General features: G+C 45.5%; 1 protein-coding gene and 1 long non-coding RNA gene across 2 annotated transcripts; one reads left to right on the forward strand and one right to left on the reverse strand.

Annotated features, from left to right (window-relative positions):
• Positions 1 to 7,049: 7,049 nt before the first annotated feature.
• On the reverse strand, positions 7,050 to 13,851 carry LOC122928539. The gene is made up of 3 exons (XR_006387891.1): positions 12,818 to 13,851; positions 9,332 to 9,468; positions 7,050 to 8,886 (listed from the first exon to the last, which is right to left on the reverse strand). It is a non-coding gene; the product is annotated as an uncharacterized LOC122928539 (long non-coding RNA).
• Positions 13,852 to 13,994: 143 nt separating this feature from the next.
• LOC122928538 (aldo-keto reductase family 1 member D1-like) lies at positions 13,995 to 68,636 on the forward strand. The gene is made up of 9 exons (XM_044281468.1): positions 13,995 to 14,141; positions 49,671 to 49,838; positions 51,278 to 51,394; positions 51,895 to 51,972; positions 52,512 to 52,634; positions 52,744 to 52,853; positions 54,263 to 54,428; positions 64,152 to 64,234; positions 68,339 to 68,636. Exons 1-9 carry the CDS (start codon positions 14,010 to 14,012, stop codon positions 68,379 to 68,381), a joined length of 1,020 nt encoding a protein of 339 aa, XP_044137403.1. The 5' UTR covers positions 13,995 to 14,009; the 3' UTR covers positions 68,382 to 68,636.
• Positions 68,637 to 144,179: the final 75,543 nt, after the last annotated feature.

Here is a 144,179-nt window from a genome sequence, read left to right on the forward strand (position 1 = left end):
GGCCTCTTTCACACGCGCGTAGCGGATTGTGGCCAGATGCATAGCGGGCGGGTTCCGGGAAACCCACGTGAGTCAGCACGCAATTTGTATGCGATAGCGTTGCGATTTTCAATATATTCCACTCGAGAGTGCAAAGCAATTTAATGCGTTTTGCACGACAGTGATAAAAGACTGAATGTTGGTACCCAGACCCAAACCCGGACTTCTTCACTGATTTTCGGGTTTGGTGTTCTGTAGATTTTATTACTTGCCATTATAATCATTTTATAATGGAAAACAATAAAGTAAATGGATTTTAATGGGGTCCCGGGGCTCATCCCTATTTATTAACATCACCTCCTTAGCAACCATCCATGAAAATCGCATTGCATCCGCACTTGCTTGCGGATGCTATGTGATTTTCACACAGCCCCATTCACTTCTATCGGGCCTGCGTTGCAAACAAAAATCCTGAATATAGAACAGGCTACGATTTTCACACACTAGTGATGCGTGAAAAACAACGCTCATCTACACAGCCCTATTGAAATGAATGGGTCAGGATTCACTTCGGGTGCAATGCATTCATATGATGTTCTCACTCATGTGAAAGGGGCCTAAAACTAGAAGGATGTTTGTATCAACCCTCATGCACAAGACCATATGACCTCTGAGACACATGGTCCGTCAGTGGCCATATGTCCTAGAACAGGATTGATTGTGTGCACTGGAGCAAAATTCCAATTATGCGATTCAATTTTAAATTTGTGTCTTAAATTTGTATTAATAAAAATAAAAAATAAATTATTATTTTCTTTTCAGTACAACTTAACTATTATGTAATTGAGAACGTAAGTAAATGTTATATAATATTTTTAACCATTATATCAATTTTAATAAAAAGTATAATATGTTTTTACAGAACCGTAGACAATCTGTCGGAAGGTTGTGGATCTCAACACTGTCTGCAGAGGTGGAGGGAACACAGGTGCAAGAAGAGAACCAGGAGCTTATGGCAGAAGATCCACCACTGCAGCCTTCTGATGGAATCGAGGCGATAGCAGAAGAAATTACAGTCACCCCTGTAGCACCTGTTTGCCGTTCATCTGGCATGATCGAGACATACGCAAAAACACAAATGCAATCGCACTCTGCAAACCAGCACTCTGCCCTGCCTTTAAGCTGGATGTTGAATAAGGCATTGGTGTACATTTTGGCCAAAGGGTAATAAGCCACTCACCACGTCAAGGTCGCCTTAATGAGTGGTCCCTAACACTAGTTCCTACCTGTTGTGGGCCACGACAGCCACACAAAGTCCAGGGAGCACAGGTACAGCATACACGCCAAGCACACTCTGCTTTTAACCCCGGCCGGTGCCATTACAGCTTTCATCGGATCCAGGGATGCAAGTACCAACATGCATGCTGAGCCCACTATATACTTCTCCTGGAGCCTAATGGCTACTGGTAGGTGCTATATAAGCAGACTCAGTTTTATACTGACTTTAAAACCAGCCGCCAGGGCAAATTAACTGGTCAGGTGTGCATGACTGCATGGAGATCACCACACCTCCAATGTATACTACAAAGAAAAAAATGTGGGGGGTTTCAGCCCGCACAACCCTGTATGCAGGTGCTCATTGCTATGGCGAAATACAGATACAAACGCAAAAAGGTTCCTACCTGTTGTGGGCCTAGTGTTAGGGACCACTCATTAAGGCGACCTTGACGTGGTGAGTGGCTTATTACGCTTTGGCCAAAATGTACACCAATGCCTTATTCAACATCCAGCATAAAGGCAGGGCAGAGTGCTGGTTTGCAGAGTTCGATTGCATTTGTGTTTTTGCGTTTGTATCTGTATTTCGCCATAGAAATCTGCACCTGCTAGGGGTTGTGCGCGCTGAATCCCCCACATGATCGAGACATGTCACGATCAATTTCGGATTAGATATTCGAGGCCATGTAGATTCCATAGTACTCGAATATCAAAACCGGAATCGATCTGACGCCAAGGAAAAAACTGCTTTAAAAGGGCTAGCTCCCTCCTTGTGCCGTGTGCCAGATGAACAGCAAACGTGGTGCATTGACCAGTTCGCAGGGCCTGAGGAGCCGCATCATGTGGTCAGTTACTTTTTAATTTTTGTACCTACTTCCCGTCCTAATCGCCCTGATCCCCCAGGCCCATTTTCAAGAGAATTGCCTGATCTGTAAGTTTTTGTTTTTTTATAATAATTTTTTTATATCGTTACTATTTTGTCAGTATTTTATCTTTAAAAATGTATAATTTTAATAAAGTATGTTTGTATTTAACATTGATGACCTATTATCTGTTTAGGTCATTATTATTAAAAAAGACCTCATGCACACGAACGTTGTGCATCTGTTCCGTGCATTGGGGACCCCAAAGCACGGAGAACGTCCGTGCGGCGGCCAGGACTGATCCAGACCCATTCAACTTGAATAGGTCCGTGAGCCGCCCGTTCCGCAAAAAGATAGAACATGGAGCTTAGTAAACTGTAATGGCTGTTTCACATGAGCGGATGCCATGCATGTCATCCGCTGCGTGAATGAGAGCCAAGACCCACTGCGGACAGCAGAAGCACGGAGCATTAACATGACTGATAATGTTCTGTGACTCTCTGATATTTCTACTACAAAATCACAGTGATAACTTTAACTTATTGTGATTTAGTAGTAAAAAGATCAGAGAGGAATGGAGCATTATCAATCATGTTAATGCTCCGTGCTTCTGCTGTCCGCAGCGGGTCTTGGATCCCATTCACGCAGCGGAAGTCACGCACGGCATTTACTTGTGTGAAACAGCCCTAAATGTTATGTCCCCGTATGTTATTGTCCGGGTTAAAAGCTGAACCAAGACATAACATATTTTCATCCAGGCAGACCCTGCGATATGACCATCGGAGCATTTCATGCTCTAATGCTCTCCCTTGCCCTGCACTTGATCGTGCATGGAAAGGGATTGCTGGCCTGATTACGTCTGATGTAGTCCCTTTTCAAAGCTGAACGCAGACATATCCCATTTTTTAAAATAAAAATGGGATATGTTTGTGTTTAGCTGTGAAGCCATACACAAATTTAAAATAATATTAAAATGATTATATCATTTTTTTGAGACGTAATTAGAAATGAGGTATTAGAAGGTATTTACACCAAATTTAATTACAATTTTGGGGATTTTATAAAATACCTTAGCCTGCAAGCCAACGTCAACGTCCTTATTCTCTTGCAAGTCCCTAACCTAAACTAACAACAGTTACACCCCTTTGCTCGGTTTTCCTTCCTTTGAGGGATATCTGGCTTTAACTGTGTTGAAGACCCATAACTGGGGCTCCACGGTTATTTTGCATATTACTGTTTCCCAGCGAGCTTTGCACTTTGCATTGCTGCGTCGAGACGCTTAAATGAGGCTCCACAGTGTTTTCTGTAGCTGGTCTCCCTAAGATCAGCTATTGTTTTGTTTGAGTAGTCTCCAAGGCATTGCTCCTGGTTAGCCAGAATCCTACTCCACACTGATGAGGGGGCAACACCCTGAAACAGCTGTCTGTGAATTGATAACTGGCTTAGGTCTTCCCCGTCATATCCTTAAGCATAAAGAAGAGTGGAATCTTGACATAAGGGGCCACTTAATATGGTGGATTTGGTGATCTCTGTAATGGGGACACCCCTTTGCTCGGTTTTCCTTCCTTTGAGGGATATCTGGCTTTCACTGTGTTGCCACACTTTCCAGAATGTTATTTATAAAAAAAATTGAAAACTATGTATCCTTTCTTTTCACTTCACGCATACTTTGTGTTGGTCTATCACATAACATCCCAATAAAATACATTTAAGTTTGTGGGTATAACATGGAAATTTTATGAAAAGTTCAAGTGGTATGAATACTTTTTAAAGCCACTGTGGCTCTTTGCAGAATTCTTATTGCAGAGATGCCAGCAGGCATATGGAGTCTTGAAGGCAACGCTCTCTGGGAAAAGATATAAAACCAGTACCCTGGTCTGTACTGATGACGGGCAAGAACCCTGAAACATTTGTCTAGCAGAGCTACAGCCACTGGACATCCTGTCTATCTGGCCAAAGGTCATCTTTTCAACAAATCTGTATACTAGTATAGACAGACAGATCCCTGATCTCCCCTCCCACCTTCATGTCTGTCAGTCTCATGCATGCTGCCTCCATAGTGAACCAACCACTGCCTTCTATGCATACTTGGACCAGCATACAAGAGGTAGGTATTGTCACATTAAGATAAGGACAACCAGAAGGTGCACCCTGGGAGCTAGCAATGCAAAGTTCTAAAAAAAAAAAAAGTCAGTAGTGATAGTGTATGGACAGTGTCATACAAGTAATGTGATACAGAAAACACAGGTAAGCAGGACTTGATGTTTCACGTCTACTATGCATAATCTACGGTAAACAGCAGTGGCTTGGGGACATCCTGTACATAAGCCGTTTACTCGTATAATAATAAGGTGTATATATATGACAAGTCATTCCAGTCTGTTACTGGGGTACTCCATTAAATTTCTGCATATCTTTTAGAAAAATCTAAGAAGGCTAGCAAAAGGTGGGGAAATCATGAAACTCTGAGGAGAAGGAGGCAACGAAAGTGTGAAAAGGGAGCGTTACGCATCAGAGTGTCAGTGTGCCAGAGGGACCTGCTCAGGACCGAGTACAGCCGCAATGAGATACACCAGCCATGGGCTGGAGGTGGAGGTTATGAGATGTGGAGCTCCTGTGTCTCTGTGTAGGAAGGTCCTCTTTCAACGTTATCTGTGTCCTGAGGAAACCTATGGAAGAGCACTTAGCTATAAACCCTTTCTCTTGCTTTTCTGTGTACTCATCATCATGTGACTGACTGTATCATAAATTATTATGATAGTCAGTTTGGGTCAGGGGAGTCACAGTTGGCCCAGGATGTGCGGCTGACAAATAGACCATGTTTCCCAGGCTGACCACGGTCGGGTGCATGAGCCCTTACTGTGTGATGCACTATTACTGTCTGGGGAAAAATAAGAGGCACGACCTGTTTGCCGAAAACAGACACATGGACCAAACACATACTTCACGGATTAAATAAGGTCGCTTTTTTCATGTGCATAATAATGTCCTCAGAATCACTGACCGAACATTGGGGGAGATTTATTAACACTGGTGTAAAGTAGAACTGGCTTAGTTGCCCATAACAACCAATCAGATTCCACCTTTCATTATCCAATGGAGCGCTGAAAAATTAAAGGGGAATCTGATTGGTTGCTATGGGCAACTAAGCCACTTCTACTTTACACCAGTTTGATAAATCTCCCTGACTGTGTGAATAAGGCTTTAGGGCTCATTCAGACAGTCATATGCTGTCTGCAAAAAATGCAGATCCATTTTTTTTTGCGGCCAGATCAGCATGTCCTCCAAAAAAAACAAACAGATTGAAATGTGAATTTTTGCTGACCCATAGACTTCAACAGGGCCACGTCCTGATTTTCACTAACATGTTTTATTTGTTTTGCGGAGCCATAGAAGAGAAGAAAAGGGCCCAATAGAAGTGAATGAGTCTGTATCTAATCCGCAGAAAAACGGATCCGCATTTTTTGCAGACAGCATACGGCCGTCTGAATGAGCCTTGAGTCTGAGTCTACCCAGTGCTACTTATTGACAATGTGGCGACATCAACTATGGATAGAAAATTGTCAACAAGCTTCAGCAATAAAGTGTAGGCTGTCTCAGGACAAGTGGCGTGCCAAGGAGGAGGTGGTCCGCCCCGGGTGCCAGATGCAAAAAGCGCTTCTATCAATACTGATGGAATCGCTCATTGCTGGAATGCAGGGGAGCTGGCGGCCCTTTCACTTACTGACCTCTCAGCTACTCTGCACTCCAAGCCGACACACTGAATGGCGAGGCAGGGAACCTTCTGCTCCTCACTGCACCATTCAGCTTGCAAACAGATCCCACTGCCGGCCTGTGTGGGAGGAGCCTGCAGGAATCTGCCTGTGCCTGCAGCGCAATCTGTGCCTGGCTGCCTGTAGAGGAGTGCTGGAAGGGATAATCAGGAACAAGACAAATTACTGCCGTGAAGGGGGCACCGAGAGGGCATTACTGCCGTGAAGGGGGCACCGAGAGGGCATTACTGCCGTGAAGGGGGCACCGAGAGGGCATTACTGCCGTGAAGGGGGCACCGAGAGGGCATTACTGCCGTGAAGGGGGCACCGAGAGGGCATTACTGCCGTGAAGGGGGCACCGAGAGGGCATTACTGCCGTGAAGGGGGCACCGAGAGGGCATTACTGCCGTGAAGGGGGCACCGAGAGGGCATTACTGCCGTGAAGGGGGCACCGAGAGGGCATTACTGCCGTGAAGGGGGCACCGAGAGGGCATTACTGCCGTGAAGGGGGCACCGAGAGGGCATTACTGCCGTGAAGGGGGCACAACTGTTATGTGGGCACAGAGCGCATACTGTATCTACAGTGAAGGGGGACACAATCAGGACATAACTACTGAGGGGAACAGACTGGGTATAGCGAAAGAGTGGGGGCACAATGTGGGCTTAAATACTGTGAGGGGAGCACAATGAAGGCATAACTACTGAGAAGGTGCACAATATGGGTATAACTATTGTGAGGTGGGCACAATTACTGTGAAGGGGTGCAGTGAGGACAACTATGACAAGGGCGCACAATGTGGGCATAGCTACTGTCAGAGGGCATGTTGTGGGCATAACTACTCTGAGGGGGGCACAATGTGAATATAACTACCGTGAAGAGATGCATTGAGAGCATACCTACTGTGAAAGGGCACAATGTGGATATAACTACTGTGAGGGGGGAAAGTATTTTAAAGTATGGGGGGATGCCAGATAAAGGACTTGCCCCAGGTGCCAAAAACCTTTGGCACGCCACTGCTTGAGAGACATGGGGTGAGTACGCCCAGTAACCCAATAACCCCGTTTAATATCAGGCAACTTGAGTGAACCTCAGACTGCCGAGAACTATAACCCCTTTACCCAATCTTACATCCAACCTGCCATAAAAAACACTGATCATTACATTTGTTGGTAGGAGGTCGCTCACAGCTTTATTAAAGGGCGTAAATTTTCCAACCATCATTATTTCAACATGAAAAACAGCATATCAAGTCTTTAAAGAAGTGGTATGCTGGACCACTGGACTCCCGGTGGGCAAGTCCGCCTTCTGTTACACTCCATTATGACTAACACCGCCCAACAGCTGTGACTTGAAGAAACAATCTCTACAAAAGAGAGAAAACAGTTAAAACAATCACACAAAAACACCAACATAGAGCAGGGAGGGAGGGTGGCTAAGTTCCTGATGGCAGCCAGAGAGAAGAGGCTGACCCCCAAGGTTTGCTCCTTTTAATACTTCACAGGGGAGGGGAGGGAGGAGCCCAGGGGAGAAACCATTCCTGCATTATTTGGGAGGATTCAGTACACTCCCCCCCACCTTTAGCCTTATGGCTACATCTGCTCCAGCAGGTTAGCAGCTCTGTTAAACCTTTCCATACTCAAACTTAGGAAGTCTCTGCAGTCAGAGACCATCTCCTCATGCAGTCTGGGGTCTATCAGACTGCCGAGAACTATAACCCCTTTACCCAACCTTGCATCCCACCTGCCATAAACACTGACAATTTTATTTTTTGGGAGGAGCTTTATTAAAAAGGCATACATTTTTTCCAACCAACATTATTTCAACATGAAAAACAGCATATCAAATTTTTAAAGAAGCGGTATGCCAGACCACTGGACTCCCTGTGGGCAAGTCCACCATTTGTTACACTCAATTATGACCAACACCACCACAAAGGAGTCCGTATACTCCTGAATGCAGCCTGAAAATCTTAAATCCACATTCAGTCCTCATTAAAAAAACAGTTGATGCTACTATTGCCCAAGTTCCCATTTAGATCCACACACATTCTCAATTAAAGTAATTATAACTGTTGAGGCAATCCAGTTGGTTAAACACATTCATGGTTTACTTACCTGACAAATAGTTTGCATGGTTTACTTACCAATCTTGGAGTATGTGCAGCCAACGCAAGCACCAATAATGTCATGCAGCTTCTGCCAAATCTTGCACATGGAGCGTTGGTAAGGAGAAAAGAAAAGGCTTTCCAGCTGCTGACTGTTTCAGATGCACTGAGGCCCGATCCTGCTGAACTCTAGTAAGGAACAGCGGATCTAAGCTCCATGAACCCATAGCCATACATAGTGAGGTAACCACCAGCTGCATTACCAACTTCATCAGGGTTAGGAGCAAGCCAGGGGACCTCCACATAAGAGGTATTGGCCTGGCCACTTATAGGGTAGGAAGGATGAGAATGAACCCAACGATCGAACCCAGACCATCAAAGAACCCTCCGATAGGCTTGGACTCCGCCAGATGGGTTCGGGGCTGCTTAGGGACCTCTACCCTGAGAGGTGTTAGCAAGGCTATTCGAGACCTGGAAGGAGAGGCCTTAGGCCCTAAGAGGGCTTGTAGAATCACTTCAACCCTAGAGCAGGGAACCTCTCTGTGTCTATCCCCTGTAGGGACAGGAAGAACTACTTCTGGGTGGAGGGGGGAGGGACCTTTTAACCTCTGTTTTCTGTGCCAAGAAGGTCAAAGGGGAACAACCTCCTGTTGTGCTGTCATGAGGGATGAGCTGGAAAACAGATGTCGTTACCACCGGCATGTATAATCAACATGACAGGGGAGCAATAAAGCCTGCTCAACTCAACGGCTTTCTGCAATACCTGAGACCATCGCAGGCCACGGATTCCTCGCCAGTGGACCTCAATATTCGTGAAACCCAGGCTTCTACCTCTAGGTCTATATTTCATCCTGTGGGCTACCCAGAAAACATAGGAGTGGCCGAGGACGCAAACTATCGAACGGCGGATATCTGTGGGGAAAAAAAAACAAAAAAAAAAATAGGTTAACAAATCCAAGGTCACATGAGGCAAAACAGGAGGATTTCCACCCCGTTGGATAGGACTATGTCAGGGAACAGTAAACTGGCCGGCTGAAGTTTAGATGGGGCCAATAATTTGCTGAGTCTCAGGGCGCTGAAAAACGCAATACAAAAACTAGCCCGAAAAAACGCAGCTTCAAAAGGGGTAGGGCAAACTGTCAGTAACTCCCAGTAGGCAGCACAGTAAAGAGTAGGACATTGGGCGCCTACATTCCTTTCTAACATATTCCTTATGCCAGCCTTTTAAGGCTTGCCGGGTTAGGAAACCCTGCGGTCGCGTAACCAAAGTAGATAAGCTAGCGTGACAGATAAGGACTTCTCAGTACAAACCGGCACCTGTTTATCAACAACGCCCACCATTCTGCCCACGCCTTACCATGACCTAGCCAGGTGGCTGGTGCAACCAAGCCTGGACTAAAGAAATCAACCGCTGGTCACCAGATCCCACAGGTGGGGTGGGCATGGGAAGCCCTCCATCTCCGCATCCGGCAACAGGTCTCGAAACTTCTGCAACTGGAAACGAGAGAGAGCATCAGCAATGGTATTATGTGAACTAGGGACATGACGAGCCCGAAACCAGATTTTGAGTTCCAAGCACCGTAGCACCATATGCCATAATAAGGCCAAAACCGCAAAGGGATGAGGATGACAAGCTGTTAATACAATAAGAATACACCCTTGTTATCAGTCCAGAATAAAATACAACAGTTTCGGACGGCGTTACCCCAGAACTCAGTAGACACCACTATGGGAGACAGTTCTAATAATGCAACATTGTTGCAGAGGCCTGCAGCGCAGCAAGATTCTTGCCAGAAGGTGGCACAAGCGGCGCCAGATATAGCCCCAAAACACAACAAAGCTGCCGCATCAATAAAAAGTACAAGTCCGCATTAGACTAGTCGGCGGTTTGCCAGCAGGTATGGCCATTGTAAAGGCGGAAGAAATCCCACTAGACATGCAAATCAGCTTAATTGTTAATTGGGTATGGTGTTCTGTTCCGACTTCTTAATACCCCTGGTAACCAGGGAAAGACGCAGGGAAAAACCCCAGCCATGGGCATGACAATACGTGCAAAAACCACGAGACCCAGGAGGGATTGCATCTGGGGCAAGGTCACCGACCAGACGCCTTCAATCAAGTCTGTACGTTTTGTAAATTTGTCTTTGGGAAGGCGGAAACCCATAAGAGCTGTGTCAATTTCAACCCCTAAGGAGGTTAGGCAAGTAGTGGGACCCACAGTTTTATCCTGCGCAATGGGGACGCCGAAGCAATGCATGAAAAATTGGAAGGCGTACCACGCAGCTGCTATGGGGCCTGTGGCGGTGGGGGGAACCCGGAGTGCATGGAAGGCCCCGCCTCCTGAAGACTTATGATCGCTAGTACACTACTAGCTAATATGGGGCTACTAGTTAACATCATTGATGAGGCTTACTTGTCTTCCGTCCCGGGCCCTTCTCCTCTGCTCAGGGCAGTGGCATACTAAGGAAGGTGTGGGGGGCGGTCCGCCCCGGGTGCCAGCTCTCAGGTGGGTGCCAGAAGCAATGAGCACTTCCATCAATACAGATGGAAGCGCTTATTGCTGCAGCACAGGGAGCTGGGCCCTGTCTCACTGCTCAGCTCCCCGCTTCTCCCCTCCTTCAGGCTGGTGGTGCACAGAATGGAAGCAGGAAGACTTCTCCCGGCTCCACCATTTAGCCTGCAGACACAGATCGCACTGCTGGCCTGTGTGGGAGGAGCCTGCAGCCCGCAATTCTGCATAAGCTCTGCCCCCACACAGTGCTGCAGAGCGATCTGTGCCTGCAGGGAAGAGAGGTATGTGAGCTTCAGGAACAGGACAAGGTAAATAGTTACTGTGATAAAAAAAAAAAAAAACAAAAAAAAAAAAAAACGGACATTACTGTGAAGGGTGCACAATGAGGATTTCTACTATGGAGGGTGCACAGGGGGCATTAATAGCACAGTGGGCATTCCTACTATTAATGGGGCACAGTGGGCATTTTTACTGTTAAGGGAGCACAAAGAGGGTATTACAACTGTGAAAGGGGCACAGAGAGGGCACAATGAGGGCAATACTACTGTGAGGGGGTACCATTTTTTAAAGTATTGGAGGGGGGGCAAAGAAAGGACACGCCCTCCCTCCCTGCTGCTGCTCTCTCTCTTCTGTCTGCTGGACTTTGCTGCACACTGTCTAATCAGCATTTAGCAGTGCAAAGCTCCACCAGGCTCAGCAGTTGTGCAGGTGGGCGCGGCAGTTGTATACCAAGGTCACGTGCTGCCTGTCAGGCACCCAGCGGACAGGAGAATGGACTGAACACAGCCCAGACCCCCAGCTTCACCGCCGCTGGACCAGCAACACTGACTTTCCCCTGTTGTGTGCCACTACCACCTGTCCATAGCCATTAGGAGCAGTGAACAGGAAAAACTTTATGGGGGGGATTCTTGGTGGGAGGAAGACAGTGGGCAGCAGCAAGAGTAGTTCCTGCAGGGTGGGGGGACACTTGTTTATATGGCTCATAGAGGACTTAGGACAGTGTGCTTCCCCCCCCCCCCCCCACCATGAACTTGCTGTTATACATAGACAGTGTGCCCAGCAGCCTATCCGGCGACGTGGGGACATACAATAGCAGGCCGCAATGAGATTGAGCCTCCCTAGCATTGCGGGTGACGCTAGGGAGGCCCGTTCCCATCACTGTCTGCTATTGGCTGCCACAACCAACACCCCCGCCCCAAAGCTTTTTTTTAAAGTTTGGGTATGTCCAAACTTCGGCCCTCCAGCTGGTTCAAAACTAGCTTACAAAACACTTGCATGCCCTGTCTTGTAGTTGCAATAGATGAAGGGCCACTGGTTGAACATTCATGCTTTAATTAGGATAACAGTTTTTTTTTTAATTTTTTACATTCTCATTTTTCTTCCCTATTTTTCTTGAGCCATAAATGGGGGTGTAGCAGGGGAGGATCCAGGGCAGGTGGTGGGATGGGCAAAGGATGAGTAGTGGGCGTAGTTAGGGGGCCCAATTCAGATTCTTGCTATGGGACCCAATGATTTCTATGTACGCCCCTATTGGAAGGCATCTTAAAAGTTGGCAAAAATTAAGCCGCCGGGGGAAACAAAAAGGAAATCGTCGAGGTAGTGGGTAATGGAACGGGATCCCGACTCAAAACGTATCACCCATTTAAGGAAGGGTAAGGAATAGAAGGGGGCCCAAATACCTGTCTAAATTTACCTCCTTAGCGATCTTTTTCCCCAAAACATCGGGGTGGTCACGGGCCAATTTTAAACTGTTCGCAAAAGATGGGTGTCACAAAAAAAAAAATATGGGATGAAAAAAACTAAAGTGAAGCCAAAACGCAACTGCGCTACAGCTTTCTTATTGGGATACAGATCAAGCCAATGGGCCATCGCATCCACGCTCACCAGGGTCCTTTTTTTCCGTCACTGTTGAGGTTTTGGTAGATAATCTTGGGGAAGGGCAGGGGCATCGGACTGCAGCGTGGGTGACGCCACAGGACGAGCACTCATGCTTATATTTACACAGGCCGTAGAATCTACAATACCCGTTATTGAGTCTTCTGCACCAACATTAAACGCAGCCAGACGTCACCTGATTTCTGGCTGCAGGGCTAGTTGTCTATGAAACTCCTCATCGTATTTCCACCAAGCACTACTGCTGTGAGTCGTCTGCTTAGTGTTATCATCCACATGAGAACCCAGGGGGCTAATTCCACAGAAAACGACTTCTTTATGAACCCCCCTGCTCTAGGAATTTTATCAATGGGCGCTGACGTAACAAAGCCTTAAGGGCTGGAATAAAACTATTATTATAAATCCCAGAATCCCAGGCTCCCATAAAATTAAACTCACCGCCCTCTGGCATCGGAAGATCCACAGGAACCACGGGCTGAAACTCTGGAAGAGCAGGTGCCACCGAAACCGCGCTGGTCTGACTGACCCAGGACGCCTGACTGGCCAAAAGAACAATGAGGAACTCAGATCGGACGTCAATGGCGAGCACCAACGGGAAGATTTGGAACGGGTAGAACGCCTGCTGTGTCAGGAAGATCTGAAACAGTGTCACAACCACCTGCGTTTCCGGGTAGCATTAGGGTGCCGCCTATGACAACCGACACTTCCAGACCAGTCTGCACCCGGGAACAGAGGGCAGTCACCAGCTTCTCATCAGCCATACCTGCAGGATAAAGCTCCTGACAGCAGCCGGAGAGAAGAGGCTAACCCCCCAGCTTTGCTCCTCTTAACACTTCACAGGGGAGGGGTGGAGGAGCCCAGGGAAGAAACCATTCCTGCATTATTTTGAAGGGGAGGGAGGGGGGAACCACACCACTTGCAGCTACAGGATTCAGTACACTCCGTCCACACACACACACACACACACACACCTTCCCCCTTTTAGCCTGATGGCTACATCTGCTCCAGCATGCTGGCTGCTCTGGTAACCCTTTCTACACTCAAACTTAGGAAGTCTCTGCAGTCAGAGACCTCATGATTATGCAGTCCGATGTCTATCAGAAGTAGAGATCATGCAGACGACCGTATGTATTTTGCTGCCTGCATAAAACAGATCCGCAAAAAATACTGATGACGTCCGTGTGCATTCCGTATTTTGCGGAACGGAACAGCTGGCCCACAATAGAACAGTACCATCCTTGTCCGTTTTAAGGCCATTAATAGGACAAGTACTATTTTTTTGCGGAACGGAAATACGGACATACGGAAACGGAATGCACACGGAATAAACTTTTTTTTTTTTTTTGCAGACCCATTAAAATGAATGATTCCACATATAAAAAAAGAAATGGAACGGACACGGAAAGAAAATACATTTGTGTACATGAGCCCTTACTGGAAATGGCAGGTGACTACTGAGGCGAGCGCTGTGTGCACACCTGATGCAGCAATGACATGTTTCACAGCCACAGCTAACTGTAAGTCGGCACAAAGTGGGGGACGGCAGCGCTGCTCTTTTTATGTCCCCTGGTGGTATCCCTCCTCCCGGTGTCATCTACTCCTCCCTCCCGCCCCCTCCTCAGTGGCATTTATGAGTTGCCCGGTGCTCCCCCTCACGGTGGATCTCAGCATGGAGCTCACTGTGGAGCAGCACCGCATCCCACTGAATGACGGCAACAGCATCCCGGTGTTGGGGCTTGGAACCTACTCCCCCCCTGCTACGGTCAGTTATAATAATCCCTGATACTCCTGCACTAATGACTCTAGTACTATCTAATTACTGTTATAATAACCCTAGTACTCTCATACCCTTATTACTTTTCTAACAAACCTATTGCTTTCATCCAGAATCTAATTCTCCTACAGCAATACTGCCAGAAAAACTCAGGATTCTAAACCTACTATTCCTCTAAGCACTCGTATCACTTTTGTTACACCCTGTTCTTTTATAGTTCTATTATATGGTTGTTAATATAAGTAATAGTAACATTAGTAACAGTAATAGTGTAATACTCATAAATGCTTTATTTTTGCTGCTTTAATACCCTGTTGCCACTTTAATATCCTATTATCTGTTGCATTAACCTGGTCAGTGATATATTACCCTAGTACTGCTGTAATTACCCTATTACTTCTGTAACAAACTGTTACTGCTGTAATATTCAGATTACTCCTATTATACCTTTAATGCTGTCATAAACATATTACTCCTATAATACCTTGTTACTGCTGTAATATACTTATTTCTCTAATACCCTGTTACTGCTATAATATACTTATTACTCCTATAATACTTTGTTACTGCTGTAATGTACTTACTACTTCTATTATACCCTGTTACTGCTGTAATATACGTATTATTTCTATAATACCCTATTACTGCTGTAATACAGATGTAGCAGAGGTAACACACACACTCTTAACTCAAATATCTTAACTCATTGCGTTATCTTGAAACAAAAGCCATTGAAAAGCAATTGCTTAACACATTTAGTTGCATTTAGTTTGTTAACCCTGCTACATCAGTATACTTATTACTCCTATAATACCCTGTTACTGTTGTAATATACCTATTACTCCCATAATAGCTTTACTGCTGTAATACACTTATTACTCCTACTATATAATACCATGTTACTGCTGTAATATACTTACTACAAAAATAGCCAGTTAATGCTATAATATACATATTACTCCTATAATACCCTCTTACGTTACTCCTATAACACTGCATTACTGCTGTTATATACTTCTTCTCATATGCTGTTACTGCTGAAATATACTTAGTACTCCCGTTATAGCTTTACTGTTATAATACACTTCTTACTCCTACTATATAATACCATGTTACTGCTGTAATATACTTATTACTCAAAAAATAGCCAGTTAATGCTATAATATACTTATTACTCCTATAGTACCCTCTTACATTACTCCTATAACACTGCATTACTGCCGTTATATACTTCTCATTTGCTGTTACTGCTGAAATATACTTATTACTCCTATAATACCCTATTACATTACTCCTATAACACCCTATTACTGCTGTTATATACTTTTCATATGCTGCTACTGCTTTAATATACTTATTACTCAAAAAGTAGCCAGTTCAGGCTGAGTTCACATCAGTGTTTAGCCTTCCATTCTCCTGCTCCGTTATAGGACAGAAGAACATAAAGGACAGATTTGGCACATACCGTAATTGAGCCCAACAAAGCCTGCAGAGCGGAAACCTAACGGACCCCATTATAGTCTCTCTGCAGCTCAGTTATGTGCTGAATCTGTCCTTTCCGTTCTTCTGTCCTATAACAAAGCATGAGAATAGTAAGGGCTGTTTCACACGAGCGGGTGGCGTGCCTGTCATCCGCAGCATGAATAACAGCCAAGCCCCGTTCCGGACAGCAGAGACACGGAGCAGTAACATGATTGATAATGCCCTTTGAATCTGTGACCTTTTTACTACAAAATGACAGTGACAACTTTATCTCACTGTCATTTTGTAGTAAAAAGGTCACAGAGAGGCACGGAGTATTATCAATCATGTTACTGCTCCGTGTGTCTGCTGTTCAGTGCGGGGCTTGGCTGTCATTCACGCTGCGGATGACACGCACGGCATCCGCTCATGTGAAACAGCCCTAAGGCTGAACACTGATGTGAGCTCAGCCTAAGGGCTCATGCACACGAACATATTTTCTTTCCATGTCCGTTCCGTTTTTTTTTTTGCAGAACGTATACGGAACCATTAATTTCAATGGAAGTTACTCCGTGTGCATTCTGTTTCCGCATGTCCATATTTCTGTTCCGCAAAAAATAGAACATGCCCCATTATTGTCCACATTACGGACAAGGATAGCACTGTTCTATTAGGGGCCAGCTGTTCCGTTCCTCAAAATACGGAATGCACGCGGATGTCATCTGTATTTTTGGCGGATCCGTTTTTTGCAGACCGCAAAATACATACAGTCGTGTGCATGAGCCTTTATGCTGTTATAACTCCTATAATACCCCAACTAGTGCTGTAATATCATTGTTACTACTATAATAACCCACTATTGCTGTAATATCACTGTTACCACTATAATAAGCCTACTCAAGCTGTAATATCACTATTAATACCAAAACAAGCCCCACTAGAACTGCAATATAACTATTAATACTAGAATAAACCTACCAGTGCTGTAATATCAGTATTACTACTATAACAACCCTACCAGTGCTGTAATATCACTATTACTACTATATGAACTCTACTAGTGCTGTAATATCACTATTGCTACTATAAACAACCCAACCAGTGCTGTAATATCACCATTACTACTATATCAACCCAAACAGTGCTGTAATATTACTATTACTACTATAACAACCCAACCAGTGCTGTAATATCACTATTACTACTATAACAACCCAACCAGTGCTGTAATATCACTATTACTACTATAGCAATCCTACCAGTGCTGTAATATCACTATTACTACTATAGCAATCCTACCAGTGCTGTAATATCACTATTACTACTATAACAACCCAACCAGTGCTGTAATATCACTATTACTACTATAACAATCCTACCAGTGCTGTAATATCACTATTACTAACATAACAATCCTACCAGTGCTGTAATATCACTATTACTAACATAACAATCCTACCAGTGCTGTAATATCACTATTACTACTATAACAATCCTACCAGTGCTGTAATATCACTATTACTAACATAACAATCCTACCAGTGCTGTAATATCACTATTACTAACATAACAATCCTACCAGTGCTGTAATATCACTATTACTACTATAACAATCCTACCAGTGCTGTAATATCACTATTACTACTATAACAATCCTACCAGTGCTGTAATATCACTATTACTAACATAACAATCCTACCAGTGCTGTAATATCACTATTACTAACATAACAATCCTACCAGTGCTGTAATATCACTATTACTACTATAACAATCCTACCAGTGCTGTAATATCATTATTATTACTATAACAATCCTACCAGTGCTGTAATATCATTATTATTACTATAACAACCCTACCAGTGCTGTAATATTATTACTACTATAACCAGTGATGTAATATCACTATTACTACTATAACAAGCCTACCAGTGCTGTAATATCATTATAGCTACTATAATAACTCTACTAGTGCTTATGATTATATTATCCATACTTACAATAGAATTCTACAATAAGCCTATTACTCCCACTCTTCTGAAATAGCTGTCTATAGAACATACACTGTAATAACCTAGTATAACAAAATATAAGGTGATACAATGTAATATGTGTTATAATATGCTGCACCTGTTCTATAGTCTGACCCTGTATACTATATCTCCCATACACTTACATGTCCCTCTGTCCCTCTTTGATCCTTAAATGTCCCTCTTTTTGACCTGGGGAATTAATGCATACATTTACTAAATTGCTTCTTAATAAAGTGTCTGTATGGTTTCTACCTGTATATTAGACCAGAACTTCATTATTTTGTGCAATTTCTACCTTTAAAATATCTATAATCCGATAATTTACGAGCTAATACTGTATTTAAATGGATATTTAAGCGCAGGAACAAAATTATCCCAGGGGCTCCACATGCTGTAAAAAAATACAGGGCCTTACAGAGCCCGATCGATCCCCAGCTGCTGCAGTTCTGATGGAGACAGTAATTATGCTTTGGGCGGAGTTAGAGGCGTGGCCTAGTATGAAAAAAATTGCGGTGATGTGTTCCGACATATATTGTCCCTCTTTGCGATTTTCAAAAGTTGGGAGGTATGCACCCCAGTCCTCCTCCCCCGTCTTCACATCGGCCTGTTCATCGTCCTTTGGCAGGGGCCATCATTGAGGACCTCATTTATTTATTCTGGTACCTTATAATCCAGTAGTCCAGTTGGCATATGCAGCATGACCCCAGAAAGCAGCAGTGGTTGCGCCAAAGTTATGTAGAGGCTGGTGCCTATACATAACTTCAGCAGATCCACCGCCAGGTGTCTAAAACGCCGGCCTAAATCAATGACCCCCAAGTGCATTTTTGTTGCCATGGTTTGTACTGCTTTTTGTGAATGCTACAGCAGCACCTAGTGGCTAGAACTGTGTACTTACTACACATTGCTAAATAAAACATGGCACGATTGCATATAATGTGATGCTGTTTGTTGTAGGAGGCCCCCTCTTTATACAGGGGGATAAAACTAGTAATTACCACGGCATTTGGTAAAGCAGACGTCGGTCTTGCAGTCTTCTGCAGTAGTATTGTTTAGGTTGGTAATAGGACATTAGGGTTTGATTTTATCCAAGGGAGGACTGAGGGCCCCAACTGATAATGTAACTGGATCCGTTAGTAATGACAACTTTGGCCAATAATTTCCACAGTTTTGGAAGTTGTAAAGCCGAAGGAGCTTGTCTTGACTTGTTCATCAGGAATTTTTTTAAGTGACCCTTTATCACAGTGCCGCTATAACAGTGTGCTCCTTTAAGATTAATGATAGGACTTAGATAATAGTGCCAGTCATCAACTGCCAGTCACCGCAACCCTCATAGAGTGCGTGCCGGTAACAGCACCCTACCTATGCTAGGGGCACAGCTTTCCTATCACAATGCCAGCAAGCCACAAAGCCAATCTGAGAAGTCCAGTCACCACACAACAGTGCCAGATGTCTGTGGGGTCTCCATAATAGTGCCAGCCATTCAAAGTGTCCATGTACTGTACAGTGCTCTTAAATCATCTGCATTCCTGCCTAAAGCCTCATTCACACAGTATTTTGGTCACTGAGTTTGAGCCCAAACCACATGCGGATCTTTCTCTAATACCTTATCTCTGTGGAGGCTCCAAGCCTGATTTTGGCTCAAAGTCACTGACCAAACGCTGACTATGTGAATGAGGCACTGGCATAACTATAGGGGTCGCAGCAGTCGCGACCGGGCCCCTGAGCCAGGGGGGCCCAGAGAGTACTGTACTTTCCATAATGGAAGCGCTCACTAGTCTGAAGGAGGAGGGGTAGAGAAGCGCTGAGTGAAGGGGGGGCCCAAGCTGAACTCTTGCACCAGAGCCTTTAGCTACGCCCCTGGAATGAGGCTTTACCCTCCTAGAAAGTAACATGTCAGGGGTCAACCAACCATTGCCTACTCTGTATGATCTCTTCCTGGGGTAGAAATTAGAAAAGAAAGGTGGCGTCCCAGAACAGCTAGATTCAGATCTCATGTTTGGGTAATACTAAATGAGCTGTCCTTAGGGTATGTTCATACAGCGAAAATTATACATCAGAAAACTGATGTGTACTTACAGAGAAATACACTGTATTATGCCCCATTCACACAACCGTATCTTTGTTCCACTTTTTTTCAGGATCACACATGGACCCATTCAATTCTATAGTTCCGCAAAAAAAAAAAAAAAAAAACGGACAGCACGCCAGCATTTTTTCACTGGGTCCGAAAAAAACAGATGCAACACGGATGTGACATGGACATCACCTGTATTTTTTGCAGATCTCTAAGGGTGCATTCACACCACCATTTGTATTTTGTGGTCACAAAAAATGCGAATGACATCCGTCTGATTTAAATCTGTTTTTTGTTGTTTTTTCTTTGCGGATCCATTGTGAAATTTTTTGGGGGGCATTGCAAAAAGAATGTGGGTCTATGGGAGCCATAGAAAAAATTGTGTCCCTGTGCAATCCACAAAAGAATGCAGATCAGATGTGGACCAAAAATAATGTGTGAATGGGGCCTAAATCTGAGGCTGACCCTCAGGTTTCTACCACTGATTTTGTAGTTTGAATGCCCTGATTATGGGAGTGGTAGTGGCCATGATGAGATGTTATTCCATGGTGTACTCCCTCAAGTCGTTGCTCCATGGGGATCAGTTCAGTGGAAATGCAGTTAGAAGAATGAGACCAGAAGTGAACGTATAACAGTCCCTCTATACTAAGTGCAAAATATTACTTATGGTACATCCAATAGCAGCAGTTTCTGGCACCAGTTAAGGAGGTATGGAGGCAAGTTGGGTGGCTATAGCTTAGCACGTGTGGGTATAGGTGTCCACTGTAAGGTTCAGACTTGAACTTTGATTGGCCTAGTGGTAGTTTTGGGTGTCTGAAATGCAGGATTTTGTTGATCATTCTCCTGTCTTGTCTCTCAAGGGTTTTTCTTGCTTCCTCTCCCTCCTGTGCCTACACACAAACTCCCCCCTTCTCCCCCGGCAGGGAGCTGGACCAGCTCACTCTCTCTAAGAGGGGAGGGACAGGGCAGTTGGCCCTGTTCCTGCCAACTTTTTGCCACCATATTTCCTACTGGAATGTACGGCCAAAACACAAAATGAGTAACATTATAATATACAAAACAACTTGCAGATGAAAGAATGAGGAACTGGTTTCAGGAAGAAGGTAAGTCATCATCTTCTTCTTGCAGGTCTAGCAGAATGAGGTGGTTGCCAACACTCCCCCCCCCCCCCATTCTTGCACAACCCCTTTAATCTCTGACCCTCCTTACTACAAAAGTACTCAGAGAAAGAGAGAGACCAAACATCTGAGAAGGTCTAGAGCTCACAAAGCCATGCATTGAACTCAAACAGCACAGGGAAACACATGAGGCTCACGGTGGGCCGATGGGTGCAATAGTTCATGTACTCACGGTTAGCAGATGCCTCCCTGGGCTGGCATACAGTGGATGGGAAGACAGCACGAAATCCTCCAGGGTACTCTCGGTTGCAGGGAACACCAGTCAGATGGAAGTTGAGGTGCCCTTGATGGTAATGGGTGTAAGGTGCTTTTGCAGCTGGGCCCCTGGTTCGTGATGCCAGCACAGTTAGGTGCAAATGTTGAGAGTAGTAGTAAGAATGAGGAGTCGGTTTTTGTAAACCAGTTGAACATTTACTGAAGAATCAATAGTCTCTGGACAGTTGGTACAGATCATCAATGGAAAGCATTTTGTATAGTAATAATTTTACTTTAAAGTTCACTGGTAATCCTAATGTCAGGTAATGGCAGTTGTCAATGGAGGGATTCTTCTAATGCTGACACTTTACAGGCAAGGATCCTGGTGGTAATCCTAAATTCACGTTACAGCACTCTGGTACTAAGTATGCTGATATATCTGGTTACTATGAGCTATCCTTTAAGGGCGTTCCCCTCACAGCAGGCAAACACATCTGCTTCATTATTTGGCAGGATACTCTTCTAAGGGCTCTTTCACACCTGCGTTCTTTTCTCCCGGCATAGAGTTCCGTCGTCGGGGCTCTATGCCGGAAGAATCCTGATCAGGATTATCCTAATGCATTCTGAATGGAGAGAAATCCGTTCAGGATGCATCAGGATGTCTTCAGTTCAGGACCGGAACGTTTTTTGGCCGGAGAAAATACCGCAGCATGCTGCGCTTTTTGCTCCGGCCAAAAATCCTGAACACTTGCCGCAAGGCCGGATCCGGAATTAATGCCCATTGAAAGGCATTGATCCGTATCCGGCCTTAAGCTAAACGTCGTTTCGGCGCATTGCCGGATCCGACGTTTAGGTTTTTCTGAATGGTTACCATGGCTGCCGGCACGCTAAAGTCCTGGCAGCCATGGTAAAGTGTAGTGGGGAGCGGGGGAGCAGTATACTTACCGTCCGTGCGGCTCCCGGGGCGCTTCAGAGTGACGTCAGGGCGCCCCACGCGCATGGATGATGTGATCGCATGGATCACGTCATCCATGCGCATGGGGCGCTCTGACGTCAATCTGGAGCGCCCCGGGAGCCGCACGGACTGTAAGTATACCGCTCCCCCGCTCCCCACTACTACTATGGCAACCAGGACTTTAATAGCGTCCTGGGTGCCATAGTAACACTGAAAGCATTTTGAAGACGGATCCGTCTTCAAATGCTTTCAGTTCACTTGCGTTTTTCCGGATCCGGAGTGTAATTCCGGCAAGTGGAATACACGCCGGATCCGGACAACGCAAGTGTGAAAGAGGCCTAAATAGGTTTTTCCACTATGACCCGGAAGGCTTGTGTAGTGGATAAGGACAATTATGGGCTTAATCATACAGTTGTGTCCAGGTACTCGGAAAGCTGCTCCTGGTCACTTGTGCTAATGAGGCCCATAAGCCATAGTTAGCTGTCACCCTCGCTAGGCTCTCTGCATCTGGGTATATAGATCACTGTCTGGTGCTTGGTTGCTGTAGTTATCTTCTCCAGGCTTGATCAGGGCCCAGAGTTAAGGAACACAGCTACATGGTGACTTTAGCCTGTCTCTCCTCCACGAACTTGCTTCTTCTCCTCTCACACTCCAACTTCAACTAACTCAGACTCCAACTTACTATCTTCCTGTCTAGACACACCCAAGCTATATGTATTATGTGGTGCCAGCACCACCTAGGGGCAAATGGCTGCAAATGACATTGCCAGTCTGATAAAAGGAAAATACCATACAATGCAAATAAACACATGTAAGATGTTTGAAGTGTCCCATGTACACACATGTGGGACGCTGCACCTATGTTTCTTCTGATAGACTGCAAAGTGTATTTAGAGAGAAGGAGTATCATAACCACCAAGACTGTTTTCCATATGCTGCGACATACTGTTGTTGCCATTTGTACTATAATCCTTATCATAACATTAGTATAGAGACAACGGGCATGATCACTGTCTGCATCGTTCTACGGTCCTGTCTTACACTCAGCAAAGAATCCAACATGGGCACCCCAATCAACACCAGGCAGGAGTCCCAATACCAGGATGTACCACAAGCTGCTCCATGCATATTGTAATCTAGTAATACATAGTAAGACTATAAGATTACTATGAAGATCTGAGGTAGTCACAAGCCTCAGGAGCCATCAGTTGCTCCAGGTCATGTGCACAGGTATATATATTTTAGTTGATATTGTATTTTTTTTTTTTTGTCATGTGCACTCAGTGCCAGGGTATTAAGATACACAGGGGTGCACCACCAATGAGGCCATGTGAGGCGATCGCCTCAGTCAGTACCAGGTAGGGGCAAAAGGGGGGCAGCGGAAGGTTCATAGGCAATGAGCGCTTTCTTTGTGGCAAAGTGGTTAAGTTAAGAAAGTGGCATGGGGGGCATCGTTTCAGTTTGCGCCTCAGGCAGCAGAAAGGCTAGGTGCACCCCTGAAGATACAGGGCACAGCAACAAATTGTATGTTTGACCTGGGTGGAAAATGGCTGTCAACCTGCAAGTCTTCAGCCATTGCCCTGAACATTCCACCTACCTATAAATATATTATAGACACCCACATTACTGATATTGAAATACCAATCCCCTAAGCAATTGGTAACTTGTCCTAGCCAGTGCAGGACACATCCACCTACAATTAATTTCCTTTTTATAGGATACTATATTATGGTCACCATGAAGCCCGGCCTGCAGTTCCTGTCAGCCAGTTTCTTCTGTTTGCCTTACTCCCCTCCCCTTCTCCATTCCCTTAGATGCCAGTTCTCTACTAGAACAGTCCCCCAGTCCCCCCCCCCCAAAAAAAAAAAAAAAAAAAAAAAGAGTCTTGGTTAATGAATAAAAGCTCTGTATGGAGCAGAGTCATATGTCAGCACTGTATAAATAAAGCGTAATAGTAACATTGAGCAAAGGTCTCACCATGGCCATAAAACTAATCACATTTCTCCATAGTCTCACCAGGAAGGCTGGAAAATTGCTGACTAGTCGTACCTTTGAACAGTGAGGTATTAGCTGTGTATCCACAAGTGCACCATCACCTCTAACTAATCCAATCAGGAAACCCAGTTTATTTTTTATGGTTTTTCTTTTTTATTAACCCCTTCAGGACACACTTTCCACCTTCCTAACAGAGCCCATTTCTGCAAATCTGACATGTGTCACTTTATGTGGTAATAAGTTTGGAACTCTTACTTATCCAAGCCATTCTGAGAGTGTTTTATCGTGACACACTGTACTTTATATTAAAGGTAAAATTGAGTCAATATGCTTTACCTTTATTTATTTAAAAAAATCTAAAATGTATGGAAAATTTTGAAAAATTGTCTATTTTCAAAAATTTTATTTCTCTACTTTTAAGAAGGATAGTGATACCTCATAAATTAGTTATTAACTAACATTCACCATATGTCTACTTTATCATTTTGTGAATGTCAATATTTTTAGAAGCAAATTTTTAAGGACATTTTCAAAATTCACTTTTTTGAGGACCAAAAGTTATTTTGTGGGGCTTACGTAGTAGGAACCACCCATAATATACCCCATTTTGAAAACTACACCCCTCAAGTTGTTCAAAACTGATTTTACAAATGTTGTTAACCCTTCACAAGAATTAAAGGAAAATGTAAACGAAATTTAAACATTTCACTTTTATTGCAGATTTTATATTTTAATATTTTTTTTTTCCTGCAAGGCAGAAAGGGTTAACAGCCAAACAGACCTGCAGTTTACAGAAACACCCCATGTGTGGTCATAAACTGCGGTATGGGCTCAGAAGGAAATGAGCACCATATGGCTTTTGGAGTGCAGATTTGCTGGACTGGTTTTTGGGCTACATGTTATATTTGAAGGCACACTAAGGTACGCCCACAGTAGAATCCCTAAAAGTGACCCCAATTTGGAAACAAGGCCCCTCAAGCAATTTATTGAAACAGGTGTGAAAATGAAATTTTTTATTTCTTCCAATAAATGTTGCATAACCTCCCCATTTTTTATTTTCATAAAGAGTAACAGGAAAAAAGCACCACAAATTTTGTTAAGAATTTTCTTCTGAACATGGCAACACCCCATATGTAGTTGTAAATTGCTGTTTGGGCACATGGCAGGGATCAGAAGAGAAGGAGCGCTATATGGTTTTTGGAAGGCAGATTTTGTTGAAATGGTTTACAGGCAACATTTTGCTATTGATCAGCCTCTGGAGATCAGTACAGCCATTTTCTGACAACCATACATTTTATTTTTCTCTCAACTGATGTCACGGATGGTGTATCAGAAAACAAAAAGTTACAAATAAGGATCCGACTGGCTTGATCCAAAACTAAGGAACAAAAGGGTAAGCCCCATTAAAGCCCTGAAGCTCTCCCTGTCTTCTCAGCCCATGCAAAGATCTCAATGATAGAAGGTTGCATGTCCACGTACCCAGACTGAGTGACACCTGCAAAGTGAGGCATTATGGGAGGAGATATATAGGGAGGCAATCACTGCTAATAGATAACAGCTGGGAGGAGAGATGTCAAAGCGAAAGCAAAACAAAAGAACATCATGCAGGAGGTACTGAAGAACGTCTGTCAGAACTTCTTAGGGATCTGGCGGTGACAACTGAGCATTATCATTGGTTCCACCTTGGGGTTCATACAACTTTTTTTATCACTTTTTATTTAGCTTTTTGGGAGGCAGTTACCTAAATATACAAAAGGCTCCAAAAAGTCACCACACCAAAAAAAAAGAATTTATAAATACACAGTATACATTAATTCTAGAAATATATTTTAATTGATCCATCATAAATAATGTTAAAAATAATGTTGAAAAGGTCAATGCATGCATATACAAAAGAATCTGTAACCCTTCAGAACAATCCCATAAATGAACTGAGCGCAGACCAGTACTGCACCCCCTGTATAGTCCAATTCCCAAGCAGTACAATAGATAAATATTTTATAGTGCCTAGTGCAAACCATATACCGTAATATATATGCAGTAGGGAATATCACTCACTAATATAGATCAAACCTCATAAATAAGTATAAAAAGTATAATCCATATAAGAACAGTTCATTAGGGAATACATGATAGAAAATTATACCGACCAGTGTGGCTCAGACAATGACGCGGGTTTCGTATCTCACTTCCTATTTATTTATTTATTTTTGTTTGCAATAATAAACAATAACATTTTGAAAAATAATGCTGTTTGTGTTGCCATTTTCTGAGAGCCATTTTTTTATTTTTGTGTCAAAGATCTTGTGTAGTGGCTGATAATTTTTTTTTGTGGGATGAAGAAGTGATATTTTCAGTGGGGTACATTACTTTTGATTGCTTGCTACTATACTTTCTGTAAGGCAAAGTTTAAAAAAAAATTGCTATTTTGGCGCAGTTTTTATTTATTTATTATTTTTACGGCATTCATCTGACGTGGTAGATCATGTGACATTTTTTATAGAGCCGGTCATTACGTACGTGTCGATACCTAATATGTCTATTTTTCTTTTTGTTTCTCTATTTTATATGTGTTTATCATGGGAAAGGGGCATTGTTTTGGGTCCTTTTTTAACTTGAAACTTTTTATTCAGAAAAACATTTTTATTTTTTTATTTTTTACTTTTTGTCCCGCTGTGGGTCTTCAACTTTTGGGGATCTGATCCCCTCTGCAATGCATTACAAAAAATGTGTATTGTAATGCATTGACTGTCAGGGTATTACCAGTGTAATACACTAACCACCTGCCTGTGAGACCCAGCCAGGGGGCCACCTACAGGCCTCTGTAGAAGGCATTGGGCTGTCTTCCCAGCCATCTGGTCACCCAGCCCCCTCCCTCCACACAGCCTATACATACCGCAGTAAGCGCTAACCGTGGCAAAGGGTTAAAGCGCTGGCATCAGTGTATTTACCGATGCCAGCGTATACAGCAGGGGCTCAGCTGTCAGGAACAGCTGGACTTCTGCCGGTGATTGGGCTGGTGCAGCTTGCTGTACCTGTACGGAGGATGTTAGGAAGGTGTTAAAGGGGTTCTCCGGAATTTACATATTGGTGACTTATTCTCAGGATAGGTTATCAACATGAGATCAGCGGGGGGTCTGAGTCCCGGTGTTCCCACCAATCGGTTGTTTCAGGAAGCTGTAGCGCCATACATTTGATAGGCTCTGTGATTGGTATCGCAGCTCAGCCTCTTTCACTTGCATGGGGCTGAGCTGTGCCTAGGACATGTGACCAATAAACGTAACATCACAGCCTAGAAAGAGGCCTAAGCGCTCACGGAGGGCCCTAGCCTCTTCATACTGCTAAGCGACAGACTTCACACTGCCTGGGTTGTAGCTCGCTGGCTGCGCACTGCCGGGGCGTTAGCTCTCTGGCTGTATGCTTCTAGGGCTGGAACTCTGACTGCACACTGCTGATGGGGTTATAGCGGTCTGGCTGCACACTGCTGGTGCCAGAGCTTTAGCTAGGCTTTCATTCACCCAGGGCAAAGGTTCAGTTCACTGCCCTCACCCTGTTTCTAAATCCCTTGGCGACCAGCACACAGGCTTCAAGCCCCTGTTTTCCCATCTCTACCTATGCCCTTGGCGTGTTCCAAGAATTGTTAATAAGCCGTACCGACTCATAGGGAGCCACACCCAAAAGGTGATACTACCAAGGCAGTTCTCTTTCTCTGGGTGATGCCTATTTATCCATAAAGTTGAATTGATCTATGCATGCCAGACACTTGTAAAGGACATGGCCTCAGGGTCTGCTTAGGCTGGATTCAAATGTAGTTGTAGTGTATTACATGACCAATTACTGCACAGCAAAACTGTTTAGAATAAATTACTATGGTTTTATGATGCAGATATTTTTTTTACACAACACATGGATGAGATTTTGGAAAATCTCATCCACTTAGCTAGTAATATTTAAAACTGCAGATCTGCAGCACAAAGTCCTCAACAGCAAGTCCAAGTCCATCGCGTGTGAAAGAACCCTGTTGGCCAAAAAACATTGCAAGACAGAGTGTTAAAAATGCTACATGTCAGGTAGAGGGGCTCTGACAGGTTAACACTGGGGCCCAAGAACTTCATGTTACACTTCTGCTTCTAGACATCCCCTCCTCCCATACAGCTGTGGTGTTTAAGGGGAACGAGGAGATGGTGGGCAAACACCTCTGTTGCTGCTTATCATACATTTTTCCGTTCAATCTGATACCTTATCCCATAACTTGACGCAAACTCTGTAATGGGTTCCCAATTACTGCCATTAGGGTTGCCAGCATTTACTGTGAGCTGTAAAATGATGATAATTAATACCAAAATAATCTAGTCAAGTACCACCAGCTTAAAAAAAAAAAAAAAACAGACACAAGAAAAAAGTCGCCCATTTTTCTGGACTGTCCAGAAATTTCTGGTCAGTTGGCAACCCTGCTGCCCATCATAGTCATGCTCACCTGATTGGACCATTTGGATCCTTTCAGACTCAAAGGCTTCAGCAGTTCCACTGCTCATGGTAGATACTTATGGATACTTGGGCTGACGTGAGTGTAGTTGGGGTAAACTGCAGATTTTATTTAGAAAATAAAAGTGTGGTACATGTCCAATTTTTAAAAAATTACTTGCATATCTCACTCCCAACCCAGTTTTTAAAGTTTATATCTCAGGCTGTATGGCGGCTAGCTCTTGTTTTAAAGCTTATATTCTTAGCGCTCTCCAGCCTGAGAGAGCCATTTGTAGCAAGGAGGTATCTCATAGCTCCCTGGCTATTGAAAATTACTAATAATGTAGCTAGTACGGATTAAATACAGGCACTGGCCTCCTGCTGGTAATACCAGCCACACCGGTGGTTTACCAACTAGGTGGCAACCCTAGTGAGAGAGCAGGTGAAATGGTTACTGGAGCTGGAAGCCCTCAGAGGGGCCACTCAAGATAAAGAGAGCTGCAGAGGCTGGCAAATATTAGACTGTTGCAAAGGAGCCAGTGGCTGTATATTTTTCCAGAGCTTTGTTTAAGCCCCAACAAGGTCAGCATCGTTCCAAGACTATTTGCCTTATGATGAGGTCAAAGGTCCTGTATAGGGGCATAGCAGTGGCGTAACTAGAAATGACTGTGCCCCACAGCAAATTTTTGAACACCCTGACCTCCCCACTCAGCAACTGCTTTATAACCTCCTCCACCTGTGCAACCGCAACTCATGTGGCTAGCCAAGATCGCACTTTCAGACGCTCTGTCAGTTTTACTACAGTGTCACTGTATATAATGTCATTGTATAATACTGTTTAGGGGTGATGACAATCAAATCTTTTTAGTCCTCCTCCTGGGTGGGACCCTTCTGAGTTTGGGCCCCAAAGCAGCCGCTTCTCTTGCTTCCCCTATAGCTACGCCCCTGGGGCTAAGACTGCAAAAGATTGTGTGCTATGATTAGACAAAGCCAGAAACACATATCTAAAGGTGGCTGCACCAGTGAGTCACTGCAATGGAACCAGTGTCTGTAGCACTTCTACTTCTGCAAGAAAAGAACAGTACAAGTGGCACCTAGAGCCATATAAGTGTAAATACATATAAAAGCACTGATGAGATGACCTGCCTGCTATTTATCAAGTTAATTGATGTTGTATGGTATTTTACTACATACTGCTCTATTAGAAACAGTGTTGACAGAATGCAAGATATGTGAATGCAACTGGTCAGGAATGACTTGGAAATAGGGTTGTGGTCGAGCAGTCACACAGGAGCATTACCCCAGATTCCCTGGTTAGTCAGCTGAAAGTCTGTGCGTAGCTGTGGAAGAGAGGGGACCGATGTTGTACAAGCTCCTCAAAACTAGGCCTGAGTTTCAGAGAACCATCATCTCTCAGACTACAGCTACCCAAGCAAGCTACTATGCTATAAAAGTACTCCATAGAAAGAAAGGAAGATTAGAAGGTCCATAATCTACAAGGCCGTGCATTAGAGTCAGTCAGCAAAGTAATATGTTAATTTATGGCAGGAAGAGACTTTGCTTCTGTAAGAGGGAACATTGCTAACACACGCTTCCACACTTTGGTTTGGCCAGCCATATCTTAATTCTGTACCCCTCAGCCTGAGAATAACAGAACATACACTACTCACAAAAAGCCCTTACTACTTGGATGGCATTAATCCAGTAATTGGGATTCTGCATGAACACCACAGGCCTAATTTCATCCAGCTCATTGAGGTCGCATCATTAGGGAACAGCTGCTGGAGACTGGGGTACCTCAAATGGAGTGGCCTGCACTTTCTCTAGACCTGAATCCTATTGAAAACCTATGGGATCAGATGTGTCGCTGTGTAGAGGCTCGTTGCTCTGTGCCCCAGAACCTCAATGACCTGAGGGCCGCCCTTCAAGAAGACTGGGATGCCATCCCTCAGCAGACAATAAGGCGACTTATGAACAGCATGAGACATCGTTGTCAAGCTGTAATTGATGCTCAAGGTCACATGACAAGTTTTTGAGACATTGCCATTTTTGTGGGGGTATACCCACCTCTGTTGTTGGCTTTTGTTTCAATAAATTGAGATGAGGAAATCACCATTGCATGTTTCTACTTATATCATGAAAGTAGGACATTTATTATTGTAGCGTGAACTTTTTACATTTTCCATAAATTTCACCTGAAATTTAAATATCCCTAAATTTTTGTGAGTAGTGTAAACCCAGAACCTCAATTGCATGCCTAAGGTTCTATAGAGAGACTTTAGAAAGACAGAGGGGGTTACCAAAACTCCCAAAGTTGCTGCTATCCATATATTGCTACTGGGGATAATTGCACTGTGATTTGCTTGGAACTGTGCCTTGATACTGTTGGATGTGCTACAGTTTGACACCTTTCCCAACAAACAATATCGGCTAAGCTTACACGCGTAAAGAGGGCGGAGTGGCTATGGGGCATGGCTTAACACAGGGTGTTATTTAATCATAGAGTTTTACGCGCTTTTTTTTTTTACATAAAACTCAATTCTTTCACTGTTGGGGACACTCACATGTATTTAACTTTTATTTAATCACTATTTTTGAATCATCTTTGCCAGGTTTCGAACCCATCCCCATCTGCATTTAAGGCAAAAACCCTAACCATTGAGCTATAGAACTCAATACTAATAGATGTAGGATATTCTCTGGCTAAATACCTAGTTAGAATTTTCTCATGTCTTATTTATGCATATATATATATATATATATATATATATATATATATAGCAAAAGTATCATTTTATATTTTTTTTTGTACTGTATTTTCCCTTTTATAAGATGCACCTGATAAGATGTACCTTGGTTTTTGACTAGAAAAATAAGAAAAAAATATTTTTAGTCGAACCTCAAATTAGCCCTCCACTCATGTCATATCTCACATCAGACCTAATATCACCCCCCCCCCCCAATATAAGACCTTAGATCAGACCTCCCATATTAGATCCCGCATCAGATGCTTATCAGAGATAAAATAAATTAACTTACCTCTCCTGCTTCGCCGCTATTCTCCAGGTTGGGTGGTCTGTGTTGCAGTCACGCTCCCTGATCTTCTCCGGGCCCGATCTGCACAGTTAGCTGTGTGCAGCTTCAGGTCATAGTGTGCGCACTACGTCCTGGCACAGTACACACTCAGGACAGTGCAGTGCCTCACCCACAGAAGATGGAGGTGAGTACAGATTGTGCTAGCAGCACTTCAGTCACCGCTCCCTGGCACCTCTACATAACTTTGGCGATCCACCGCCGGCTATGGGGTTTATTAAGACCTGCGTCTAAAATGCCAGTCTTAATAAATGTGCCCCTAAGTTAAGTCTATCCTGGTATGTTTTATGCTTAAGACCCTCCACCACTTTTGTAGCCCATATCTGCACCCATATCGATGTCTTTTTATCTAGTCAGTCATTGACTCCATCACCATTCCCCAGCCATTGCATCTGCTTCCACACTCCTGCCTGGCACCCTGCCAAAAACACTTAACAGCAAGAGCACCCCAACTACCACCAGGCAGGAGCCCCAACACCGGGGTTTGCCCCAAAGGAAGAAAGGTGCACCCTCCTGTTACTGCACAACCATAGGGCGTATCAGTGTGAGGACTGTCACTGTGATCCATGTGTTCAGGTAATAACTCCAGAACTACTACCACTCCCATCCACCACCTGCTCCTCCTGGGCCTGCTGCACAGGCTCATAGAAGCGCCATGAACAGTGAGGATTCCAAACTCACAAGTCTTCTTGCTGACTGCAGCGAGCAAGTTTAGAGTGATCTTACACTTATGATCTACTATGCCAGGAACATGCTGAACTGTCTCCAGGCCTTCCGATAATAATGGTTAGGGAAAAGAAACATGCAAAGTCCATTTATATTTCTGCATGTTAATGGAATTGGCATAGCTTCCTCCAGGAATTCCTCAAAGCCCTGAACAGATGCACTGTGCAGCCGGGACACTTAAGCCAGGGTAACAACAGTTCATGTGCACATACCTCATTCAGAACAAGGAACTATCACATTACTATGAAGATTCTGCATTAAGAGTGGTGTGAATGACATGCTGCTACAGCCGGAGAATTCCTACCTATTGGAAGTGACCGCTATTTTGAAGTATATACTGGATGACTTACAAAATATAAGTGCAGTGCCTTGTGAAAGTATTCACACCTTGGTGTTTTCCTATTTTGTTGTATTACAGCCTGGAATTATAAGTGATTTATATTTTTTGTTTTTTTTTGGGTGGTTTAGAGGGTGTACCATTTGATTTAAACACCATGTCTGCCACTTTGAAATATATACGTTGAAGGGGTTTTGCCATCGTCTGCTTTCCTTCACACAACCATAGTTATGTGATAGTCTCTAGATACCTGCATCTACCCCTAGGAGGCGCTCACTGCATACATATTTATACAGCTACCATTGAACTCAATAAAGAAACTGTGGGGCAGGTTTACTAATGAAAATGTGCAATTTGCGTAAAAAAAAAAAACCAGACGTGCATGCTTAGCATCACATTTACTAACTGTTTTACACATTTTTCTAAGCTTTTTCTGCTTCTTCTGACAAGTGGATGTGGTTGTGAGAAAAGGAAATTGCTTCGATAGAAAGGGGGCACAGCCCTAAGTGCGCATTTCTGGAGTAAAACTATACAAACTTATATGTGAGAAACACAGACAAAATTGTACTTAAGTCTGGCGCAGAATTTACGACATTCCAAATTTACAGAGCTCAATGCACCAGAATAGTACATTTGCCGTACATTAAGTCTGTCATTAGTATTTTTCCATAGTGTAACGTATGACGCCATTAGTAAATCTGCCCCACTATGTAGTAACCTCCCTCTAGTGTTGCCTGGAGGTGTATGGGATTCCATATGGAATGGCAGTATGTTGCTACTTGTAGTCCTTGTTTTCTTTTATATATGAACCCCCGTTCATCCTTTTTCACATTGTTTGGTGGTACTGGTCTACCTTAGTTTTTTACCATCAGTTATGAGTTAATCTATGGCTGTGTTAACACATCATAAAGACTACAGGGATAGGGCACAAGCCGATATCTGCTCCCTTGGCTTACACATCCAGTCTTTTATGATTAGAATCTGCACTTGTTTCCCTTTAGCTGTTAAAATAACGAGTCATTAAGGGTGCCCTCACATGGGGCGGAATTTTCTCCAACAATCCTATGAATTTTCTCTAACAATCCTTTTGAATTTTCTCCAACAATCCTATGAGGATGAAAAGTGTCAGCGGAATAGAACACAAATAACGTTTTGTTGCAGATTTCTTGTAGCTGAAAGTCTCAATTTATTTCAGTGAAGATGTAATCCGCAAATTCATTCCACAAATAAATACCTATCCAAAGAAATCTGCAACAAAATGCGCAGTATAATCCACAACAAAAAATTCTATATCATTTTCTCCTGCGAATTTTGTTGTGGAAAATTCTGCAGTGTCTGAGGGCACCCTACCGCCGAGGGCTCCACAATGTTTCTTATAAGGAAACAACTGTTTTGTAATAGAAATGATCAGTGATATCACATAGGTCTCATATTTATTCCTATATAGTTGGATCACTGCTTTCTAGCAAGAACCAACTAACATACTGTATGAGGTCCAAGCACAATAACAGGATAGCACTTACGGGCCCAACTCCCAAAACGGGCACACTGACACTTGGGATATAGAATAGTAGCACAGTGACACTTGTGAATTGTGGACTTATTTGCTCCTCTTTCTTTACCCTTGAAAACCTGGGTCATTCACCTCTTGTATTTGTTATTACGCGAATGCGCAGTTCATGTTGTCTTAGTTAGTCAATGTTTCTCCAGGTTTTCCCAGGATCCTCCCAGTGCAATTTATTTGATCTTTTCTGGGTCAGGGCCATGCCTTTGTAAGATTATGTATCATGAGGCAAGTGGTCACAGTTTATAGTTCAGTTTTTTCAGTAATTACTTTTTCCAAGTAATCATTAACATACTGATGTTCATCTTCATGTGGGGGAGAAAACTGGCTTAGTTGTCCATAGCAACCAATCAGATTGATACATTTGTATTCCAAAAGAGCTCTAGAAAATTAAAGGGGGATTCCGATTGGTTGCTATTGGGAACTAAGTCAGTTTTCCTTAGTTCCAGTTTTGATGAGTCTCCCAAGTGTGGATTTATAAGGGTATTTCAATCTGATAATGTGATTGCATGTCACCATGCTTGACAACTTTACAGAATTTTCTGAAAGGCTCACGACATATGGGGAGATCTTGTGAAGCTTTGGCAATCTCCTAAGCACCAATGGTGGCTGAAGGAACTGTGTTTTGTCGCCACCATGTGATCAGTTTATGAAGGAATGGAGTTCAGCTGTGGAAAGTGGCTGAAGGACCTGTGATCATCTGTAACGGTCACGTACACACACACACACACACACACGGGGGAGTATAGTGACCACTGCGCTTCACCCTCACCCCTGGCCCTGCCTACTTGCCTCACGAGTCCTGATGACAGGGGACAACTGGACGGCAGTCCCTAACTTAGGATATGTGCGGTAAGGACAGACAAGACAAATACGGATAGTGAACGGACCAGGTCAAAACCAAGAGGACAACGCAGTACAGAGGGATAAGCAAAGAATGGTCAGGAGAAGCCAGGGTCATAAATACCAGGAGAGTCGAGAAGTACCAAAGGAGTCCGCAAAGAATAGTCAGGTGGAAGCCGAGGTCAATATACCAGGAAGGATGCGCAGTACAGGAGGAGCAGGCAAAGGATCGTCAGGGAACAGGATCAGGTAAGTACACAGGTATCCAACAACTGCCAGGAACCTAAATTAACAGGCAACCTGTGGCCAGCAGGCTGCCTGTATTTATAGTGGGGAGTGAGGGTCATGTGACATGGCCAGCGTCACATAACCGACAGACCGACCAGTCGAGCACTGAGTGATCAGCTCGGCGCTCCAGGCAGACCTAGGAGCAGGGAGCCTCCCAGCCAGCAAAGCTGCCCTGGGAACGAGGTAAAACACAGATCCTCGTTCCCGAAGCTAAGCAGCAGGTCTGCGGCTGATGGGAGACCGAGTGCGGCTTCAGAACCCCGTTACAGTACCCCCCCCTTTTACGAGGGGCCACCGGACCCAAGACTTCAGGCGATGGCCTTTCAGGGTGTTCTAAATAAAATTTTCGAACAAGTCTAGGAGCATGAACATCCCTGGCAGGTACCCAAGATCTCTCTTCAGGTCCATACCCCTTCCAGTGAATCAGGTGCTGCAAGGAATTATGCACCTTCCTGACATCCACTATTTTAGACACCACATACTCGACAACATCAGGAACTGGCAGAGGCGAGGCTTTCAATGGTACTACTACCGGTTCAAAATATTTTTAAGTAGAGATTTATGGAACACATTATGAATGTGGAATGACTCGGGCAGCTCCAACCTAAATGATACCGGGTTAATCACCTCCGTGATCTTATATGGTCCAATAAAACGAGGAGCAAACTTTTTAGAATCTATCTTAAGAGAGATATTCTTGGAGGACAACCATACCTTATCCCCAACCTGAAAATTCACCCCCCTTGAACGTCTCCTATCTGCCTTGAGTTTCTGAGAACTTTGAGCCTTTTCTAAGTTCGATTGAACCTGGGCCCAAACTGTGCACAGTTCAGAGGAGAGTCTAGCCGCCTCAGGGTTAGAGGAGGAGACGGATGACCCAGAATGAAAACGGGGATGGAAACCATGGTTACAAAAGAAAGGTGAAACCCCAGCAGAAGAATTGACACGGTTATTCAAAATTTCACCCGTAATTGCTGTCATCAACCTCAATAATTGTTCCACAGACTGATTAAGGCATTCAGTCTGCCCATTACTCTCAGGGTGGTAGGCAGAGGAAAAATACAATGAAATTTGACATTTTTGACAGAAGGCCCTCCAGAATTTGGACACAAACTGCACACCCCTGTCAGAAACAATATTTTCCGGGATACCATGCAAACGAACAATTTCTTTCACAAAAATAGACGCCAGGGTTTTGGCATTTGGGAGTTTAGACAGGGGAATGAAATGGACCATCTTTCTAAACCTATCGACCACTACCCGAACTACAGTCTTACCCTCTGCCGGCGGTAGGTCAGTTATAAAGTCCATCGAGATATGGGACCAGGGTCTACTGGGAATAGGTAGGGGTCGTAGGTTACCAGCTGGGCGAGTCCTAGGTGTCTTGGACCTGGCACAAACCTCACAGTCTGACACGTAGGACTTGACATCCCTAGTTAGAGTGGGCCACCAATAAGATCTAGAAACCAGATCCTTAGTGCCCTCAACACCCGGATGTCCACAAAAGGCAGAATCGTGACACTCACCCAACAGCTGGAGACGAAATTGTACGTGAACAAACAACTTATCTGTTGGGGTGGATACCGGTGCCAGATGTTGTTCAGACCTAATGCGAGCCGAGATATCCTGGGTTAGAGCTTCTATGAAGATTTTTGCTGGTAGGATGGATTCAGGTGGTACCTCAGTAGGTTGAAAAGCATGGAAGCTCCGAGATAATGCGTCCGCCTTCACATTTTTACTTCCCGGCCTGAACGTAATGGAAAAATCAAAACGAGTAAAAAACAGAGCCCATCTGGCTTGACGGGGATTCAACCTCTTAGCAGACTCGATAAACATAAGGTTTTTATGGTCAGTGACAACAGTTACACAATGCCTTGCCCCCTCCAGAAAATGCCTCCACTCCTCAAATGCCCATTTAATGGCCAGCAGCTCCCTATTCCCTATGTCGTAGTTTCTATCCGTGGGAGAGAATTTCCTGGAGAAGAAGTCACATGGTTTCAGGTTAGTGAGGCTAGCAGGACCTTGTGAAAGGACTGCTCCTGCGCCGTCCTCGGATGCATCCACCTCCACAATAAAAGGTCTCTCCTGATCAGGCTGGATCAGAATGGGAGCGCTACTGAATGCCTTTTTTAATTTTTCAAATGAAGAAATGGCCTCAGTAGACCAATTCTCCAAATCCTCCCCTTTCTTAGTAAGGTCGGTTTAGCAATTAAGGAAAAATTCATAATAAATTTACGATAGTAATTGGCGAAACCTAAGAAACGTTGTAAGGCCTTTAAGGATGAAGGTCTTACCCATTCCTTAATTGCTAGTACCTTTCCAGGATCCATCTTGAAGGCGTGAGGAGTCAGAACATGCCCTAGAAACAGAATCTCCTGTACACCAAAGACACATTTCTCTTGCCTAGCGTATAGCTGATTCTCCCTCAACACCTCTAATACTTGTCTAACATGAGACACATGGGATTCGAAGTCAGGAGAGAATATCAAAATGTCATCAAGATAGACAATAACAAATTTACCTAAGAACTCCCTAAAAATGTCATTTATAAAGTTTTGGAACACAGCTGGGGCATTGCTAAGTACAAAAGGCATCACCTGATATTCAAAGTGTCCTGCCGGAGTATTGAACGCCGTCTTCCATTCGTCTCCCTCCTTGATTCGGATTAGATTGTATGCCCCTTTCAGGTCAATCTTGGAAAACCAGGTTGCCCCCAGAACCTGGTTAAATAAATCTGGAATCAATGGGAGGGAGTATCTATTCTGGACAGTGATTTTATTTAATCTCCGGTAATCCATACATGGCCTAAGACCACCATCTTTTTTCTTAAAGGGATTCTGTCACCTCCCCTAAGCCAAAAAACGATTTTAAAGCAGCCATGAAGCACAGCTTACCTGGATTAGGCTGTGCTCTTTTATCTTGCAATCCGTCCAGCAGTTTCTGCAAAAAACGACTTATTGATATGCAAATGTGTCCTGAAGGTGCCCAGAGGGGCATTTTGTTCTTCTTAGAGAGCCCAGTACCGCCCCTCTTACAGTGCCCAGCCCGCCTTCCTTGCACTGCCTAACCACCCCCAGCCTGCCACAGCCTCTCCTCCCTCACGCCGAACGAACTCTTGCACAGGCGCAGTACCCACTGAGGGCTGCGCCTGTGCGATCAGCAGGAGACTGAGGGCAGGAGCTTCATCCTCGTCACTGGGCATGCGCTGAGCCCAGTGACTTCCGATGCTCGCTCTTCCCTGCTGACTGAGGGAAGAGCGAGCATCGGACGTCACTGGGCTCGGCGCATGCCCAGTGACGAGGATGAAGCTCCTGCCCTCAGTCTCCTGCTGATCGCACAGGCGCAGCCCTCAGTGGGTACTGCGCCTGTGCAAGAGTTCGTTCGGCGTGAGGGAGGAGAGGCTGTGGCAGGCTGGGGGTGGTTAGGCAGTGCAAGGAAGGCGGGCTGGGCACTGTAAGAGGGGCGGTACTGGGCTCTCTAAGAAGAACAAAACGCCCCTCTGGGCACCTTCAGGACACATTTGCATATCAATAAAAGTCGTTTTTTGCAGTAACTGCTGGACGGATTGCAAGATAAAAGAGCACAGCCTAATCCAGGTAAGCTGTGCTTCATGGCTGCTTTAAAATCGTTTTTTGGCTTAGGGGAGGTGACAGAATCCCTTTAACGAAGATAAACCCCGCCCCCCATAGGAGAGACAGAAGGTTTAATATGCCCTTTACCAAGGCTCCCCTTAATATAATCTTCCATGGCCTTGCGTTCGGGCTTAGAAAGATTATAAATTCGCCCCTTAGGAAACTTGGCCCCCTCTACTAGCTCTATAGTACAATCATAAGGTCTATGGGGGGGGGGGGGTAGAACCTCCGGGGTTGGTGATGAGAGTCAATAAAGCTGGCCGCTGAGCCAGAATCAATAAAGGCCTTACCCGGCCAGCTATCTACCCCCAGAGAAATCGTAATGGGTACCAAAAGCTTACATTTAGAAAAATCAGGGTGTACCTGGTCTTTAGGTTGCCTTGCCTTAGGAGACTTGACAGAGACAAACTTCTTAGGACACTGATTGATCCAATGGTCAGGATCTCCACAGTAAAAGCATTCTCCACGTCTGCGGCGAAGATTCCCTTGGGTCATGCCAACCTGCATGGGTTCCTCGGTGGAGACCTCAGCATTGTCTCTGGGATAGGCCTCTGGCTGGACCACCATCTGGGAAGAGAACTGTTGTTCCTGTCGTCTCTCTCTAACCCGTCGGTCAAGTCGGACAACAAGGGTCATCATCTCCTCTAAGGTCTCTGGAAGTTGATAACTGACCAGAAGATCCTTTAAATTATCAGACAGACCTGACCTGAACTGACTCTTCAGGGCTGGTTCGTTCCATCCTGAGGGGACACACCACCTTCTGAATTAGGTGCAATAATCCTCCGCAGGTAGATTGTCCTGAACCAGTGCCTTTAGAGCCGTCTCGGCTACTAGAGCCCTGTCTGGTTCATCATAGAGGGTACCCAGGGCCTGAAAGAACCCCTCCACAGAAGTTAAACAACTGGCGCCAGCAGGTAAAGAGAACGCCCAGTCCTGGGGATCACCTTGTAGTCGGGAAATGATAATGCCCACGCGTTGACTCTCGGGGCCAGAGGACACGGGGCGCAAACGGAAGTAAAGTCTGCAACTCTCCTTAAAAGAGAGAAAAACTTCTTCCTGTCTCCAGAAAAGTGTTCTGGGAGCTTAATCTGGGGCTCAAAATGCGGACTGGAGGCCTGAGGAGTGGAAGAACCTTGCCCTAACTCAAAAGAACTGAGTTTTTCCCCTAGCTCATGCACCATCTGCGTCAGATTAGAGACATGGTCAGTCAGGGTCACCAGAGGATTCATTATACAGTGGTTATTGGGCCTGTTAATCTGTAGCGGTCACGTACACTCCACCCTCACCCCTGGCCCTGCCTACTTGCGTCACGAGTCCTGATGACAGGGGACAACTTGACGGCAGTCCCTAACTTAGGATACGTGCGGGAAGGACAGACAAGACAAATAACGGATAGTGAACGGACCAGGTCAAAACCAAGAGGACAACGCAGTACAGAGGGATAAGCAAAGAATGGTCAGGAGCAGGGGCATCGCTAGGGTAAAACATTCGGGGCCTGGGCCCCGGATGTTTTGTCCCATGCCCTGAATGTCCTGCCTGCCTGCCTGCTAGAGACAACTGTATTGCCGTACACAGAACGGCAATGCAATTGAATCTTACACTGGAAAGAGGTGAAGGATCTTTGGTGACATCACAGGTCATGTGATCAGCAAAACCGGCTGTGATAGGATGACCTGGATGATGTCACCATCATGTGACCAGTGCAGGATTGGACGGAGTGAACAGGAGAAGGAGCCTAATGCTGATGTCTGTACAGAAGGTAAGTGAAGGGAGAGGCAGAGCAATGCTGGGAGTTGTAGTTATTTAACTGGGATGTATGTTAGGGCTGAAGGGAGGGATGTTATTGACATGGAACTGTGTGCTTGAGGTGGCTGGGGGAGAGAGTGATGCTATTTACATGGGACTGTATGTTGAAAGTGGATGGTGGGAGGGAATAATGTTTATGTACATGGGACTTAATGTTTAGGCCCATGTTTCCCAACCAGTGTGCCTCCAGCTGTTGCAAAACTACAACTCCCAGCATGCCTTGACAGCCTTTGGCTGTGCGGGCATGCTGGGAGTTGTAGTTTTGCAACAGCTGGAGGCACACTGGTTGGGAAACACTGGTTTAGGCTACGTTCACACTTGCTTTTGGTGATCCGCTTGTGAGATCCATTTCAGGTCTCTCACAAGCAGCCCCAAATGCATCAGTTTAACCCCAATGCATTCTGGATGGATGCGGATCCATTCAGAATGCATTCGTTCGGCTCAGTACGGCCCCCCGTTCCATTTTGGAGGCGGACCCCAAAATGCTGCAAGCAGCGTTTTTGTGTCCGCATGGCCTTGCGGAGCCAAACGGATCCGTCCTGACTTACAATGTAAGTCAATAGGGACGGATCTCTTTGCATTGACACAAAATTGTGCAATTGTAAACGGATCCGTCCCCCATTGACTTTTAATGTAAGTCAGGACGGATCCGTATTGGGACTTAGAAATTAAAATCTAATACAAACGGATCGGTCCTGAACGGATGCATTTGTTTGTATTATCGGTGCGGATCCGTCCTGTACAAGTACAGGACAGATCTGCACGAATGCAAGTGTGAAAGTAGCCTTAGGGGGTGATGTTTACATGGGATTGTGCGTTGGAGGCGGCTGGGGACGAGGTGATATTATTTACATGGGACTGTATGGTGGAGGGAGGATTATAACTGCAGGAGGCACTGCAGATCCATTACTACTGGGGGCTCTATAGGAGGGTCTTATAGATCTGCCTTATTTCTACTAAGCGCACTATGGGGGCCTTATTACTACTGAGGGGTTTGTAGGGAGCTTTATCACCACTGGGGGAACAATAGGGGGCCTTATTTCTACTGGGTACTCTGTGAGGGTATTATTAATATGGGAGGGCTCTTCTAATAATGGGGGCATTGTTGAGGAGCATTATCACGGTTGGGGTAGTGTTACTAATAAGGGCTTTCTAGAAGGGAATTACTATTGGTGGGACTATGAGGAGCACTATTACTATGGGGGGCAGTAATGTTTCTTTAGGATAGTATTTGGGGGTATTGGGGGGGTTGAGGTTTTGGCACAGCAAGCAGCAGGATAACACTGTGGGAACTCCAGTTGGGGGATAATGATAGAATGTGAGGAAGCTAAGATGTCTGTGTGTCACACTCTGCAGAGACGAGGCGGCTGAGAGAAGTTGTCCAGACCAAGTGGAGAAGATGATGACAGAGAGGAGACGTCACCTGGAGGCCCTGGATATGACAGGTAAGTGCCGCTGTATAGCAAGTACAGCATAGTGCAGGGGGGGGGGGGGGGACATTTATTGGGGCTTGTGCCCCGGATCTTTTGAGACCCTAGCAACGCCCCTGCAGGAGAAGCCGGGGTCATAAATACCAGGAGAGTACCAAAGGTGTCCGCAAAGAATAGTCTGGTGGAAGCTGAGGTCAATATACAAGGAAGGATGCGCAGTACAGGAGGAGCAGGCAAAGGATCGTCAGGGAACAGGGTCAGGTAAGTACACAGGTATCCAACAACTGCCAGGAACCTAAATTAACAGGCAACCTGTGGCCAGCAGGCTGCCTGTATTTATAGTGGGGAGTGAGGGTCATGTGACATGGCCAGCGTCACATGACCAACAGACCGACCAGTCGAGCACCGAGTTATCAGCTCAGCGATCCAGGCAGACCTAGGAGCAGGGAGCCTCCCAGCTAGCAAAGCCGCCCCGGGAACGAGGTCAAACACAGATCCTCGCTCCCGAAGCTAAGCAACAGGTCTGCGGCTGATGGGAGACCGAGTGTGCCTTCGGCACCCCGTTACATCATCAAGGTGGAGATGTGATGGATTCAGTGTGCATGCTTGCAGCTAAGTGCAGTGCCTTGTGAAAGTATTCACACATTGGCGTTTTTCCTATTTTGTTGTATTACAGCCTGGAATTATAAGTGATTTTTTTTTGTGGGGGGGGGGGGGGGGGGGTTGGGCGGTGTACCATTTGATTTAGACAACATGCCTACCACTTTGAAATATATACGTTTAAGGGGTTTTACCATCATCTGCTTTCCTTCACAGAACTATAGTAACATGAGTAACAGTCTCTAGATACCTACATCCTCCCCTAGGAGGAGCTCACTGCATACATATTTATGCAGCTCCCATTGAACTCGATAAAAACACAGTGGGGCAGAATTACTAATGAAAATGTACCAGTCTTCTTTTATGATGAAAATGTTCTTCCCTTATTTCCCTTCAGCTGTTAAAATCACAAGAGTCATTAAGGGTGCCCCCACACGTGGCAGAATTTTCTCCAACAATCCTATGATAGCTTACGGGGATGAAAAGTGTCAGTGGAACAGAACACAAATAATGTTTTGTTGCAGATTTCTTGTAGCTGAAAGTCTCCATTCTTTTCAGTGGAGATGTAATCCGCACAAAACTCCGCAATGTCGTTCTCAAAGAAATACCTATCCTATTACGTTGGCGAAAAATCCGGAACAAAATACGCAGTATAATCCACAACAAAAAAATCATTTCTATATAATTTACTCCTGCGAAATTCTGCAGTTTCTGAGGGCACCCTAACGCCACAGGCTCCACAATGTTGCTTATAAGGAAACAACTGTTTTGCAATAGAAATGATCAGTGATATTACATAGTATATTTGGAGTACTGCTTTCTAGTTAGAAGCGACTAACTAACTAATTAACTAACATACTGTATGAGGTCCAAGCTCAATAACTGGATAGCACTTATGGGCCCAACTCCCAAAACTGGCACAGTGACAATTGACGTACAGGAGAATGGCTTGACGGATACAGGGGAATGACACGCTGACACTTGGGACACAGGGGAATGACACGCTGACACTTGGGACACAGGGGAATGACACGCTGACACTTGGGACACAGGGGAATGACACGCTGACACTTGGGACACAGGGGAATGACACGCTGACACTTGGGACACAGGGGAATGACACGCTGACACTTGGGACACAGGGGAATGACACGCTGACACTTGGGACACAGGGGAATGACACGCTGACACTTGGGACACAGGGGAATGACACGCTGACACTTGGGACGCAGGGGAATGACACGCTGACACTTGGGACGCAGGGGAATGACACGCTGACACTTGGGACGCAGGGGAATGACACGCTGACACTTGGGATGCAGGGGAATGACACGCTGACACTTGGGATGCAGGGGATGACACGCTGACACTTGGGATGCAGGGGATGACACGCTGACACTTGGGATGCAGGGGAATGACACGCTGACACTTGGGATGCAGGGGAATGACACGCTGACACTTGGGATGCAGGGGAATGACACGCTGACACTTGGGATGCAGGGGAATGACACGCTGACACTTGGGATGCAGGGGAATGACATGCTGACACTTGGGATGCAGGGGAATGACATGCTGACACTTGGGATATGGAATAGTGGCACAGTGACACTTGGGATATGGAATAGTGGCACAGTGACACTTGGGATATGGAATAGTGGCACAGTGACACTTGGGATATGGAATAGTGGCACAGTGACACTTGGTCTATTAAGTCTTTTAGAGTTGTGGAATAGACTTATTTGCTCCTCTTTCTTTACCCTTGAAAACCTGGGCCATTCACCTCTTGATTTTGTTATTACACCAATGCGCAGTTCATGTTGTCTTAGTTAGTCAATGTTTCTCCATGTTTTCCCAGGATCCTCCCAGTGCAATTTATTTGATCTTTTCTGGGTCAGGGCCATGCCTTTGTAAGATTATGTATCATGAGGCCAGTGGTCACAGTTTATAGTTCACAGTTTTTTCAGTAATTACTTTTTCCAAGTAATCATTAACATTCTGATGTTCATCTTTATGTGGGGAGAAAACTGGCTTAGTTGTCCATAGCAACCAATCAGATTGATACATTTGTATTCCAAAAGAGCTCTAGAAATTAAAGGGGGATTCTGATTGGTTGCTATTGGGAACTAAGTCCGTTTTCCTTAGTTCCAGTTTTGATGAGTCTCCCCAGTGTGGATTTATAAGGGTATTTCAATCTGATAATGTGATTGCATGTCACCATGCTTGACAACTTTCCTGAATTTTCTGAAAGGCTCACGAAATATGGGGAGATCTTGTGAAGCTTTGGCAATCTCCTAAGCACCAATGGTGGCTGAAGGACCTGTGTTTTGTCACCACCATGTGATCAGTTTATGAAGGGATGGAGGTCAGCTGTGGAGAGTGGCTGAAGGACCTGTGATCATCAAGGTGGAGATGTGATGGATTCAGTGTGCGTGCTTGTAGCCTTGTGAAAGTATTCACACCTTGGTGTTTTTCCTATTTTGTTGTATTACAGCCTGGAATTAAAGGGATTCTGTCAGCCCGATTTTCGATACTGAGATTTTGGTAACATCATATTAGTCTCCATTATCTCATTAAAAATTTACTAGTTTTATCCCCTCCTGTCATTTCATTTTTGATAAAAATATGTTTTAAATTTATGGTAATTAACTTCTTAACGTGCCCAATGTGATGTTCCTTCAGCAGTTTGTGCCCAGCCGCGCCCCTGATCTCTGAGCCCAGCGCCGCCCCGCTGTTAATTTATTCACTCCTCTCCGGCCTTTTTTTTTTTAATAGTGCGCCATAATCCCGCGCATGCGCCGATCATACTCGATTAGGCTGTTGCCAGGACACCGCTCTGGCCCGGATGTGTATGAATATTAAGTGGTTAAAAAAAAACACATTTATTAAATAGAAAAAAATTCAATTAAAAAATACACTTTTTTCCCATTGAAAATAAGATTTTCAATAAGAAATTGCAAAATGTAAATCTCCCCCATATGCTTGATATTGCTGCATCCATAACGACATGCACTACACAAATATCTTGCAAATTATCCCCAAAATGATAGCAAAACTATAAGTCGTCCCGCAAATATCAAGCCCTCACACAACTCCAGAGAATAAACTAAAAATGTATGGATCTTGGGATGCGGCGATGCAAAAAGATTTTCTTTCTTTCCTTGGGTTTTATTGCACAAAAATAGTAAAACGTAAAATAAACTATATGTATTTGATATTGCTGTAATTGTACCGACCCAGAGATTAAAGATATTAAGTTCTTTATGGTGAAAAATGAACAACGCAAAATTTATATTGTAAAAACTTGGCAGTATTGCTGGGTTTTTTTTTAACGTTAGTCAGGAAGTTATGTGTATTCCAAAATGGCACCATTAAAACTACAACTTGTAATGCAAAACATAAGCCCTCATACAGCTACATAGACAAAAAAAATTTATTATAGCTCTTGGAAGGCGACAATGAAAAAAACAGAAGAAAAATGCTTGGTCAGTAAGGCCCAAAACAGGCTGGTCACTAGGGATATTTGCAAAAAAAAACAAACAAACCTGAAAACAAAGCTTGACAGCAGTTTCATCCAAAGACATTTTCTGGAGATCCAATGCATCAAAATCAAGCAATAATAAACTAGGTAAATGGGTGGGAAACAGAACAATGGAAAAACTAGGAGTTGTAAAATTATTGCGGGGGAGATGCTGAGCACCATGTCCTCAGGACTTGAAAGTTCTCTTCATGGAGACCAGATCTTGAGGAAAGAATCATGGCGCCTACTAGGCCAACTAATACGTTTCTTGACTCTTTAGATCTGGTCAACATTATTGATCCATTCTCCAGTGGCTAGAGGGGAAATCTGCAGCCAGTGCAGTGAAATAAATGATTAAGCAGCTGCTAGTTAGATGGGTTGTGTTAATGCACAGCAGTTTTCAAGCAATGCCACAATTCTTAGTTGGATTCAGGTCTGGGACTTGACTAGGCCAGTCCAAGACATTTACACATTTCCTCTTAAGCTACTCTAATGTAACTTTTGTACTATGTTTCGGATGACTGGCCTGCTATAGGGCGAACCTCTGTCCCAGTCTCAAATCTTTGGTAGGTTTAAAAAGGTTTGCCTCAAGAATGCAGACACTGAACACCTCCATGTTCTACACGACATCCCTGATTCCTAGCTCCCCCTGATAGAAATGATTGGTACTGTCTACCAAGTGGCCAGGAGGAGCGGGGGATGGCTCGTAAAAAAGGGAGTGGTCTGAAAAAGGCGGCACAACCTAGATACAGAAATGTTGCACTATATACATCACTGTATGAGATCTCCCTGAAATACATTGTCAAAAGTTGGCAAGTATGCATCACGCTAGGATACATGGCAAGACACCAGGTTTGGATTTCTTGCAACTGTAGGGTCACATTCACGGCTACATGCTGCAAGCCCATTCACATTCACTAAGAGAGATGCAGGTAGTGCTTCACTGTGTTCTTTGGCCATGCAGTGTGTGTAGTGGCCAAAGTTGTCATGTAGCCCTGGCATTTATAATTGTGGGGGCCCCACTTATCCTGAGAATGGAAGAACTGCAGCACTGATTATTTTTCCCAAATATCTTGAAAAGCCATAGCGTTAAAGGGAGCTTAGTGGCTGATTGAAGACAGATTTATTTTTGAATTTATTGGGAGCTTTATAAACTAATATGCAGTGTGCTTCCCTCGTGCTGGCTGCATGCAGCCAAAATTTTATCATCTAACTTTATAAGTGCATAGGTAAGCAGGGGATTCGAAGTTCTGATTAGGAAGAGATTTACATAAACTGAAACGTGCAATACCAGACAACCCAAGGACAATTATGGTGCTGTTTCTGGAAAAGACGAACCCCTTTAAGTGGAATAACCCATTAAAATACAATAAGTAGGATGAACTTTTTAGCTAACAGTTCCATTTATGCTATTGTTTAAAGGGCATCTGTTAGCAGATTTGTAACTATGAACCTGGCTGACCTGTTGTATGTTCACTTGGCAGATGAAGGCATCTGTGTTGGTCCCATGTTCTTATGTGTCTGCATTGCTGAGAAAAAGTAAGTTTTACTATAAGTAAATAAGCATCTAGGAGCAACGTGGGAGTTGCTGTTACACCTAGAGGCTCAGCTCTCTCTGCAGCTGCTGCTCCCTCTCCACTTTGATTGGCCAGGTGTCATGATGTTTTCATTGTCTGGCCCTGTCGATCAAAGTGGAGAGGGGGTGGCAGTTGTAGAAAGAGCAGAGCCTCTAGGTGTAATGACAACGCCCCTGTTACATCTAGAGGGTCATTTGCATACATTAAATTGTCATTTTTCTCAGCAATTTAGGCATATATTAACATGGGACCAACACAGATGCCTTCAGCTGCCAATCGCACATGTAACAGGTCAGCCAGTTTCATAGTTACAAATCTGCTGACAGATGCTCTTTAAAGGCAGGGAGCCATGGGAGTGAGGTATGGCATACAATGCTTGTATTATACAATTCTACAATAAAGTTTGAATGTACGTCTGCCTTAACCTAGTGACTTTCCTCCACATGATTTTACGCTGAACTATGAATGTAGCATTCTACAGTGCAGTACACCCTACGGCTCTGTTTGTGCTTCATCAAAGCATCTCTGGTCCTCAAATAACCCAAGACTAAAAGATAAGTTCACTGGGAAGACAGTTTTTAGTTTTGTTGCTGCTTAAACCTTTTTACACGGATGCCCAAGTAAATACTCTGCAGCACTGTTGTTATCTTTTAGGAAAGAATGTCATGGGTTTAAACCTGATAAAACCTTTCCCACAAGTGCATGGCCAAACTCTGTGGGCATGTGACACCAAACCCATATGTACATGTGGAACATCCACATTGATTCCCATGGCTTTGGAATAGATAGTCATCTAATATTACTATAACAACCTCTTTTCTCCTACCAAATGCTTTCCAAAGCTATTTTGTAACATGGCTGCAGGAATTTATGCCCATTTGGCCCCTAGAGTGTAAGAGATGTTGGGCACTGACATTGGACGTCAAATGGGTTGTTTTCAGAAGAGGACATATTACTAGTACCATTGTGCCACCCACAAGTCACTTAAAGTGGAATTGTCAATAAGAAATTGCTGTGTAACTTTGTCCTTATTGGTGCCAAGAGCATTAGAAAGGTTGGGTAGTGATGTTAGGTTTCCAGATAGATATTAATGATGGCATATTGCTAGAGCCATTGTGAGTGGAATCAATTGCTTGATTGAAATTGAAGTGACACTCTTTCACCAGAGGGCTCATGATTGGTCATTGACTCTGTACCTACAATGTCTGTTCTGAGACAACCTTTTTATGGCCAAGACTCTATGCAGTCAAGCTTCTCACCATTTACTTACACAGACTTGATCCAACAGGAAGGGACAATGAGATTTCTCTTCACTGGAACCAGAGGCTCAAAAACATAAAAATAGTCCTGAACATTATTCCTCTAGAACCTTTACCCTACTCTACTTGATGTAGTAAGGCTGGATTCACACTTCAGTTGTTTGGTCAGTTATTTCCATCAGTTATTGTGAGCCAAAACAAAGTGCGGGTCAAAGCACAGAACAGGTGCAGATCTATCCATTATACCTGATTTCTGAGTAGGCTTTACTACAGGTTTTGACTCACAATAACTGATGGAAATAATTGATCAAATAACTGAAGTGTAAACTCGGCCTAACATGCATAGTGAACGTTCGCTGATGCTGGTCAAATACCTAAATCATGAAGCCTATCATGAACAGTTGTTGTGCTAAAATATCTTCCAGGAGTTGCTTGGTATAATTGTAGACCCATTTTGGGCACTTTCTATAATAATTATTTGAATCTTGCAGACCCCAAAAGGAACCTGCTTGGAATCTGTCAAATTGGCCATAGACATCGGATATCGTCACATTGATGGGGCTTATGTTTATTATAATGAGAATGAAGTTGGAGAGGCAATCAGAACAAAGATAGCTGAAGGAAAGGTGAAGAGAGAAGACATCTTCTATTGTGGAAAGGTAGGTGGACTTACTGATGCATAACATTGCACTGATTTACACCCACCCTTTAAAAGGGGATCAAACATGAATTGTAGTAGTTTTGTTTTCATTTTGAAATTCAAACCTTCTCCAAGTTACTGGTAACTTAAAGAATAGGTAGTTTTAGCCCCAGCCAAGAAAATCAATTTTTTTAGGTTCAGGAGCGACTAATTATTTGGAATAAACCTTTCAGTTAAATGGATGAGTAATTGAATATTCTCCTGGCAGTTGGTTCCTCATAGCAGGTCTTCTGCCAATGAGCAACTGTCATGACCTCTTCCAAGAGAGAACACATAATTAGTTTTCTGGTTGGAAGGACTCCTGGTCCTACAACGCATTTTCAGGTTCTCCTAAATTTCCAGGAATCTATGCCCCACCACGCAACTTTTGGCTCTGCCTCATGGCTTCTGTCCACAGACACAACTAGCTGAATGACTTCTGAGGTTTTTTCTTCTAGAACTTGAGATGTTACTCTTTCCACCATTGGAATGTATGTTCACCAGGCTGTTAAGGACACCAGAATATTTTTCCACATCTATATTTTCTTTAAAGGGAGTAAACTGTAATCAACTTTCCAAGTTTTATACTGCTTATATTGTGCGGTTAGACACAAACACATGATAGTAATGCAGCCTTTGTTCTTGTCTCATTCTGTAAAGCTGCAAAAACGAGGTTATAAAGATATGCAAATAAGGGATCGCAAGTGCCTATGGGTGGTATTTTTGCTGGAAGTGCCCAGGTCCCTTGGCCTTTCGCGCAGCTAACTCCTTTCCCGGTTACTGGCGCATCACAGTGAAATGTCTCCATAATACCACATCTTTGAGAAAACCATTGTTTTATCCAGATCGGATTTGCTTCGGATTTCCACCATATATTGCATGCATATGGCATACAGTAGTTGCCAACAGTCCCGGATTTGCCAGGATTGTCCCTAATTTTTGAAGATGATGCTAAGAAATGTAGCCTGTCCTGGCCCAAAAGTAGGTGGGGTTTATGTAAACCCTGCCAAGTGCCCAGAAGTGGGCATTCCTGGGTGGTTTTGACATTCTCAAGGCAGGGATTAAATGCCCTGAATCTCATTGAAAATGTTGGCAAGTATGCATACTTGTCTTCTTTGAGAAGATCACCTTCCTAGCAGACCACTTTTCAATGAAATGTTGGATGGTCTTGGGAATGGAGTGGTGCTTTCATATCCTGAGGATAGGCAGTCACTTATTAAAGGCTGGAAAACCTCTTTAATACATATGCATCTAGGGTGGTGGCCGCCAGCAGCATTTTGTGCTTTATCCTTACTGTAAAATTCAGTTGTTCTTCAAGATTAAGCAAGTTTGCTTGATTTTTTTTTGTGTAAAACAGAATTCTTTATTATCATGTTATTGATTTATAAAATGTTTTTCTTAAATTTTAAATGGTTTTAGCTTTGGAATACTTGCCATCCCCCAGAACTTGTTCGACCAACCTTGGAAAAGACATTAAAAACATTAGGATTGGATTATGTGGATTTATATATAGTCGAGCTGCCAATGGCCTTCAAGGTAATTATCTAACATAATAATTAGGAATATTTTTTATTCCAAGTCATGTTGCTTTTTTTTAAAGTGAATTTCAACTATCAACATTATGGCATTGATGGGGGTATAAATGTCTGATAGGGGTGGATGCCAAGACCCCTATTTTCCATTAAAAGCTGTGAGGCGGCTGCACTATGGAGATTCAGGGGGAGCCAACTACACATACACTATATCTGAAACCTATACTATCAGAGTTATAAACATCACTCTCATGACTATTTCAATAATTCTCATAGGCATGCATACCCGGCCACTCCACAACCTCCATTTTCTATTGCAACAACAATAACCGAGCTTCTAATGGGGAATAGGGGTCAATGGGATGGGACCCCCACTTATCACGCATTTAAAGTATATCCTATCTGCCACAGTTTGACATAATATTACATCCATGATGCTTCACTCAAGCTCTCCTAGTGGTAAATAAGTGACTACTGCTGCTGTAAACATTTTATATTTTGCAGCCTGGAGATGCAATTTATCCAAGAGATGAGAATGGAAAGTACATATATCACAAGACAGATCTGTGCGCAACTTGGGAGGTAAGACAACATACTGGTATTATGTAGGACCATTCATGAGAGAGTGAAAAACTTATGTTCTGGCAGGGGCATTTGAAGTGAGCTCTTCTCTTGACTTCATACTTTGTCAACATTCCTGGAGACAAACTGAAAAAGGGTTCAGGTTTTGTTAACAGAGGTGTTCCTAAGCTATTTGGGGGCATAACAGGGAAGGGGGGCTTAAACTGTCCTGTGATTTTAAATGGGTATTCCAGTAGAAGAAGAATTACGTGGGATAACCATGAAATAGTTCTGAAGGTACCTGGTTCACCACTGCAGTCTATTTCTTGCTCCTGTCTCAGGTTGGCTAAGCACCATTTCCACTCATTTCCTGCTCTTTTGAAAAATCAGCATGACATCGAGAACAGTGGGAAACCAGGCCCCACTGAGGGAAATAGAAATATTATTCTAAATATTTCCCATGAATTTATCGAGCACCACAATGGAGGAGACTATTTTCATTCCATTTTGTATCTAGAATTTAACTATACATTATTATAATTATACTTTTCTTGGCACAGGCATTAGAGGAGTGTAAAGAAGCTGGCCTTGTAAAGTCCTTAGGGGTTTCCAATTTTAATCGCAGACAACTAGAGCTAATACTCAATAAGCCAGGATTGAAATACAAGCCCACTACCAACCAGGTGAGACTTTGAGAACATAGCAGGCTAAGTTATGGTGGAAGATGTTGGGCTTGTGTATGAATAAGGGTCTAATGGAGTACAGGGTGTGACTTGTGCTGTGTATTTGCAGGTCGAATGCCATCCTTACTTCACCCAACCAAAGTTACTGGAATTCTGCAGACAGCACGATATTGTCATTGTAGGATACAGCCCAATCGGGACAAGCCGTGATGCATCATGGTAGGTGGTGTAAGTTATTATATCCTTGCTAATGTTACCTCACAGAATTTTATCATACAGCTGTAATCACCATCCATAAAGATCTTAATGTCATCCTAAACGTTCTGGTAAACCTAACTGTAGCACTAAACAACAACTACTATGGCCACCATATAGAAGCAAAATTCAATATGAAAGGGAATTTCCAAGTTGTGTTGGTACCCAAGACAGAGACAGCAAAATTCTGGGTATAGAAGTAAAAAGGAAGAGGAAAAAAAACATATCTGAGAGAAGAGGGAGAGAAGATCTATGATATATAGGTTTATATAATTTGGGGCAGGATTAATGAGTAAGGCTACTTTCACACTTGCGTTTGGGGTTCCGCTTGGGAGTTCCGTTTAAAGGCTCTCACAAGCGGACCCGAACGGATCCGTCCAGCCCTAATGCATTCTGAGTGGATGCGGATCCGCTCAGAATGCCTCAGTCTGGCACCGTCTGTCCTCCGCTCCGCTCAGCAGGCGGACACCAGAACGCTGCTTGCAGCATTCGGGTGTCCCCCTGGCCGTGCGGAGCCAAACGGATCCGTCCAGACTTACAATGTAAGTCAATGGGGACGGATCCGTTTGACATTGACACAATATGGTGCAATTTCAAACGGATCCGTCCCCCATTGACTTTCAATGCAAAGTCTGGACGGATCCGTCTGACTAACTTTCAGACTTAGATTTTTTTCTGAAATATAATGCAGACGGATCCGTTCTGAACGTATCCCATCGTTTGCATTATAGGAGCGGATCCGTCTGTGCAGACACCAGACGGATCCGCTCCGGCCGTAAGTGTGAAAGTAGCCTTAAAAGCAGAGTAAAACCTGACAGGACTCCTAGGAGTCCATCCACAAAGTGATTTACAGCTCTCCCTGTATCAGTATGAGTGTACACAGAAAGCCGGCAATTACTCAATCACTGTGTGGGTGGGGTTATCAGGACTCTCACTGACTCTCCTAGGAGTCCTGTCAGGCTTTATTCAGGCATATATATATATATATATATATATATATATCACAGCTCAGATTCTTCCCCTCTATAATATTCTGCTCTCAGATAGGCATGATCAATCACCTGACAAATTAACTTTAAAGTGGTTGCTTGTGCTTTTAATATTGATGACCAATCCTCTGGATAGGTCATCAATATCAGCTCTGCTTTGGTCTGACACTCGACACCCCGCCGATCAGCTGTTTGAGGAGACGGTGCAGTCTCCCTTCCCTCTTCCTGCTCGCTGCTGTATGTCTATGGGACAACCCCTTTAATGATGATTGTGGTTGTTGCAGCACTCATGAAGCAGCAGAAATCTGTTTGATAACTTCATATACGAGTATAGAAATGCTGTAACCTGGAAAGAATGTAATTGTACCATTTCTCTCACTGTAGGGTAAATGTCTCCTCTCCACCTCTTCTAGAGGATCCAACCTTAGTTCGCATTGGCAAAAAGTATGGCAAAACCTCTGCTCAAGTTGCACTACGATTCAATGCTCAGAGAGGGGTTGTGGTCATTCCAAAAAGCTTTAATCCAAAGAGGATGACAGAAAATTTTAAGGTAAGAAACGCTTCAGCCATTACTAGGAATAGCTGAACACATACAGACGTGGACAAAATTGTTGGTACCCTTTGGTCAATGAAAGAAAAAGTCACAATGGTCACAGAAATAACTTTAATCTGACAAAAGTAATAATAAATTAAAATTCTATAAATGTTAACCAATGAAAGTCAGACATTGTTTTTCAACCATGCTTCAACAGAATTATGTAAAAAAATAAACTCATGAAACAGGCATGGACAAAAATGATGGTACCCCTAGAAAACACAGAACATAATGTGACCAAAGGGACATGTTAATTCAAGGTGTGTCCACTAATTAGCATCACAGGTGTCTACAACCTTGTAATCAGCCATTGGGCCTATATATATGGCTCCAGGTAATCACTGTGTTGTTTGGTGATATGGTGTGTACCACACTCGACATGGACCAGAGGAAGCAAAGGAAAGAGCTGTCTCAAGAGATCAGAAAGAAAATTATAGACAAGCATGTTAAAGGTAAAGGCTATAAGACCATCTCCAAGCAACTAGATGTTCCTGTGAGTACAGTTGCACATATTATTCATAAGTTTAAGATCCATGGGACTGTAGCCAACCTCCCTGGACGTGGCCGCAGGAGGAAAATTGATGACAAATCTAAGAGACGGATAATCCGAATGGTAACAAAAGAGCCTAGAAAGACTTCTAAAGAGATTCAAGGTGAACTTCATGCTCAAGGAACATCAGTGTCAGATCGCACCATCCGTCGTTGTTTGAGCCAAAGTGGACTACATGGGAGACGACCAAGGAGGACACCATTGTTGAAAACGAATCATAAAAAAGCAAGACTGGAATATGCCAAACTACATGTTGACAAGCCACAAAGCTTCTGGGAGAATGTCCTGTGGACAGATGAGACAAAAATCGAAGTTTTTGCCAAGGCACATCAGCTGTATGTTCACAGACGAAAAAATGAAGCATATCAAGAAAAGAACACTGTCCCTACTGTGAAACATGGAGGAGGCTCTGTTATGTTCTGGGGCTGCTTTGCTGCGTCTGGCACAGGGTGTCTTGAATCTGTGCAGGGTACAATGAAATCTCAAGACTATCAAGGAATTCTAGAGAGAAATGTACTAGCCAGTGTCAGAAAGCTTGGTCTCAGTCGCAGGTCATGGGTCTTGCAACAGGACAATGACCCAAAACACACCGCTAAAAACACCCAAGAATGGCTAAGAGGAAAAAATTGGACTATTCTAAAGTGGCCTTCTATGAGCCCTGACCTCAATCCTATTGAGCATCTTTGGAAGGAGCTGAAACATGCAGTCTGGAAAAGGCACCCTTCAAACCGGACACAACTGGAGCAGTTTGCTCATGAGGAGTGGGCCAAAATACCTGCTGAGAGGTGCAGATGTCTCATTGACAGTTACAGGAAGCGTTTGATTGCAGTGATTGCCTCAAAAGGTTGCGCAACAAAATATTAAGTTAGGGGTACCATCATTTTTGTCCATGCCTGTTTCATGAGTTTATTTTTTTACATAATTCTGTTGAAGCATGGTTGAAAAACAATGTCTGACTTTCATTGGTTAACATTTATAGAATTTTAATTTATTATTACTTTTGTCAGATTAAAGTTATTTCTGTGACCATTGTGACTTTTTCTTTCATTGACCAAAGGGTACCAACAATTTTGTCCACGTCTGTATGTACAGTATGTATAAGATTCCCACTGACTTCTATGTAAATCCAGTGAGCTCCTCCTAGTGGTGACTGCAGGCAGTCAGAATTTTTTTTATTCTCTCTGAATAGAGAAGCCAAGAATTTGAAGGTCTTGATAAAAACTACCCTACACACCACATATGATGCTCTTAAACCGGCTGGCACTATTGTGAATAGAGGGCACTCTGTTGCTACTGTTTATGTACTCTGATAAACCTATTGGTAAGAAGGGACATTGTGCTGGCACTAGGGTGGTTACTTTCATAACCCCAAAAAGGAACACATCATACATGGGAGAGAGGCTGCTGTTCATTAATAAGACTGCCTTCTAGACTTCAAAGCTCAGAATTAGCAGGAATTGAAATGTATAAAATTATACTAAAGTGCAGTGTCCCAGGGGGTCAGTAGTGTGTGCTGGGCTTTGTAGTGCAGATTGACCACTAACCTGGGATCCACTGTCGTCTTCAATTGGGGCAAATACTGGAACAGGCAGGTATTTAACAGTTCGTGACGCCAGTGTCAATTAAACGGTGACACGCCGTGTATGGTATTGTAAAAGAATGAAGCAAGCATAGGATAGCCAACAAAAACTGGAACTTTTACTGAATATCAGTGAATACAGCTGGTTCTTGGGAGTACAGTATGGCCGGTCTTAGCAAGGCATTATACAGAGTGTTGATTACAGGGGATGCAGTACAGGCGGCTTTTCACACTATTCCTGACTGGTCCTGCTACATGTCACTTTCTCTCCAAGGTCTAAGGCCCTTTATCTGGCGTACCCTTGAAGCTGTCCTTATCTAGTACCTCCTCTGTTATCTTGAGTACCTCTTGCTTTATCTGATCGGCCTCTGTGGTATTCTGTGTCTTCAGGCTGTTTAGCTATGCCCTTCTGTCTTCTATGCATATGGACTCAGGAGGAAACCCTCTCTGCACTGAGTCTGGAAACTTCTACCCTTCCTGAACTAGGCCCTAGCCTATTTATACTGAACTGGGGGCTCCCTCTGCTGGCTGTGATAAGGATTGCCAGTAACCGGCCTGACTGGCTTAAAGGGAACTACACATTCAAATCTAGCAGTGTCGGGTAGCCTACCCGTATGCTGCACACCCCCAGACTTTGACGTGAGTAAGGCCTCGTACTCACACACATGCCTGAACCAACATAAGCTGATGCATAATTTAAACATTACATTATAAATATAATAAACAACAATTTCACACAAAAATATAACATTTGCAATAAATGACGCAAGGAAAAGGGGCGTCTTCTTTCTTCTTGGGCGCGGCCGCTGACCTGGCACAGCGGACTTAAGGTGAACCAGGTTAGTCTATTTTTCTTGACTGAAGTATAATAAGGAACTACACAGGGTTTCCCCGTGGGTGTAGAACAGGCAAGGGCTCACGTGGAGGAGTCCATTCTTGCGCACAAACATCAAGCAGGCTATTTCCGATAGTAACTGTTCGGGAGGAGACACCACCAGCATAGTCAAAGTCTCTTAAATGGACTGGCGGACGTCCCCTGGTCATCCGGGTGGACCTTCTCAACACAGGGGTTTCCTCTCCTCTTAGCACCGGGGTAGAAGAGAGAGGAGCAACAGGAGGATCTCCATCCGTGAGACCTTGGTCAGGAACAACGGGAACAACAGGAACAACAGGATCCACTAGAGGGGGAACTGGATCCGGGGCATCTTGAACCGGCTCTTCTGGAAGTAAAGGTACTGTAGGTGCCGGAGCGGGCACCAACAAGTTCAACCATGGTGTCAGAAGCCAATGCATGGGATCAGCGTCATACCTTAGATTACGGACAGCCTGCATAGGATCCTCGGGCTGTGTTGATGACTCTGACACAGGGGGTTCAGATATAGAACTCTCGGCACTGGGTTCTGGTGTCAGGCAGAGCTTTAACCGGTTTCGGTGTACAATTTGGGATCCCCTGCCCTCCCGGGTGATCTCATAAGTGTGAGTTCCAACATTTGGGATTGCAGTGACAACATAAGGACTTTGCTCCCATTTACTGTCCAGTTTACTGGTACGGCGGTTATTTTTTAACCATACCACAGCCCCTATCTGTCAAGGGTTCTGCATGGGCTGCTTGGTCATAGTCTCTCTGCTGCCGGTCTCTAGCATAGTCCATACGTTCCTGAACAATAGCTTGGGCTGTATTCAATCGCCTTTGGTGTTCAGCAACCCAGTCGGTATTAGGGAATGGGTTGATGCAATCAGGTACGAGTACATCCAAGGAGTGGTCAGCAGGCAATAATCCTTGGCGCCCAAACATCAAATAAAAGGGGGTATACCCGGTGGAACAGTGTATGGTATGATTGTATGTGAACATGAGCTGTGGCAACAGATTAGGCCAATCTCCCCTGGTTTCAGGAGGCACGGTCCTCAGCATCTCTATCAAGGTCTGATTCATTTTTTCACATAATCCATTACCTTGCGGATGGTAGGCCGTCGTCCGGATCTTCTTACAGTTGTGCAGGCGGCACAGTTCATGGAACAGATGGGACTCAAAAGCAGGACCTTGATCGGTGAGGATCTTCTCTGGACAACCGTAGGGCAGGAGGAAGTGTTTCCAGAACAGTTCGGCTGTAGTCTTGGCCGTCTGGTCTCTCACAGGCACCGCTACAACAAACTTAGTAAAATGGTCAATAATAGTCATAGCGTACACATACCCTGAGCGACTAGGCTCCAGTTTCACATGGTCGATGGCGACAAGTTCAAGAGGACGAGTACTTACAATGGGTCTCAGTGGTGCCCTCTGATCATGGTGTTCACCTCGTTTCAAGGCACAGGCTACACACTCCCGACACCACTTCTCCACGTCTTCTCTCATGCCCACCCAGTAAAACCGCTGGCGGATATTTGCCTCAGTCTTTTGGACCCCGAAGTGACCGGATTGATTGTGGTACATCTCCAACACCATACCTGCATCTCGTCGGGGTATGAGAATTTGATGCACTCTTTCGTTGGACACTGGGTCTAGGCTTCTCCGTAGCAACAGGCCCTTTTGTATGAAGAGTTGATGGCGCTGTCTCCACAGTTTGATGAGCTCAGGATCTGTACTCTTACGCCGAATCCTCTCAGGGGTTCTGCCACTGGTAATGAAGTCCAACAATTCACCCATCACTCTACTTTCAGACTGTAGTTTCACCCACCTTTCTTCTTTGAGTTCCGGCCTACTGGAGGGTGAAGGAACTGCAGCTCTGTTACTGGTAGCCCGAGCCTGATCCTGTTGAGCAAATTTATGGTAGAAGGCCGGCATTTCTACATCTTCCCAAGCATCTCGCACATCATCAGGAGCTGTCTCTGTGGGGAGTCTGGATAAAGCATCAGCATTGTCGTTAGTACGTCCAGCGCGATATTTTACAGAGAAATCATAGTTGGCGAGACGAGAGGCCCATCTTTGCTCCAGAGCCCCCAATTTAGCTGTATTTAGATGTGCCAGAGGGTTATTATCAGTGAATGCAATGAATGGGGTAGCGGCTAGATAATCTTTGAATTTTTCCGTCACTGCCCACACTAATGCCAGGAATTCTAGTTTGAAGGAACTATAATTCTGGTCATTTTTCTCAGCTCCTTTCAGGGAGCGGCTTGCATAAGCTATCACTCTTTCTTTTCCCTCTTGAATCTGGGCTAACACAGCCCCCAGGCCTCGCTTGCTAGCATCAGTATACAGATGGAAGGGCTTGCTGTAGTCGGGATAACCTAACACGGGAGGCTCGGTCAGTTTCTTTTTTAACAACTGGAACGCTATCTCTCTCTCTTCATTCCACTCAATGAGCACTGGAGTTCTAGGACTTTTCTTGGGCTGCCCCCTCAAGAGTTCCTGGAGAGGATCGGCTATTTGAGCAAAATGGGGGATGAAACGTCTATAGTAGCCGGCAAAACCAAGGAAACCCCTCACCTCTTTGACGGTAGTGGGTACCGGCCAGTTACGGACAGCCGCTAACTTATCAGGGTCAGGTTGTACGCCCTCTCCGCTTACCACATGCCCCAGGTATTTTACCGCAGGTTTGAGCAAGTGGCATTTAGATGGCTTTACCTTCAGGCCATATTTGACAAGGATTTCAAAGACCTCTGCTAAGTGTTTCAGGTGGTCTTCATATGTTTTTGAGTACACAATGACGTCATCTAGATACAGCAGCACTGTTTCGAAGTTTTTGTGACCCAAACACCGCTCCATTAGTCTCTGGAAAGTTCCTGGGGCATTACATAACCCGAACGGCATACAATTGAATTCGAACAGGCCCATGGGAGTGGTGAAAGCAGTCTTTTCCCTATCTGCCGGGGCCATGGGTACTTGCCAGTAGCCACTGGTCAAGTCCAATGTGGAGAAATAGGCAGCGGAGCCCAGAGCAGTTAGTGACTCTTCAATGCGGGGCAGTGGGTATGCGTCTTTGTGGGTTATTTGGTTAATTTTTCTATAGTCCACGCAGAAACGGATACCACCATCCTTCTTCTTTACAAGGACCAGGGGTGCCGCCCACGGGCTACGACTGTCCCGGATTACATTAGAGTCTTTCATCTCTTGGATCATTTCTTTTACAGTCTGATAAGAAGTAGGCGGTAAGGGTCGGTATCTCTCCTTGATAGGAGGATGAGAGCCAGTAGGTATGGTGTGTTGTATGGCACTAACCTCTCCATAATCAGCAGCATGTTTACTGAAGGCCTGGTGGTGCTCTTTGACAAGCCGTAGTATCCCTTCTTGTTGATGTTGGGGGGTAGTCTCGTCCCCGACATGTAGCTCTTCCCACCAGGGTACTTGTGACTGGGGCACCGGCGGACATCCGCTGACTGCAGCTGGCGGCTTTTCTGTCACTGGAAGACGGATGATGTCTTGGAAGAACACCTGAGAAAGCTGGGCAACAGGGTAATGCTTAGTAAGCGCCACAGGATGATCACTCAGGTTAATCAGACGGACAGGTACTTTACCTTGGGAGACGTTCACCAGGCACTTGGCAGCTCTCACATAAGGGTAGTTCTCCATCTGGATTGGCTCCACCAGGGCTGGATAATCTTGGCCTTGGACTCCCAGGACAGCACGACACCATAAGAGAGTTTGGGAATTAGGAGGCAAAGTCACAGGCCTATTATCACGAATCTTGGCAGTACAAATTTCTCCTTTCCCGTTAGCAAACCTCTGCTGGGCACTTAACACAGTGATAGTCTTTTGAATCACCCTCTTGGACGCAGAGGAAGCGGTGGGCAGAGTCTGATGTAATACGGCAAGTATTTCAGCATAACAGTTTTTGAAGACATTGGTGCCTAGAATGACAGGATGTCCTCCTCTGTCGCCGGCCTGTACTACTATCACCCCCTGTTGAGGCAAGGTGACTTCTCCCACCTGCAGGGTGGGTTCCCAGTATCCATGGATCTTTACCGGTTTGCCATTGCTGGCGATAATCTCTACCCAGGATTCAGGCGGCTGGGTCAATTGATTGGTGTCCCAGAATCTTTCAAAGGCGGGCAGCTGAATAGTAGTGACCTGAGACCCAGTATCTAATAGGGCTTCAAAGGGGACCCCGTTAATCTCCACATTGATTTTAGGATGGGATCCTACATACCGTGGCATCCAATTTGGATCTTTTGGACCTAGTGTTCTACCTCCCGAGGGGTGGTCCTCAGCCTCAGGGGTTGCCCGTTTAACTGCCAGCAAGTGGATTCTGTGTGTCCCACCTTTTTGCAGTATGTACACACGGGCCGCTGGCGACCCCTATTGCGCCTCCCAGGATCCCTGGGGTGAGTCTCTTGGTATGGAGGTGAGAACGGCTTAGAGGGTGACAGGAACTCCTCTTCTGACATCATAGGTTTTTCCCATTCCTCCATTTTTCTGCACACTCTCTCTAGGCTTTTAGTGAGGTGATTTACTTGCTCTGTCAGCATGGCAATAGTATCGGTAGCTGTAGCTTGAACAGCTTGACCGGCCTCAGCTCGGTTAATGATAAACGGTTTTGACCTGCAGGCTGATAACTCAGGTGGGGTGCTCAACTCTGTAGATACTGCTGACCCCAGAATTTTTATAGCCAGTTCTTTAAAGTCCAGAAAGGTACTGTTGGGGTGTTGGGCGGACAGCATCTTTAATTGGGTCCTTATTTGCTCACTAGCCACTCCAGTAATAAATTGTTCCCTCAGGGTCTGATCCTGGTTATCAGCTTCCTTGGGATCTATCTGGATTACAGCCCCCAAAGCCTCCTGAAGTGATAGGGCATAGTCACGGAGGGACTCACCGGACTTCTGTTTCTTGCCAAAGAAGTGCATCTTTATCTCTGAGGCAGTCCTCGTTTCAAAAGTGGCCCTGAGGCGGGTGAATATCTGCTCTAGAGTACTCCTTTCAGCAGCAGGCCAGGATAATACCTCTCTGCGGGCAGCCCCCTCAAGTTGCGCTAGCAAGATTTCCATTTGCTGATCGGCATTTATGGGGTACAGTTTGAATAAGGCCAGCAACTTTTCTTTAAAGTCTCTTAGGGTATGGGCCTCTCCGTTATAGCGGGGAAACCATGGGGCCCCAAAATAGTAAGGCATGGTAAAGGGCATCATGCTGGGGGCTATAGGATGATTAGGAGCCGCAAGCTCTCCCGGGTCCGGCCGCTCGGCAACTCCCGGATCTGACATGTTAACTTATTACGAGGTGGCCGCTGGTGACTAAAGGGGCCGGAACAATCCCCTTCCCTCCGGATACAAGTTCTTACCGGAATCGCCGGGTTCGCGCAGGCCAAATCTCGTGAGACTCCGGACGTCCTGTGTACGCGGTGACGTTGCTGACGCAGGAAAAGCAGGGCCGCGGCGGTGCGATGATGAAGAGGGGCGGGATTCTCTGTGTCTTTGAAGGGATCCGCCCACGGAGGTCCTCAGCAGCGCGGGAAACTTTACTCCAGGCGGCCGGTGGCCATCTTGATCACGATTCCCTGACAGCAAGCAGGGTGTTGCAAAGTCCAATAAATCACAGTCCACAAATACGATTTTCCCTCTGGGGGTAGCGCAACACAGTACAGCGCCTCTGATTCCTCCTAGGCACAATTTTAATCCACCGGCTTGGAAATAAAGGGTTACAGTCTTTGCCATACGGTGGTGAAATAGTTAAAGCACACAGTTCACACTTCTCTGCACTGTAGAAGTATGCGGATCCTGTTCGTGACGCCAAAAAGAGCGATGCAGTGTCCCAGGGGGTCAGTAGTGTGTGCTGGGCTTTGTAGTGCAGATTGACCACTAACCTGGGATCCACTGTCGTCTTCAATTGGGGCAAATACTGGAACAGGCAGGTATTTAACAGTTCGTGACGCCAGTGTCAATTAAACGGTGACACGCCGTGTATGGTATTGTAAAAGAATGAAGCAAGCATAGGATAGCCAACAAAAACTGGAACTTTTACTGAATATCAGTGAATACAGCTGGTTCTTGGGAGTACAGTATGGCCGGTCTTAGCAAGGCATTATACAGAGTGTTGATTACAGGGGATGCAGTACAGGCGGCTTTTCACACTATTCCTGACTGGTCCTGCTACATGTCACTTTCTCTCCAAGGTCTAAGGCCCTTTATCTGGCGTACCCTTGAAGCTGTCCTTATCTAGTACCTCCTCTGTTATCTTGAGTACCTCTCGCTTTATCTGATCGGCCTCTGTGGTATTCTGTGTCTTCAGGCTGTTTAGCTATGCCCTTCTGTCTTCTATGCATATGGACTCAGGAGGAAACCCTCTCTGCACTGAGTCTGGAAACTTCTACCCTTCCTGAACTAGGCCCTAGCCTATTTATACTGAACTGGGGGCTCCCTCTGCTGGCTGTGATAAGGATTGCCAGTAACCGGCCTGACTGGCTTAAAGGGAACTACACATTCAAATCTAGCAGTGTCGGGTAGCCTACCCGTATGCTGCAAAAGTGTTTCCCATAATGCTATATATCAATCTGCTCAGCACTTCCTGTCCTATAACATGGTGTCTGTACCTTACATTGCATTTTCATGGTGACAGGTTCCCTTTAAGAGAATTTTTTTTTCTTTTAACCGTCTTATTTTTTTTATGTTTTTCTCTCCACAGATATTTGACTTCTCTCTGACTGACGAGGAAATGAAGGACATTGAAGCTCTGAACAAAAACATTCGTTATGTAGAGCTGTTAATGTGAGTGTGTAATTGATAAGATATAGACAGGCAGATAGAGGGTGCAACCCCACTTCTGAGTATGTAAAAGAGTGGTGGACCCCTCCATTCACCCCAACCGTAACATTTCAGCCTAAAACAATGAGGCCTTTTTCATGGCGCTAATAAATCAGTCAGTACATAATGGGAAATACATCAAGTACTTGATAAAGTGATAATTCGGATAGATACATGTGTCCAAGTAAAACTACTAATGCCTGCAGTTAATTGTCCACTAATCAGGTGTCTCTTACAGCCCGTACAGCCAAGGTCCTACTGCGTCTGCTCACACACCGGAGCCCGCACACTCCACATCTAGAGAGACCAAAACTTACTGTTCTTTATCAATTGAGCCCATATTATGAGCCTTGTAGGCTCTTTTATATGAAAGTTATGTGTTTTACCAAATCATGCAGCTGTAAGAGACACCTGATTAGTGGAAAATTAACCCTAGGCATTAGTACAGGGATGGTCAACCTGCAGCTTTCCAGCTGTTGCAAAACTACAACTCCTAGCATGCCCAGACTGCCTACAGCAGGGCATGGTGGGAATTGTAGTTTTACAACAGCTGGAGAGCCGCAGGTTGGCAATCCCTGCATTAGTAGTTTTACTTAGACACATGTATCTATCTGAATTATCACTTCGTCATGTACTTGGGCACATTTAACACTGTCATACATGTGATTGGAATGAATTGTAAGTTTCAAAATCATGTAATTTATTATTATTTACTGACTGATTTATTTTCATTGCTTATTGGCATCATGTGTATACCACATGTACCTCACAATGCTTGAAAAGTGCCTCATTATTTATTTAGAGCACTTATATAGCGCTTCTATATTTCGCAGCACTTTACAATCACGCTGTCCCCAATGGGGTTCACAATCTAAGTTCCCTATCAGTATGTCTTTTTTGGAGTGTGAGACGAAAATGGAGTACCCACGCAAACACAGGGAAAACATACAAACTCCATGCAGATGTTGCCCTTGGTCAGACTCGATCCTAGGACTCCAGCGCTGCAAGGCACCAGTGCTAACCACTGAACAACTGTTTTAGGGTGAAACGTTGCAGTGAATTAAGCAGGTCCACCACCCTTTCACTTGCTGCCTTCCTTTTTCATGATGGATGGATTGATTGATATGTCTAAACTAAATGCCCTCAACTGTGCTTGATCAAATGCACCCATTAAAGGGTCATTTCCATTATCTTATGAGGGTCTGTATGTCTATAGCATCTCTGAGGGAGAGCTGTGAAACTGTCTTTGCTACCCCTAACAACCAATCACAGCACAGCTTTCATTTTGTATATTCTGCTCTTAAAAAATTAAAGGTGCTGACCGCTTTTTTATATGGATTACCTATCATCAGGATAGGTCATCAAAATAAGATTGGTTGAGTCTGACTCCCGGAACCCCCACCGATCAGCTGGTTGAAGAGAAAGCAGCACTCATAGGACCACGGCCTTCTCTTCACTGCTTACCTGCTCGCCATTGCAACTGCAGCAGTAAACAAGTGTAATTACAAGTACACCGTCTCATTCACTTCAATAGGAAGGAGACATCCAATTGAATTGAATGGGATGGCGGAGTTTACTTGCACCTGCTCACCGCTGTGGTTGTGATGGGGAGCAGGTAAACAGAGAAGAGAAGGCAGCACTCGTACAAGCGTTGTATTCTCTTCAAACAGCTCATCAGCGGGGGTGCTGAGGATAGGTCATCAATATAAAAACAGCGAACAGCTGCTTTAAACCCTTTGCTACCAGCGCCGTACATGTACGGAGGTGGAGCGATGTGTAAACATGGTCCCCGCTTGCACGTGCAGTGGGCCTCATGGCTGGCAGATCTCTGCTGTTTCATACAGCAGAGACCTGCGGCTAATGCCGATCTTGGTAATTAAAGGCTTTAGATGCAGTGATCAAGAGAGATCACGGCATCTAAATGCTCAAAAACCTGGAAGCTCGTGCTTCCGGGCTTTCTACTGATGCCTCGTGTGGCCAATTTGGGGATCGTTAGTTGCACTGAACACTTAGGCCTCTTTCAGACGGGCGTTGCGGGAAAAGGTGCGGGTGCGTTGCGGGAACATGCACGATTTTTCTGCGTGAGTGCAAAACATTGTAATGCGTTTTGCACTCACGTGAGAAAAATCGCGCATGTTTGGTACCCAAACCCGAACTTCTTCACAGAAGTTCGGGCTTGGGATCAGTGTTCTGTAGATTGTATTATTTCCCCTTATAACATGGTTATAAGGGAAAATAATAGCATTCGGAATACAGAATGCATAGTACAATAGCGCTGAAGGGGGTTAAAAAAATAAAATAAACAATTTAACTTACCTTAATCCACTTGATCGAGCAGCCCGGCTTCTCTTCTGTCTTCTTATTTGCTGTGTGCAGGAAAAGGACCTGTGGTGACGTCACTCCGGTCATCACATGGTCCGTCACATGATCTTTTACCATGGTGATGGATCATGTGATAACTGGAGTGACGTCACCACAGGTCCTTTTCCTGCACACAGCAAATAAGAAGACAGAAGAGAAGCCCGGCTGCACAATCAAGTGGATTAAGGTGAATTATTTTTTTTTAACCCCCTCCAGTGCTATTGTACTATGCATTCTGTTATTTTCTCCCAGGCTGTGTGCTCTGCAATGCGATTGGCCAGCGCTACAGAAGAATAAGGGCAGACTCCGCCTACTATAACTTAGTGAGCGGAGATACCGGAGGGCATAGCAAGAGAACGGAGCTGCGCCCGGGGATAATAGTAAGTGCAGTGAGATCCCCGGGCGCCGCTCTCCATGTCTGTATACTTAGTTCACTGTGTAATAATCGGTGAAAGGTCCTCTTTAAATGTCAATTTAAAAATCCCCGATAGAACTAAATCAAAAATTAAAAAACATTATTTATGGGCTCATATATGAGCTTCAAAATGATTGCAAAAAATAATAAAATGGTTAAAAATATATAAAAAAATAAAAAATTATATAAAAAAAGTTTAAATCACCCACATTTCTGTATAATAAAAAAAAATACCTAAACAAAAAATATAAACATCATGGGTATAATCGCGACCAAAAACGCCCATACTACTAAAATATTTTAAAAAAATTCCAATATGGCGAATGGCGTAACGGAATTTTTTTTAAAAATGGCCAATTTGCAATTTTTTCTTTGCTTCTTACCCAAAATAATGTAATAAAATATGATCAAAAAGTCATGCACACTCCAAAATGGTATCAATAAAAACTACAGATTGTTTTGCAAAAAATGAGACCCTAAACAGCTCAGTAGACATAAGTATGAAAAAGTTATGGGGGTCAGAATATCATGATGTAAAAAAAAATGTTTTATCAAGTTTAAATTTATTTTTACACCATTTAGACATAAAAAAAAAAACTTACCCCATATGTGTATCGTTGTAATCATACTGAGAATAAATATCAGTTTTGCCGTAAACGAAATGCCGTGGGAGCAATACCTGTAACGGTGGAGGAATTGCTGTTTTTTTTTCCAATTCCACCCCATTTGGAATTTTTGGACGGCTTCCCACTACATTTTATGCCATAATTAATTGTGGACAGTACAACCTGTCCCGCAAAAAGTAAGCCCTCATACACCTATGTGACCAGAAATATAAAAAAAAGTTATGGCTCACGTAAAATAGGGAAGAAAAATGAAAAAGCAAAAATGAAAAAAACTCAGATTTCCTAAGGGTTATAGCTTTGCTGCGACTGGTTGCTGTGAACAACAAACAGGTTTTAAATCTGGCCCAAAGAGAAATGTAGTGAGACTGGTGTTTTACATGCCAGTCATAAAGGGGTTGTCCTAGCAGAATAACTTGTCCCCTATCAACAGGGTGCGACCTGTAGGGCCCCTGCTGATCACGAGAGTGGTTGGGCCCCTGCTAATCAGACACTTATCCCTTATCCTGTCGGTATGTAATAAATTGTTGTAATGGGGCAATCGCTTTAATCAGAAGTGTGCTGGGTGCGATGCACCTAATTTATTAAGAGACTGAAGTCTACAATAAGCTGGTGTAGATTTGCAGTATACTTTGCGCCAGTCTTAGTCACCACGTCTTGTCTTTTTAGGTGGAGCGATCATCCAGAATATCCCTTTAAAGAGGAATATTGAGTGGGAACAAGTACAGCATTCTTCTTCCTCTAGTCAACATTGTGGTGGTAATAATGATGAGAGTGATCCTCCCACCTATGTGAGATAAAGAGAATCAATACTGATGCGGCAAGACATCAATCCAGCCTGTAGCAACTGCATCTCAAAGAAGAAAGTCTGCAGCTATGATACGTGTCAGTCCTGGCTCGCTACATCCCCCTGCAGCCTACTTTCTTATTATCTAACCAAATTTCAATACATATTTTCTATACAATCTCTCCTGTCTCTAAGTGTGTTATTGACAACTTGTCAAGTGATGTTCAGCTATTAAAAGTTTATCCCATGAGTAATGTAAAAAATCATATAAGGCATGGCAGTCTCTTTCTAACACAGTTAGAACCAGAACCAGCCCTGTGTATCACATGGATCCAGAGATCTGCCCATTCATTGCTGCAATTGTTTTGCTAGATTTATTTCAGGCTGGCAATTCAGGGAGTGTGTCCTTTCTGCTGCAGCTCAGTGGGTGTGTCCTCTCTACTGCAGGTGGTTGCAGTTAAAGGATAGAAATATGCATGTATGTCAACCTCAGTAAGCTGGGCAGAGAATTTACAAAAAGAGCAAACAGTAGGTGGCGCTATAAAGATGGATTTCAGCAAATAACTTAATGGCTGTACAAAATTTTTAATTACATGCAATTACAAAAGTATTCAGATCCAGGTGTTGGTTTGTAGAATATTTTTTGTGGGACAACTACAGTAGTGATGATCGAGCACCAAAGTGCTTGGGTGAAAGGGTGCTCTGGCCGAACACATAGGGATGCTCAGGTGCTCTACCGAGTATAATGGAAGTCAATGGGAGAACCCAAGCATTAAACCAGGCACCCCCTGCTCTGAAGAGGGGAGGGTGCCCGATTCACAGGAACAGGTCAGAAACTGATGGAAACACCACCAAAATGGTTTGGGAACGGCATGGGGAGGATGTCTGGATGCATCTTGGACTCCCAGGTCGCTGCTGGGAACGATGTTGTCCGAGTAGTATGCCACTTTTACAGACTGACAATAATACGCACAAAACCGAAAAAAAAAAAAGAAACATTCTTTCCTGTATATTTACTTGTATATAAAGTGCAAGTGCTGTCAAAAATTACAAGAAAGAGGTACTCCGATACAAACTGTATATCACAAAATCGAGGGCCTCATTCACATTGTGGTACAATAGTTCAGGTAGTGGGGACTCCTACGGTACACTCATAAAGCCTATGCACTAAGTGAAAGGGCTGCCAAAAATTACAAGGAACCGACACTCCAAAACACCCTCTGTTAGGCTACTTTCACACTAGCGTTCGGGTTTCCGTTCGTGAGCTCCGTTTGAAGGAGCTCACGAGCGGACCCGAACGCAGCCGTCCAGCCCTGATGCAGTCTGAATGGAGGCGGATCCGCTCAGACTGCATCAGTCTGGCGGCAGTTCAGCCTCCGCTCCGCTCGCCTCCGCACGGACAGGCGGACAGCTGAACGCTGCTTGCAGCGTTCGGGTGTCCGCCTGGCCGTTCGGAGGCGTGCGGATCCGTGCGGATCCGTCCAGACTTTCAATGTAAGTCAATGGGGACGGATCCGTTTGAAGATGCCACAATGTGGCTCAATCTTCAAGCGGATCCGTCCCCCATTGACTTTACATTGAAAGTCTGGACGGATCCGTCCCAGGCTATTTTCACACTTAGCTTTTTTTTGCTAATATAATGCAGACGGATCCGTTCTGAACGGAGCCTCCGTCTGCATTATTATGAGCGGATCCGTTCAGAACGGATCCGCCCGAACGCTAGTGTGAAAGTAGCCTTACACATAAAGGAGGGCATCATACACACCCTTGAAAAATTATGATTGATGGCCTGCTGGTGACCCTCAAAAACATTTGGAGCAAGGGCCTGCTGATCTGACCATCTAAAACATTAGGGGTGAGGGCCTGCTGCCGCATTGGTGACTCTAGATAACCTCTGGGCGATTGCACATCCCCGTGACGGTGACGATCAATTTGGATGTTTGCCCTATCATCTTTCGATGTTCTTTTCTGCGTCTAATATGGTGATCACGGGTAACGGGGAATCAGGGTTCAATGCCAGAGAGGGAGCCCGATAAAGGGCTACCACATCCAAGGGAGGTCAATTGCTGAAATCTAATTGGCTTTTGTTGCCTTGCCCCTTTTTTTCCTAATTGTGGACCACATAGAGAAGGTGGGTCAAGTTATTATAGCACAAGCATCCAAGGAAGGCAGCAGGCGCGCGGAAATTACCCACTCCTGACTCGGGGAGCTAGTGACGATAAATAACAATACAGAACTCCTAAGCGGCCCTGTTATTGGAATGAGTACACTTTCTGTTAACGAGGATCTATTGGAGGGCAAGTCTGGTGTCAGCAGCCAACTTGCTCCCGGCCTCCACAACTTTCACCCAGTGTGCCATAATGGTGAGGATTGTGTTGACCAGACTCTTGGCTACTGAGACTAGACTTGTAGGTGAGGGCCTGCTGCCGCTTTGTTGACTCTAGATAACTTCTAGGCGATCGCGCGTCCCTGTGATGGCGACGATCCATTTGGATGTCTGCCGTATCAACTTTGGAGCAATTTTTAAACAAGGACCTTCTGGTATAGCACCGTTTTGCTTGTCCTGTCCACCAGAGGAATGAGAGATGAGAAGTTCTCTTTGTAGCTGGGGTTGAGAAGGGTGAACAACCAGCAATCCGCGTTGTCTACAATGCGTATAACGCGCGGGTCGTTGGAAAGGCAGCCTAACACGAAGTCAGCCATGTGTGCCAGAGTACCAACAGAGAAGACTTCGCTGTAGTCATCAGATGGTGAGCTGACCCTGTAAAAGATTGTAGGTGAGGGTCTGCAGGTGAACTTCTGACCCTGAAAAACATTATATGCGAGGGCCTGCAGGTGAGCTTACCCTGTAAAACATTATATGCAAGGGCCTGCAGTTGAAATGACACTGTAAAACAGTATATGTGAGGGCCTGCAGGTAAGCTGACCCTGTAAATCATTATATGCGAGTGCCTGCAGTTGAGCTGACCCTGTAAAACATTATATGCGAGGGGCTGCAGGTGAGCTGACCCTGTAAAAAATTATATGCGACGAATAAGCATGTTGATGTGATGGAAGAGGAGGATGAGAAAAATAAAATTTAACCATATACCCTTTTTTGTGGTGGAAGGGGTGCATTACAATACAGTGTATTGAGTACATTAAAACAAACATTTAAAGTGCTGTGTCGAGAAGTCTGGGACAATCCTGGCCTTGTTCATTTTTAGAGTCAACCTGTCAGCATTTTCAGTTGACAGGCGGACACGCTCATCTGTTATAATGCCACCAGCAGCACTAAATACCAGCTCAGACAAAAAGTTGGCGGCAGGGCAGGTCAGCACCTCCAAGGTGTAGAGAGCCAGTTCATGCCACGTGTCCAGCTTGGACACCAAGAAGTTTTAAGGCACTGATGGATCACTGAGGACGCTGAAACGGTCTGCTATGTACGCTTTCACAATCTTCCAAAACCTTTCCCTCCTTGTGACACTAGGCCGCGCATCAGGGTGAGGGTGCTGGCGGGGTGTCATGAAACGTTGATTGCGATCAGACTCCCTACACTCTGTCCCTTCCGAAGCACAGCTCTCCCTGACTACAAATGAGCCGAACATGCGTCATCGGGTGTTCCGGCCAGCCAATCACTGTAATGCCAGTAGCCTATAAACAGTTGAGAAAATACCTTTATCCCATGGAGAATTGTGACTACCGTATTTTCCGGCGTATAAGATGGAAAATTGACGTGCCTGCTCTGCCTGCTTCATTCATAAAGTGAGCGGAGCAGGTGCATCACATGAGTGAGTGATGTTACGCTGCCGCCCGTTCTGCCTGTTACAGAGCTTCATTGTAAGGTAATAAAGATCATAGCGCTGATTTAAAGTTCAAGTTACTGCCGGTTAAGGAATAGTCTTTAGATATTATACTGCTGTGAGCGGCGGGGCTGGTGTATTGGGGGACACAGTTATGGGGGAGATCTGTGGATGACACATATAGCATAATATGCTATATAGTGTCATCCATAGCAGTGTCATCCACAGATCCCCCTCCCCATAACAGTTCCATCCACTGATCTCCCTCCCCATAACAGTGCCATCCACAGATCCCCCTCCCATAACAGTGTCATCTAGGGTGACCACATTTCCTAACTGTCATTCAGGGACACTTACTTTCACAAGTGCATTTTGTCAAACTTATACTTGAGACTGGCAAAAACATATCTGCCTGTGCATTTTTCATGTGCCAGTAGCCAGAGTGCCCCCCTTATGTGCCAGTAGCCCCCTTATGTGCCAGTAGCCCCCTTATGTGCCAGTAGCCCCCTTATGTGCCAGTAGCCCCCTTATGTGCCAGCATTGAGATAGATATATAGATATATATATATATATATATATATATATATATCTAATTATATAAAAAGAGAAAACATATACTTACCTCCTCCAGGATGCGATGCAGGCATCTTCCGGCCTGTGTCCCTCGCTGGCTCAGGCGGTGCAATGACGTCATTGTGCCGCCTGCACTGGCCTCTCATAGGCAGCCGGCCTAGTGCTGGCAGCCTATCAGAGGAACAGGGAGGGGACACACCTCTCCCTCGGCTGCCGCAGCACAGACATTTGTATCGCCGTCCTGAGGATGGCGATACAGATGACTATAGAGATGAGTGAGCTCTTCCACAATGCAAGCGCAGCGCTCATCTCCTGCTGAGCCCTGCCGGAACCCCCCTTCTGACAGCGTCCCGGGTGGCCACCCAGCCCGCCCGGTCCAAAAAACGGCCCTGGTCACAGCAGCGGTCGGCGGCTCAGGTCATTCCGGGACACTGCATTGTCTCGGAATGAGGGTGACTGTGGGACTGTTCCGGGGCGATCTGGGACACGTGGTCACCCTAGTGCCATCCACAGATCCACCCTGTGAGGAATATGGATTAATATCTACTGTCATCCAAGTCCTCACACACACACCATTTGCTGACAGATAGCAGAGGTAGTGAACTCCACAAGAGGGCCCTGCTTCAAAGCCCCAGCCATATGGCAGAGAACGCCTAGCAGACCACATTTATTTACATTTCACACCTCCAGTCAGACAGCCCGGATCCTGCAGAAAAAACCCCCAGCAGGAGGTATCAGCCCTTGCCAGGATCAATGATCCCTTCCAGACATGTTGGCACCTACATTTCATAAAGGAATTATGAATCGCCTGGCCAACGCAGGCGCAAACCGGATACATAGTTGTGTCCCGGTGGCCACGATGATCGTGCTCATGGTCTTTGCTTGAGGCTAGGGTGCCAGGAAAGGGAGTTATACATATCTCCCTACAGAAACCCAATAGCGACACCATGTTTAGACTCTAGTTGTAGCCGTAACCCAGTCGGATCTGTTAATCCCAGAACCATCTACCTGTGACCTTCTGGACTGGAGCTATAAACCCTAAAAGAGTTTTGTAGGTCATTTGCAGCCAGTCCAGCAGAGAAGGGTGGACACCTCCCAAAGACAGGGAGGGGGGGGGGGGGGCGGCTACAGGTTAAAAGGCTTGTGCCAGCAAGCGGCGTGTCTATCTCTGAAGAAGGGTCACATCGTGTAATGTGTTTAGGGGGACCCAGGAACTAGCTGAAATCACTGCCCTTCATGTGACTACGGCAAAGAACACCTCACAACCCAAAGGAACTTTCATCTTACCCGGTAACTGACTTTTGCTCTGTTTAACCCTGTTGTACCCATATAACCTGTATCTGTAACCTCAGACCACTGTAGATATTCTCTGTGTATATTGTGTTATATCTAGTGTGCCCTTACGGCGATTAAATATATAATTTAATCTTGTATCTCGATCACAAATCCCCACGTCCGAGTTTTGGCCTAGTTATAAGCTACCTTGTGTTGGTTTCTCACCCTATATAATCCCGTTAGTGGACCGGACTTATATCAAAACGAGAAGCTGGTGGCATGTTTCCCGGGCTGAGACAGCGCTGTTTTCACTGCATCAGTAAAAAGGCTGTCTCAGCTTGTTGCCCATCTGTGCCCACATGGACAGGAAGTGTGTGTGTAAACTGTACCAAGCTGACCTTATCTGCTCCTCTGGAGGGAGTAACGTCACGCTTTGGTAACAAGTGACCATTCTGCGTCTCGTGAACTCGACGTAGGTGACGTCAAGCGGGCACGAGGTGTGGTATTCGTCACATATCCCCCCCCCCATAACAGTGCCATCCACAGATCCCATCCATAACAGTGCCATCCACAGATCCCCCCAGCCCCTAGTAGTTCCTATGTGGGAAACTGGGAATGTGAAAAGAAAAAGAAGGTTACCAAGGCAGCCAGGATGCTACTGAAGCCCTGGCTGCCATGGTCAGTTCCCTGGACTGGAGAAGATCGTCTTGGAGACGGAGGGCTGGGCAAGCAGGGGTAGTCTTATACGGCGAGTATAGCCCAAACCCTATATTTTAAATGGAAAAGTTGGGGGTCGTCTTATGCGCCCAGTCATCTTATACGCCGGAAAATACGGTATTCCTTGTGATAAATTTAGGAGGAGAAGAAAAAAAAAATATACATTTGCATATATCAATGTTTCCTCACAAGAATCTGTTGATCCTGCTAAAGAGATTCAAAGGAGATTGGTTTGTTACATTATTCATCTTCGAGACTAAATGCAAGGCAGTTTGAGACCACCAACTAAAATCCCCAGGACGTCGTCCTTGTGGAAAATGAGAGTTGAGAAGTAATGGTTGTAAAGGAAAAGGATTTGTAATCGGGTTATATCTGAATTAAGGATGAGAAAATTTCTTTAAATACATTTTATCCCAATTTGTCAAAATTTTCAAAAAAGTCTGATTCTACCTGATCAAAGAGAGAGATGCAAATTTTTTTTTTTTTTCAAATGTAGAGAAAAACTAGTGTCTCACAACACCAGGTGTAGTGTTTACTAGTAGTTTAAACAGGCCTTAAAGTATAACACAGGTAATAGCCAAGCCAGCATCTCAAAAAATACTGAGGCGGAGCATGCAGCTAACGTGATCATTAAAACATAACGTTTAGGCCTCATGCATACAACCGTTTTTTTAAGGTCCGCAAAAACGGGGTCCGTGATCCGTGTCCGTTTTTTCTTCCGTGGGTCTTCCTTGATTTTTGGAGGATCCACAGACATGAAGAAAAAAATCGTTTTGGTGACCGCCTGGCCGTGCGGGCCTAAACGGATCCGTCCTGACTTACAATGCAAGTCAATGGGGTCGGATCCGTTTGACGTTGACACAATATGGTGCAATTGCAAACGGATCCGTCCCCCATCGACTTTCAGTGTAAGGTCAGGAGTCCCTATTATGCTATCGGATCGGAGTTTTCTCCAATCCGATGGTATCTTTTAACTTGAAGCGTCCCCATCACCATGGGAATGCCTCTATGTTAGAATATACTGTCGGATATGAGTTAGATCGTGAAACTCAGATCCGACAGTATATTCTAACACAGAGGCATTCCCATGGAGATGGGGACGCTTCAAGTTAGAATATACTAAGAAGTGTGTACATGACTGCCCCCTGCTGCCGGGCAGCACCCGATCTCTTACAGGGGGCTGTGATCAGCACAATTAACCCCTCAGGTGCCGCACCTGAGGGGGATTAATTGTGCATATCATAGTCCCCTGTAAGAGATCAGGGGCTGCCAGGCAGCAAGGGGCAGACCCCCCTCGGCCCCTCCTCCCTCCCTTGTATTATTTTCATTGGTGGCACAGTGTGCGGCCCCCCCGCCCCCCCCTCCCTCTATTGTATTATTTTCATTGGTGGCACAGTGTGCGCCCCCCCCCTCCCTCCCTCTATTGTATTAATATCATTGGTGGCATAGTGTGCGGCCTCCCCTTCCCCCACCCGATCATTGGTGGCAGCGGAGAGTTCTGATCGGAGTCCCAGTTTAATTGCTGGGGCTCCGATCGGTAACCATGGCAACCAGGATGCTACTGCAGTCCTGGTTGCCATGGTTACTTAGCAATATTAGAAGCATCATACTTACCTGCTGCGCTGTCTGTGACCGGCCGGGAGCTCCTCCTACTGGTAAGTGACAGGTCTGTGCGGCGCATTGCTTAATGATCTGTCACTTGCCACTAGGAGGAGCTCCTGGCCGGTCACAGACAGCGCAGCAGGTAAGTATGATGCTTCTAATATTGCTAAGTAACTATGACAACCAGGACTGCAGTAGCATCCTGGTTGCCATGGTTACCGATCGGAGCCCCAGCGATTAAACTGGGACTCCGATCAGAACTCTCCGCTGCCACCAATGATCGGGGGGGGGGGGGGGGTGGGTGATATTGATACAATAGAGGGAGGGAGGGGGGGACACACACTGTGCCACCAATAAAAATACTACAATAGAGGGAGGGGGGGGGGGGACACACACACTGTGCCACCAATGAAACTAATACAATAGAGGGAGGGAGGGGGGGCCGAGGGGGTCTGCCCCCTGCTGCCTGGCAGCCCCTGATCTTACAGTGGACTATGATAAGCACAATTAACCCCGCTCAGTTGCGGCACCTGAGGGGTTAATTGTACGGATCACAGCCCCCTGTAAGAGATCGGGTGCTGCCAGGCAGCAGGGAGCAGTCATGTACACAGTTTGTAGTATATTCTAACTAGAAGCGTCCCCATCACTATGGGAACGCCTCTGTGTTAGAATATACTGTCGGATCTAAAAAGCTTTTATGCAGATGGATCTTCGGATCCGTCTATATGAAAGTAACCTACGGCCACGGATCACAGACGCGGATGCCAATTTTGTGTGCATCCGTGTTCTTTCACTGACCCATTGACTTGAATGGGTCCGTGAACCGTTGTCCGTCAAAAAAATAGGACAGGTCATATTTTTTTGACGGACAGGAAAGACGGATAACAGCTGCTGATGAACAACGGTGCATTTTCCGAGTTTTCAACGGACCCATTGAAAGTCAATGGGTCCGCAGAAAATCATGGAAAACGGAACAACGGCCACGGATGCACACAACGGTCGTGTGCATGAGGCCTTATGGTCATTATTGTAATAAAAGTCATATAGTGATCCTTAAATAGCAACAGGGTGGGGTCGCTACGACATCCCTAGCTGTCTGCCACACATGATTTTCTAAGCCCTACAGTCAGACATAAGTGAAGCACCTGCCATAAGAAGGGGGCCCTGTAACTTAATCCCTGGACCTGACCTAGTTTGCCCTGTATGCTGAGAACCGCTCTGGCTTGCACTCCACTTCTGCCACTTCTTTTATTCCATTTCCCTTGTATATTAAGGATATTTCTTTTTTTATAATGAATATAAAAGGTTAGTATATAAAATGAGAATGCTCAGACAGGGAGAACACTTCTGTATGTGGGTAAGTAACTGGCTGAGGGATATAAAACAGAGGGTGGTTATTAGTGGTACACACTCAGATTGGGTCACTGTCACTAGTGGAGTACCTCAGGGGTCAGTATTGGGCCCTATTCTCTTCAATATATTTGTTAATGATCTTGTAGAAGGCTTGCATAGTAAAATATCAATTTTCACAGATGACACTAAACTGTGTAAAGTAATTAACACTGAAGAGGACAGTATACTACTACAGAGGGATCTGGATAGATTGGAGGCTTGGGCAGATAAGTGGCAGATGAGGTTTAACACTGACAAATGTAAAGTTATGCACATGGGAAGGAATAATGCAAGTCACCCGTACATACTAAATGGTAACTCGGTAACATTGACATGGAAAAGGATCTAGAAATTTTAATAAACAGCAAACTAAGCTTCAAAAACCAGTGTCAGGCAGCTGCTGCCAAGGCCAATAACATAATGGGTTGCATCAAAAGGGGCATAGATGCCTGTGATGAGAACATAGTCCTGGCACTTTACAAATCATTAGTCAGACCACACATGGAGTACTGTGTACAGTTCTGGGCTCCTGTGAACAAGGCAGACATAGCAGAGCTGGAGAGGGTCCAGAGGAGGGCAGCTAAAGTAATTACTGGAATGGGGCAACTACAGTACCCTGAAAGATTATCAAAATTAGGGTTATTCACTTTAGTAAAAAGACGACTGACGGGAGATCTAATTACTATGTATAAATATATCAGGGGTCAGTACAGAGATCTATCCCATCATCTATTCATTCCCAGGACTCTGACTGTGACGAGGGGACATCCTCTGCGTCTGGAGGAAAGAAGGTTTGTACACAAACATAGAAGAGGATTCTTTACGGTAAGAGCAGTGAGACTATGGAACTCTCTGCCTGAGGAGGTGGTGATGGTGAGTACAATAAAGGAATTCAAGAGGAGCCTGGATATATTTCTGGAGTGTAATAATATTACAGGCTATAGCTACTAGAGAGGGGTTGTTGATCCAGGGAGTTAGTCTGATTGGAGTCGGGAAGGAATTTTTTATTCCCCTAATGTGAGAAAAATTGGCTTCTACCTCACAGGTTTTTTTTTGCCTTCCTCTGGATCAACTTGCAGGATAACAGGCCGAACTGGATGGACAAATGTCTTTTTTCGGTCTTATGTACTATGTTACTATGTATAGGTTACTAATATCTGCCTCCTATTTTTATATTCCTCCTCCCTTTCTCTTATGAGAATTTCTCTATAAATAGAAGTTTCTAACAGTTAGGCCTCTTTCACACAGCGAGTTTTCTGCGCGGGTGAAATGCGTGAGGTGAACGCATTGCACCCGCACTGAATCCGGACCCATTCACTTCTATGGGGCTGTGCATATGAGCAGTAATTTTCACGCATCACTTATGTGTTGCGTGAAAATCGCAGCATGCTCTATTGTGCGTTTATCACGCAACGCAGGCCCCATAGAAGTGAATGGGGTTGCGTGAAAATCGCAAGCATCCGCAAGCAAGTGCGGATTCGGTGCGATTTTCACGCACGGTTGCTAGTAGACGATCGGGATGGAGACCCGATCATTATTATTTTCCCTTATAACATGGTTATAAGGGAAAATAATAGCATTCTTAATACAGAATGCATAGTACAATAGCGCTGGAGGGGTTAAAATAAATAAATAAAATTTAACTCACCTTAATCCACTTGCTCACGCAGCCCGGCTTCTCTTCTGTCTTCTTTTCTGTGTACAGGAAAAGGACCTGTGGCGACGTCACTCCGGTCATCACATGGTCCATCACATGATCCATCACCATGGTAAAAAAAGATCATGTGATGGACCATGTGATGACCGGAGTGACGTCACCACAGGTCCTTTTCCTGTACACAGCATAGAAGAAGACAGAACAGATGCCGGCTGCGCGATCAAGTGGATTAAGGTGAGTTCAATTAGTTATTCTTTTTTTAACCCCTCCAGCGGTATTGTACTATGCATTCTGTATTAAGAATGCTATTATTTTCCCTTATAACCATGTTATAAGGGATAATAATACAATCTACACAACCCCAATCCCAAACCTGAAGAACTTCTGTGAAGAAGTTCGGGTTTGGGTACCAAAGATGCTGATTTTCTCACGTGCGTGCAAAACGCATTACAATGCTTTTTTCCCGCAACGCACCCGCACCTTTTCCCGCAACACCCGTGTGAAACCAGCTTTATACATCACTTCATGTACATCTGAAGAAGGGTCTTTATCAGTGAAACTTGTTATGTTGTAGAACCAATAAAACAAGATTTTATTTCAGCTGGATGATCAGTGAAGTGCTTGTTCTTCTCCTGAGACCCTCGTCTGCCTCAGGCAGTACCAGGTAGGGACAAGTAGGGGGTAGCAGAAAGGCCTTGGGCAATGAGTGCTTTCATTGTGGAAGCATTCATCTCTGCATATTCAACTGTATTGCTATATTAACCAGTATGTTTTGTAGTACTATATGTAATGCTTTCCAAGTATGTCTTTAACAGTAAGGCTGGAGGGAAGGGGCGTTCCTATGTGGGAAACTGGGAATGTGATTAGAAAAAGATAGGTTACCATGGCAGCCAGGACGCTACTGAAGCCCTGGCTGCCATGGTCAGTTCTCTGTACTGGAGAAGATCATCTTGGAGACAGTTTTCACCTCAGGCAGCAGAAAGGCTAGATGCACCCATTCCTGTGGCACCTTTGGTCCCTCGGTATCAAGTACTTTCTCTGGTCTGCATGTCCAGATCTTACTGTGATTGTCACTGGACACTGTCTGCTATATACCATCCAGATAATCTGTATACGCTTGTATAGTGGTTGTGGCTCATCACAATCCAAATAGGTGAGAGCAGGACCTAGCAAGCTCCTCTGATCCAAATCGTTCACTGTCATCTAGCTGTAGTACTCTATAAACACGTAGTGCTTGGCGCTCTTTCTATTAATTCTTTACCTGGGTACTATAAATGGCTTCTAGACCTAGATGGAAGTCGAAAATCTGTTCAAATTGGTAAAACAAATGGAGAGAACTTGAGTAATATAACAAGAAGTTGCAGCCATTGTGAAGTATCTGGTCAACTGTATGTGTTCACCTATTCACTATGCACAAAAGTATTGTATTTTTTGCTTTATAAGGCTACTTTCACACTCGTGTTTTTTGCGGATCCGTCATGGATCTGCAAAAACACTTCCGTTACAATAATAATACAACCGCATGCATCAGTTATGTCTTCTATAGTCATGACGGATCCGTCTTGAACACCATTGAAAGTCAATGGGGGACGGATCCATTTTCTATTGTGCCAGATTGTGTCAGAGAAAACGGATCCGTCCTGGCAAACAATGTAAGTAAAGGGGACGGATCCGTTTTCTGACACAACCTGGCACAATAGAAAATGGATCCATCCCCCATTGACTTTGTAAGAAGGTACAAGAGATCATCGTGGATGATAGGTGTGACGGTATCATCCGTGTCACCGTCTAGTATTCCCTTCTTCCTGTCACGGAAGGTGTACAGGAAACAAGACAACCCAAAATGAATATACGAGTCACTGGATCCAAAACTAAGGAACAAAAAGGGAGACCCCTGCATCAGACCTGGCACTCTCCCTGACTGCTCAGCCTATGCGAAAATCCCAATGGTAGATGATCGCATATCCTTGTACCTCGACTGTATAACACCTGAACACCCTATAGTAGTGAGGGGACACGACCACCGGCTCCCTACACTAGATACGGACGGAGTCAGGGTCACCTCGGATCCAGCAAACAGAAAAACACAAATGAATGCACAACACTTATCTTGCAGAAGACTGGGAAGTAGGATCAGCATGCACACACACTCCAGGAAGTAATATACACCGCAAACTGATGCTCTATGAGGAGGAATTTAAAAGGGATGCAATCAGTACAACTACATGACAGCTGAGAGAGGCTAACGAGATGAGGAACTGAAAGCAAAACAAAGGAAGCTCAAGGAGGAGGTTCTGAAAGGCATCTGTCAGAGCTTCTCAGATGTCTGGTGGTGACACTTCCCTTGAAATAGCACAGCCAAATAATCCACAGAGCAATAAAATCGCTATTATCTCTAGTATCGCTGGTATTGCTGGTATCGCCAAATAAGCCCATACATGAGCCCAAGCTAAATGCTGGAAATACTTTACTGGAAGGCAACCCAGGAATTCAGAACTACACTTTCTTGTATGCCCTGCTCCCATGCAAGGGAGACACCCACAACAAATATACATTAACCAATAACACAAAGGTTACAACCCACATAGAATCCTCCCCTCTGCCTGTGATATAATCATGGTACACCATGGTTAACATAATCATCACAGGCAGGAAAATACACAATGTCCTCTGTCCTAGAGACAACAGAGTTGTAATTAAATTATCTCTAAGGACAGAGGGCAATCGCCAATACACACAGAGAGAATGGAACAGACCTCACTACTCAACTTATACAATGTCCCACCCTTTACAATACACAGACATTTAACATCCCACAATGGCAATAATTAGACCAGGGGTTAAAAGTTAGTAAAAGTCTCTTGGGCCTGGCTGTACTCATGGCTTTTCTGTCCAAAAGCAATTCGATACCGTCTTATGTCCTGGAGACAATTGAGAAGTGATCCACTTATCTGCCAAGGACAGAGGCAAGACTCCATTAGCCACATGATAGCAAAAGACAGCAAAATACATGAACCCACATAACTATGCAGCCATTGCACAAAACCAGTGCATTCAACATGGGACCATAATCACATGGTAAGAGGCTGGCAAGTAGTCCTCTCCAAGCACTCGTGGCAACCTCAAACGAAGGGAGTTTGTCACATATCTTCCCTTTGGGGTTAAGACTAAACAGGTATCTGACCTCCTGTCGGTCAGTACCTAGATTAGTCGGGAAGACCACCCACAAAGAAGCATTAGCAGAGTTGCCCACCCACGGTAAATAGTTAACAGGGTAGCTCACCCACCAGGGACAGTACTGGTCTGTAGGTCCGCAGTCTCCCTGGTGCAGCTAGGCAAACCGCTGGGGCTACTTGGGCAACAGCGGCCAGCAGCGTTCTGCACTGATGCCAGCACTTCTGCTGTGGCGAGGGGGGTGCAAGCCAGTCCTGTAACAAGGGGGTCGGTGGAGCAGAGGCTAGTGGCACTCTGCCCGGATTCCAGCTCTTCCGCTGGGAAGGGATCAGTGGGTATCGCAGGCTAATCCCCTGCCTCCAGAACTCGATTGGAGGGATCAGTGGGTATTGCAGGCTAATCCCCTGCCCCCAGAACTTGGTTGGGAAGTAGCTGGGAAGGGGAGGGTTCGCTTACCTCCTCCTCCTGGTATCCCTGCGGAGATGGCTGGGGATCTGGACCGACCGTCCAGCATCCCTGTAGGACTGGCACAGAGCCAGCTATCTCATCTGCGCCTGTGTAGTGGGGTTTGTGTTCCCCTTTTCCCGGTATCTCCGGCTGCTGTTGGAAGGTGAGGCCGGTTGCTTCTCCTCCCCAGGACTCTGGTTGCTGTAGGGCAGAGGGACCCAGCATCTCCTCCCCCTGGAACCCAGGTTGCCGCTGGGGAGAGAGACCGGTTGTCTCCTCTCCCTGTGATATGCACTGCCGCTGGAGATCTGGGCAGGCAGCCCAGCATCCCTATAAGGCCGGTAGAGAGACCTCGGTCCCATCTCCACCTGCCATCTGTGGGTCCTCCCAGGACAAGTCTATGAGGTTGCTCACCACTGAGGTTGGTTGGGCAAAAGAGGGTATAATTTCCAGGCAATCCTCTGGGCTGAGGGATGGTGGTTGAGCTAGGTTGAACAGATAACGGTAGCTCTGCTCCAGCTCCCACTCCATGGTGACTAGATGAATCAGGTCTGGCCCAAGGTCGTCCGCTCGGGGAAGGTCCAGCTCGGTTTCCCTGATGTCATGGATGTCCCAGAACCGACATTCTGTGGGGTATCCAAAGTCATCGCCCTCATCAAAGGCTTCCCACAGTAAGCCCGGACCATTATAATCCTCTCCCTCCGGCAGATAGTGGTTAGTCATCCATGGGTTGCGTTGGGTGGCATACCACTTTAGTGCCCGTACGCTTTGTACAGCCACAACTCCCTCCAAATCAGGGTCCACAGTTCCATCACCCACTCAGCTAAGGGTTGCTTTCCTAGGAAGGGTGACCGCAGGGCCACGAGTACCTGGAACCTCTGTTCCTCACCGGGAAGGCTCTCTCTCCGCCGCCGCTGTACCTCTTCTAAGGAGTCATACCACAGCCCCTTTCGAGTGGCATCTCTGTAGTCCAGTATGCCCTCCTCTGATACAGGCCCATCCTGTTGGGCCAAGTATTGCTGCAACCTCCAGCAAAACTCCTCTTCCATGTTGCTGTGGATAGGAACGCTGCCTGGTAGCTAGCTCTGTCCCTTGAGCTCCTTCAAAGCCATGGTCGCTGCACGAGTGCCAGCGTTGCCCTCCATGCACCATACACTAGTGCCTTCCTTGAATCCTCTGCAGGGAAAAAGGGAAAATCCCACTGCTGCCACCAGTTGTGACGGTATCATCCGTGTCACCATCTAGTATTCCCTTCTTCCCTTGAAATAGCACAGCCAAATAATCCAGAGAGCAATAAATCGCTATTATCGCTAGTATCGCCAGTATCGCTGGTATCGCCAAATAAGTCCATACATGAGCCCAAGCTAAATGCTAGAAATACTTTACTGGAAGGCAACCCAAGTATTCAGAACCACACTTTCTTTTATGCCCTGCTCCCATGCAGGGGAGACACCCACAACAAATATACATTAACCAATAACACAAAGGTTACAACCCACATAGAATCCTCCCCTCTGCCTGTGATATAAGCATGGTACACCATGGTTAACATAATCATCACAGGCAGGAAAATACACAATGTCCTCTGTCCTGGAGACAACCGAGTTGTAATTCAATTATCTCTCAGGACAGAGGCCAAATCGCCAATACACACAGAGAGACAATGGAACAGACCTCACTACTCAACTTATACAATGTCCCACGCTTTACAATACACAGACATTTAACATCCCAAAATGGCACGAATTAGACCAGGGGTTAAAAGTTAGTAAAAGTCTCTTGGGCCTGGCTGTACTCATGGCTTTTCTGTCCAAAAGCAGTTCGACACCGTCTTTTGTCCTGGAGACGATTGAGAAGTAATCCACTTATCTCCAAAGGACAGAGGCAAGTCTCCATTAGACACATGGTAGCAAAAGACAGCAAAATACATGAACCCACATAACTATGCAGCCATTGCACAAAACCGGTGCATTCAACATGGGACCGTAATCACATGGTAAGAGGCTGGCAAGTAGTCGCGGCAACCTCAAACAAGGGGAGTTTGTCACAATAGGTATGTGTCACCGAGGTTCCTGGCCTTGGTGGAGTAAGAGTCAGTTTTCATGTATCAGCAGCAGTTGCTGTTAGACACTTTGCTATTTAGTATGGCTGTACATCGCTGATCCAGGACGGCTCTTACTGGGAGTAGTCAAAGTGCTGGGTGGGCGACTACTACCCACGTTCCAGGCCAGGTTTTGTCAGGCCTATAAAAACAGCCAGCGGTGTCAGGTGTATGGAATTATCTCTTGCTGACATTGGAGCTCTGGCAATCTCTGTACCGGGATCTGAGCCTTTTGCCAGGCTGGAGGCCTGAATCCGGGAGGACTGCTCTGTTCTGAGCTATGCTGGTCGAGTGTGGATTAACCCCCAGGACAAAAGGTGACCGTTTTGTTTTTGAGCTATCTGGGTGTGAACTAACACCAATACTGCAAATGAACTTCTGTACTGTGTACTTGCAACAAGTGTGAATAAACACTGATGTTTTTGAGGTATAAACTGGTCTTTGCCTCTATACTGTGTCCGCTTGTCCTGACTACCAGAGTGAGTCCCCACAACTTTCAATAGTGTTCAATATGGATCCATCATAGCTATAGAAGACATAATACAACCAGATCCGTTCACGCGTTTGGCTCCGCTTAGTCAGGCGGACAGCAAAATGCTGCAGGCAGTGTTTTGGTGTCTGCCTTCAGAGCGGAATGGTGACTGAAAGGAGGCAAACTGATGCATTCTGAGAGGATCCTTTTCTATTCAGAATGCATTAGGGCAAAACTGATCTGTTTTGGGTGCTTTTGAGGGCCCTGACTGGATCTCACAAACGGAAAGTCAAAACGCTAGTGTGAAAGTAGCATAAGATGCACCGGACTACAAGACAAATTAGAAAAAATATTTTCTAGGTCCTTTTTGAAGGGAAAGTGGTTAACGGCTGTTATACTGAAGTGGAGGGGGTTAAGGTCAAAACCTTTAGGGTGTAGCATAGGTGGGAATAGTTTTGGTCAGCTCCTGTGACCCTTATGCCCCTTTCACACGAGCGAGTATTCCGCGCGGGTGCAATGCGTGACGTGAACACATTGCACCCGCACTGAATCCTGACCCATTCATTTCTATGGGGCTGTGCACACGAGCGGTGATTTTCACGCATCACTTGTGCGTTGCGTAAAAATCGCAGCATTTTCTATATTCTGCGTTTTTCACGCAACGCAGGCCCCGTAGAAGTGAATAGGGCTGCGTGAAAATCGCAAGCAAGTGCGGATGTGGTGCGATTTTCACACATGGTTGTTAGAAGACGATCGGGATGTGGACCCGATCATTATTATTTTCCCTTATAACATGGTTATAAGGGAAAATAGAATTCTTAATACAGAATGCATAGTACAATAGGGCTGGAGAGGTTAAAAAAAAAAGAAAAAAATAATATAACTCACCTTAATCCACTTGATTGCGCAGCCCGGCTTCTCTTCTGTCTTGTTCTTTGCTGTGCACAGGAAAAGGACCTTTGATGACGTCACTGCGCTCATCACATGGTCCGTCCCATGATCCATCACCATGGTAAAAGATCATGTGATGGACCATGTGATGACCGGAGTGACGTCATCAAAGGTCCTATTCCTCAAAGAAGAAGACAGAAGAGAAGCCGGGCAATGCGATCAAGTGGATTAAGGGGAGTTAAATTATTTTTAATTTTTTTTTAACCCCTCCAGCCCTATAGTACTATGTATTCTGTATTAAGAATGCTATTATTTTCCCTTATAACCATGTTATAAGGGAAAATAATCAAATCTACACAACACCTAACCCAAACCCGAACTTCTGTGAAGAAGTCCGGGTCCGGGTCTGGGTACCAAACATTCCGATTTTTCTCACGCGCATGCAAAACGCATTACAATGTTTTTCACCCGTGTGGAAAAAACACAGACATGGAACGCAATCACTGTGAAAACTGACTTGTTTTAGGCTACTTTCACACTTGCGTTTGGAGCGGATCCGTCTGGTATTTGTACAGACGGATCCGCTCCTATAATGCAAACGATGGTATCCGTTCAGACGGAACCGTCTGCATTATATTTTACTAAAAAAGTCTAAGTACAATTTGTATTCAGACGGATCCGTCCAGACTTTACATTGAAAGTCAATGGGGGGCGGATCCGTTTGAAAAATGCACCATATTGTGTCACCTTCACCCCCATTGACTTCGATTGTAACTCTGGACAGATCAGTTTGCCTCCGCACGGCCAGGCGGACACCCGAACGCTGCAAGCTGCATTCGGGTGTACGCCTGCTGAGCGGAGCAGAGGACAGACGGTGCCAGACTGATGCATTCTGAGCGGATCCGCATCCACTCAGAATGCATTAGGGCAGTACGGATCCATTCGGGGCCGCTTGTGAGAGCCTTCAAACGGAACTCACAAGCAGAGCCCAGAATGCTAATGTGAAAGTAGCCTTAGTGTCAAAAATCACACCATTTTCCCTGAACGCATCAGGCCCCAATCCGCAACGCTCGTGTGAAAGAGGTCTTAGTGTATCACCTGCTGAATATTGTAACAACCAGCAATGGTAGATGTGGCAACCTCATTAAATGTACCTATCCAAATAAATATGTCTCCTGTCATTGCTTTGTTGTGTCCTACTATGATTATTGTTCTGCTAGATTATTTTTAATTGTCTGCGACAAACACAATTCTGGTACACACACAGCTCTGCTACACACACACATACAGATACAGCCCTGCTACACACACAGCTCTGCTACACACATATAGCCTGCTACACCCATACAGTTCTGTTACACACATGCAGCTCTAGTACACACATACAGTCTTGCAGATGGAAGTGTAAACCCCCCTGGATGTTAATGCACCACTTGTAATTTGCATATAACAAGTATTTTAAAAAACATGTGAACATAAAAAAAACATGAATTGGACATTCTGTATCAGTAATATAATATAAATTCTGAGCGGGAGTTTAAACCATAGGGTTGGCATCCAATGATATGCGTCCCCAGTAACCACCACGTAAGGGATGATTTACCCTTTCAATGCTGAAAAGACTCATGGTACAGTAAAGATCACCCTGATGTTTTTGGAAAAAAATGTTTAGATGTTTCACCACCAAAATCCAGAACTTGGTATTGGGCACAGAAGAAACAATGGTCTCCTATGATGTTACATCCCTCTTCACCTGCATACCCACTACAGAGGGAATTGAAACAGTCAGGAAACAGTTGCTATTAGACAACACCTTAGGATGCAGAACAGAACTTAGCCCAGACCAAGTGTGTGCCTTACTGGACCTTTGTCTGAGTACCACCTACTTCAAGTATAAGGACAAGTTCTACAAGCAAAAACATGGCTGTGCTATGGGATCGCCAGTCTCGCCTATTGTAGCAAACCTGTATATTGAGGAAGTAGAAAGGAAAGCCCTGACCACTTTCAAGGGAATTACACCGAGTCATTGGTTCAGATATGTGGATGACACTTGGGTTAAAATTCATAAACAAGAATTACAGGCTTTCACCGACCACATCAACTCAGTGGATCATAACATCAATTTCACGCGGGAAGATATGTAGAACAACAAACTGGCGTTTCTGGACTGTCTTATAACAGTGGAAGAGGGAAGGAAGCTGGGAATAGAGGTCTATCGAAAACCAACACACACAGACCAGTACCTGCTGTTTGATTCCCACCATTCTCTAGACCACAAACTGGGAGTCATCCAGACTCTACACCACCGGGCAGAGAAAATCCCCACTAGCACAGAGGCCAAGGCGAAGGAATTCAAACACCTCAGAGGGGCACTTAAAACTTGTGGGTATCCAGTTTAGGCCTTTGTCAAAACAGAAGGAAGGAGAAGAAAGACCACCAAGACTACCAGTGAGGGCGAGAAGCATGACAGACGCAAGAATATGGTTATCCCATATATAGCTGGGGTGTCTGAGAAACTCAAAAGGATTTTTAATAAACATCACATTCCTGTTTGCTTTAAACCCAGCAACACACTGAGGCAACAACTGGTTCACCCCAAAGACCCAACGCCTAAACACAAGATGGACAACATTGTGTATGCAGTCCAGTGCAATGAGGAATGCTCAGAACTGTATATCGGTGAAACAAAACAACAACTACATCAGCATATGGCCCAGCATAGAAGAATAGAAGAGCCAAAACCTCTGGTCAAGATTCAGCCGTGTACTTACATCTAAAAGGAACAGGTCACACCTTTGAAGACAGTCAAGTACGTGTTTTGGATAAGAAGGCCGATTGGTACAAACGAGGCATGAAGGAGGCCATCTACGTAAAAATGGAGAAGCCAAGCTTGAATAGAGGTGGTGGTGGTGTGTGTGTGTGTGTGTGGGGGGGGGGGGGGGGGGGGGGGTTAGACATCTATTGTCTGCCACGTATAATGCCATCTGGACAACTTTTTCTGGGAAGTCTTTATCACCTACTGACTCCAATTAGGATAATGGAATCAACACCTTTGACCCAATGCTGGGTCTAATTACCAGATGTGGATTCAGTTACATATTTATTCCCAGAATTTTTTGTACAAATCACTCAGAATTGAGAAAGCTCGTTGGAAGAACTAGTGAAACGTTTTCAAGAAATCTACAGTACGTCCAGTTGCCTTGATTTATTCTTTACAGATATAAACAAAACAAGTAGGGGAGAAAGTAAACAGATCTGCCAGGATAGTCTGATGTCTTCCAGGGGGGAAGGAAAGCTCAGACATGAAAAACAGGTATTGGGGGCATATGTATGTATGGTGAGGGGGTGTTAGGAGCACATAAAAATAATTTCGATTTTGGGACCGGACAACCTAATTAACCCCTTAAGGACTTGGCCATTTTTTGTAAATCTGACCAGTGTCACTTCAAGTGCTGATAACTTTAAAACATTTTTACTTACCCAGGCCGTTCTGAGATAGTTTTTTGTCACATATTGTACTTTATGACACTGCTAAAATTGCGTAAAAAAAGTTAATTTTCAAACTTTCAGTTTCTCTACTTCTGTAATACATAGTAATATCCCCCAAAATTGTAATGACTTTACATTCCCCATATGTCTACTTCATGTTTGTATCATTTTGGGAATGTCATTTTATTTTTTGGGGATGTTGCATAGAAGTTTAGAAGCAAATTTTGAAATTTTTCATAAATTTTCCAAATCCCACTTTATATGGACCAGTTCAGGTCTGAAGGCTTACGTAATAGAAACCACCCAAAAATGATCCCATTTTAGAAACTACACCCCTCAAGGTATTCAAAACTGATTTTACAAACTTTGTTAACCCTTTAGGTCTTCCACAAGACTTAATGGCAAATGGACATAAAATTTAAGAATTTCAATTTTTGGGAAAATTTTCCAATATAATCATCTTTTTCCAGGAACAAAGCAAGGGTTAACTGCCAAACAAAACTCAATATGGGTTGCCCTGATTCTGTAGTTTACAGAAACACCCCATATGTGGTCCTAAACTACTGTTTGGCCAAACAGGATGACATAGGAGGGGAACGCCATATGGGTTTTGGAAGGCAGATTTTGTAGGACTGGCTTTGTTTATACCATGTCCCATTTCGAGCCCCCCGTTGCACCCCTAGAATAGAAATGTAAAAAAATAGACTCCATCTAAGAAAGTACACGCATCAAGGTATTCAAAACTGGGTTTACAAACTTTGTTGACCCTTTAGGTGTTCCACAAGAGTTAATGGCAGATGGAGAAACAATTTTTATAATTTCTATTTTTGGGAAAATTTTCCATTTTAACCCTTACTTTATTACTGGAAAAAATGGGTTAACAGTAGGGATGAGCGAACTCGAACTGTATAGTTCGGGTTCGTACCGAATTTTGGGGTGTCCGTGACACGGACCCGAACCCGGACATTTTCGTAAAAGTCCGGGTTCGGGTTCGGTGTTCGTCGCTTTCTTCGCGCTTTTGTGACGCTTTCTTGGCGCTTTTTGAAAGGCTGCAAAGCAGCCAATCAACAAGCGTCATACTACTTGCCCCAAGAGGCCATCACAGCCATGCCTACTATTGGCATGGCTGTGATTGGCCAGAGCACCATGTGACCCAGCCTCTATTTAAGCTGGAGTCACATAGCGCCGCCCGTCACTCTGCTCTGATTAGCGTAGGGAGAGGTTGCGGCTGCGACAGTAGGGCGAGATTAGGCAGATTAACTCCTCCAAAGGACTTGATTAACTGATCGATCTGCAGCTGTGGATCATTGAGCTGCTGATCCTCAATTGCTCACTGTTTTTAGGCTGCACAGACCGTTTGTCAGTCTCATTTTTCTGGGGTGATCGGCGGCCATTTTGTGTCTTGTGGTGCGCCAGCACAAGCTGCGACCAAGTGCATTTAACCCTCAATGGTGTGGTTGTTTTTTGGCTAAAGCCTACATCAGGGTGAAGCTGTCACACCAAGTGCATTTAACCAGCAATAGTCTGTTCATTTTTTGGCCATATACAAAATCAGGGGCAAGCTGCGCCTGTCACCAAGTGCATTTAACCCTCAATGGTGTGGTTGTTTTTTGGCTAAAGCCTACATCAGGGTGAAGCTGTCACACCAAGTGCATTTAACCAGCAATAGTCTGTTCATTTTTTGGCCATATACAAAATCAGGGGCAAGCTGCGCCTGTCACCAAGTGCATTTAACCCTCAATGGTGTGGTTGTTTTTTGGCTAAAGCCTACATCAGGGTGAAGCTGTCACACCAAGTGCATTTAACCAGCAATAGTCTGTTCATTTTTTGGCCATATACAAAATCAGGGGCAAGCTGCGCCTGTCACCAAGTGCATTTAACCCTCAATGGTGTGGTTGTTTTTTGGCTAAAGCCTACATCAGGGTGAAGCTGTCACACCAAGTGCATTTAACCAGCAATAGTCTGTTCATTTTTTGGCCATATCCCAGTCTAATTCTGTCACTAAATCCATACCGGTCACCCAGCGCCTAAATACTAGGCCTCAAATTTATATCCAGCTAAATCTGTCCCTAGTGCTGTAGCTGGGCGAGTTATTTAGTGTCCGTTCAAGCACATTTCTTGTTCTGGGTTGAAATACAATTCCCAATTTAGCAATTTCATAATTTAGTGGTTCCTGCTATATCAGAGCTATTTGAAATCTATCCCAAAAAGGGTATATAATATTGAAGGTGCACATTGGGTCATTCAGAATAACTTCACACACACCCGCTACTGTGTATTTCCAAGTCTAATTCTGTCACTAAACCCATACCTGTCACCCAGCGCCTAAATACTAGGCCTCAAATTTAAATCCCTCTAAATCTCTCGTTACCCACCGCTGTACTGTTGTTGCTGGGCAAGATATTTAGTGTCCGTCAAAGCACATTTTTTGTTCTGGGTTGAAGTACAATTCCCAATTTAGCAATTTCATAATTTAGTGGTTTCTGCTATATCAGAGCTATTTGAAATCTATCCCTAAAAGGGTATATAATATTGAAGGTGCACATAGGGTCATTCAGAATAACTTCACACACACGCTTCTGTGCATTTCCAAGTCTAATTCTGTCACTAAATCCATACCGGTGACCCAGCGCCTAAATACTAGGCCTCAAATTTATATCCCGCTGAATTTGAATACAATACATTGGGCCAAATAATATATTTGTTGTTGTGGTGAACCATAACAATGAGAAAAACATCTAGTAAGGGACGCGGACGTGGACATGGTCGTGGTGGTGTTAGTGGACCCTCTGGTGCTGGGAGAGGACGTGGCCGTTCTGCCACATCCACACGTCCTAGTGTACCAACTACCTCAGGTCCCAGTAGCCGCCAGAATTTACAGCGATATATGGTGGGGCCCAATGCCGTTCTAAGGATGGTAAGGCCTGAGCAGGTACAGGCATTAGTCAATTGGGTGGCCGACAGTGGATCCAGCACGTTCACATTATCTCCCACCCAGTCTTCTGCAGAAAGCGCACAGATGGCGCCTGAAAACCAACCCCATCAGTCTGTCACATCACCCCCATGCATACCAGGGAAACTGTCTCAGCCTCAAGTTATGCAGCAGTCTCTTATGCTGTTTGAAGACTCCGCTGGCAGGGTTTCCCAAGGGCATCCACCTAGCCCTTCCCCAGCGGTGAAAGACATAGAATGCACTGACGCACAACCACTTATGTTTCCTGATGATGAGGACATGGGAATACCACCTCAGCATGTCTCTGATGATGACGAAACACAGGTGCCAACTGCTGCGTCTTTCTGCAGTGTGCAGACTGAACAGGAGGTCAGGGATCAAGACTGGGTGGAAGACGATGCAGGGGACGATGAGGTCCTAGACCCCACATGGAATGAAGGTCGTGCCACTGACTTTCACAGTTCGGAGGAAGAGGCAGTGGTGAGACCGAGCCAACAGCGTAGCAAAAGAGGGAGCAGTGGGCAAAAGCAGAACACCCGCCGCCAAGAGACTCCGCCTGCTACTGACCGCCGCCATCTGGGACCGAGCACCCCAAAGGCAGCTTCAAGGAGTTCCCTGGCATGGCACTTCTTCAAACAATGTGCTGACGACAAGACCCGAGTGGTTTGCACGCTGTGCCATCAGAGCCTGAAGCGAGGCATTAACGTTCTGAACCTGAGCACAACCTGCATGACCAGGCACCTGCATGCAAAGCATGAACTGCAGTGGAGTAAACACCTTAAAACCAAGGAAGTCACTCAGGCTCCCCCTGCTACCTCTTCTGCTGCTGCCGCCTCGGCCTATTCTGCTGCTGCCGCCTCGGCCTCTTCCTCCGCCTCTGGAGGAACGTTGGCACCTGCCGCCCAGCAAACAGGGGATGTACCACCAACACCACCACCACCACCTCCGTCACCAAGCGTCTCAACCATGTCACACGCCAGCGTTCAGCTCTCCATCTCACAAACATTTGATAGAAAGCGTAAATTCCCACCTAGCCACCCTCGATCCCTGGCCCTGAATGCCAGCATTTCTAAACTACTGGCCTATGAAATGCTGTCATTTAGGCTGGTGGACACAGACAGCTTCAAACAGCTCATGTCGCTTGCTGTCCCACAGTATGTTGTTCCCAGCCGGCACTACTTCTCCAAGAGAGCCGTGCCTTCCCTGCACAACCAAGTATCCGATAAAATCAAGTGTGCACTGCGCAACGCCATCTGTAGCAAGGTCCACCTAACCACAGATACGTGGACCAGTAAGCACGGCCAGGGACGCTATATCTCCCTAACTGCACACTGGGTAAATGTAGTGGCAGCTGGGCCCCAGGCGGAGAGCTGTTTGGCGCACGTCCTGCCGCCGCCAAGGATCGCAGGGCAACATTCTTTGCCTCCTGTTGCCACCTCCTCCTTCTCGGCTTCCTCCTCCTCTTCTTCCACCTGCTCATCCAGTCAGCCACACACCTTCACCACCAACTTCAGCACAGCCCGGGGTAAACGTCAGCAGGCCATTCTGAAACTCATATGTTTGGGGGACAGGCCCCACACCGCACAGGAGTTGTGGCGGGGTATTGAACAACAGACCGACGAGTGGTTGCTGCCGGTGAGCCTCAAGCCCGGCCTGGTGGTGTGTGATAATGGGCGAAATCTCGTTGCAGCTCTGGGACTAGCCAATTTGACGCACATCCCTTGCTTGGCGCATGTGCTGAATTTGGTGGTGCAGAAGTTCATTCACAACTACCCCGACATGTCAGAGCTGCTGCATAAAGTGCGGGCCGTCTGTTCGCGCTTCCGGCGTTCACATCCTGCCGCTGCTCGCCTGTCTGCGCTACAGCGTAACTTCGGCCTTCCCGCTCACCGCCTCATATGCGACGTGCCCACCAGGTGGAACTCCACCTTGCACATGCTGGACAGACTGTGCGAGCAGCAGCAGGCCATAGTGGAGTTTCAGCTGCAGCACGCACGGGTCAGTCGCACTACAGAACAGCACCACTTCACCACCAATGACTGGGCCTCCATGCGAGACCTGTGTGCCCTGTTGCGCTGTTTCGAGTACTCCACCAACATGGCCAGTGGCGATGACACCGTTATCAGCGTTACAATACCACTTCTATGTCTCCTTGAGAAAACACTTAGGGCGATGATGGAACAGGAGGTGGCCCAGGAGGAGGAGGAGGAGGATGAGGAAGAGGGGTCATTTTTAGCACTTTCAGGCCAGTCTCTTCGAAGTGACTCAGAGGGAGGTTTTTTGCAACAGCAGAGGCCAGGTACAAATGTGGCCAGCCAGGGCCCACTACTGGAGGACGAGGAGGACGAGGATGAGGAGGAGGTGGAGGAGGATGAGGATGAAGCATGGTCACAGCGGGGTGGCACCCAACGCAGCTCGGGTCCATCACTGGTGCGTGGCTGGGGGGAAAGGCAGGACGATGACGATACGCCTCCCACAGAGGACAGCTTGTCCTTACCCCTGGGCAGCCTGGCACACATGAGCGACTACATGCTGCAGTGCCTGCGCAACGACAGCAGAGTTGCCCACATTTTAACCTGTGCGGACTACTGGGTTGCCACCCTGCTGGATCCACGCTACAAAGACAATGTGCCCACCTTACTTCCTGCACTGGAGCGTGATAGGAAGATGCGCGAGTACAAGCGCACGTTGGTAGACGCGCTACTGAGAGCATTCCCAAATGTCACAGGGGAACAAGTGGAAGCCCAAGGCCAAGGCAGAGGAGGAGCAAGAGGTCGCCAAGGCAGCTGTGTCACGGCCAGCTCCTCTGAGGGCAGGGTTAGCATGGCAGAGATGTGGAAAACTTTTGTCAACACGCCACAGCTAACTGCACCACCACCTGATACGCAACGTGTTAGCAGGAGGCAACATTTCACTAACATGGTGGAACAGTACGTGTGCACACCCCTCCACGTACTGACTGATGGTTCGGCCCCATTCAACTTCTGGGTCTCTAAATTGTCCACGTGGCCAGAGCTAGCCTTTTATGCCTTGGAGGTGCTGGCCTGCCCGGCAGCCAGCGTTTTGTCTGAACGTGTATTCAGCACGGCAGGGGGCGTCATTACAGACAAACGCAGCCGCCTGTCTACAGCCAATGTGGACAAGCTGACGTTCATAAAAATGAACCAGGCATGGATCCCACAGGACCTGTCCGTCCCTTGTCCAGATTAGACATTAACTACCTCCCCATAACCATATATTATTGGACTCCAGGGCACTTCCTCATTCAATCCTATTTTTATTTTCATTTTACCATTATATTGCGATGCTACCCAAAGTTGAATGAACCTCTCCTCTGCCTGTGTGCTAGGCCTAAATATATGCCAATGGACTGTTGCAGTGGTGGCTGACATGAAGCCTGATTCTCTGCTATGACATGCAGACTAATTCTCTGCTGACATGAAGCCAGATTGTCTGTTACGGGACCTCTCTCCTCTGCCTGGGTGCTGGGCCTAAATTTATGACAATGGACTGTTGCAGTGGTGGCTGACGTGAAGCCTGATTCTCTGCTATGACATGCAGACTGATTCTCTGCTGACATGAAGCCAGATCGTCTGTTACGGGACCTCTCTGCTCTGCCTGTGTGCTAGGCCTAAATATATGCCAATGGACTGTTGCAGTGGTGGGTGACGTGAAGCCTCATTCTCTGCTATGACATGCAGACTGATTCTCTGCTGACATGAAGCCAGATTGTCTGTTACGGGACCTCTCTGCTCTGCCTGTGTGCTAGGCCTAAATATATGCCAATGGACTGTTGCAGTGGTGGGTGACGTGAAGCCTCATTCTCTGCTATGACATGCAGACTGATTCTCTGCTGTCATGAAGCCAGATTGTCTGTTACGGGACCTCTCTGCTCTGCCTGTGTGCTAGGCCTAAATATATGCCAATGGACTGTTGCAGTGGTGGGTGACGTGAAGCCTCATTCTCTGCTATGACATGCAGACTGATTCTCTGCTGACATGAAGCCAGATTGTCTGTTACGGGACCTCTCTGCTCTGCCTGTGTGCTAGGCCTAAATATATGCCAATGGACTGTTGCAGTGGTGGGTGACGTGAAGCCTCATTCTCTGCTATGACATGCAGACTGATTCTCTGCTGTCATGAAGCCAGATTGTCTGTTACGGGACCTCTCTGCTCTGCCTGTGTGCTAGGCCTAAATATATGCCAATGGACTGTTGCAGTGGTGGGTGACGTGAAGCCTCATTCTCTGCTATGACATGCAGACTAATTCTCTGCTGACATGAAGACAGATTCTCTGTTACGGGACCTCTCTCCTCTGCCTGTGTGTGTGCTGGGCCTAAATATATGCCAATGGACTGTTGCAGTGGTGGCTGACGTGAAGCCTCATTCTCTGCTATGACATGCAGACTGATTCTCTGCTGACATGAAGCCAGATTCTCTGTTACGGGACCTCTCTCCTCTGCCTGTGTGTGTGCTGGGCCTAAATATATGCCAATGGACTGTTGCAGTGGTGGCTGACGTGAAGCCTCATTCTCTGCTATGACATGCAGACTGATTCTCTGCTGACATGAAGCCAGATTCTCTGTTACGGGACCTCTCTCCTCTGCCTGTGTGTGTGCTGGGCCTAAATATATGCCAATGGACTGTTGCAGTGGTGGCTGACGTGAAGCCTCATTCTCTGCTATGACATGCAGACTGATTCTCTGCTGACATGAAGCCAGATTCTCTGTTACGGGACCTCTCTCCTCTGCCTGTGTGTGTGCTGGGCCTAAATATATGCCAATGGACTGTTGCAGTGGTGGCTGACGTGAAGCCTCATTCTCTGCTATGACATGCAGACTAATTCTCTGCTGACATGAAGACAGATTCTCTGTTACGGGACCTCTCTCCTCTGCCTGGGTGCCGGGGCCTAAATATCTGAGAATGGACTGTTCCAGTGGTGGGTGACGGGAAGCCAGATTCTCTGCTATGGAACCTCTCTCCAATTGATTTTGGTTAATTTTTATTTATTTAATTTTTATTTTAATTAATTTCCCTATCCACATTTGTTTGCAGGGGATTTACCTACATGTTGCTGCCTTTTGCAGCCCTCTAGCCCTTTCCTGGGCTGTTTTACAGCCGTTTTAGTGCCGAAAAGTTCGGGTCCCCATTGACTTCAATGGGGTTCGGGTTCGGGACGAAGTTCGGATCGGGTTCGGATCCCGAACCCGAACATTTCCGGGATGTTCGGCCGAACTTCTCGAACCCGAACATCCAGGTGTTCGCTCAACTCTAGTTAACAGCCAAACAAAACTCAATATGGGTTGCCCTGATTCTGTAGTTTGCAGAAACACCCGATATGTGGTCGTAAACTACTATTTGGCTAAACTGTGGGACATAGAAGAAGGGGAACGCCATATGGTTTTTGGAAGGCAGATTTTGCTGGACTGGTTTATGTACACCATGTACCCTTTCAAGCCCCCTTATGCACCCCTAGTAGAAACTCCATAAAAGTGACCCCATCTAGGAAACTACGGGAAAAGGTGGTTGTTGTTTTGGGACTATTTTAGGGTAAATATGATTTTTGGTTGCTCTTTATTACACTTTTTTGAGGCAAGGTAACAAAAATTTTAATTCTAAAATGGTTTCTACATTCACCATTTAGTTTTGTGGAACACCTAAAGGGTTAACAAAGTTTGTAAAGTAACTTTTGAATACCTTGAGGGGTATAGTTTCTTAGATGGGGTCACTTTTTGGGAGTTTCTAGTCTAGGCTACATCAGGGGGGCTTCTAATGGGACATGGTGTAACTAAACCAGTCCATCAAAATCTGCCTTCCAGAAACCATATGGCGTTCCCTTCGTTCTATGCCCTGCCGTGTGGCTATATAGCCATTTACGACCACATATGGGGTGTTTATGCAAACTACAGAATCAGGGCAATAAATATTTAGTTTTGTTCGGCTGTTAACCCTTGCTTTATTACCGAAAAAAAGGATTCAAATGGAAATTTGCCCAAAAATGGGTGTTTTGGCACCGTTTTTATTTAATATTTTTAACGCTGTTCATCTGAGGGGTTTGGTCAAATGTTATTTTTATAGGGTAGATTCTTACGGGCGCGGAGATACCTAATATGTCAACATTTAAAATTTTATTTAGATTTTGCACTATATTATCATTTTAGGAACAAAAAAAGATAGTTTTGTATCTCCATAGACTGGGAGCTACAGTTTTTTTTTTGGTTGGGCAACTATCTAATGTAGGGGCTCATTTTTTGCGGGATGAGATGGCGGTTTTATTGGCACTATGGGTGCATATGACATTTTGATCGCTCGCTATTACAATTTTTGTGATGTTAGGTGAAAAAAAGAGGCTTTTTTACACTTTTTTTTTTAACACTGTTCATCCGGAGGGGTTGGGTTAAATGTTATTTTTATAGAGAAGATTTTTACGGACGCGGTGATGCCCAATATGTATGGCTCTCAAACTTTGGAGACACTAAGCAGGCATCCTCAAACTGCGGCCTTCCAGATGTTGTAAAACTACAATTCCCACCATGCCCTGCTGATAGCTGTAGGTTGTCTGGGCATGCTGGGAGTTATAGTTTTACAATATCTGGAGGGCCACAGTTTGAGGATGCCTGCACTAAAACTAATATTTTTGGGGGAAAAAAATTGTTTCCGTGTCTCCAAAGTCTGAGAGCCATAGTTTTTTATGTTCTCTAGGGGACTGTTGGGGGATTATAAAAATGTAGTACTCCATGGAAGTGTGATACTCCCTGAAGCAATCGACAACGCAGAGGCCCGGATGATCGGGGCATGTGTCACATTAAGTGGTAGTGTCCTTCCGTATCCCCCTCTTGTGACACACTCTGCATATTCCAATTCCCGGTCTGAAAAAATCAGGGCCTTGAGGACTGCCTCATAGAATTGGAGGTATGTTCCTGTGCTGCGAGCGCTTTGGGATAGTACAAAAGTGTTTTACAAGGCAACCTGTACCAAGTAGACCGCAACTTTTTTGTACCATGCTCGGGTTTTGCGCATGGCATTATATGGCTTGAGGACTTGATCAGATAGATCAACTCCTCCCATATACCGATTGTAGTCAATAATACAATCGGGCTTGAGGACCGTTGCCGCGGTACCTCGCACAGAGACAGGGGTGGTGCTGTTACCATGGATTGTGGACAGCATAAGGACATCCCTCTTGTCCTTATACCTGACCAGCAACAGGTTTCCACTGGTAAGGGCACAGGTCTGACCCCTGGGGATAGGTACCTGGAGGGGGTGTGCAGGGAGGCTGCGCTGATTTTTCCGCACGGTCCCACAAGCGGACGTGGATCTGGCGGCAAGGGACCTGAACGAGGGAATGCTAGTATAAAAGTTATCCACGTACATGTGGTAACCCTTATCTAGCAGTGGGTACATAAGGTCCCACATGAGTTTCCCACTAACACCCAGAGTGGGGGGACATTCTGGGGGTTCAATACGGGAATCTCGCCCCTCGTACACGAAATTTGTAAGAATACCCTGAGGTACTCTCACAAATTTTGTATATTTTCACGCCATACCTCGCCCGCTTAGTGGGAATGTATTGGCGGAAACTGAGTCTCCCCTTGAACGCAACGAGAGACTCATCAACCGCGACCTCCCTTCCAGGTACGTAGGCCTGCGCAAATTTGGCCCCGAAGTGATCGATGACCGGCCGTATCTTATACAGACGGTCATAGGCAGGATCACCTCAGGTGGGGGGGGGGCATGCTGCATTTCCGGATGGCCTCAAACTGGGGACGTGTCATGGCCATACTGTAGAGTGGGGTCTGGTATAGGACGTCCCTACTCCAGTATTGCCTGACACTGGGTTTTTGCACTAGACCCATGTGCAGCACGAGGCCCCAAAATGTCCTCATCTAGGTTATACTAACCGGCGTCCAGCCACCGGGTCTAGCCAAAAAGGAGCCCGGGTGCTGAGCAACGAACTGTTGGGCGTACAGGTTTGTCTGCTCCACCAGATTCACAAATGGGCTGGGGGTGGGCTGTGTTGGAGGGGGGCAAGTGGCAGCATCCCTGGGTGGGTCTAGGGTATCACAGCTAAGTGCTGTGGACCCCAACCACCAAAAACAATAAATCAGTTAAACTTATTTTTTTTCCCTAATTAACTCTCCCTTCTATCCCTGCCTAATGGTGCCTCTCCTTCACTGACCCTAACCTACCTGGAGGGTGCTGGGTGCAGGAGGGTGATGGGTGCCAGCGGGGGGAATCGCAGGAGCTGTTGGGGAAGAGGAGAGGAGCGCGCCGGGAGTTTGAATCTCCCGCCTCTCTCCAGGACCAATCAACACCATGGACAGCAGCCATCAGCACCACGGCCAGCACCGCCTCTCCCAAATTCTCGGACTGTGATTGGTGGTGTGTAATCACACCACCGATCATCGTCCTTTTCCGGTTCATCGGGTCACCGGAGACCCGAATGGACTGGAAACAGCAGCAAACTGCAGGTCTGAATTGACCTGCGGTTTGCTGTGATTGCTGATATGGGGGGGTGGGGGGGGGGTCACGTGATCCCCCTGGCGTTGTGACAGGATGCCCGCTGAATGATTTCAGCGGACATCCTGTTCTGATTAACCCCCGCCGCGCCCCAATGCAGTTTTAAACCCATGATGTACGATGTACGTCATGGGTCCTTAAGACATACCCTTATTTTCACCCAGGCAGCCCCCCTGAGGCTAGCATTGGAGCATCTCATCGGACGCCACCGTACGGCATCAGTCTGAGGCATCTGTTAACGCATACATTTTTGGTATGCATTACATGGATGGCAAAAATAGGATGTGAACCCAGCCCTAGTGTCAGAATAAGCACCAGTACACAGTGGATCAGCATAGTGGAGAGGTGAGGTCGCCATGTACTGATAGAGCGCTACCTGGTCCCGGTGGACAGGGATGAGGACTGTGTTTCCCAAGGATCATTTTCTACTGGGAAATACAGGGCACAGTAAAATACACTAGAATCTATATAATATAAAGATATTAGCTCTACCCCCGAATAATACAATTAGGTGGTAATTTATTATATAGAAATACGTCTATGTTAGGTGTATTTCTGACAGATTGTGGCGCAAAGGTCCTTAGCACCGCAATCTGCATATTTTTCACGCTCATGCCAGGTCTAAAAAAAGGATGGCATGGGCAGGGGAAGGGATACAGTTATGGCCATCCAGCTATTGGATACCACCACCATAAATTGACCGGATAACACCGGCAATCCAATCAATAGGTAAAATGTTAATTGTACTTATTGTGATAAATGTATCTAACAAACTCCAGTTTGGCCGAATAACAAGTCTGAAGCCACTCCAACTGGGACTAAAGGCGTAACAGTACACCTCCAGGTCTCTTGTCTGGTGGTGTCTGGGGTGCCCTTGATAAGGACGAATGAGCAGTGGGGTGCAAGGCAGGAGAACAGGAGTAAGATAGCAATGGTCAGGTATCACAGACCAGGCTGGCTTGATTATAGCAGAATAAAGCCTCTCCTTTATTGAATAGATGATAGGAGTACAACTACATGCAGCAAGCACAGTCCAGGAGTATTTCACACAGGAGGATTTTACCAAAAGGCTGTATATATACATGAGGTGGCTATTATTGTAGTGTCTCACTGGGTAAATGTGGGCACTACACAAGGGTCAATTGGGCCATGTTGTTCCCCACTTTTTGTGGAACAGGGTCATTGTATTCTATGTGATGTTTTTATGTGTATTTTCCCAGTTATCTCTCGTATCAGGCCTGTTAGGGGTAGTTCCTCCTCCTAGACAGTAGAGGGAGCTAGGGGACCCCTAGTATATATAGTCAGGTGCTGTTCAGGGAGGGGTGTGTAGTCAGAAGTCAGTGTGGACTCTAGCCAGAGGAGAGCTGAGGAGAAGCTTCTGACATGCAGCTAGATAGCCCAGGCTCCTAGCTTGCCACCAGGAGAAGGGTTTTCCTCCTGAGAAACCAAGTTCCTTTAAAAGGTGCAGTGCAGAGCCAAGGTTTATTTCCCAGCCAAACAGAGAGCTGAAGGGCAGAAGGATATTCTACAGCAAGGAGACATACCAGAGGAAGGTTTCCCCTACCCAAGGATAAAGCCAGCAATAGGGCATACGGTCCTTGGAGTAAGCCAGACAGGATCTGAGGAAAAGTGCAGCCTGATCTGTAAGTGTTATTCCCTCTGCGTATCTTGCAAAGACTTTGCCTGCAATTTTTATATGAAGCCTGCCTGTCTGTATTCAACCTTTTTACATGTGGAACTAACCAAAGACTGTAAATAGTTGAACTGTTTCAGTAAAAGGAAGTTCTGGTTCACTGCAACTTGTGTTCCTCAATTATTACTACAATAAGTCGGTGTGCCACCATTACCGGCACTGGCGTCACGAACTTAAAAGGGATCTTGCCACCGGCACATTAAACCTGCAACACCCAAGGCACCTCACCTACCATCCGGCCTGGTCCCTATACATAGAGAGTGCCCCAGAGGACCCCTGTGCCAGCTTCTCCAGCTGTACGCCTGCCCAGGGTATATGAAAAACTGCGAGTACCAAAAAACACCCTCAGTTAGTAACTACCCCTGTGACCTCACCATTCGCCTAACCCTGCAGGGCTGCGTACTGCATTATGATGGTGATCAACCCCGAGTCTGTCTCTCTTTATAGTCACTAGCATTCTTCCCAAAATGCTCAGCGTCATAAGGTAGATCAGGCAGAGGTCAGGTCAGCCAGTGAAAGGTCAATTTCAGAAGTCAGGTAGAAATCGACACATGGAACAGGCAAAAAACAAATGGCACACCTTTGCAGGAAACTAACAAACTAGAACTTATTGCTTGGGCACTATCTCACAGGGAAGATGCCTTAAATACCCTAAGGTGGCTCTGTGGAGGGAGAGGGTTCACAATCATCGGCCCCTTAAGAGCTGGAGGAAGTGTGCATGCCTATTGGCAGCAAGAGGCATAGCTGGCAAGAAACAGGTTCCAGCCTGTGGATGGGAGGCACAGCGCTACTCCAGTAGGCAGGACCAGGCTGCTGGAGACCTTGAACAACAGAACAGGTGAGCAAGGTGGGGGCCATGTCCACCAGCAGCAGAGGAGGTGGGGTGGGCATGGCCCCCGCCTTGCTCACCCGTTCTGTTGTTCAAGGTCTCCAGCAGCCTGGTCCTGCCTAAATTCTCCAGAGCTTCATGTGTTTGACAGGGAGGAGCGTGAACTCTGACAATTCTGTTTCCATGCTCTGTCTGTAGCAGAGAAGGACATGAGCACCCTTTAGAAGAATGACCAGTTCAGATTACAACTACTAAGAATTTAAAGTCTGGAGTGGTTCTATTGGAGCAGCTCTATGACAAGGTGGCCGCATTGCCCACCAGTTACCAGGTCCTGGGGATCCCAGCATTCCATAAACAGGAACAATGGCCGTAGATGAATCAGGTTCGGCCAAACATCTGAGAGCTAGAGACTGGGAGCTCCCCAGTTCAAACTTCAGGTACTGTATTTGTTTTATGTACCATTTTAATTTTGAAAAAAATTCCACATGATGTACATTTCCTGTTTTACATAGGGTGTTTTAGGGAGTACTTGTCAGAACTATCCAGAGAATTACAGTGCTTTATCGAAATATCTTTAGGTATGTCCCTTTTACCGGTCATGGTGAGGTCACATCCTTTGCAGTTCCCCTTCACTTTGTGTTTGGATGTTGGGGCTGTTTGATGATGCAGCCTTGATGCCACACATAGCTAGGGGCTGATATACAGGATGTGCCGAGAGGCTTCCACAAGTGTCCAGGAGATTACACCCTACACCCTAGTAGCTTTATAGGAATCAGAACTTTGTTTCTCATACAAAGCTTCAAATTCCCAACTTTTCTTGCAGTCATAAGGTTAGAAGATAACTTTCTGGTGGCCAGCAACCACCACTAGGGGGGGGGCGCACTTCTCAAAGATTTATATACTTTAAAGGAAGATATATAAATCTGTGTGCAGTGAGCTCCCTCTACTGGCTGCCAGGATTGTATCTAAAAGGCGTTGTCCAGGAATTCATAATTTCTAATATTTGCTGGCAGCCTGCCTCCCTTACTGAAAGGATCATAGTTATCTGCTCCACACCACTCCAGTCCTCCACTCTAGATCCCACATCTTTACCTTCCAGTCTGGGGTTTGTTTATTTTCTCCCTGGCATGGGCATAGTCACCCGATGCTCTTCAGCCAACTGTCACAATGTAGGGGGAGGGGAGGAACACAAGAATGGAAATTACCAGAAACTAGGCCTCAAGGCTAGGGAAAGTGAAATGGTAACCACCCAAGGAAACCCTAAATCTAGCCCTGACTCCTGTCAGTATGAATTAGTGACAGGGTCTGAGACTACTAGTTCCTTCCCAGATGAATGAACCAGCGTCTTGCCTAGCAAACAACGAGCAAATGGGAGAAACAAAATATCAAGAGAAGTACACTTATCTTCAATAGAAAATGGATGAGCAGGAACTCAGATGAGGTCCACACACCAGCTCTTTCAACTCCAGGCAGAGAATATGAACCACATGGTATGAAGTCCAGACTAAATAGAGGCTGAGTAATGACCACAAGCTACACCTGAGACAAGAGGTGTGGTCATTACCAACAACACTGCAACAAGTGAAAACAGATAGGCTGTCAGATGACCTAACGTGCAGCCAGTCTCTCAGATCTTCTAACCTCTGTCACTGGAGGGACCATGACAGTACCCCCCTTCTATGAGTGACCTCTGGACACCCAGGACCAACCTTATCCGGATGAGCTCTGTGAAGGCTTTCACAAGGCGACTAGCGTTAACGCCGGCTGCTGAAACCCACATTCTCTCCTCTGGACCATAACCCTTCCAGTGAAAGAGGTACTGAAGGGATCTATAAAGAATTTGTGAGTCCACTATCCTGGCGATCTAAAATTCATGATTACCGTCCACCATGACAGGAGCCAGAGGCAAAAAGGACGGTTCAGCAGATTCAACATATCTCTTCAGCAATGATTTGTGGAAAACATTATGAATTTTTAAAGCCTGCGGAAGTTCAAGACGAAAGGCTACCGGGTTAATGTTGGCAGAGATCTTATATGGACCAATAAACCTTGGACACAACTTCCAAGAAGGTACATTCAACTTAATGTTTCTTGTGGACAGCGACACAGAATCACACACACTCAGGACCGGACCACTCATAGGTCTCTTGTTAGCCATCCGTTTATACTTGTTGCCCTTTTTAAAAAAAATCTTTTTTATTATTTTGAATGTTCTGCCAAATAAATGACAAAGTAAAGGAAAATCTTTTCTCTTCAGTTATACCAGAAGTCTCAGCACCAGAAAATGTACCAAACTGCAGATGGAACCCATATGCCCCAAAAAACGGCGACTTATCAGTGGACTCCTGCCTACGGTTCTTTATAGTAAACTCGGCCAAAGACAAAAATGAAGACCACTCCTCCTGATTCTCTAAGACAAAACATCTCAAATAAGCCTCCAGATTCTGGTTAGTGCGTTCAGTCTGTCTGTTCGACTGAGGATGAAAGGCCGAAGAAAAGGACAATTGTATCCCCAGGCGAGTACAGAACGCCTTCCAGATTCTGGAAACAGAGTCCCCCTATCAGACACCACATCAGAGGGAATACCATGTAGCTTCACATTGTTATCGACAAACAGTTGTGTGAGAGTTTTAACATTAGGTAGACCTGATAATGCTATAAAGTGCAAAATCTTGCTGAAGCAATCAACAACCACCAGAATCAGTTTTTCCTGAGGAATTCGGAAAATCTGTGATAAAGTCCATGGACAAATGAGTCCAAGGTTGGGACAGGATGGACAACGGAAGTAGAGATCCTGAAGGCTGAATGTGTGTCACCATAGCACGTGCACAAGTACCACAAGCTGACGCATAGCCCTCAACACATTTACGCAACCCCGGCCAACAGAATCTATAAGAAATGAGATTGACAGTGGCTCTGCTCCCAGGGTGTTTTGTAAAAACTGTACAGTGATGTTCCTTGAACACCTTGTGTCGTAATTTGGAAGGAACAAACTTCCCCGGAGGACAGGAGTTCGGTGCATCTCCCTGGGCCTCCCACAACTCTGCCTCAAGGTCGGGATAACGGGTGGATAATACCACCCCTTTAGCCAATATCGGACCAGGATCTTCCGACTCACCCCCCCTAGGAAAGCTACGGGGCAAAGCATCCGCCTTGACATTCTTAACCTCAGGGCGATAGGTGACAACTAAAATAAATCTGGTAAAAAACAACAACCATCTGGCCTGCCTTGAGTTCAGACATTTAGTCGACTCCAGGTAAGCCAGATTTTTGTGATCGGTAATTACCGTAATAGAATGAAATCGCTCCTTCCAACCAATGACGCCATTCCTCTAAAGCCAACCTAATGGCCAGCAATTCTCCATTGCCTACGTCATAATATTTTTCAGCAGTTGAGAGCTTCTTAGAGAAGAAAGCACATGGGCGCCATTCACTAGGTGAAGCGCCCTGCAACAAGACGGCTCCTACCCCTACCTCAGATGCGTGAACTTCTACAATGAATGGCTGTGACACATCCAATTGCACCAGTATAGGAGCAGAAGAAAAACATTGCTTCACTGCTGAAAAGGCTCGTAATGCCTTATTAGACTCCCAGCTGAAATGGTTTGTCACCAGTCATAAACTCAAGTGTCTCTCTACCCAAAGTGTCGGAGGAGGCCGCCACCTTATATGATAGTACATCCTGAGAGTGAGGAACCTTAGATCTCTCCCTCAGGTGTCTATCAATACGTACAGCAAGGGACATGGAAAAAAAGAGGGTTAGGCAGCACTCCAGGTCCCGATATAGGGACAGTTGCCAATAGAAAGGTAGATAGGTCGATTCTCGCGGATGGGGATCCTGGCTGGGGGTCCCATCAAGTGACTTGGTGTAATTAATTGTATGATTATTCGATTAGTTATGCATATAATAACATAATACTTACTGGTGGGGGAGGGACCATGTGAAAGCCGCGCTCAGTCAGGGAATGAAATCACGCCAAAAATCCGGCATGCTCCGTATCCATATGCATCTGCGCCGAGTCCCCACACCCCCAAGGGGAAGGATTCTAAGGTGGCCAATTGAAAAATTGGGCGCCCGTGACGTCTTCTGTTGCCGGAGGCGGGGGGCAGATCCCAGTGAAGGGAACGTCCTCCGGCCGCGGCGCCAATCAGAGTGTAGGTGCCGGTAACGTCTATTGTTGCTAGGGAGAGTCGGCGGTCCAAAGCGAAGTTAGGATCGTGTCCCCTCTTCTAGGGACTGATGGCCAGCTTACTGTTGGTCATGTCCATGTAGGGGCCATAGCCTAGCATGAGTACCCAAATGACAGCTGGAATCGCCTAACCAACGATCCCAGCCAAATGGGATCCTCAGAGACAGTAGCTACATATGCTATCATCACCCCGGTCCTCCCCCAGTTGCTTTTATGTATGGCACATACAGTTGCTATGGAGGGGACGCGATCCTAACTTCGCTTTGGACCGCCAACTCTCCCTAGCAACAATAGAAGTCACCGGCACCTACACTCTGATTGGCGCCGCGGCCGGAGGACGTTCCCTTCACTGGTATCTGCCCCCCGCCTGGATTCGGCGCAGGCGCATATGGATACGGAGCATGCCAGATTTTTGGCGCGATTTCATTCCCTGACTGAGCGCGGCTTTCACATGGGCCCTCCCCCACCAGTAAGTATTATGTTATTATATGCATAACTAATCGGATAATCATACAATTAATTACACCAAGTCACTTGATAGGTTGAATCCTAAACACTTAGTTATTTCACATGTTGATTTTTAATTGATGGGAGACACACCCACTGAGTCACTATATGATTTCATAGCTTGATAAAGACCAGAGATGGTTGAAACGTTGCTATCCTTATGCTGCTGTTACCAATAAAGTAACCAGCTTGTTCACCAGAACTGTGGAGTGCTGTGGATTTTCTTCTTTATCAGCAAGGGACATGGCCACTTCCAATGACTCAGGATACTTGTGAAACGCCAACGTGTCCTTCAGGCTCTTGGATAACCCTTGACAGAATTGACTACGGAGAGCTGGATCATTCCACTCCGTATCCGTAGCCCATCTCCTAAATTCAGAGCAATAGGTCTCCGCAGAACACTATCCCTGCCGTAAGCCACACAACAGTCTCGGCCAGGGAGATCCAATCTGGGTCATCGTAGATAAGACCTATAGCTCTGTAAAATTCATCTACCGACCGGAGGGACTGTGATCCAGTCGGCAACGAAAAAGCCCAAGATTGAGCGTTACCTTTAAAGGGGTATTCCCATCTGGAAGTATCCATTAGTGCCATACATTATTTTTGTAATTAGCTTCTATTATTTAAAATACAGTTATTTTGCTAAATTCCCTTCCCTCTTACCCCATTGTTTACATATGGTAACCCATAGATACGGCCACTGCTCCACGGCCGCATCTATGAGCCACACATGCGCTCATCTTGTTTGTTCTCGGCTGCGTCTGATTCCGAGCTACACATGCTCTGTATGCAGCGCGGCTTTCAAAGTGAGTGGTGGAGAGAGGACCGTGAGGTACAGGACTGGCATTGCAGGAGTGCACGGCGTCATTGGTTGCTATGACGCCGTGCGCTTCGTGCCGCCGCCGCTGTACAGTAAAACACTGGCATACATCATACGAGTGTATTACTGTACTGCTGCAGTGGCACAAAACGCACGGCTACATAGCAACCAGTGACACCGTGCGCTCCTGCAATACCAGTCTGGTATCTCACGGCAGGATAATATCATCCACTAATCCACCAATTTTATTTATTATTTATTATAACCATCATAGGGCATTATCTATTTAGTGCAGGGACGCTGGGGACAAATTTATTCATCTGCTGCACAGAATGGGTTTGTAAAAGATAAGACTGAGGTTTGTAAAACTGTATTAGACTGCAGGACAGCCACATATAACTGTCTTCACTCACTTCCCATGGCTCTCTGAGTGATGATTCCCCTGCAGGGAGGATGGTTTCACAGACACTGCAGGCTCCCAAACTAATGACTCATCCTATCAACATGAACGAGCAGGCAAGGACTGAGTTCTCACTGTGATGTCATACAGAGGCGTGGCCGGCCTTCACTCAAACTGTCTAAGCCCGCCCAGCCTTCGAAGCAGGAAACCAGGAAGTGAACAGCAGAGCTGGCAGCAAGATGGCAAAACCCGTTTAACTCCTTAAAGACACAGCCTTATTTCACCTTAAGGACCAGGCCATTTTTTGCTAATCTGAGCAGTGTTACTTTAAGTGGTGATAACATTAACCACTTCAGCCCCGCTAGGTGAAACCCCCTTTATGACCAGAGCACTTTTTACACTTCGGCACTACACTACTTTCACCGTTTATCGCTCGGTCATGCAACTTACCATACAAATGAATTTTACCTCCTTTTCTTCTCACTAATAGAGCTTTCATTTGGTGGTATTTCATTGCTGCTGGCATTTTTACTTTTTTTGTTATTAATCAAAATGTAACGATTTTTTTGCAAAAAAATGAAATTTTTCACTTTCAGCTGTAAAATTTTGCAAAAAAAACGACATCCATATATAAATTTTTCGCCAAATTTATTGTTCTACATGTCTTTGATAAAAAAAAAATGTTTGGGCAAAAAAAAAAAAAAATGGTTTGGGTAAAAGTTATAGCATTTACAAACTATGGTACAAAAATGTGAATTTCCGCTTTTTGAAACGGCTCTGATTTTCTGAGCACCTATCATAATTCCTGAGGTTCTACAATGCCCAAACAGTAGAAAACCCCCACAAATGACCCCATTTTGGAAAGTAGACACCCTAAGGTATTCGCTGATGGGCATAGTGAGTTCATAGAACTTTTTATTTTTTGTCACAAGTTAGCGGAAAACAATGATGATTTTTTTATTTTATTTTTTTCTTACAAAGTCTCATATTCCACTAACTTGCGACAAAAAATAAAAAATTCTAGGAACTCACCATGCCCCTCACGGAATACCTTGGGGTGTCTTCTTTCCAAAATGGGGTCACTTGTGGGGTAGTTATACTGCCCTGGCAATTTAGGGGCCCAAATGTGTGAGAAGAACTTTGCAATCAAAATGTGTAAAAAATGACCGGTGAAATCCAAAAGGTGCACTTTGGAATATGTGCCCCTTTGCCCACCTTGGCAGCAAAAAAGTGTGACACATCTGGTATCGCCGTACTCAGGAGAAGTTGGGGAATGTGTTTTGGGGTGTAATTTTACATATACCCATGCTGGGTGAGAAAAATATCTTGGTCAAATGCCAACTTTGTATAAAAAAAAAAAATGGGAAAAGTTGTCTTTTGCCAAGATATTTCTCTCATCCAGCATGGGTATATGTAAAATGACACCCCGAAACACATCCCCCAACTTCTCCTGAGTACGGCGATACCAGATGTGTGACACTTTTTTGTATCCAGGAGGATACCACTCAATTGAGTATGCCACTCAATTTATATCCGCCAACCCGGGAAGCTTTTATGCCCAGCCTTTCCGGTGGAAACCCGTCCAAGTTTCCGAATTAAAAAAATTTCTGGGCCTACTCCTCAACATGGGTCTAACCAAAAAGCATGAATTGCGGCCATATTGGTCCACGAACCCAATTCATCACATGCCCATGTTCTCTGCTGCTATGTCCAGGACACGATTTGAGACCATCCTGCGTTTCCTGCACTTTAGCGACAACACCACCTCCCGTCCCAGAGGCCACCCAGCTTTTGACCGGCTCCACAAAATTCGGCCCCTCATAGACCACTTCAACCAGAAATTTGCAGATTTGTATACCCCTGAGCAAAACATCTGCGTAGACGAGTCCCTTATACATTTTACCGGGCGCCTTGGCTTCAAACAATACATCCCAAGCAAGCGCGCCCGGTATGGGGTCAAATTGTATAAGGCTATACCCACAAATTTTGGATCTATGAGGGTAAAGATCAGACCCTGGAGCCGGTTGGTTGCCCTGACTACTTGGGGAGCAGTGGGAAGACAGTCTGGGACTTGGTGTCACCCTTATTTGGCAAGGGGTACCATCTTTATGTGGACAATCTCTACACAAGTATGCCCCTCTTCAGGCATTTGTTCCTAGAACAGATTGGCTGCTGTGGCACCGTGCGAACTAGTCGCACGGGCTTCCCCGCGTCTTGCAAGGGGGGAGAGGGCTGCCTTGTGTAATGAAGAACTGCTCGCGGTGAAATGGAGAGACAAGCGTGACGTTTACATGCTCTCCTCCATTCACGCAGACACGACAATACAAATAGAACGGGCAACCAGTGTCATTGAAAAGCCCCTTTGTGTCCACGACTATAACCTTCACATGGGAGGGGTGGACTTCAATGACCAGATGTTGGCTCCGTATTTAGTTTCCCGACGCACCAGACGCTGGTATAAGAAGGTGTCTGTATATTTAATTGGCTGTATATAATAGTTTTGTTCTCTACAGTAAGGCTGGGAGAACAGGATCCTTCCTCAAATTTCAGGAAGAGATCATTGAGAACCTCCTGTATCCAGGAGGTTCCGTGGCCCCATCCACCAGTGTAGTTAGCCGTCTACACGAGCGACATTTTCCCAATGTCGTTGCTGGTACCTCAACCTAACCATCACCCCGAAAAAGATGTTGTGTCTGTAGCAGGAGTGGAATAAGGTGTGACACCCGCTATTTCTGTCCTGACTGCCCTGACCACCCTGCCCTATGCTTAGGGGAGTGTTTCCGGAAGTACCACTCACAGGTACACTTAGCATAGGGATCACATCTCACAGGACAGGCACACAGGGCTATTAGGGCCCATTCAAACAGAGCTGCTGCAAACCTCTCCTTTCACCTGGGACAAAGTGCATAATGTACTTCGCCACATCTTTGGGCGTTTTGCGCTTTGCACATTGTCCCATGGGGAAGGAGAGGTTTGTCCTATAAAGGTAAAAAATAAAAAATAAAAAATCACCAGTAAGCAAAAAAGTTAACGTTCAGTTCAAAAAGTTAAATAACTTTTATATGTTCTGTTCAAATGTTATTATAAAGTTAATAACATTTATTGCGTTGTGGCCTGGTTTTTTCTTTTTTTTTTTTTTTCTTTTTTTTTATTTTCCAGGTGGACCAACCGATCGACTAGCTTCAGCACTGATGTGCATTCTGACAGAAGCATTGTGCTGCTGTCAGATTACACAAAAGTTGGTGTATGCGGCGCTGCAAGACAAAATTTCTCCTCTGCAGTAAAAGATACGTTTGCCGAGGCATATGAGCTGAGGAGGCGGCGGTGTTCATATGCTTTGGCAAACACTTTGTATATAAAAAAATAAAATAAAATCCCGGCAATGATTTATTCATCCACATCGATTGATGTGAATGGAGAAATCGGGTTTGCCAGGGCATACGAGCTGATGGGTATGGATGTTGGGCGGAGCTCCTATGTCCTGGCAGACGCCTTTCCCCTTCTTTTTTTTTTTTGGCAGAGATTTTTTCATCCACATTGATCGATGTGAATGAAGAAATCTGTGCCGCTCATTTTTTCTTTCAGCCCAGAGGCTGAACAAAAAAAATAAAATCTCATTACCTGTATGCTCAATATAAGGAGAATAGCAGAAGCTCCTAATGCTGGCCATACATATAATGATTGCGGAGACCCTCAAATGCCAGGGCAGTACAAACACCCCACAAATGACCCCATTTTGGAAAGAAGACACCCCAAGGTATTCGCTGAGGGGCATATTGAGTCCATGGAAGATTGAAATTTTTGTCCCAAGTTAGCGGAAAGTGAGACTTTGTAAGAAAAAAAAAAAAAACTATTTCCGCTAACTTGTGCCAAAAAAAATGGGGTCACATGTGGGGTATTTATACTGCCCTTGCATTTTAGGGGCCCTAAAGCGTGATAAGAAGTCTGGGATCCAAATGTCTAAAAATGCCCTCCTAAAAGGAATTTGGGCACCTTTGCGAATCTAGGCTGCAAAAAAGTGTCACACATGTGGTATCGCCGTACTCAGGAGAAGTTGAGGAATGTGTTTTGGGGTGTCATTTTACATATACCCATGCTGGGTGAGATATCTTGGTCAAATGCCAACTTTGTTTAAAAAAATGGGAAAAGTTGTCTTTTGCCGAGATATTTCTCTCACCCAGCATGGGTATATGTAAAATGACACCCCAAAACACATTGCCCTACTTCTTTTAAGTACAGCGATACCACATGTGTGACACTTTTTTGCAGCCTAGGTGGGCAAATGGGCCCATATTCCAAAGAGCACCTTTAGGATTTCACAGGGGATTTTTTACAGATTTTGATTTCAAACTACTTCTCACGCATCTGGGCCCCTAAAACGCCAGGGCAGTATAACTACCCCACAAGTGACCCCATTTTGGAAAGAAGACACCCCAAGGTATTTCATGATGGGCATAGTGAGTTCATGGAAGTTTTTATTTTTTTTCACAAGTTAGTGGAATATGAGACTTTGTAAGAAAAAAAATAAAATAATAATAATCATAATTTTACGCTAACTTGTGACAAAAAATAAAAAGTTCTATGAACTCGCTATGCCCATCAGCGCATACCTTAGGGTGTCTACTTTCCAAAATGGGGTCATTTGTGGGGTTTTTCTACTGTCTGGGCATTGTAGAACCTCAGGAAACATGACAGGTGCTCAGAAAGTCAGAGCTGCTTCAAAAAGCGGAAATTCACATTTTTGTACCAAAGTTTGTAAATGCTATAACTTTTACCCAAACTATTTTTTTTACCCAAACATTTTTTTTTATCAAAGACATGTAGAACAATAAATTTAGCGAAAAATGTATATATGGATGTCGTTTTTTGGAAAAATTTTACAACTGAAAGTGAAAAATCAAATTTTTTTGCAAAAATTTTGTTAAATTTCGATTAATAACAAAAAAAGTAAAAATTTCAGCAGCAATGAAATACCACCAAATGAAAGCTCTATTAGTGAGAAGAAAAGGAGGTAAAATTCATTTGGGTGGTAAGTTGCATGACTGAGCAATAAACGGTGAAAGTAGTGTAGTGCAGAAGTGTAAAAAGTGGCCTGGTCATTAAGGGTGTTTAATCTAGGGGGGCTGAAGTGGTTAATAAGTGGGATTTCTTACCTTATAAATGGGGTTGGGACCATCAGTTGCGTTGTGGAGAAGTCAGGTGGATACACAGCTGATAGTCCTACTGAATAGACTGTTAGAATTTCTATTATGGCAAGAAAAAAAGCAACTAAGTAAAAAAAAACTAGTGGCCATCATTACTTTAAGAAATGAATGTCAGTCAGTCCGAAAAATTGGGAAAACTTGAAAGTGTCCCCAAGTGCAGTCACAAAAACCATCAAGCGCTACAAAGAAACTTGCTCACATGCGGACCGCCTCAGGAAAGGAAGACCAAGAGTCACCTCTGCTGCGGAGGATAAGTTCATCCGAGTCACCAGCCTCAGAAATCGCAGGTTAACAGCAGCTCAGATTAGAGACCAGGTCAATGCCACACAGAGTTCTAGCAGCAGACACATCTCTAGAACAACTGTTAAGAGGAGACTGTGTGAATCAGGCCTTCATGGTAGAATATCTGCTAGGAAACCACTGCTAAGGACAGGCAGCAAGCTGAAGAGACTTGTTTGGGCTAAATAATACAAGGAATGGACATTAGACCAGTGGAAATCTGTGCTTTGGTCAGATGAGTCAAAATTTGAGATCTTTGGTTCCAACCACCGTGTCTTTGTGCGACGCAGAAAACGTGAACGGATGGACTCTACATGCCTGGTTCCCACTGTGAAGCACGGAGGAGGAGGTGTGATGGTGTGGAGGTGCTTTGCTGGTGACACTGTTGGGGATTTATTCAAAATTGAAGGCATACTGAACCAGCATGGCTACCACAGCATCTTGCAGCGGCATGCTATTCCATCCGGTTTGCGTTTAGTTGGACCATCATTTATTTTTCAACAGGACAATGACCCCAAACACACCTCTAGGCTATGTAAGGGCTATTTGACTATGAAGGATAGTGATGGGGTGCTGCGCCAGATGACCTGGCCTCCACAGTCACCGGACCTGAACCCAATCCAGATGGTTTGGGGTGAGCTGGACCGCAGAGTGAAGGCAAAAGGCCCAACAAGTGCTAAGCATCTCTGGGAACTCCTTCAAGACTGTTGGAAGACCATTTCAGGTGACTACCTCTTGAAGCTCATCAAGAGAATGCCAAGAGTGTGCAAAGCAGTAATCAAAGCAAAAGGTGGCTACTTCACACTTGTTTCACACTTTTTTGTTATGTATATAATTCCACATGTGTTAATTCATAGTTTTGAGGCCTTCAGTGTGAATCTACAATTTTCATAGTCATGAAAATAAAGAAAACTCTTTGAATGAGAAGGTGTGTCCAAACTTTTGGTCTGTACTGTATATAGCTAAATATGCTTATTGGGCCTGTCAGTGTCCCTTTAAAATGCTTTGACTTATCCAGGCCATTCTGAGATTGTTTTTTCGTCACATATTGTACTTCATGACACTGGTAAAATGAAGTAAACAAAAATCATTTTTATATATAAAAAAATACAAAATTTAGCAATAATTTGTAAAAAAAATTAGCAAATTTCCACGTTTCAATTTCTCTACTTCTATTATACATAGTAATACCTCCAAAAATAGTTATTACTTTACATTCCCCATATGTCTACTTCATGTTTGGATCATTTTGGGAATGATATTTTATTTTTGGGGGATGTTACAAGGCTTAGAAATTTAGAAGCAAATCTTGACATTTTTCTGAAATTTTCAAAAACCCAATTTTTAGGGACCAGTTCAGCTCTGAAGTCACTTTGCGAGGCTTACATAATAGAAACCACACAAAAATGACCCCATTCTAGAAACTACACCCCTCAAGGTATTCAAAACTGATTTGACAAACTTTGTTAACCCTTTAGGTGTTCCACAAGAATTAATGGAATGTAGAGATACAATTTAAAAATTTCACTTTTTTGGCAGATTTTCAATTTTAATATTTTTTTTCAGTTACAAAGCAAGGGTTAACAGCCAAACCAAACTCAATATTTATCGCCCTGATTCTGTAATTTACAGAAACACCCCAAATGTGGTCGCAAACCGCTGTACGGGCACACGGCAGGGCGCAGAAGGAAAGGAATGCCATACGGTTTTTGGAAGGCAGGTTTTTGCTGGACAGTTTTTATTGAGACCATGTCCCATTTGAAGCCCCCCTGATGCACCCCTAGAGTAGAAACGGGACCCCCCCCAGACATTTAGCCAAGGTGCCTGCCCTGTGTGCTTAAGTACCAGGAGAATTAGGACGTAGTCTAAAATATAATTTGCACGACTCCCTGAACAGAATAAAATTGGCACTTCCCCAGGAAATTGTGTCCGGGAGGTGACCTTAGGTTCAAGGCAGGCCTGGTTCCCGCTGCCGGAACCAGCCGCCTGTGGTCTCTGGATCTGTGAGGCGGTCGTGCAGAGGTCAGCTACCTCCAAAGACAGCCCCTGCAGTTGTCCAACCAGTGCAGAAATCGTATCCATCGCAGCACAAACAAAATGGCGGTTTTTCGGCGGTTGATAATGTCACAATGTAGGGGGAGGGGAGGAACACCACAATGACAACAGAAGGAAAATGACCAGGAACTAGGCCTCAAGGCCAGGGAAAGGGAAATGGTGACGACCTAAGGAAACCCTAAACCTAACCCTGACTCCTGTCTGTATGAATAGACCCTGAAGGTGGGAACATTCATACACCGAAAACCTAGGCTCTAGTAACCCTGAAAACCCCTAGGGTTAGTGACAGGGTCTGAGACTACTGGTTCCTTCCCAGATGAATGAACCAGCATCTCCCTGACACCTAGTAAACAACAAGCAAATGGGAGCAACAAAATACCAAGAGAAGTACACTTATCTTCAATAGAAAATGGATGAGCAGGAACTCAGATGAAGACCACACACCAGCTCTTTCAACTCCAGGCAGAGAATATCAACCACATGGTATGAAGGGTAAGTCCAGACTAAATAGAGGCGCAGTAATGACCACAAGCTACACCTGAGTCAAGAGGTATAGTCATTAACAACAACACTGCAACAAGTGAAAACAGATAGGCTGTCAGATGACCTAACGTGCAGCCTGTCTCTTAGATCTTCTAGCTTCTGTCACTGGAGGGACCGTGACACCAACTGCTAACTTCAGCTGTGATTTGTTCACATGAGAAAAATATATATATATTCCCGGACAATCCCTTTAAGACTATGTTTGTGAAACTCATTTGAATGCCTCAGTTGCTTTGAGTACTATGAATCCCTGCCCCAGTAAGAATGTCATCATGTCAAGAGTGTGTTTGGCTTAAGAATGTTCAATCTCCTTCCACTAGGGGGTGCACTAATGTATCTATAGAATTAGACTATACCTGATTGCAAGCAGGTTTATATTTCAGTCCTGGCTTGGTCATCTCCAGCTGCCTGAAGTTGAAGTTGGATACTCATATAGATTTCACCAGCCCACACTTCTCCAAAGCTTAAAAAGAGAAGAACATGAGCACCCCCAGGAGTAATTAGGCTGACACATGAACTAATCAAAAGCACATAGTGTGCTTAGTACACACTGTTGGGATTAGATTCTTATTTTAGGTATGGCAAAAATAAAGAGGCTTCAGGCCAACAGAAAGGCAATCTTGAGTAATATTCTAGGGAATCTTTCCACGAAAATTATAATCTTTGTACAATACTTTGGATACTACTGAATACTACTCTGGAGAAATATGCTCATACTATAATAATTTTATTACAATTAGTGTTGCCATATGGAAGGTTCACTAAAATAGTCTATAATAGACATTCAGAGATGTCTAAAATAATCTATACAGACATTTAGACACCAGCGAACCTATTGAGGAGTGGTTCAGTTCAGGTTTGTCAAATTTAAAAAAAGTTCGGATCAGACCTGAATTGGTATGTAACACCCTCTAGTCTCTAGGGCCCATAGCTTTTAGGAAAACATGTCATCTCTTTTCGTTCATTTTTTATAAATTTTTGCTTTTTTTCCTTGGCATGTGTTATGCTTTTTCATGTTCCAAAGCTTCCAAAATCTGCCCCTTATCAGGGGAGCAGATGGTATTTAACCCCTTCCCAACACCTTCCCGTACATGCATCTGGGGTTGTTTTTAAGAAAATTTGTTGTGACGCCAGTTACATTGAAGCAACAAGAGACAAGTCCCCTTAAGTAGATGGTGTTGGTGATACCCAGGTGTAGGTATGCCAGGGTGGTGTAAGGGTAGCCTACAATGTGCCTTTAGATATGGTTATGTTCGTGTCACGGTGCTCCTACCTGGATATCCTGGAACCCCAGACGTTGTTGTCCGTGGCAGAGCAAATAGGGTGAATAGTTGAGGGATTAGTAGAATTAATTGATTCCAGACCTTGTATACAGTTGATAACAGCTTTACTTGAATACACTTTCATCAGGGAAACAATCTTCCAACTTTGTCTTGGTTACCAGCAGGTTTTAGCATAAACTGGCAGGCAATAACAATCTTGGCTCTGCTTTGCTGACTGGCTTAAATAGAAACTTTTCCTTTGCTGTATGCTGCAACTTCTCTGCTGTCTCTCTCTAGATTATGTACCCGGGCACTTTTCTTTTGCTGTATGAGGCTCCAAGCTGTGTCCTCTATATCCAGCAGAGCTGAAAGTGTTCTGCTGGCTTAATTTGCTTAGCTGGGGTAAGCTAGGACTTTCCCCTAGAAGGGGGTAAGCTGAACTGGCCTCTAACCAACTAGTCTGCTCCCTTCCTTAGCCAGGGTCAGAAGGTAAAGCAGGTTTTACTCTCTTCTGACAGTAGCACTGCCAAGTCTGCTGCCACCTCTGGTGAACCAGGTACATTACATGAACACAACAGTTTCAAACATAGGAAATGCACAATATGGAAGACCGGGACAAAATACATAGAATTACACCGTACCTGCATACACAGATAGGGGCAGGGCGTAGGAATCTAAATGCCACTAAGGGGCATTACATTTCCCCTTACTGAAAGGCCAGCTATCCTCAACTTGTGCTTTGGAGGTGCTCCAAGGGTACCCAAGGAAGACTAGAGTGCTGCATGAGACTATTTTTATATTACTACCGGATATAGCAACAGCTACCACTAGGTCTCTGCCCGTATGAGTAGGGAGTAAATTCACAGTTTTCCCTCTCTATATAAACCAGAGAACCGAAATGTCTGCACCAAGCGTTCACTCCTGGCTTCCATTTGAGTATTTTGGCCATGAATACCAAAGAAAGCATGGGGGTGTCTTTACTCTGTAATTCCACCACAATGCAATGAAAGTCTGCAACTAGAAGGGTGGCTTCATACTGTATTCCCTTCCTAGCACCAAGGTCGTATAATGCTTTACACTTTGTCACCTTGATGAATGAACTGGTAGCTAAACATTTCCACAAGGCGGGGCCTTGTGCCTTAGGACACAATAAACTAGGAGGGGGAGCAGGCACTCTCTCAAAACTCCTACCAGGGTTATGTACTCCCTCTAAACACATGTTAACAGCGGGGTAACCATTTCTCTTGGCTGCTCATGGACAGGTTCCTGCAGGCATTTCTTGAGCCGGTTGCGGTGTACTCGCCGAGTACCTTTTATCTCCTCTCTGGATCTCGTAGACTTCCGAGGAGGGGACAGCGACTACTGTATATGGCTTGCGTTCCCAATGACTATCCAGCTTGCTTACTGGGTGATTGTTTCTGAGCCAGACCTGGTCTCCTGGTTGTAATGGCTCCGCATGAGCATGCAGATGAAAGTCCTGTTTTTGTTTTTTGCTGGGCCTTTTCTATTTTAGAGTCCACTATTTCTCTGGCATCCTCTAGGCACTTCTGATGCTCCTTGACCCACTCTGATTGGGGAAGGAGTGGTTCAGAGTCTGGCACTGGGATATCGAGGGCAAGGTCTGCAGGTAAACGGCTCTGTCTTCCAAACATTAGGTAGTATGGGGTGTACCCGGTGGAGCAATGAGTGGTGTTATTGTACAGGTACACTAATTCAGGGAGAAGTAAAGGCCACTCGGCCCTCTTGTGAGGTGGCACAGCCTTGAGCATATTGATCAGTGTCTGGTTCATCTTTTTGCACAGTCCATTTCCCTGTAGGTGATATGCGGTAGTCCTCAGTTTTTTGGAGTTGTGCAGCATACAAAGTTCAAGTGAGCCAGCGAATTATTATCAATGTACACAGTGAAACGCGTGGCTGCCAGATAATCCTTACATTTCTCAGTTACATTCCATACCAAGGCTAGGAACTCCAATTTGAAAGAGCTATTATTTTGGTCATTCCGCTCCGGTTATCGTAAAGACCTGCTAGCATAGGCTCTGTAAGTTTTTCTTTTAAAAGTTGGAAAACTCTCCGTTCCACTCTACCAGTATCTTAGCATTCTGACAGCCTTTAGGATGACCTTTTAAAAGGTCCTGGATAGGCTCTGCAATTTGAGCGAAGTGTGGGATAAAGCTCCGATAGTAACTTGCAAATCCGAGAAATCTCTTGACCTCTTTGACAGTCTTAGGAGCTGGCCAGCTTTCTACTGCAGCTATATTATCAGGGTCTGGTTTCATGCCCTCCGCACTCATAACATGTCCGAGGTATTTCACTTGGGGCTTCAGTAAGTGGCACTTTGAAGGCTTTACTTTCAATCCATATTGGGTCAGAGTCTGCAATACCCCTGCCAATGCTATAAATGCTCTTCGTAGGTCTTTGAGTAGATGATTACATCATCCAAGTATAGCAATACGCTCTAAAAATTTTTGTATCCCAGACATCTCTCAATGAGTCTCTGAAATGTCCCAGGGAGCTGCACAGCCCGAATGGCATGTAGTTGAACTCCAAACATGTAGTTGAACTCCAAACCCATTGGAGTAGTGAAAGCTGTTTTCTCTTTATCTTCTGGTGCCATGGGGACTTGCCAATAGCCACTGGTTAGATCCAGGGTTGAGAAATAAGCAGCGGTTCCCAGGGCTGCTAGAGACTTCGTGGCACGGGGTACATATCCTTGTGCGTTATGTTGTTGATCTTGCGGTAATCCACACAGAAACGGATGGTTCCGTCCTTCTTTTTTGCCAGTACCAGATGGGCAGCCCAGAGGCTGTGACTATTCTGGATGACATTAGCTGTCTTCATATCGTGAACCATCATCTTCACCTGCTGGTATAGGGCTGGGGGCACTGGCCTATATCTCTCTCTGAATGGAGGATCAGTGCTGGTTAGAATAGTGTGCGGTATTAGGCTAGTTTGAACATAGTCCAGAGGGTGTTTGCTGAAGACTTGGTGGTGTTCCTTGGCTAAGTCCAGCACACCTTTGATCTGTTCTGCAGAGGTGGTGGCATCTCCAATATGTAGTTTGGCCCACCAGGGCTGCTCAGGCGGGTCTTTGACTGCATCCGCTGTTTGAAGCGATTGTTGTGCTGCAGCAGACGTCCAGGCAGAGGCGTACATTGAGATCATGGGGCCCCATAGCAAAACTCAGCATTGGGCCCCTCTCTCCACAAATATAAAGTATAATTTATGTAAAAAAATAAATAAAAATAAATATAATGGTTCTTACTGTTTCTGCAGAGTTCAGCACACAGACATCTTAGGTTCCTCACAGGTTCATCATCCTTCCCCTTCTTGTGCCCGAACATTGTCATCCTGCTGCCACCCCCAATATTGTGGACTATGTCCTCCCCAGTGCCCCCAAATACTATACAAATTATACTGCCATAAAGATAGTCCCCCCCCAATATTAATAGTGCTCTTTGATTGCCCCGAATATTAATAGTGGCCCCGACAGTACCCCCAAGACAACCCCTTCATTAGTAATATCCTCTATATTGTGCTTAGAGATGAGCGAATTTCCGCTTATGAAATTCGTTCACACTTCTTTTTTTAGTAAAAGGTGAATTGAGTTATGGATTCCGTTGCCACGCACCATAACGCAATTCTATGACGGAATGCATAATAGAATGCCTTTAGAGGCATTCCGTTATTCATTCCGTCATAATAGAAGTCTATGGGCTGCAAAACGTATCTGTTCCGTTTCCGTTATGCAGGGGAGTCCTCTCCTGATCGAGTCCTCTCCTGCATAACGGAAACAGGACAGATCCGTTTTGCAGCTCATAGACTTCTATTATGATGGAATGAATGACGGAATATATATTGATTCCCAACTGGTTACAATTAATTCCTAAATAGGGATGAGTGAACTACTTGCGTTTTCAAGTTTGGCGTACAAGGTTCAGGTTATCTAATAATTCTGTCATGGATTCCGCTACCACAGAAAATAACTAATGGTCCATGTTAGCGGAATCCATAACAGAATTCTTAGATAACCCAAACCTTGTACGCCACACTTGAAAACAGAAGTTCGCTCATCCCTATTCTTAAATTATAAATATTCAAAAATAACACACAAATCCTTATATTTTAAGGAATGGAGTACCGGTAGTATATATGTAAGACCGGGGAGGGACCCCCAGGATACAGCGAAGTCACGGAACAGGGAAAATGAGACAGACACCAGCTTTTTATGCAAAAACAGAAATTTTACTATAACAGTAGTATAACCACAACAATACAAACATGCACAGAATATGCTATCTCCCGGACCCACAGTCACTGTCCCTGTCCACTGGACAGCCCTAGCTGATGGAAGACACATCAGAGCCTGCAAAGTCAATACTGTGCCGCAGAACAATTCTGTACAGCCTGACAATCACACAACCCTATCTATCTATCTATCTATCTAATTTCAGGCCTAGGCTTAGTCTCTGTTGCTTCAGGCGCCACTAGTATAAGGCGATGAGCAAACTGGCGTACTGACCTGCGTCTGTTCTGGGCCCGAGGATGCCTCTTACCTGAGATGGCCACCAGCCTCTCAGCACACGTGCGGCCTTGCTTGGTAGTTAGACTTCTGCCTAAATGCTGTAAGTAGTCCTCCTGGAGCAATCCCTCTTCCCAAGAGCCGGATCTAGGTGAGGAACAATGACTAGTCCCCTTCCACTGCGTCCCCGATCACTCCAGGACACTTGGACACCAAGATGGAATCAGATTTAGTCTCACACAAAACATCTCTTTCACCATGTCAGATCAGCTCCCACTTCCTGGTTCTTCATAGCAGCAGAGCACATGAGTCATCCACTCTTTTGCATATTTAAATTCAGTAGCAACTTAGCTGTAACCAAGTACCAGCGGCCTCTTGTGGACAGTTACAGTATATACAAACATTGAACAATAAGAGCTGTCTCACAATCTCACACATAAATGCATTGAACATTTTTTTTATTCAATTAAGAAATTATATATTTTTTGGTTACCCAAGCAGACCTTCCTCCCTGCTATGAACTCTGCTTGCTTCTGATGCTTAGTGTGCACCAGGCAGAGTACATGGGGGAGATTCTGCCTAGGGCACAATGTCCTGTATATAAACAGCAGTATGCAGAGTTCAAAGGAGGGAGACCCCTGCCATGAACTCTGCTACTGATGCTTATATAGGGAAGTGTTTCCCCTCCAAAGAAAAACACAAAAAAACAACAACTCTGGTCACTGCTGCTTAAGAAGGCAGAATAATTGCCCCCCTGTCACCGCCAGCTCTCTGAGAAGGTCTGGCAGACGTTCTTCTGTACCTCTTGCATGATGTTCTTTGTTTTGCTTTAACTTTGTCATCTCCTTTCCTTCTCCCAGCTGTCACCTATTCACACTGATTGCCTCCCTTTATATTCCCTCCCATACTGCCTCACTTTGCGGTTTATACTACTCCCTGGATTGAAGTGACCACTGCTGGAGACTTCTGTTACTGCTTGTTCAGATAAGTCCTTTCTTGTATTGTGTTTCTTTGCTGGCTTGATTCTAGATGACCCTGACTCCCTCTGTATTAAGTGCAGGGAGCCGGTGATCGTGTCCCCTCGCTATTATAGGGTTTTCAGGTGTCACACAGTCTAGGTACGAGGGCATGCAATCGTCTACCTCTGAGACCCTTGTATGTGCTTAGCAGTCAGGGTGAGCTCTTAGGGTTTTACAGGGGTCACCTTTATGCTCCTTAGTTTGGGATCAAGCCAGTCGGATGTTTATCCATAACTTCCAGCTATCTGCAATAAAATCTGTGACATTATAAACCGTCATTACCGCCTTAAGCATGGATCTGGTTTCAGCCTTGATTGACCGCATGCAGGGTCTTTCACTGGAGGTAGCAGATCTTCGTAAAACTGTGTCTCAGTTTCCGGTGACCGGTTCTGCTTGCGTTCATGGAGTTTGTTCAGAGCCTAAGATCTCGATTCCGGATATGTTCTCCGGGGGTAGTGAGAATTTTGTTCGCTTTAGAGAGGCTTGCAAACTCCATTTTCGCCTATTTCCCCATTCCTCTGGTGATGAGGAGAAGAGGGTGGGGATCATCATCTCGCTACTCAGGGATAACGCTCAGTCTTGGGCCTTTTCGCTGCCGGTGGGGGCACGGCCTCTCCGATCGGTGGATGCATTTTTTGTAGCCCATGGGCAGATATATGATGACCCGGATTGTATTGCTCTGGCTGAATCTAAACTGCGTCTTTTATGCCAGGGCAAACAGTCCGCAGAGATATATTGTTCTGAATTTTGGAGATGGGCAGCTGATACTGGTTGGAATGATGCTGCACTCCGAAGTCAATTTTGCCATGGTCTTTCGGAGGGATTGAAAGATGCATTTGCATTTCATGAGAGACCTGCCTCGTTTGACAGGCGTCTTAGAGGAATAGGAGAGACCACTCCTTCATGTCATATTCAGTCCAAGGACAGTGGAGCAGTCTCATTCAGTGTGCAGGGGTCTCAGTCTCTCTCAATTCCCTCTGAGCAGGAGGCCATGCAGCTGGGTTTGCTTGCCTCTGATAGTAGAGGATTTAGCTCTCAGAGGAGGGTTTGTTTCTCTTGTGGGGGAATAAATCAGTTGGCTAATGTTTGCCCCCTAGGAGATTCAGAGAGTTTTCTGACGGTAATAAAGAAACAAAAAGAAAAAAAAAACTCTAAAAACTTTCCATTTGCTACTATTGGCAAGGTTGATGCGGAAATTGAAGGTATGCCGTTTGCTTGTAGTTCCGGTTTTGTCCTACCTGCCAGGGTGGCGCTAGATAGCAAGAACATTGTTTGTGAGATTTTTGTAGATAGTGGAGCAGCTGTCAATCTCATTGATAATCAATTTGCTATAACACATGGTTTCCAGGTATACACTTTGGAAAAGGATATACCTGTTTTTGCTATCGATTCCGCTCCACTTTCTCAAAAATCGTTAAAGGGCATAGTTCACAATATCCGTTTGACTGTGGGTGATGCTCATGTTGAGGATATGTCATTTTTCGTCCTAAGCGGATTACCTACTCCTCTAGTGTTGGGGCTACCCTGGCTCACTAAACATAACCCCACCATTGATTGGCAAGCAAGGCAAATAAATGGAGTGACTTTTGCAGAGAGAATTGCCTCACGGCGTCTCTTTCAGAGGTTTATACCAAGACTGTACCATCTTTTGTCTCAGAATTTTCGGATGTGTTTTCCGAGAGTGGTGTCCAGGAGCTGCCCCCTCACCGGGAGTATGATTGCCCTAATAATCTCATCCCAGGCGCCAAGCTGCCAAAATCTCATTTATACAATCTCTCCCAACCTGAAAGAGTCGCTATGCGTACTTATATCTCTGACAGCCTGAGAAAGGGACACATCCGACCCTCGAAGTCACCTGTTGCCATTGTTTTTTTTTTTGTTAAGAAAAAAGATGGTTCTTTAAGACCTTGTCTGGATTTCAGGGAGCTGAACTGTATCACAATTTGTGACCCATATCCGCTTCCTCTGATCCCGGACCTGTTTAACCAGATTGTTGGGGCTAAAGTTTTTTCTAAGTTGGATTTAAGAGGGGCATACAACCTAGTCAGGGTCAGGGAAGGGGACGAATGGATGACGGCCTTCAATACCCCTGAGGGTCATTTCGAGAATTTGGTTATGCCATTTGGTTTGATGAATGCTCCGGCCGTCTTCCAATATTTTGTGAACAGCATTTTTTATCATTTAATCGGGAAATTTGTACTAGTGTATCTAGATGACATTTTGATTTTTTCTCCTGATTTCAAAACTCATAGGGACCACCTACGTCAGGTCTTGCTCATTCTGCGGGAGAATAAATTGTACGCTAAACTGCAAAAATGTGTGTTTGAGGTTCCGGAGATTCAATTTCTTGGTTTTCTTCTCTCTGCTTCTGATTTTCGCATGGACCCTGAGAAGGACTGCGCTGTGCTTGATTGGGAGCTTCCTGAGAATCAGAAGGCGCTGATGCAGTTTTTGGGTTTTGCCAATTATTACAGAAAGTTCATTTTGAATTATTCCTCTGTTGTTAAGCCACTCACTGATATAACTAAAAAGGGGGTAGGTTTTTCCTCCTGGTCGGTAGATGCGCTTAAGGCCTTTTCTAGTATCAAAGAGAGTTTTGCTTCCACTCCCATTTTCGTACAACCTGATGTCTCTCTACCTTTTATTGTTGAGGTGGACGCTTCTGAGGTGGGTGTGGGTGCGGTCTTATCTCAGGGTCCCTCTTCTGCCAAATGGCGACCGTGTGCCTTTTTCTCAAGGAAACTCTCCTCCGCAGAGAGAAATTATGATGTGGGAGATGGGGAGTTGTTGGCCATCAAATTAGCTTTTGAGGAATGGCGCCATTGGCTAGAGGGAGCCAGACACCCTATTACCGTGTTTACCGACCATAAGAATATGGCCTACTTGGAATCAGCCAAGCGTCTGAACCCAAGACAAGCCAGATGGCTTTTCTAGGTTTAATTTTGTTGTCAAGTTCCGCCCTGGGGTTAAAAATGTGAAGGCTGATGCCCTGTCACGTTGTTTTCCGGGAGGGGGGAAACTTTGAAGACCTGGGTCCCATTTTGGCTGAAGGGGTGGTCGTCTCTGCTCTTTATCCTGATTTGGAGGCAGAGGTTCAGGCAGCCCAGGCAGAGACTCCTGGGAGGTTGTTTGTGCCTCTGGCTGTACGACACAAGGTTTTTAAGGAGCACCACTATACTGTCCTTGCTGGGCACCCGGGGAGTAGAGCCACAGTGGATCTCATTGCTCGGAGATTCTGGTGGCCGGCTCTTAGTAAGACGGTTGAGGGTTTTGTGGCAGCCTGCAAGACCTGCGCTCGTGCCAAGGTCCCTCATTCACAGCCATCGGGTTCTCGCCTCCCGTTACCCATTCCTTCCCGTCCTTGGACGCATCTGTCCATGGACTTCATTACGGACCTGCCTCGTTCCTAGGGGGAAGACTGTGATTCTGGTAGTAGTGGACCGTTTCAGCAAAATGGCGCATTTCATTCCCTTTCCTGAGTTACCCAATGCTAAGACGCTGGTGCAAGCATTTATTGATCACATAGTCAAATTGCATGGCATTCCTTCAGACATCGTTTCTGATAGGGGCACGCAGTTTGTTTCCAGATTCTGGAAGGCCTTCTGTTCTCGCTTGGGGGTTCGGTTGTCGTTCTCTTCTGCTTTTCACTCGCAGTCGAATGGTCAGACCGAACGCGTCAATCAGAATATGGAGACATATCTGCGCTGTTTTGTGGCAGAGAATCAGGAGGATTGGTGTTCTTTTTTGTCACTTGCTGAGTTTGCTTTAAATAACCGTCGCCAGGAGTCCTCTGATAAGTCACCATTTTTTGGTGCATATGGGTTTCATCCGCAGTTTGGGACATTCTCTGGAGAGGGGTCTTCTGGTTTACCTGATGAGGAGAGATTTTCCTTGTCTTTGTCATTTATTTGGCAAAAGATTCTGGGTAATCTGAAGAGGATGAGTGAGAGATATAAGCGTGTGGCGGATAAGAGACGTGTGCCTGGTCCGGACCTGAATGTGGGTGATCTGGTGTGGTTGTCTACAAAAAATATCAAACTGAAGGTTCCCTCCTGGAAGTTGGGTCCTAAGTTTATTGGGCCTTACAAGATCTTGTCTGTCATATCCGACATCAATCCCGTTGCCTTCCGTCTTTATCTTCCTCAGACTTGGAAAATCCATAATGTTTTTCACAGGTCCCTATTAAAACCTTATGTCCAACCCACTGTACCCTTCTCTTTGCCTCCTCCTCCGATTGTTCTTGACGGTAATCTTGAATTTCAGGTCTCTAGGATTGTGGATTCTCGCATTATCCGCGGTTCTCTCCAGTACCTTGTTCATTGGGAAGGTTATGGTCCTGAGGAGAGGATGTGGGTCCCAGTGGCGGACATTAAGGCCACTCGTCTCATCAGGGCTTTCCATAGGTCCCATCCTGAGAAGGTGGGCTCTGAGTGTCTGGAGTCCACTCGTAGAGGGAGGGGTACTGTCACCACCAGCTCTTTGAGAAGGTCTGGCAGACGTACTTCTGTACCTCTTGCATGATGTTCTTTGTTTTGGTTTCACTTTGTCATCTCCTTTCCTTCTCCCAGCTGTCACCTATTCACACTAATTGCCTCCCTTTATATTCCCTCCCATACTGCCTCACTTTGTGGTTTATACTACTTCATGGATTGAAATGATCACTGCTGGAGACGTCTGTTACTGCTTGTTCAGATAAGTCCTTTCTTGTATTGTGTTTCTTTGCTGGCTTGATTCTAGGTGACCCTGACTCCCTCCGTATTAAGTGCAGGGAGCCGGTGGTCGTGTCCCCTCACTATTATAGGGTTTTCAGGTGTCACACAGTCTAGGTACGAGGGCATGCAATCGTCTACCTCTGAGACCCTTGTATGTGCTTAGAAGTCAGGGTGAGCTCTTAGGGTTTTACAGGGGTCACCTTTATGCTCTTTAGTTTGGGATCAAGCCAGTCGGATGTTTATCCATAACTTCCAGCTATCTGCAATATCATCCGTGACACCCCCTCCACCTCCAACAACCAGGTCATGAACTTCTTGTCACTCACTCAGTCTCTGGCTGTGCGGCAGTCAGCCTTCACTGAGACAGGCAGGGCCAGCATTGTGTGACACATGGGAGCAGCAGCCCTCACTCTCTCTGGCTTCTGTATCTGTTGCTGCGCTGATTGGCCAGTTCCGCGCTCAGCTGACAGAGGAGAGAGAGCTCGGCTTACAGTGGGGACAGGCTGTAACTGCGGCAGCCACAGAAACATACACAATGTTTTTAAGAGGATAGGGGCCCTGGGAACAGGGAAGCAGGGCCCACCAGAGCCCCAGGTAGGGACTCAAGCAGTATCTGTTGTTATTGTAGTATAATCAGGGGGCGTGGCTTTACATCCACTATGAGCATCATTTCGAATATTCGAGACTTTTTTTTAAATCAGTACACATGATCCCTCCCTGCTTCTAGTTTGTGGGCCAATGAGAAGGCTCCAATATCTTTGACTTTAGGAGTAGTGTTGATTGCAAATTTTCGTAATGCGAATTTTCGTAATGAGAATTTTCATAATGAGAATCAATGAGATAGTGAAAACTCAGATATGATGGTTTATTCTAACCCCCAGCCTTTCCCATGGTAACGGGGACGCTTGTCGGGGAGGAGTATGCCAAGGTGAAACAACTGAACAGATAATTAAAAAAAAGAATATTCTAAAAAACCAATATATTTGTTTTTTAGAATATTCGTAATATTCTAAAACAAAAATATATAGCAATATAGCGAAAATTCTAAAAAATAATAATAATATACAGCAATTTAGCTAATATAGTGTAATTTTTTTCTCATCTGAAGTTCAGATTGAAAAACAAATTTGCTAAATTGTTCTATATTAGTTTTTTTTCCGAATATTCGCTATATTGCTATATATTCTTGTTTTAGAATATTACGAATATTCTAAAAAACGATGTATCGAATATATTCGTTTTTTAGAATATTCAGCTTTTTTTTACCTGTACAGTGGAACACTTTGGCATACTCCTCGAAAAAACCTGAATATAGAACAATTTAGCTAATATAGTGCTATAATCTTTTTTTTTTCAAGCTATAAGCAGGGAGGGATCATGTGTACTGTTAAAAAAGAAAATCTCGAATATTCTAAATTACGAATATATATCACTATATTCTAAATATTCACAAATTCTCAAAGTGCCGATATTCACGATAAAAATTAGCAATTCGAATATTTGTGATCAACACTAATCATGACTACCCCTTGGTGTGGGAGTTTGGTATCTTCAATCTGTAAGGTAGGTTCCCAATAGCCTAATATAGGCACTGGTTGGAAATTGGTAGCTAAGATGTGGAGCCAGCATTCTGGATGTTGCATCAGTTGGGCTCTGTTCTGGCATCTTTCGAATGCGGACTGATGGATGGTAGTCACTTGAGATCCCATATCGATCAAAGCAGAAAACATAACTCCGTTGATGCTAACCTCAACCACGGGGCGGGCGCCCACATATCTAGGCATGAAGGCTGTGTCTTTGGGACCTAGTATTCTTCCTCCCGAAGGGGCAGTCCTTGGCCTCAGGGGATACCCGTTTAACTGCCAGCAGTCCCTTTTGGTGTGTCCAGGCTTCTACAATGCCAACATATACGCTTTTTGGTCTCGATACCCAGGGTCTGACAACCTACCGGTCGGCCGACGTCGATCTTCTCATGGACCGGGTGTAGGACGGTCTCTTGGTGTATTAGTCCCTTTCTCTGCTTTGGGCTGCTGTTCCAGTCGCTCTATCTGCTGCCTCATCCTCTCCATATTCTCAGCTAGGAGGGAGACTTGAGCAGTCAGGGCTGCGACATCATCTGGGACAGGTGCCTGAGGCCCATGCTCAGCTATATGGCTGTGGGTAGCAGGTTGTAGGATGGGCCATGCTTTCTTATCTTTAGGAGGTTCAGACTGGTGACCTTGCCCTATGATGCCCATAGCGACTTCCTTAAAATCCAAGAAAGGGGTATCTGGGTGCTGAGCTGACAGCATCTTCAGCTGACATGGCTTTGTCAAGGACACCTTCAATAAACTGCTCTCTGAGGGTCTGATCTTGTCCCTCAGCTTCACGGGATCTACACTGTATGTGGATAACTGCCTTCAGAGTTTCTTGCAGGGACAGGGCAAAGTCTCTCAAAGTCTCGTTTGACTGCTGTCTAGTGATGAGCGAGCACCTATGTATTCAGGTGTTTGGCCCAAACACATTGCTATATTTGTGTGCTCGGCCGAGCACCCGAGTATAATGGAAGTCAATGGGAAACAACCAGGCACCCCCTGCTTGGAAGAGAAGAGGGTGTCTGGTTCATAAAAAAAAGGTTAGAAATTGATGGAAACCCCATTAAAATGGTTTGGAAATATCATTAAGAGGATAGCTGGATGTGTCTTACACGCCTATTATGTACAACATACAATTGACAACCACACAAATGCTGTGTGCCAAAAGTCAGGTATGTGCAGGCTATCAATCTATCCATAAGACAGATAACAGCCAGCATACCTTACAATGGCAGCTTTGTGCACTATGAGATATTCCAAACCAGTTCTCATCTGACTGAGAACCAGTAAACCTCAAAGTTATTTTGCATCTGTTGAATGCTTGGGTAGACCTGCATACCCAGATCAATAGGGCGACAAAAAGTTTTCTGATTGTCCTAACATAATATTCAATAACCTTACTATACAGTTTTGTCATGTAAAAACTAATTTGTATAAACATGGGCATATGGGAAAGACATGCAAATGAGCAGAATATGCCTTGTTTTTCAGCTGTCATAAGACTATGAAAACCAATAGATGGCGCTATTGAGTTATGAATAGCGCCCTATATTGGTTTTACAGTCTTATGACAAGACAAATATTGTCAGAAGACTATGAAATTAATAGAGGGCACTTTTGAGTTATGAACAGCGCCCTCTATTGGTTTCACAGTCTTATGATAAGACAAATATTCTTGTCATAAGACTATGAAACCAATAGGGTGCTGTCCATAACTCAATAGCGCCCTCTATTGGTTTCATAGTGTTCTGACAAGAATATTAGACTGATACTTATGACAAGCTTATTAGTGTAGCCTTTTACATGGAAAAATCACGATTAGAAATCACGATTAGAACCCCTTTAAGCTCGGAGGCGGTCCTAGTTTCAAAGGTGGTACTGAGTTGGTCTAGGATCTGCTCAGCTGTTTTTCGTTCTGGCCGTGGCAAGGACTTGACCTCTCGGAGCGCAGCTCCCTGTAAGTGGCCAATCAGGATTTCCACTTTCTGGTCCTGAGATACTGGATATAGTTTAAAGATGGCCAACATTTTTTCACATAATTGCCTGAGTGAATGAGGTTCTCTTGAATAACGTGGGAGCCAAGGTGCTCCAGAGTAGTATGGCATAGTAAGAGGCATGATGCAAGTGGCTCCAGCTACTGCTGGTGGATCACTGCAGTCCAAGTGGGTGCTATCTTCGCTGTCAGACATGGCTTTTGATACTTCGTACCAGACTACAGAGGTCAGCGTAAGCAAAAATTCAATTCAAGTGTGTGTTGCTATGGCCAACGGCATCAGAATTGGTGCATGGCTCCTTTAAGAGTCGCTGCAACTGTGCAACTTTAGGGAGTATGATGCTCTGGCAGGCAGACTATAGTCCCAAACAGTCTTTAGCAAGGTTATTTTTCGCAGAAGTACTCACTCAGACCTCTGGACATTGCTTCTCAGGATCCAGGGAAGATAGAACTGCATTTTCCCTTTTCCAAAATGGCCACCGATTTACTTTCTGTTTGTCCTCCGGGGAACTTGTACTGAGCCCTTTGCTGCAAAATGGTCCCTCTGTAGAGGCGGGTTCTTTGGTTCCCTCTCCTCTGCTGGGTGGATGTCTTCCTTTCACTACAGGAGGTCCAAATCCAAGATGGGCGATTAACCCCTGTTTTGCCACAGTGCTGCAATTGCTACAGATTCACACTCTCCAGCAGTGAGTAAAAGCAATACATTCTCTTGACAGGCACTAAAGTAGATTCTATGTAGTCCTTGCAGTATAGGAACACACACGTAATCCTGTTCGTAGACGCCAAAACTTGCAGCGTCCGTACATGCATCTGGGGTTGTTTCTAAGTAAATTTCAGTATTGGGTCCGTGTCCCCACTGCAGGGTGACAGATCCCTGTCTGCACATCTCAGCGCCATGGGTCCCAGGGCTGGCTTACCTTGCAGGAGACGCAGGCGTCCGCCAGCATATCGCCTCATCCGTCCTCACTGCCAGGTGTCATCTGATGCGCTATAGCGCATGCTCGCGACCCTCTCCCTGTCTTATGGGAGTAGGCAGCTGGGTCCTGATTATCGGCCCCATCCGGAAGTACCGAAAGTACCTTAATGCTTGTTTACTCTGATAGTTCCCAGCATTCAATCCATAATCTTCTCAGGACTATCCTTTCTCGCCTTTTATGCTATTTAACATAAAAGAGTTATATCTTACTTGTATGACGTGAGAAGAGTCATATTTTCAAGCACCTCAGCTCCGCCTAAGAAACGCCCCTATAGATAAGATCTTGCGCATGTGCAATATTCATTTCTGGCAGAGTTCCTTTGCGTAAGTATTGGGAAGCGGATATTTGAGAACATTCTAGCATGTAGTGGCGTGAGGGGGAGGGGACATGCACTAAACTATCTGATTTGTCTAACAAATAAAGGGCAAGTGCGCGATTTTGAACGAGATTACAAGCAGTGAGGGCAGAAATCGTCTGTCAATCAAAGTTTAGGGGGCGGGAAATAGGCTATGATGGTGTGAGGGGAAGGAATAATTTATGCAAATGAGCCTAACGGCAGGAAAGGTTTATAGGGCGATAAAAAAGGACAGATTAGTCCTGAGAAGATTATGGATTGATCTTTGGGAACTATTAGGGTAACAAAGCATTAAGGTACATTCGGTTTTATAAGGCAGAACATGGTGACAGGTTCCCTTTAAGGCAGCTTCACTTAGCCCTCTTTCACATGAGCGTGGCGTGTGAGGGCCCGATAAGATGAGAAAAATCGGCATGTTTGATACCCAGACCCAAACCCGGACTTCATCACTGAAGTTCAGGTTTGGGTTAGGTGTTGTGTAGATTTTATTATTTTCCCTTATAACATGGTTATAAGGGAAGATAATAGCATTCTTAATACAGAATGCAAAGTAAATTAGGGATGGAGGGGTTAAAAAAAAAAAAACTTAACTTACCTGCTCCATAGCTGCCGGTCTCTGTTCTATCTTCAGGACCTGGCAAAAGACCTGTGGTGACGTCACTGTGCTCATCACATGGTCAAATCACACGGTTCATTAATTTAATTACGAAAAATATGACGATGAAAAGAAAATATAAAAAATGCAAGAAAAACCATACATATTTGGTGTCGACGGATTTGTATTGACCTGGAGAATGAACAGCAAAAGTCAGTTTTACTACATAGGGAAAGCTGTAAAAAACAAAAAGCCCTGTAAAACTATGGTGCAATTTATTTTTTATTTTTTTCAATTCCACCCCATTTGAATTTTTTTTCCCACTTTCCACTATATCTTATACAAACCGGATTCCCAAAAAGTTGGGACACTAAACAAATTGTGAATAAAAACTGAATGCAATGATGTGGAGATGGCAAATGTCAATATTTTATTTGTAATAGAATGTAGATGACAGATCAAACGTTTAATCCGAGTAAATGTATCATTTTAAAGGAAAAATACGTTGATTCAAATTTTCACGGTGTCAACAAATCCCAAAAAAGTTGGCACAAGTAGCAATAAGAGGCTGGAAAAAGTAAATTTGAGCATAACGAAGAGCTGGAAGACCAATTAACACTAATTAGGTCAATTGGCAACATGATTGGGTATAAAAAGAGCTTCTCAGAGTGGCAGTGTCTCTCAGAAGCCAAGATGGGTAGAGGATCACCAATTCCCTCAATGTTGCGCAGAAAGATAGTGGAGCAATATCAGAAAGGTGTTACCCAGCGAAAAATTGCAAAGACTTTGCATCTATCATCATCAACTGTGCATAACATCATCCGAAGATTCAGAGAATCTGGAACAATCTCTGTGCGTAAGGGTCAAGGCCGTAAAACCATACTGGATGCCCGTGATCTACGGGCCCTTAAACGACACTGCACCACAAACAGGAAAGTTATGTCCGGACTGAGGGCGTAGCCTTAGGGGAGGGCGTCATGACGGGGGTTTGGTTTAGGGAGACCCCAGTTAGGTGGGTAGGTGGAGTTTAGAGGGGATAGGAGGAGGAATTGGGAATGTGGGGGATTGGTGGGTTTGAGTGTAAGGGGTGTGGTTAAGGGGTTAAATAGGTTAGCTGAGGGGAGACCAGGGGCCATTTTGGAGGATCTTGGAGCGAGCTGGTACCTGTCGTTGTAGCTGAAGACCCATCATGGAACAGCTGGAGGAGACCATCGCTCGGTTAAGGGCAGCAGCGGAGGTCTGCGGCGCCGATTGGATCCAGGCGCAGGTGCAGCAGATGCTCCAGGGGGCGGCTGAGGCTCCAGCTGGGCCTCAGCCAGTGTTAATCCGGCCGCGGCGGGCCGGGCCGCCGGCGCGCTACAGCCCGTCGGCTTCTCAGCAGCTCCGCCCCCTCCTAAGGCTCAGCGCCGCAAACGGAGCCCCTCAAGGGACCCTCCACGCCGGGGGTCAGCGGGGAAAGCTTCCTCCGTTACTCCCCGGCGTGGGAGGAATCTGGCCAGTAGGCGGAGCCTGCGAGGTGCCCGGGCCCGGTCACCTCGTCCTTCATTGGCGATCGGCGAGGGAGATGGACCAGGTGCGGGGGTCTCCAGCCCGGGACCGGTGGCTGTGACCCACCAGCGTGTGCAGGACGTCGGGAGGAGCGGGGCTGCCGCAGTTGCAGTGGTGTCCGGCGGCAGGCCCCTAGCTTCGGTGGTTACAGTTCCAGGAAGAGGAGGCTCCGCCCACTCGCCTGCAGCCCGGGAAGATGGATGTCCTAACGTCCCTGGCCTGGGCCTGGCTAGGGGACTGGATGAAGAGGCAGCGACGCGGAGGGATGTTCAGCAGGATTCCGGATTGTCGGCTGGTGGGGACACAGCACCCAGGCAGCCAGGTGAGGCCTCTTGGGGAACATTAGCGCAGTTTGTTGGGGGGGCTGGGGGTGTTGGGGGGTCCCCAGTAGATGTTAGCAGGGGTTTGGGGCAACTGTTAGGGGGGCTGGCAGGTTTGCTTGCGGGTTGGGGTATGGGGGGGGCATCTCCGTTACCTGCGTGGGGGGTGTCCGGGCCCTCTGGGGGAGCGAGTGCGGTTGGGGGGGCCAGTTCAGGTGTGGGGTCTGCGGTGGCGTCGGTGCAGACGCAGGCGGGGGGCGCGGTTGAGGACGAGACGGTGCGGATGGACGATAGGGCAGGAGGGGAGGTGTATGTTTGCTTTGAGGGTCCATTGGGGGCGCATTTGAAACAGGAGGTGAGGGAAAAGATTTGGAGGGGGGAGTATGTAGAGATTTTTTCTTTGCTTCCTTTGGACAAATTTAACCTGGATAGGGCGAGACGGGATGAGGGTAAGAAAGAGGAGGAGGAGAAGCGTAGGTACCGCCTAATACCGCGGACGTTTGCAAACTGGCTGCAGGCGTTCGCGATATGAGCGAGCGTGATTGGGGAGAAGGCGCCGGAGTGCTGTTCGGCGTTGTTTTGTTATTTGGATGCAGTGGGCGAGGCGTATAGGGTGTATGGGGGGATAGCGTGGCTGCGGTACGACAAACAGTTTCGGCAGCGGAAGGCGGTGCGGCCCGAAATTAAGTGGGATCACAAGGATATAGCCTTGTGGTTGAAGGTTACCGCGCCGGTGAGACAGGGCCAGTCCTTTCGGGGGGAGGCAGGAGGCGGTGGGCAGCCCAATGTTGCGGCAGCTTCAGCAAAGGGGCTTTGTTTCGCATTTAATGACGAAACATGTAAGTTTGGAGCAAAGTGTAAATTTAAACACGAGTGCTCGGTGTGCGGAGGTTCACACGGTGCGGCGCGGTGCTTTAGGGGTAACAGACAGAGGGGGGGGGATTTCAATAGCAAAGGGGGAGACGCCGGTGCGTCTGGGAAGGATGGGCCCGTTCCTAGACAGATATCCGGATAGGGAGGCGGCAGTTTTATTGCGGGAAGGTTTTTCAGTTGGGTTTCGGATCCCGTTTGTTCAAGGGAAAGCGGTTTTGGTTAGGAAAAATCTGAGGTCAGCGTTGGAGCATCCGGAGGTGGTGGCCGAGAAACTTAGGAAGGAGGTCAGTCTAGGCAGGATGGCGGGCCCCTTTTCGGCCCCGCCGTTGCCGAATTTAAGGGTGTCACCATTGGGGGTGGTTCCGAAGAAGGAGATGAATAAGTTTCGGCTTATTCATCATCTGTCTTTTCCAAAGGGCTCGTCGGTCAATGACGGTATAGACCCCGCCTTGTGTTCGGTGGTTTATACCTCATTTGATGCGGCAGTGCAGTGGGTTAAGAAGTTGGGGAGGGGGGCGCTATTAGCAAAGACTGACATCGAGGCTGCGTTCAGGTTGCTGCCGGTTCACCCAGATTGTTTACACTTGTTGGGGTGTTTTTTGGGGGGGGGAGTTTTTTGTGGATAGGTGTTTGCCTATGGGCTGTTCCCTGTCCTGTGCATATTTTGAGGCGTTTAGTTCATTTTTGGAATGGGCGGTGGTGGATTCGTCGGGTTGTGAGTCTATTATTCATTACCTGGACGATTTTTTATGCATTGGTCCGGCGGGTTCCAGGGTGTGCGCCTTGTTGTTGCGTACCTTGGAGTCGTTGTTTGGGGTTTTCGGGGTACCGTTGGCCACGGAGAAGACGGTTGGGCCGGTCACGGAATTGAGTTTTTTAGGGATAGTGATTGACTCGGATAAGATGGAATGTAGGTTGCCCCTAGATAAGTTAGGGGATTTAAAGGGAGAGGTTGCGAGGGCGTGTCGTTTGAAAAAGCTACAGTTGCGGGAGCTTCAGTCGCTGCTCGGTAAACTCAATTTTGCGTGCCGAATTATGCCTATGGGGAGGGTGTTCTGCAGGAGGTTGGCTATGGCAACCGCGGGTGTGGTCTCACCGCATCACTATGTGCGTTTAGGGAGGGAGTTGAGAGCGGACTTGAGAGTGTGGGCTTCCTTTTTGGAATGTTATAACGGTCGCTCTCTATTTATGGGTGATGTGGTGAATTCGTTTGATTTTGAGTTGTTTTCAGATGCAGCAGGGAGCGAGGGTTTTGGGGTCTATTGCCAGGGGCAGTGGTGTGCGGGGCGGTGGCCAGACAGCTGGGTGGAAAGAGGTTGGGTGAAGAACGTGGCCTTGCTAGAACTGTTTCCTATTGTGGCGGCGGTGGTGTTATGGGGGGAAGTTTTTCAGGATAGGAAGGTGCGGTTTCACTGTGATAACTTGGGGGTGGTGCAGGCGATAAATGGGTTGTCAGCTTCGTCGGTGTTGGTGGTGCGGTTGTTACAACGGTTGGTATTGGAGTGTCTGTTGATCAATGCGTGGGTGGTGGCGGTTCATGTGCCTGGAGTGGATAATGGCATAGCTGACGCTCTTTCTCGTTCACAGTGGGACCGTTTCCGGCAGTTGGCTCCAGGCGCGGAAGAGTTTGGGAGGGAATGCCCGAGTTGTCTTTGGGAGGTACTGGAAGAACGGTAGCAAGTCTCATTCAGGCATCGCTTGCGCCTAGGACGTGGGAGTTGTATCTGAAATCGTGGCGGTACTGGGAGGATTGGTGCAGTAAGTTGGGTGTTGGGGAGGAGGAGCTGGAGGTCCCGATGCTGTTGTTTGTGGGTCACTGTAGAGAGGCAGGTTGGTCCGTGGCAAGGATGAATAGTTGCATGGCTGGATTGGCGTTCGGGTTTAAATGTAGACAACGGCTAGATGTAACTAAGTAATTCTTGGTCATGCGGGCGCTGAAGGGGTGGCGCAGGGCAGGTGCGGGGGGTGATAACAGGAGACCGGTGTCCTTCGGGTTGTTGTTGAGACTGGGGGAGCAGCTGGGAGTGGTGTGTAGTTCGGACTCAGAGGTCCGGTTGTTCCGTTTGGCCTTTTCATTTGCGTTTTTTGGGGCGTTACGGGTGGGGGAGTTGGTCAGTCCGTCGGTACGTAAGGCTGGGGGGTTACAGAAGGCAGACGTGGAGTTATTCCAAGACAGGCTGGAGTTTGCTATTCGTCGGTCTAAGACGGATGTTGAAGGACGGGGGCGGAGAGTGGTGTTGTTTGGTGTCCCGGATTGCGCCATGTGCCCGGTTAGGAGTTTATGTGACTACTGGGGTGACAGGAAGAGCGGGATGTTGCCATTGTTAGTGCATAGGGATGATTCCTTTTTGTCGCGTTTTCAGTTTGCGGCGTTTTTTTCGAAATGTTTGGTTCGGTTGGGTTTGGGGCCTGAGGGGTACTCTAGTCATTCTTTTAGAATTGGGGCGGCAACGGAAGCAGCAAGGTGGGGGTTGGGAGACGAGATTATTAAGAGGATTGGGCGGTGGGAATCTATGCGGTTTAGATCGTACATTCGCTTGCACAGTTTATAGGGGAGCGGCCGGGGAGGGGTAGGAAGTTGGAGTATACGCAATGTCTTTACTGTTTGCTTTGGGTTTGTTGTTTTCTTTTTTCTTTTTCTTTTTCGTTACAGATGCAGTGCCGGCCCTAGTTTGGATCCTCGGGCATTCTTATGTCTTTTGGGCAGCGGTTCGGCCGGATGGTCAGCAGTTGGGGCTCCCGAGGTCTGTGGCAGTGGTGAGATGGCTAGGGCGGCTGGGTATGGTCTGGGCGGGGGTGTTGCCTGAGTTTCACAGGTTTGTGAGGCAGGATAGGGCACCCGAGGTGTTGGTTCTGCATGTGGGCGGTAATGACCTGGTGGCGCGGCCGTTCCGCGAGTTGCTGCAGGGGATTAAATTTGATTTGCTGCGGATATGGGCTATGTTCCCGCGGATGGTGACAGTATGATCAGATATTGTGCCTAGGATGGTTTGGAGGGATGCACGTTCTGTGGTGGGGGTGAATAGGGCCCGTATTAAGGTGAATAGAGCGATGGGCAGGTTCATGGCCAGGAATGGAGCGGTGGCAGTGAGGCATATGGAACTGGAGAAGGGTGTAGGGGGGTTTTGGCGGGCGGACGGTGTGCATTTAAATGCGGTTGGCTTGGACATGTGGTGCTTGGCAATCCAGGAGGGGATTGAAGTAGCCTTGCGTTTGTGGAGGGACGCGCAGACTTAAGGTGGTCAAGTCGGCGCGTCAGTGGCGGGGGGAGGTCCTTGAAGTTGGTCACATTCACAGAGGAGGATGCTGGGAGGGCTCCATGGTTGGGGCTGGACTCCCAGTGGTGACGGATTTAAAAGGGGCCATTCAGTGGTGCTTCTGAGCTGGTGGGCAACGGCTGGAGGCAAGATGGCTTACCCGGTGGGGTATTTGCAGTTGTTTGGAGGCTTCAAGGACCTCCCCTCGGGGGGGAGAATTGTTATTTATTATATATGTTATGTTTATATGTTAATAAAAGACGGCTGCTGTGGCCGATTTATTCCAAGCCTGGTGTCCGTCTATCATTTGGGGCATGTTAGAGAGGAGGTCTGGGTGGAGGTAGGTTATGGGGGGTTTGGTGGGAAGGATTGGCGTAGAGTTAGGGGTCGGACGGCAGATAACCAATACCACCGTCATGCTACTGTAAAGGAAATCACAGAATGGGCTCAGGAATACTTCCAGAAACCATTGTCAGTGAACACAATCCACCGTGCCATCCGCCGTTGCCAGCTGAAACTCTACAGTGCAAAGAAGAAGCCATTTCTAAGCAAGATCCACAAGCTCAGACGTTTTCACTGGGCCAGGGATCATTTGAAATGGAGTGTGGCAAAATGGAAGACTGTTCTGTGGTCAGACGAGTCACGATTCGAAGTTCTTTTTGGAAATCTGGGACGCCATGTCATCCGGACCAAAGAGGACAAGGACAACCCAAGTTGTTATCAACGCTCAGTTCAGAAGCCTGCATCTCTGATGGTATGGGGTTGCATGAGTGCGTGTGGCATGGGCAGCTTGCATGTCTGGAAAGGCACCATCAATGCAGAAAAATATATTCAGGTTCTAGAACAACATATGCTCCCATCCAGACGTCATCTCTTTCAGGGAAGACCCTGCATTTTTCAACAAGATAATGCCAGACCACATTCTGCATCAATCACAACATCATGGCTGCGTAGGAGAAGGATCCGGGTACTGAAATGGCCAGTCTGCAGTCCAGATCTTTCACCTATAAAGAACATTTGGCGCATCATAAAGAGGAAGGTGCAACAAAGAAGGCCCAAGACGATTGAACAGTTAGAGGCCTGTATTAGACAAGAATGGGAGAGCATTCCTATTTCTAAACTTGAGAAACTGGTTTCCTCGGTCCCCAGACGTCTGTTGAGTGTTGTAAGAAGAAGGGGAGATGCCACACAGTGGTGAAAATGGCCTTGTCCCAACTTTTTGGGGATTTGTTGACACCATGAAATTCTGATTCAACATATTTTTCCCTTAAAATGGTACATTTTCTCCACATCATTGCATTCAGTTTTTATTCACGATTTGTATAGTGTCCCAACTTTTTTGGAATCCGGTTTGTACAATATTAAATGGTGGCATTAGAAAGTACAGCTTGTCCTGAAAAAAACAAGCCCTCATACAGCTACAGTACACACTTTGTTATGAGATAAAATAACATGTAAAAAACCGTGACTTGTTTGGGACCAAGCATACAAAAATTATGCCTGTCCATACGCAGTGGTGTAAGCGTGCGTTTCCAGCACTGGGCAAGCCATGTAGTGCACCCTCCTCTAACCTGTGGACACTTTCCTTTTTACCTACTTGCAATCCTATATAACACCACAGATAACACAGTGATAACACTCTGAGTAAAGATAACAAAGCAGATGTCACCTTGAGTGTCCTTCTCCTCTTCCATCGGGTAACAGCAGTTCAAGAGAGAGGAGGCAGAACCAGCTTTGAGAGTCCTTCTGCACATAACGTCCTGATGTTAGCTAGAGTCAGGATGTTAAGACAAGGTCATTGTGGACACTATGGCTTATGCCTGTTATGAGTTCTGGGGCTTCCCACCTCGGCAATGCACAGTGAAAATTATCTGCATTGTCGTGGTCAGGGGCCCTAGAATTCAGAACAAGCATAGTATGACCTGATGCCGGGCTGCGGCGGTGTGGGCCTACAGAGGCCTTCAGTGGCTTAAGGGGAAGGGCCGATTCTAGCCTTTCTGCTGACCCTGCTGTGGAAAATTCTCAGTCCAACAACTCCCCCAGCCCTACTGGATTGACATTACATACATTTCTATGAAACATACAGGAAAATACAGCCCCACATATCTCTTACATCCAGTGATGTCTCCTCTGATGTGGATGCTCTCTTTCCTCATCTTCTTAAGTCATGTTATTTCTGCAGAGTTTAACACACAAACAACAAATATCATCCTCCACCTTCTTGTGCCCCAACACTGTCATCCTGCTGCTGCCTCCAATACTATGCACTCTGTGCTCCCCAACGCCCCCAAAAAACTATACTGCAGAAACAGCAGTGCCATACAAATAATACCCCCCGTAGTAATAGTGCTCCCAAACTGCCTAATAGTGCCCCTACAGGGTACTCCGGAATAGCAACCCCATTAGTAATGCCCTCCATATTGTGCTCAATAATAATGCTCCCAAAGCACTCCTAATATTAATAATGCCGCCATAGGAACCCTAGTAGAAATAAGGCCCCCTATAGTGTTACCAGCAGTAACAAGACCACAGTAGTAATAAAGCTAAACTTTAAGGCCCCCTATAGAGTCCACAGATGTAATAAAGCCCCCTACAGTGCCTCCTATAGTGTCCCCAGTAGTTAAAACGCCTCATATAGTGTCCCCAGTAGTTATAATGCCCCCTGTAGTAGCGCCAGTATTTATAAAGCCACACTGCAGTGCCCCCTGTATTATAATGTCCCCTGTAGTGCCACTACATATAATGCACCTCACCCCATAGTGCCCATATGTATAATGCCCTCTGTATTGATAGTATATATAATGCCCCTCTGTATTATTAGAATATATATTGGCTGCCTCTGTATTATTAGGATATATAATGTCCCCCTCTGTATTATTAGAATATATATTGGCTGCCTCTGTATTATTAGGATATATACTGTATATTCCTGCGTATAAGACTACTTTTTAACACATGAAAATCTTCTCAAAAGTCGGGGGTCGTCTTATACGCCGGGTGTCGTCTCATATGCTGGTATATAGTGTGCTGAAACGTACTTCCTAGCAAGACTGGAGAAGCTGTCCTTCTCCAGCTTCAGGGACAGGCGCCCTCTAGCTGAGCCACCGTGTGCTGCATCCCGGCCAGCCGCTCCTGAAGCAGCCCCCTCTTCCTGC

Source organism: Bufo gargarizans, chromosome 2 (genome assembly GCF_014858855.1).
Source record: "Bufo gargarizans isolate SCDJY-AF-19 chromosome 2, ASM1485885v1, whole genome shotgun sequence".
Lineage (NCBI taxonomy): Eukaryota > Metazoa > Chordata > Amphibia > Anura > Bufonidae > Bufo > Bufo gargarizans.

Bases quoted from the DNA above. Each gene is read 5' to 3' on its own strand.
- LOC122928538 (XM_044281468.1), top strand. From the start codon at position 14,010: ATGAGTTGCCCGGTGCTCCCCCTCACGGTGGATCTCAGCATGGAGCTC. The intron at 51,973-52,511 runs GTAAGACAACAT...TTCTTGGCACAG, and splicing joins ATCTGTGCGCAACTTGGGAG to GCATTAGAGGAGTGTAAAGA. The intron at 52,854-54,262 runs GTAGGTGGTGTA...CTCTCACTGTAG, and splicing joins ACAAGCCGTGATGCATCATG to GGTAAATGTCTCCTCTCCAC.